The 144,179-nt window shown below is 44.8% G+C and overlaps 2 protein-coding genes across 12 annotated transcripts in view; both read right to left on the bottom strand.

The window, feature by feature from the left end:
- Positions 1-54,591, bottom strand: part of PHF11 (PHD finger protein 11) — a 63,620-nt gene extending 9,029 nt beyond the window's left edge. For 3 of the 6 annotated variants that reach the window (XM_083169683.1, XM_083169685.1, XM_083169686.1), the window contains exons 1-14: positions 54,409-54,591; positions 42,660-42,716; positions 42,435-42,539; positions 40,801-40,934; positions 31,289-31,338; positions 28,109-28,197; positions 27,086-27,114; positions 20,197-20,267; positions 14,190-14,465; positions 13,980-14,102; positions 13,140-13,886; positions 6,023-6,054; positions 4,634-4,677; positions 1-69 (exon numbers count right to left, since the gene is read on the bottom strand). The exon at positions 1-69 is cut by the window's left edge and continues 20 nt beyond it. In XM_083169683.1, the coding sequence (XP_083025809.1) occupies positions 1-69; positions 4,634-4,677; positions 6,023-6,054; positions 13,140-13,886; positions 13,980-14,102; positions 14,190-14,465; positions 20,197-20,267; positions 27,086-27,114; positions 28,109-28,197; positions 31,289-31,338; positions 40,801-40,934; positions 42,435-42,539; positions 42,660-42,716; positions 54,409-54,525 (1,943 nt within the window). In that variant the 5' untranslated portion in view covers positions 54,526-54,591. Of the gene's footprint in view, positions 70-4,633; positions 4,678-6,022; positions 6,055-13,139; positions 13,887-13,979; positions 14,103-14,189; positions 14,466-20,196; positions 20,268-27,085; positions 27,115-28,108; positions 28,198-31,288; positions 31,339-39,848; positions 39,936-40,800; positions 40,935-42,434; positions 42,540-42,659; positions 42,717-54,408 lie in introns of those variants that run through there. The other 3 variants (XM_083169684.1, XM_083169687.1, XM_083169688.1) reach the window with 3 other exon arrangements.
- A 10,225-nt stretch (positions 54,592-64,816) lies between these two features.
- LOC146057879 (uncharacterized) lies at positions 64,817-137,773 on the bottom strand. 6 transcript variants are annotated; one of them, XM_083169677.1, is made up of 19 exons: positions 137,287-137,770; positions 135,614-135,718; positions 131,893-132,026; positions 121,664-121,707; positions 118,966-119,036; positions 107,641-107,693; positions 103,219-103,253; positions 101,335-101,417; positions 100,443-100,471; positions 98,412-98,488; positions 93,539-93,721; positions 93,265-93,450; positions 89,017-89,066; positions 84,288-86,910; positions 79,924-79,967; positions 77,059-77,110; positions 68,468-68,527; positions 68,278-68,397; positions 64,817-66,730 (listed from the first exon to the last, which is right to left on the bottom strand). In XM_083169677.1, exons 1-19 carry the CDS (start codon positions 137,395-137,397, stop codon positions 66,480-66,482), a joined length of 4,311 nt encoding a protein of 1,436 aa, XP_083025803.1. In that variant the 5' UTR covers positions 137,398-137,770; the 3' UTR covers positions 64,817-66,479. The 6 variants fall into 6 exon arrangements, 4 of the variants coding, with proteins under 4 accessions (XP_083025803.1, XP_083025805.1, XP_083025806.1 ...); XM_083169679.1 differs by having other exon boundaries at positions 66,588-66,730; positions 68,278-68,372; positions 137,287-137,771; XM_083169680.1 differs by lacking the exon at positions 64,817-66,730 and adding an exon at positions 67,595-67,725 and having other exon boundaries at positions 68,278-68,372; positions 137,287-137,773.
- Between the last annotated feature and the right edge of the window lie 6,406 nt (positions 137,774-144,179).

Below are 144,179 nucleotides of genomic sequence, written 5' to 3'. Positions count from 1 at the left end.
ATTTTTGGAGTCCGTTCTATTTTTGGACTCAATATGGAATCACTTGCTTCTGAATCACTGCCTGATGAGCTATATAATAAAAATGTAAAATGTATAAAATTTTGGTAATCCTGAATTATTTAGTTGTTTATACTGTATATCACTGACTTATTATGCAGAGCTTTCCAGGGAATATTTCCTTATTCATATTAGTGCCTCAACACATGACCCAACACTAACCAATGTGCTGACCAAATTGAGGTTAATTATGAAAACCTTATTGTACAGTAAATATATTTAATGGTTACCTATACCAAAAATTAAATACAGGGTTCACGGGCGTAGATTGCATCAACACCAGTGGCGGAACTCTGGGAAGCAGTGGAGGCTCCTGCGCCGGGCGCCAAGCCCTGGCGGGGGCACTTCCACTCCACTCCACTCCACTATCACAGCCAGAGTCAGGCTCCCTGTGTCCCCCTGAGAACTCACGCGCCACCCCCACTACTTACCCGCTGCGGATCGGGTTTTTTATATCCGATCCGCAGCGCAGCTGATTGAGCACACAGGGCCTTATTCTGGTTGAATCGTTCGGATGCGTATTTTCGGAAAGGAACCGAGTGTTCTCACACCTCCTCCATCTCTGGGAATCTCCCCCATCATTCGACGGTCACCGACCATCGAATGCTGGACCGAGTGGTCAGGCAGCACCGAGTGCTCCAGACCACTCGGGCATTTCTCTGTGCAAACACAGGGATATGGGCAGGCAACTGGCATCTGGCTGTCATATGTCCGCCCCCCACACGTGCGTCACGGCCGCATTACCATACGTACGCCCAGTGTTTGCATGGGAACGCCCATGAAGCGTGGGGCGTACGCATATGGTAATGAGCCCAATCAGTCCTTCACGCCCCTCTCCACCCCCTGTTCGGATTGCTACAACCGATCGTTTTCTGCACAGAATTCACGCCGTATTCGGACGTGCGCGGCGTTCGCACATGCGCAGATACGCCTCGTCACATGCACAAACACCAACCATCGGCCGTCCGTCCGCATTCGGAGCCATCCGACTCAACCAGAATAACCCCCACAGTGACTGACAGACAGCCGCTGGCGCCATAGAGCAGCATTGAACTTCCGGTGGCTGTCTAATGGAATTTGGTTCTGACTCCTGCAGCCTGTGGCCCGGTGACAGGACAGCGCGCAGGCTGCAGGAAGGTAGTGTGCAAGAGGATGGGAACAAGGCAGTGGCACACACAAACACATGCTGTTCGGCTGCTGCAGCCCTCTTATTTCAGTCAAATTCTCAGGTAAAAATAAATCCCTGCTGTAGCAGCCCCGTTTTTTTGTGCGGGGGGGGGGGGGGGGGGGGGGACAGTGTTTAATTTCAGTGGGACAGTGTCTAATTTTTTTTTATGGTGGATAAGGTGTATTTGCCTATTTGGATAAAAAAAAAACTGAATTTTTTTCTGGGGAATAATGTGTTTTTAATTTGTGGGAATAATGTGATTGTTTTGTGTGGAATAATGTGTTTTTTTGTGTGGAATGTTTTTAGTGTGTATACTGTAATGTGGGGTTTTGTGTTGGAATAATGTGTTTTTTTTTTGTATGGAATAATGTGTTTATTTTGCGGGAATGTGTTTTTTTCGTGGGGTATAATGTAGTATTTTTTCTGTGGTGGATAATGTTTTTCTTTGGTGGGCGTTAATGTGAATTTTTTTCTCTGTAGGGGATAATGGGGGCAATTTATTTGTGGCACATACTCACAGTTTGCCATCTATTTTAGCTATTCAATGGTTTCTGCAATCAGACGTCTATTAGCCGCTTACATCATATTTTCCTCTCGCCGCCACCGGAGGTGCAAGAACAAATGTGAAACCGTAGTTTTGGCGCCCATGGCACCTAAATCATAACTTTAGATATCCAGTCAAGATCTTTTGATTGAGTTGCATGGCTAGACCCAGAGCAATCAGGCGCATTACCTACTAATACTGATCTTAGACGATTATTGATATACATCTATTTGTATAGATGCCCAGTAGTTGCCGTGCACCACAATAGAATTGAAAATGTTATAAATTAATATTAACGGTATTTGTTTCCTAGCACGGCCACACCGATTTACATCGCGGTGGTCGTGTCGGAAAAATCGGGTCGATCGCATCGCATGCGATTTGGTCGCATGCGATGCGATCGACGCGACCGACCCGATTTTCGACCCGATTTTTTGATTGAATGAAATGTAAATCGGGTCCCTGGGACCCGATTTTACATTGGATTCAATATAAAATATTCCCTAGACCCCCAAATTTAACGACGTAAACCCCACCCCACGATAGACGCCAACCCGAAGCGTGGCGAGCGCAGCGAGCCCGCGAGGGGCGGCGGTGTGCATCCTCCGACCTTTTCATTCCCCTACTATCCACTAGGGCGTGGAGTGAGAATAGAATAGTGTCGCGAGCGCAGCGAGCCACCGAGCCCGAAATGTGGCGAGCGCAGCGAGCCACCGAGCCCGAAACGTGGCGAGCGCTTTGGGTTGGCGTCTATCGTGGGGTGACGACGGGGACATCTATAATGTGAAATGGGTCATATTGGCCCATTTCACATTTTTCAAATTTTTTTAAAGGTGAGATGGACTTAATCAAGTCCATCTCATCTTGTGCCATTATAATGGCACAAGACCGACGCGATCCTCACGATTTCAATGTTAAAAAATATTTTAACATTGAAGCCTATGGGGAAATCGGGGGCATCGCGTCGGTCGCGTCAGGACCAATGTTAATGGTCCCGACCGACGCGATGCCCCCGATATTGTGCCTTAGCCGGCAAAATGGACCTGATTTCAAAGGAAATCGGGTCCATCGTGTGGATCGTGTACCTTAACTTAAAGGTACACGATCCATAAGATTGTGGCCGTGCTAGGAAACAAGTACCATATTAACTTTTAGGGCCAAACCCAAAAAATTAAGATTCCTATGAGCTCATAAGAAGTAATGTGATTGATCACATTGCAATTACATCACTTCCTCCTTTGCCCCCCCCCCCCCCCCACTCCAGCTGTGCTACTGCACATTCACCGATGGAGGCTGGGGGTAGGGGACGCCACCATATTTTTTGCCTCCGGGCACCTGGTAGGAACTTACGCCGCTGATCAACACGACACTATAATGTTACAACTCAGTAAGCTCAAGTTTACCCCTAAGCCAGTGGTTCCTAAACTATGTGCCGTGGCACCTTGGGGTGCCTCGGGACACTTGCAGGGGTGTCTTGGATTGGTGATCCAGAACCAATTCAAGAATTTTGGGGCTAATGTAATCAACAAAACCAGTGCTAGTGGCTGCCAGTCTTAGAATATGTGGGCAAATAGAATTGAATCCTGTTCCTCACCACATAACTGAACCTAAGAATCACATATAAATCAAATGTATTTCAAATATTTTTTATTTCTAAATTAACAGATAAAAATACATACACACAGACACACACAAACACGTATATACTTTATATATTACTGCTACCTGTGTGTGTGTGCCTTGGGTATACCTAGCCTTCTGCAGGGCTGCCGAGAGGGGGGGGGGGGGAGCAGGTACTAATTAGCCGGGCCCGGACTTGCTGGAGGGGCCCAGGTCCACTCCACCCTTCCCCCTCTGTGTCTCCCGGGCGGCAGCAGCAGTAGCACACACCACTATAGCATGTGCTGTGCTGACAGCATAAGAGCTCAGCACAGCAGATGCTGTAAGTGTGTTCTGCTGAGGGGGGGACAATAACACCCCCCCCCCCCAACCTCGACTTTAGAGTCTTATTCCCCCCCCCCCCCCCTCTTAAAAAATGTAGGGAATGCCCTAATCACAGGATGTGGCCACGCCTCCCGCAAATAGGCCACTGCTGTGATTTATTGCCCTCCCCTACCAGCTCCAGCGTGACCCCCTAGCTCCCCTAGTTACGGTCCTGACCTTGGAAGGGCTTAGCTGTAGAGGACACCCAGCAGCCAGACTTCTCCTGTAAACGGACCCAACGTGGAGCTCCACAGTGAGCTGCTGAAACCCCCCTTCCCAACACACACACCCCACCACCACCACAACTCTCATTTCACTTGAATCTAAAGCAGGGGTGAAACAAAAAAAAATGGGTCCTCAAGATCTACCAACAGTTCATGTTTTCCAGACCACCTAGCTGACACATTTTTGAAATGTGTGTTGCATTGTACAGATCCACAGGTGGCCTGGAAAATTGTAACTGTTGGTAGATCTCGAGGACCAGTTTGGTCACCACTGGGGTAAAGGACACTGACAGGGATAAAACCTGGGAAAAGAGGACATAGATGTTGGAGTCAGATGAGAATAAGGGTACCTGTCTGATGAAGGATGCAGCATTATCGTGTGGGTATCTTCAGATGCCATTTTGTGTTTTTCTCAATGCAGCAATAGTTTAAGTTCTCACCCCTGTTTTAGTGGGCCAACCTGAATTAGGCCCGTTGTCTCTTGTATAGCTTTCTATATGTATGTGGGTATATTTTTCTATTTTTATTTAAACAAAGTAACAGAATTTGAAACATTGTTAAGTAAAAGTGAATCAAAGTTTAAGTTTAATAATCCCACTGCACACTGGGAAGCCAGGGGACGCAGCCACATACTGTGCACCACATTCACCTACTTACCTTTTCTCATCGTACCCGTTATGCGGAGCTGAGGGGAGACCTTCCTAAAGAAGAGAAGTTACAATGCCTACATTATTCCACAGCTGTACTCATGCTTGTTTATATGCTTCCAACAAGCTTCATGCAGTAAACAAATAATACAATAGATCACTGACCAGATACTGTATGTCAGACCCATGTTGACTAGACATAACGAGTAAGCAGGCATTTAAGAGCTAACTTGTATCCCTTTGCCTGTCTGCTAGAGGGCTTGGTATAATTTTCATGAAGGTAACAAGTATATATCTACTGTATATCATGCAGTGACCAGAAAGGGGCAGCAGTAGATTTCCCACTACAGTAGGTACATGCCTAGGGGTGATAGTACAGCATGTTCACTTGCAGGAGACCCCTACTAGGCCGATGGCCAGAGGAGGCCCTTTGATTATTTTTGTTTTTGTTATTACAGCTTATCTTTTTATTTTGTAATTGGTAAAGGAGGAGGGGGAAACATTCAGAAGATGGTGGTGGTGGTGGAGGGGGTGAAGTTGGTATGGCTTTGGCAGCTGAGCTCCCAACATGAAGAGGCCACTGACTGTTGTGATAGGGGCGGCTGGATTTGGCATACAGTATAATCAGTGATTGTGGGAGGGTGGGGCGATTGTTTGGCATTTATGGTCTGTGTTTGTTGGAAGGGAGGTGGATTGATTGAGGAAGGGGGGGGGGATTAGTGTCTTCCTTGTGGCCCCGTGAGAACTAAATTTGTCTCTGTGTGTACCCAGCCCAAGCGCGTCCCTGCTCACCACATCAATATGAGCTCCACATGCCCATGGCACAGTAATAAATTGATTTACTGACAATCTGCCTATCATGCATAAAGTCACTGCTATAGGACAGGCCCTGGTGAGCACAGACATCCGCCCCAATAGGCTGCCCTTGATGAGGCTGTAAAGGCACAGGGAAGGGGGGAGGGGTTGGAAGATTATCCACCACTGGCAGGATCAGAAGAATAGACTGGGGTCAGTAAACATACTGTATTACCAATATAAATGTTATCCCAAACTAGCAATTACAGTTTATTAATATAAAATTCTTTGGCCAGTGAAATACCTTGTGTTTAAAGTAAGGATGTGCTGATACGGAATTACCGGGATCTCAAAACAGGATCTTATTGGCTATCAGCTGTCACATGTTTTGGCTCCAAAACAAGTGACAGCCAGATAGCCAATAAGATCTTTGTTTTGAGATCTGGGTAAATCCGGATCTGCACATCCCTAGTTTAAAGAATCAGCTAATGAGTGCTGTAGTCGAACATCACAGCTATGAATACAGTACTTACCTATATGTGTAACCTTCAGTATGTAGAACATTGCATGTACATACATAATATTCTTTGGACTGTTTACTTACATTTAATTGTTCAAGTGGCTCAGATGACTTTTCTAAAAATAAAGTAGAAGTGAACAGGTTTAGCATATTTCTCAAAGAAGCAAATTGCAGAACAGGAATGCTATGCATTGCGGTCACGCTGTGGCGTAACTACTTATTGTGCACCGCCTCCTCTAGCATCTTCAAAAACTGTCTGCTGTATGGGGGCGGGCATTTTTTTGAAGGTCAGTTTTTAACAGCAGCAGGAGCCAGGAGGAGACCCAGGACCGCAGACAAGTAATCTGCAGGTCCCGGCTCAAGACGCGGCAGGGGTGTAACAATAACCCCGCAGTCCCCCGACTCCTACACTTTCTCAGCGCCTTCCCGCTACCGCAGGGTCTGCGGCGATATAGTTACACCACTGCAGTCACATGCTATATCAGACCTGTACAGGCTGCTTTGTGTTTTGTATTTCATTGTAATTGGCTCCTTTAAGCCAGTGTCTGGGATAGCGATGGACATAGCACAGAAAACACTTATTTATTTCATACCTTAATCAACATTTACTCATCTAACCACATGTACCAAAGTATTTCTTAATGTTTATTTGAAAATACATACATTTAAGCTAAATGCGCATATGATTATCATGTTCTGAAACATAACGTTGGTCTCTTCAAAGTCTAAAATGTGTTTTTGGACAACATTCACTTTTTCAATAGGATACTAAAAAAAATGACCTGGCATCGGGCCTAATTCAGAACTGACCACTGCTGAGCGAATTTGCAGCGGGCAGGGATCAGGTAGACACCGGGCCACTATAGTGAAATCCTGCCTTGCAACTTAGGGGGTATTCAATGTGCCGCCGCTATTTCCGACGGGGGGAAATAGCGGTGGCTCCCAATTCAATGCTGTCTTTAGCGACAGCATTGAAGCGGGATCACGGCAGTACGCGCCCGACTTTAGAAGCTGTCGGGCCCGTTCTGCCGATAATGGCCGTGGATTGTCACGATATCACTCACAGATCGACAATCCATGGCCGTTTTTGCGGCCACTCCCCCTTTGCGCCGATCGGCAGGCGGGACATTGAATCCCGCCTGTCGTTCAGCTGTCGGGCTGACCGCAAACGGGCCAGGATCACGGCTGTCAGCAGGGATCAACAGCCGTGATCCTAGATTGAATACCCCCCTTAGTGTGAACGGTGTGCAAATAAATGTGTATGGACGCTCACCATCAAGTGATTTTTCCACTGCCCACCAGTCATCACAAGCTTGGAGCAGCCAGAGACTTATTTGTCAGCTGCATTGGGGTCACATAAACATAAGCTAGGCAGCGCAGGAGATAAAATATAGGTTGAACTTGGTGGACGAATGTCTCTTTTCAACCTCAACAACTATGTTACTATGGGCCGATTCAGACCTGTGCGACCTGTCCCCAATGGTGGCGGGCTGCACATACGCATGCGTGATAATGCGTATATGTGCAAACCCCCGTATCGAGCACTTGCTGCCTGATTAACAGGCAGGGGGCATTCTGGGGTGGGAACCTGGTGTTTCATGGGCGTGCCCATGGTAAGTGTTCCCAAAAAGCTGGGTGTGACCATCAGAACACAGGCGTGCACCTGACTGCTTGGGATGGGCAGCTGACGTCACTGCCTGCCTTCAAATCGGCCATCAGCGTCCTAACCTTCAAATGATATTTCCTCTGTGTGGCAGAGCGAGCGGATGTGTACCCTTTGCAGTGTAGAGTGGGGATTCGGGTGGCGAGGTGGGTGTGCGTTTGGCGTATACCTGCTCGCTATTAGAGAATATAGGCAGCCTAGCGAGCAGGTCGGAATCAGCCCATTTTGTATGTAATTATGGAAACGCATACGTAAATGCACAAACAATAAACTTATGGGTTTATCAATAATTTCTATGTAACCTTCCGAAAAACCCTAACGCCTTGTTTGACAGAACTTTTCAACAACATTACTTCCTTAGGCTCCCTTCCCAAAGAACAGCTGAAAAGTCTGGCGCTATTTTATTTCAATCCACTGTAAGTAAGAGTATATTTAGCAGCGGACCTCAAATGTGTCTGTACTTACACAATTAAGTGGGTTAATATATTGTGGGGAACCGCATCAGCGGTTATTCCAAGGAAAAGAAAAATCGGAAAAGGAAGGACTTGGCTTTAGTGAATTATGATCACTCAATGGCCCTTATTCAGATCTGATTGCAGTACGAATTTGTTGGGAAAATGGGAAAAAACATGTGCACTGCAGGTGGGGCAGATGTAACATGTGCAGAGAGAGTTAAATTTGGGTGGTGTTTGTTGAAACTGAAATCTAAATTGCAGTGTAAAAATAATGCAGCCAGTATTTACCCTGCAGAGAAACAAAATAACTCACACAAATCTAACTCTCTCTGAATCTGAGTCTGATCTGAATAAAGGCCAATACACACCGTTAGTGCAATCTGGCTGAATTAATTCTGAGACTCACACCATTTATATTTAAGCAGTACTTTGCATTTTTATTTTCATTCTAAAAATAAGAATTTAAACTGTGTATATGTATGTACATATATTGACAATTAGTATTAATAATAATCTCTGCAGATGAATATTTAAATTAAAGCATAATAATACACCACATTTTATGAACAGCAAGTGGCCACTTGTATAAAATAAAGTTGGCTCCTGATATTAGATTACTATGTTCTTATTTTTAATAAATGTAGCGAAGTGGCTTGTACTGAAATAATTTGTGTCCAATGACAGGGTTGACACTGTTCCAAATAGATTAAGGTAAACCCATAGTTACGGTATCTTCACTTCAATGGTTGATTGTACTCCAATGGATTGAGGTTCACAGGGAGAAGGATGCAATATTCTGACCTGATGGTTGTGGTCTGTCTGTGGAAATCCTCATGGAGTCATAGCGCGTTCTCTTGATGGACTCACAGTGACACCACCGGCTGACCTCAGTCGGGTGCTCCGTCCTGAACCGGACGTGAGCCCTCGTCATGGGTCGTGGCTGGACGGCATCTGTGTGCCCAGATTGGATGGGAACGTTTGCCAGATAGCAGGGGGATGCATCCCACACCTGCCCACAGTTGGTGTGCAGCGTTGGATGTGCTCACCGCTCACAGTCGCACCTCACTTTGCCTCTAATTCTGAGTTTCTGTTACAGGATTTCTTTGAAAACGTGAAGATACGGGACCGGACAGATCCCTTTTCTCTCCTTGCTGTGCGGATATCAGCACAAGTCCTGTAGCCAGTTTGCAGTAGTCCACTGACGCGTTTCGCACCACCTGGGGCTTTTTCAAAGAGTGAAGTCTTGATAAAACGTTGCTTATTTAACTGTGGTGTTCCGTGTGAACCAATACTTTGATTGGCCCATAATTCCTGAGCACAGGTTTCACTGGTTTCTCATCAAGGGGTAAATTCAGTAGTCTGTTTGTTTAAGACTGATATTTATTATTTTTGTGTGCTTCCAACAATTATCTCCTCTAGGGTCAAGTGATTTAAAATGAAATAAGTAAAAATATTATAAAGAATTTAACACTCATTCTATCAGCATAAAATATTGGAGTTTTAGAACTGCATTTACTAATCATTTTAAAATCAACAATTTGCCGCTATCAAAGATAGAATTTGAGGAGGAAATTCAATTAACATATATTTTATATAAATGTCGATCTTGGCATTAATAGTGCCAGTATCTCCACACATGGGAAATAGTGTTCACATAACCTTGGTAGTCGCCAGAGAACAATTATGTTAACCACACTCCTCTTTCTTATGAATATCAGATTTTAAATTTATGAGGAATGGGTAAACATAAGAATGTATGTAAGAAGGAACTAATAATACCAATACCACAGTGTGCCTCCATAGGTCAAAATATCAGATTACATTTTTTGAACCTGAGAAGTCTGGTTCGTGTTCCATTATTTTACCTCTAGACTATGGTCCCATGTCTATTCATTCAATCATTTTGCCTTCATTCATTATGTTAGAAGTTCCAACCTTGATAGATTTTACATATACATATATATATATATATATTTATATATATCCAAGGGAAAGACCGGCACCCAGGACTTATATTGAGTCCAGATGGGTAGCTTGCCCTGGTGCCACCCTAAGGGCTTCGCAGCCCGTGAAGACACAAATTGGAGAAAGAAGGGCACTCAGGGACTAGATGCTGGTGAACGTAGGACAAATTTATTGCCTGGTGGGCTACGTTTCGGGGTCTCCCCCGTCGTCAGGACAAAACAAAACATTATTGTTTTGTCCTGACGACGGGGGAGACCCCGAAACGTAGACCACCAGGCAATAAATTTGTCCTACGTTCACCAGCATCTAGTCCCTGAGTGCCCTTCTTTCTCCAATTTGTTTGTATATATATATATATATATACATATATACATATACATATATACATATACATAATATATATATATATATATATATATATATATATATATTAGTATCCAGATGAACTGGCACTTCAGGGCTTAGGTTGAGCCAGAGTAGCTTGCCCCGGTGCCTGCAGTAAGGAACTTTGCAGCTCCAAATGTATACATCCAAGAAAAAGGGCACTCAGGGACTCCAGGTGGGTGAAACAAAGGACTGGTTTATTGCTCAGTCATAGGGTTGTCTGACAACCCTATGACTGAGCAATAAACCAGTCCTTTGTTTCACCCACCTGGAGTCCCTGAGTGCCCTTTTTCTTGGATGTATATATATATATATATATATATATATATATATATATATATATATATATATATATGCAATTAAGTCTTTACCACGTGGTAAAGCTCCAGCACCTGATGGGTTTATCAATAATTTCTACATAACCTTCCGAGAAACCCTAACGCCTTGTTTGACAGAACTTTTACTGCCAAAACTACCGACCTATAGCTCTACTAAATGGAGATATTAAGTTATTTGCAAAATTCATTGCCATACAGCTTATTGCTTTTTTACCTATGCTGATCCACTCGGACCAGACTGGGTTCGTACCCGGAAGGCAATCCTCTGACAACACTCGTAGAGCGTTTAATTTGATTGATTCTTTAACAAGTGATCAGGGTCTTCTGCTCCAGTTATTAGATGTGGAAAAGGCCTTTGATCGTTTAAATTGGAAGTATATGCATGAAGTCCTCTCTAGATTTGGTTTTAAAGATCAAATACTATCTTCTATTCTTGCATTGTATAGTTCACCCACAGAATGTTCAGCAACGGTTTTCTTTCAAACTCATTCTCTTTTTCAAATTAATTTTTGTATTGTCTTTCGAAAGCCGTCCTTCTAAAATTCGTGATGACCCTGCTTTCCCTGAAGTAAAGGTTGGTCCCACCACACACAAACTGAGTTTATTTGCAGATGGTGTACTCATTTTTGTTTCAGATGCTGTCATGACATTACCCCATCTTCATTCTATCCTAGATGTTCAGCAAAGCATCTTACTATAAATTAAACACCATGAAAACAGATGCTCTCCCTATTAACCTTGTAGGTTCTATATCATTATTGTGTTCTAGATTCCCCTATAATTTGCAGAAAGTATCCATTCGGTATCTGAATATAAATATCCCTGCAGACACTACAAAAGTTTTTGAAGTAAATTTACCATCTCTTCTTAGCTCCTTAACAACTTTTCCCAAGTCTTGGCTTGCATATGACATCTCATGGCTAGGCCGTATGGCTGCTTTCAAAATGTCCCTTTTACCTAAATAAATGTAATTATTTTGCACAATCCCATATATTTCCCAAAAAATAGAGCTTGCCACCAGTAATTCAATTTTGCTTAAGTACATCTGGTCCTCCTAAACTGTCCCGATCCAGGATGATTCTTCCCAAAGCCAAAGGTGGATTGACTCTTCCTGATTTGACACTTTATTATGATGCATGTAAATTAGCCAAGATAAAATCCTACTTTGATGCACAGGTGGGTGTGTCTTGAGAAGTCAGTACATTTATCGCTCTCCATTGACAATATTTTAAGACTACCCATATCACTTAGGTCTGAACTTCCCCCTCCTCCCCTTTTCTTTTTTCTGTATTGCCCTCATAAAAGAAAATAAAAATCAATAAAAATATTGATGTTAAAATATAGTCTGGTCCCTGATCTGGCTACTTAGCAATATTATTGAGGTCCGTTTGTACCACATTTAGAAGTAATCCTGAATTTCTTCAGGACACTATTCCATCTTTCATCCTTCATTTGGTATGGAAATTGTTCATGTTTTAGATGCTGACAGGCATCAGGATTGAGATCTACTAAGGATCCACTCCCTCTTTTTCAAACGAAAGCTATATTACGACTGAAATACATTAAGTTGCCTGTGGACGGTTACCCCTGAGGAAGTCGTTTTAACGACGAAACGCGTTGGGTTTTGTGCATGTTGACCGTTATAGAATCCATGACTCCACACAGATGAAAAAATTGTTTTATTGCTATATTTTATCTGTTTTATATATTAAATTTGTTGTATTGTTACCACATTGTCACCATTTGTTCTATTGGTGGTGGATGCATTCTAGGAGGGCGCACTTTGTCCATTGTCTGCCATTTCTTCCCTTTTTTCCCCCACTAACAGGGGGGACCCACTTAGTTGCTGCCCATACATTTCTTGTAGCGCATTGAAAGGGTATTCTCTCTCTCTCTCTCTCTATATATATATATATATATATATATATATATATATATATATATATATATATATATTTCAAAGTTTATAATGTATTTTATGGACCACATTTTCATGATTACATTTTTTGAGGGAAAATTTATGTTTAGATTTAGTTTTTTGGGGGGTTGAACGAGTGTTTGAAATATAGGAACAACAGTTACATCTTACATACCAAACCAAAAAATTCACCTTGGTTTTTCAGTGGAATGAACACTGTACATTTGTTTAAACGAATAAAAGGTAACATACAGTATATATATATTGATGTATCCCTTTTGATATTGATATATATGTATGATGATTCGCTAATGAAAATCACCATTAGCATATATCTAGAAAAATAGAGATTATGTGAAAATACACATTAGTGGAAACTAATTTATAATTACATATACTATTAACAGGGCTCATTCACAAACCATCTAGAAAGACGGTAGTAATACAATTCTATCTACATTTGCCAAAATAAGTGTACCTTTTTGAGGTAAAAAGCTTTCCTTGACATTGTCTCCCGCTTCTTCTTCTTCTTGTTCGTTTGGGGCCTCTGCTGGTGAACTTTCCACAGTTGCATCTCTACTTTGTTCAGATACTTTTGCCGTTGCTGGACTTGCAGGATATGTTGATAAGAAATGGTGGTAAGCCTCTGGTCTCTGAAGTGGCATGTATATATGTGTAGTAGGGGCTGGGTGTGAAAATGCTGGTGATGGTGTTGGGATTGTTCGGTTTTGTTCACTTTGATTTGTTCTGTTATCGGGAGACATTCTACCCAATTGTTCTTCAATCCTCTTTAAGGCTGTAGCCATTAGAACATGTGTTGCAGTTGATTGTCTAATATTTTCTCTGATATCTTGAATATTGTGTGCAGTACATGCAGTGTTGTTCACAAGTTTATTCATTGCCTCGGCCACAATATTTATTGCTTCCATGGTTTTTTGGTGTTTTTCCTGTCTTTGTACCTCTGCTTCTTGCATAGAGTCAACTAATTCCTTTAGAAGATTCTCTATGGAATGATGGTCTTTAATTTCTTTTAAATTGTTTCCAAATGCCTCAATGTTCTTATTCATTGCATTCATGGTATTTTCCATTAAAGTTAGTCTACGGTCTATGGTCTCACGAAAATGATCTTGCCCAGTATGAAAGCTCGAAACCACTGTTTGAATTTCCTGCATTTCACTGTTTGCAGGAGGAGCCACATCAGGGGCCCTAATTGATTGTTGCGTTTCTGTGGGAAGCAACAAAGATAAAAAATTACCATTAATGATAAATAAACAAAGGACAGGTTTAAAGTCCAGTATCCAACACGCTTTCAACTTACGTATAGGACTTGGAGTGTTACTATGCACATTAAGATCTCTTTCCTCTTCTCCGTGTATCAAACCGGGTTGCAAAAAGGGAGATATTCCCAAATTCAATCCTGTGCTAGATTCAGCGCCTCCCTCTATGTAGTTTTGAAGACAGAATATGTGATAAGACTATGAAATGTATGAAGATTGTGTAGAAGGTGCAGAAGTTCTGTATAACATACCTTCTTCACAAACATTTGTCACGTCTTCCACAGCAGGAATATTACATCTCTTTTGTCTCCTAGAAATGTCTGGTGTGGCTATCGAAATTTCTGATGGACTTGTCTCAAATCCAATAAATGTGGATTCCGTCACTTCACTATCTCCAAATAGACTTTTAGTAGATGAAAGTATTTTGGAACTCTGAATATTTGGGGTGCACACTTCAGCTTGCAATTGTACTTCCTGTCCATAAGATAAGGATGCTGAAGGACTTCTTCTATTCTTTAAGTGACATTCTAATATAAGAATATAAGTGTGAAAGTGACAATTAACACAAATTGGCAAGTGAATTAAACAAACCCTCTAATCTCTTATATATTTGGCTACATCTGTCACTCAAAGTGGGTGTCTGTGTCTATAACGCTCTGTTCCTGGACTTTCCTCTTAATGTGTGATTGCCTTCATCTGTGCTGAACACCTTTCTGAGAAATTAACCTGTTTAAAACAGGTGATGGCAATCATACATTAAGAAAAGTCTAGAAACAGAGCATTGTGTCCCTCCTGGAGAGGGTCATGTTGGGAGGTATGTGACAGAGAACCAGCCCAGTGAGCCCACAGACAGTGCCAGACACCCACTGCCTTCCCAATTGCCCAGCACTGCTACTCCACAGCCACCAGGTGAGCGCCCCCCTCCCGCGATTTGCGGCAAAACCTCCCCCCCCCCGCGCGCCCCATCCGCGATTCGCGGCAAAAACACCCGCTCCCCCGCGACCCCCCCTACCGCGGTTCGCAGCAAAAACACCCCCCGCGACCCCCCCTCCCGCGATTCGCTGCAAAAAGAACCCCCCCACGACCCCTCCGGCAATTCGGGGCGGCACCCCCCCTGCGACCCCCCTCCCGCAATTCGCAGCAGCCCCAGGATTAAATGGCACATGCAAAACACTGACATGGCTATGGTCGACAATGAAAAAGGTTGACATGAGTTTTTGAAGATTTATTTTTAATTTTTTTAATTTTTTCATATTCATTGTCATGTGTCGACATGGACACCAATGAAGTGGCACACTTATGTCAACATTTACATGTGTTGACCTTTCTGTGTTGATTTTTTCTTGTGGCGATTCGCGTCACACCCCCCCGCAACCCCCCCTCCCACGATTCGCGGCAACCCCCGTGACCCCACACCTCCCGCAATTCGCGGTAACCCCCCACCGGAACCCCTGTGAACCCCGCCCTCCCGCGATTCGCGGCACCCACCCCCGCGACCCCCCCTCCCGCAATTCACGGCACCCCCCCGTGATTCGCGGCAGCTCCAGAATTAAATTGCACATGGAAAACACTGACATGGCTATGGTCGACAATGAAAAAGGTTGACATGAGTTTTTGAAGTTTTTTTTTTTCATTTTTTGAATATTTTCATATTCATTCTCATGTGTCGACATGGATACCAATGAAGTGCCACACTTATGTCAACATTTACATGTGTTGACCTTTCTGTGTTGATTTTTTCTTGTGGCGATTTGCGTCACCCCCCCCCCCCACAACCCCCACTCCCGCGATTCACGGCACACACACACACCTCCCCCGCGATTCTCGGCACCCCACCCCGTGACCCCCCCTCCCGTGATTCACGGCACACCCCCGCGACCCCCCCTCCCATGATTCGCCGCAACCCCCGCCCCGTAACCCCCCCTCCCGCGATTCGCGGCACCCACCCCCGCGACCCCCCCTCCCGCAATTCGCGGCAGCTCCAGAATTAAATTGCACATGGAAAACACTGACATGGCTATGGTCGACAATGAAAAAGGTTGACATGAGTTTTTTAAGTTTTTTTTTTCATTTTTTGAATGTTTTCATATTCATTCTCATGTGTCGACATGGACACCAATGAAGTGCCACACTTTGTCAACATTTACATGTGTTGACCTTTCTGTGTTGATTTTTTCTTGTGGCGATTCGCGTCACACCCCCCCTGAACCCCCACTCCCGCGATTCACGGCACACACACCCCCCCGCGATTCTCGGCACCCCACCCCGTGACCCCCCCTCCCGTGATTCTTGGCACACCCCCCGCGACCCCCCCTACCATGATTCGCCGCAACCCCCGCCCCCGTAACCCCCCTCCCGCGATTCTCTGCAATCCCTCCCCTCCCGCGATTCGCAGCATCCACCCCCCCACAACCCCCCCTCCTGCAATTCGCGGCACCCCCCGCGACCCCCCCTCCTGCAATTCGCGGCACCCTCCGCGACCCCCCCTCCCGCGATTCGCGGACACCTAAGTTGCAATACAGGGCATCTTTCATACAATTCTAACCATATTTCTCATATACAAACGTTCACAAATTAAGGGGGCGCAGCCCCTTACGACGGTGTGAAGAGCGCCCGTAGGGCGCGATGAATCACCTAGTTGTTAAATATTTGTGTCAAAATATAGTCCAATTAAATTCTGTTACCCTCATTACTAGGGTATTGCAATTGTTTACCAGTGTAAACATATGTAAGGGGGTCTTAACAAACGACATGTTTTAAGCTGCTGTTAACAAAACATTTCACTATGTTCAATCAATAACTTGATGTCCCTAAATGTTTTTAAATGGACAAAAAAACACAAAAATATTGTGTTCAAAATAAAATATTGTGGACTTCCAGTTCTAGGCCTCTAGATGAGCGGCAGGTAAATGGGACAGCCCGCCCGCGCACCCTTCATAAGATTACCCCTTGCTGCATGGAAAAGTATTTGGAGCACATCCCAGGACTCAAAAGCCATGCACAGCACGACAAAGAAAAGGACTGCGAATCCAAGATGGCAATGGATTTCGGCGGCCTTCACCACAACATCTCAGGCACCGCCCCAGCAGAGCACCGCGATCACCACCCACGTAGGAGACAAGGGCAATCCAGTCACCTGCTCACCTGCTTAGATGGACACAACTGCTCCAGCTACAGACAAGGTACTACCTGCAACCACAAAACCAGTCACCTATGGGGACATGGTGCTAGCAGTAAGGGCAGCCATATGCCCTTTATTGAAGGAGCAAACTGCCAACATTAACCGGCAAACGTTTTCAACCTTTGAAAAAGTTGTCTTAGTGCAACGAAACGCATCAGGCTGAACCACTTACATTTGGACTCTGGACACTACCAACTATATCCCCTTAAAACCAGCTCCCCCTCTCATTTCCCCCCACTGGCCCATTCACCATCTTCCGGCACCCTAATACTGGACTTACAAATTGGGAAACCACCACCTGCATACTTATTGGAGTCAATCCGAGAAGTGAGGTATTACCATCTTTGCCCACCAATGGATTCGAAAAGCAAGGCATCCAGCAAGGTATACGGATACCCATTACACCAGTTTATTCCGGACCCCATATTGGATTACAAAAAACCAACGAGAGGAGAGCATATTCTAGGAACAAGCGGGACTTACATAAGTATACTCCACTGTCTTTCCACTTCCCATTCCCCTATTAAGTGGCTTACTGTATGTCAATGTGTTTACATTTGTTCATCAAGTGCATTACTTTTTACCATAGTCTGTGTATTTTTAACAAATGAATTATTATATCTCTCTATATGAGATCAATTAAATTAATTTATATATCTTTATGTGATACCCAACTGATCATTTTTATTTATTTTTCAATACTTTATTAATATACCCTAGTGCGCTCCACAATTTCTCCTTTGTCTTTTTTATCCTGTTGTCAGGGGATTGAACCTCCCCTCTGTGTGAGCAGCCTACAAAACAGCCTACACCATAAGTGCCTTAATATCACCTGGGGTGATTTTTGTCTCATTGACAATATTTTGCCCACAATTTATTGCCAAATGGTTGTTTGTTTCTTTTTTCAATCTTACTGTATGTCGTCTAAAGCCCAATACGTCTACCATTATACTCTATAGTATTTCTTCTTGATATGTAGTGAAACCTACTACTCCAGAGATATCTCTATCTTCAAATCCCCCTCCCTCTAACCCTCCACTTTTTTATATTTCCCCTCCTCCTCTACGACTGTGGGCACAACAAGAACAATGATTATAGTTAATAATATGATGTTGTAGAGTTTTCATGATGCGGTGCAGCATTACAAGTGTTCACCAGGGCACAAAGGTTTAGGTTTAGTAGCTTAACTCCGTTCGGTGACCTTAAGTCACAGGATGGTATTATTTTACACAGTTTTGTACGGAAGTACAATTGCTTTATGTATGTTTTGTTTTCCCTCTTCCTTACCCGCTTTTCCTGGCTTTTCCCACACCCTTTCCTCCACGATTTGCTTTTCTCTTCTATTATATGGAGTCTCCCTTTACCTCATCCTGGTGCCTCAAGTTTTGTTTCTGCTTGCTTATTGTTTTAGTTATCTTGGGAGATGTCCTTGAAAATAGGATGCTGGAACATTGGAGGGATTAACTCCCCCTATTATCACTCTGCAAGAAGTACTAACGGCTATTACAAACCTGAAACCAGTCAAGGCTCTAGGCCTGGACGGGCTCACATCGGAATACTATAAACTCTTGGCACCAAAAATATCACAATGCCTGGTGTATACTTTTAATGATATACTCCAACATAAACGTCCCCCCTCCCACATGAACACAGCTAATTATGTGTGTTACCGAAGCCAGGAAGGGCCTTATAAAGGCCAATGTCATTACTTAACATAGACTATAAACTATTGACTAAGATTCTGGTGGAGAGGCTCAAGGAGATTGTTCCACTTCTGGTCCATCAGGATCAGACAGGATTTGTATCAGGGAGGAACCCAGTCACCAATATTAGACGGGTACTAGCAGTGGTGATTCCCAGTGCACAGTGTCAAATACTCACATTTTATCCCTTGACGCCGAAAAGGCCTGGTGCACTGGGACCATCTCTTTAACACTCTGAAGTGCTTTGGTTTTCCCACCAATGTTTATTTCATGGCTGAACACTTTATATACCTCCGAAGGCCGCCTCCAGAATCGTATGCAATAACATTAAAACCCTTGACAGAGATCCTAGAAAATCACAGTGGCTACTTATATCGGGCAACCCCATGTACCCACCAGGCCTGGATTCCCCGGCTTTCAGGCGCCTCCAACAAAAAGGATTGCTAATAATATCACAGGTCATTCTTAAAGTAGGCATTACATTGCAGAAACATTTAAAGTGCCGAAACTGCAGCAAAACCAGTAAACAAGTGCCCCACCAAAGCGGCATCACATGGAAAGGCAGCCACCCCAAAACCTATGCAGGCACACATTGCACATGACAATAGCATATATTGCAGAATCATTTAAGTCACCAATAAGTAATCACCAATAAGTAACTCATCATCAATAAGTAAACAAGTGCCCCACCGAAAAGGGCATCACATGGCAAAGCAGCAACCCCAAACCCTATGCAGGCACACATTGCACATGACAGGACCATAAATGACATTGAACAAAATGCTGCTTACCTAAGGTTAAAATCCACAAAATGTAAGCAAAGCACTTGTCCACTGATTTGTCATCCGCTCCTTCATCCGGAGAGCGGCCTTTTGTAAGTTGCATGCAGAACAACAAAAAAATATATACTGCGAGACAAAAATCCACTCCGCCGTAATCAAAGCCAAATGTCACCACCTCCAAACCCGCCAAATGACACAGACCCACGCGGTGCAGGAGTTTATATAGTACCAGTCGTGGCGCGAAGGCGATATGGCTACGCCTACATTTCGCATCCTTGGTCCGAAATCGACAGGAGGTGTATCGCAGGTATGACACTTTGTATAGGCGGGCCAAAGGCACTGGACAGCGACAGTAGTGCAAAACGTAAACTACAAAAAAGCGACTATTCATTTAAAAATAAAAAACGGGATTGAATACCCCCCTTAGAATTTTAAAACCTCCCCAAATATGCATGATGCCAGAAAATCTGTGGAATAATACACATTCTAAAAACATTTAACAAGCACCAGGGTTAAAATGTCTGGTAAATACATTTTTTTAAGAATTGAGATTAACAATCCACAATGAGCTACCAATATACAGTACACTTACCTTTTGGAGAGTCATCAGAAGTGTCTAGAATTATAACATCATTATCAGATTCAATTGTTGAAATCCATCTTCTGCAAAAAAGGAATTAATATTTCATTATTTGTACACTACATGTCGTCACTCTGTCTCCATTAACACCGCCCATCCCCCACTCCCCATCCCCTGTCCCAACTCTTTCCTTCCTCCATCTCTGATCCATCCTCTGTACCTGGACTCCATCCTTGCATCATCTTTACCGCCTCAATCACTTTCTCCAACCCTTGCTTCATTGGCCAGAGAAAAGGTGTCCAGATAGAGGTAAATAATTGGTTCAATTAGTGGAAAGTAGAAGGGTGGCCCGTCTAGCTCAGATTGGTGGTATGTATATTGTTGAATGAGATTTAAAGGATGAGATCAGAGATTCAACCTTTATATAGGCTGTTAGACGACTATACAGTTTAAAAGCACTCTATTAAAAATTCCTCTGGGAGTGATCCAAGGGTTGATCCTATTAACTCGAAGGGTGCAAGTTACCGTTCGGGTGCCGTTTTAATGCTGAAAATGGCACCCAAATTAACCTTAACTTGCACCCTTCGCAGGGTCGAATTTGCTGAAAATTGCTCACACCTCTATGGGGGCCAGATGTATCAAGCTTCAAAAGTGATAACATGGAGAGTGATAAACAACCAGCTCCTGCCTGACATTTTTGAAACACAGCCTGTGACATGGTAGGTAGGAGCTGATTGGCTGGCCATTTATCACTCTCCATTTTATCACTTTTGAAGCTTGATACATCTGGCCCTGGGAGTGCTTCCATATTTATCACCACTTTGTCACTTTACCAGGCTTAATACAACGGCCCCAATGTCACAAATCATCCCTGGTTATCTAACGGTATCATCAGTGACCTCTCATAGGTTCCCATGAAAATGCTGGGCGTGCATATGGTAATCCGGCCGTGATGCACTTGTGGGGGGCAGACAGCTGACATAGCCGGATGCCAGCTGCCCGCCCATATCCCTGCTTTCTAACTGGAGCACTTATGGCTGCCTGACCGCTCTGTGAATTATTCGGAGGATGGGGGAGGTTCCCACAGGCCAGCGAGTGGGAGTTCACATGAAACATCCACTCGCGGTCCATTCACTTGGCGTCCTACCGCATGCGGACGGCGTGAGCGGTCCGTACGATAGGCCGGGTTAAGAACACTTGGTACCCATCTGAAATATGCAACCACCCGACTCAATCAGAATAAGGGCCATAGAGTGGTGATTCCAGAAAATATTCTTGCTCTAACATTATACCTGATGCCTTATGCTAACTGTCACCAACCCATTCCTCAATCTAAGCCTAACCCTTCAAGCCTAACCCTTCAAGTACTTAACTCTAATGTTCCCATGCCACAACCTAACCTCAGTTTTGCCATTTCTCATGTACAGTAGTCATTCTGAAGATCTTGACATTATCTGTATACAATTCAAAAATGTTGACTTTATAACCGTCAACAGGTGTTCATTTTGTTTAGGATTTTTGTATTAGTTCCTCTGGACCCCGGAAGGTAAGCCCCTCCCCCCCCTAGCAAGGCAAAATACCAGTGAGAATTTTGCATACTTTTTACTGTGTTAAGTACTCTAGGCTCAGTAGGCTGAGAATGTGTCACATACTGAGTGTGGTTTACTGTAGTGCTTCCATATATCATTAGTAATCTAGGCTCAGTAGGCTGAGAATGTGTCACATGCTGAGTCTGACTTACTGTAGTGCTCCCATATATCATTAGTAATCTAGGCTCAGTAGGCTGAGAATGTGTCACATGCTGAGTATGACTTACTGTAGTGCTCCCATATATCATTAGTAATCTAGGCTCAGTAGGCTGAGAATGTGTCACATGCTGAGTCTGACTTACTGTAGTGCTCCCATATATCATTAGTAATCTAGGCTCAGTAGGCTGAGAACATGTCACATACTGAGTGTGACTTACTGTAGTGCTCCATATATCATTAGTAATCTAGGCTCAGTAGGCTGAGAATGTGTTACATGCTGAGTCTGATTTACTGTAGTGCTCCCATATATCATTAGTAATCTAGGCTCAGTAGGATGAGAATGTGTCACATACTGAGTGTGACTTACCGTAGTGCTCCCATATATCATTAGTAATCTAGGCTCAGTAGGCTGAGAATGTGTCACATGCTGAGTCTGACTTACCGTAGTGCTCCCATATATCATTAGTAATCTAGGCTCAGTAGGATGAGAATGTGTCACATACTGAGTGTGACTTACCGTAGTGCTCCCATATATCATTAGTAATCTAGGCTCAGTAGGCTGAGGATGTGTCACATGCTGAGTCTGACTTACTGTAGTGCTCCCATATATCATTAGTAATCTAGGCTCAGTAGGCTGAGAATGTGTCACATGCTGAGTCTGATTTACCGTAGTGCTCCCATATATCATTAGTAATCTAGGCTCAGTAGGCTGAGGATGTGTCACATGTTGAGTATGACTTACTGTAGTGCTCCCTTATATCATTAGTAATCTAGGCTCAGTAGGCTGAGGATGTGTCACATGCTGAGTATGACTTACTGTAGTGCTCCATATATCATTAGTAATCTAGGCTCAGTAGGCTGAGAATGTGTTACATGCTGAGTCTGATTTACTGTAGTGCTCCCATATATCATTAGTAATCTAGGCTCAGTAGGATGAGAATGTGTCACATACTGAGTGTGACTTACCGTAGTGCTCCCATATATCATTAGTAATCTAGGCTCAGTAGGCTGAGAATGTGTCACATGCTGAGTCTGACTTACCGTAGTGCTCCCATATATCATTAGTAATCTAGGCTCAGTAGGATGAGAATGTGTCACATACTGAGTGTGACTTACCGTAGTGCTCCCATATATCATTAGTAATCTAGGCTCAGTAGGCTGAGGATGTGTCACATGCTGAGTCTGACTTACTGTAGTGCTCCCATATATCATTAGTAATCTAGGCTCAGTAGGCTGAGAATGTGTCACATGCTGAGTCTGATTTACCGTAGTGCTCCCATATATCATTAGTAATCTAGGCTCAGTAGGCTGAGGATGTGTCACATGTTGAGTATGACTTACTGTAGTGCTCCCTTATATCATTAGTAATCTAGGCTCAGTAGGCTGAGGATGTGTCACATGCTGAGTATGACTTACTGTAGTGCTCCCATATATAATTAGTAATCTAGGCTCAGTAGGCTGAGAATGTGTCACATACTGAGTATGACTTACTGTAGTGCTCCCATATATCATAAGTAATCTAGGCTCAGTAGGATGACAATGTGTCTTATACTAAATTGGACTTCCCTGTATTGCTCCCATACTGTATATAACTAGTAATCTAACCTCAGTAAAATGAGAATGTGCCACATACTGACTCTGATTTACCATAGTGCTTCCATATATCATTAGTAATCTGGGCTCAATTGGCTGAGGATGTGTCACATGCTGAGTCTGACTTACCGTAGTGCTCTCATATATCATTAGTAACCTAAGCTCAGTAGGCTGAGAATGTGTCACATACTGAGTATGACTTACTGTAGTGCTCCCTTATATCATTAGTAATCTAGGCTTGGTAGGATGAGAATGTTTTGCATACCGAGTTTGACTTACCGTAGTGCTCCCATATATCATTAGTAATCTGGCCTCAGTAGGTTGAGAAGGTGTCACATACTGAGTGTGACTTACTGTAGCGCTCCCTTATATCATTAGTAACCTAAACTCAGTAGGCTAAGAATGTGTCACATACTGAGTATGAGTTACTGTAGTGCTCCCATATATCATTAGTGATCTAAGCTCAGTAGGCTGAGGATGTGTCACATACCGAGTTTTACTTACCGTAGTGCTCCCATATATCATTAGTGATCTAAGCTCAGTAAGCTGAGGATGTGTCACATACCGAGTTTTACTTACCGTAGTGCTCCCATATATCATTAGTGATCTAAGCTCAGTAAGCTGAGGATGTGTCACATACCGAGTTTTACTAACCGTAGTGCTCTCATATATCATTAGTGATCTAAGCTCAGTAGGCTGAGAATGTGTCACATACTGAGTATGAGTTACCGTAGTGCTCCCATATATCATTAGTAATCTGGCCTCAGTAGGCTGAGGATGTGACACATACTGAGTCTGACTTACTGTAGTGCTCTCATATATCATTAGTAATCTGGGCTCAGTAAGCAGAGAATGTGTCACATACTGACTTTCAGGGCCGCCGAGAGGCAGGGGGGGCGGGTACATTTTACCTGGGCCCGGGCCTGTCAGGGGGCCCGGGTCCGGGGACACACAGACACATTCCTTTTTTTTTAATATTTTTAAGGCAGCGGTGTTGCGGGAACGCAGGGGGTGGGGGTGGGGTGTTGGGCGGCAGATTGCCGGGCGCCGGGGAGAGCGGGTCAGGAGCGGCAGCCTGTGTCACTCTCACTGCACTGTGACTGCCAGTGTCAGTGGTAGAGGACGGCGTCCAGTGCTGCGGAGCGTCAGTATCTACAATCTCGCGAGATGATGCTTTCATTATCTCGTGAGTCTGTGTGAGTGGAGTGCAGCAGCTTGCCTGCCTTGCACAGCACATGCCGTGAGAGGGGAAAGTCAGGATGGGGACGACGGTGCAGTGGGGAGGCTGGAACCTCTCCGAGTCCTGCCCTGTAAGTTCTTTTTTTTTCTGCCCTGCTTGGCTTATTAGTTAATTCTTCTCCCTATATACAGTATATATATATATATATATATATATATATATATATATATATATATATATGTGTAAATGTGTGTGTGTGTGTGTATGTATGTGTGTGTATATATATATATATACACATACATACATATACACACATGTTTATATATATATATATATATAGGTGTGTATTTATTTATATATATATATATATACTCTATATATATATACACACACATACATATATGTATATGTAGAGATGCTTGTCCATGTAGATTCACAGACGCCAGTCACTGCCTGTTAGATGAAGATAAAAGTTTTTACTTGATATTACACAGATATACATACTGTTAGATCAGTACATAAAGTCTGTAGTTAATAAGACCCAGCCATGATTCCTCCAGCGCACAGTAGGAAGTTAGGGCACACTCAAGTTTGTTCCACTGCTACTGCCAGTATTGTTATTTAGGGGGTTAAGACTTGGCAGTCACACAGCCCATGTCATCACCACGGCCGCCGCCTTGCCCATCGGAAGCCCGGGGAATCTTGAAGCCACGCCACCGCGCCACCTGAGATTATTGAGTCTGACTGCAGTGGTTCAGCCCTGTGTGGGCCTCTGCCCTCTGGCTGAGCAGCCCCTGCCATAGCAGGCCCTAGACTGAGTGAGGCTGACTGCGTTGAGGAGCCCCCCGGTGTCCTGCAGCTGATGCTCTGAGTGAGAGTCTTGACTGGTCCTGCCTGGGTCCTGAGCCCTACACTACAAGAATGTAATACCCCATGGCATCGAGCAAGAATTCCCTAGCAATTAACATGTAGGTAAGTGGCACTTATCTACCACATAACACGTAATTCCATTGTGTGGTATAATATGTAAATGGCATCATGGTGTGTGACATAACGTGTAGTGGGCATCACAGTGTGTGACAACGTGTAGTGGGCGTCACGGTGTGTGGCGTAGCGTGTAGTGGGCATCACAGTGTGTGACGTAGCGTATATTTTGCATCACGGTGTGTGGCGTAACGTGTAATGGGCATCACAGTGTGTGACATAACGTGTAATGGGCATCACAGTGTGTGGCGTAACATTTAGTGTGCATCACAGTGTGTGATGTAACTTGTCATGGGCATCATGGTGTGTCATGTAACATGTAATGGGCATCACGGTGTGTGGCCTAACGTGTAATGGGCAACACGGTGTGTGACATAACATGTAATGGGCATCACGGTGTGTGTGTGTGATGTAATGTGTTATGGGCATCATGGTGTGTGATGTAAAGTGTAATGGGCATCACAGTTTGTTAAGTAACTTGTAATGGGCATCACTGTGTGTGGTAACCCTTTCCCCCCCCCCATGGGGGCCCTGGAAAGTTAATGTACCGGGGCCCAGGATTTCCCTTGGCAGCCCTGCTGACTCTGACCATAGTGCTCCCATATATCAGGTGCAAATTAATGCCTTAAGGGCCTGATTCAGAGTTGATCGCTAACTAGAGAATGAGCAAATCGGCAATTACAGAATGACTGCAAGTGTATCATATGCATCGCACATGTGCAGGGACGATTAGAGAAAGAAAATGCATATGGATCGTAAATGCAATCACCTCGTAGTGCGACTGACAGGAAGATGGCGTTTGAGGCTGGTAACCTGTCATTTTACTGAGTGTCATGAAAATACGCAGACGTGCCTAAGCGTTTTATAGAAGGGTCTGTGACGTCAGTGCTGGCATCGTTCATCCTGTCTCAGTCACAGATTAGTGGAAGGGTTAAAGCTACTGACATTTACACAGACTGATAAACCTTCCCATGGTTCAGGAATTGGCTGTGGATTTGCGAGTGGATTGTGGTTAGCGATCCATTTGCAATTCACTTGCAAATTTACATGGGGCGGATTTTCTTTCTGTCTGGGCGGCTATCTAGTCGCAGTTATTTGCAACTTTGCAGATAAACCATCAGGTCTGAATCAGGCTGTAAGTTTGTTAGAAGAAGCAAGTGCAAAACACAATTATTGGCCTGATTCATAATGGGTTGTGCGTTTTGCAAATCCACGTGGCGGAAGGCTTCAGAGGGACCACCAGCACATATATTTTGCATAAACCTATACTGTATTTCTCATGGGAACTACCTCCAACCTACACATATCACCCTGTAGTTGATCCATATATTTCTATCAGCCATATATTATAAACTAGTATTTATTACTTCCGGGTATTTGGAACAGTAATACTCACCGAGCGGATGCAGATGTCCCAGGAGTTCCCTAAACATAAACACACATTGATAGTTACTATTAATATGAAGCAAACATACTGTATCACAGTAGTCTCATTAGCCAACTAGGAATATGAAGGTATTAGCAACAACTATGGCTGCTATGTGCTGTAAATCTCTCTATGGAACCAGTTAAATGTTTGTAATAGTTAAGACATGGTTGGTATTATCTTTAATCTCATTGCCACTTTGCATATAATGATAACCTCACAGCAGTTGTGCCGGCTCCCACAAATTGTGGATTATTACATTCGGACCCAGGTCTGATATCAAATATTTGAACTAACAGCTGTCTCTATGGACGAGATGCACTAAACAAAAAATGCGGTAAAAACACAGTTTTCAGGGTTTTTACCGCACTTGCAGTATGCAGTAAAGCCCCACCACCGGGGCTTTGCTGCGGGGAGTTACGAGAGCTATAGCAGGCGTAACCCCATAGAAGCCTATGGGCTCTCCTTTCGCATCCCCGCCACACCGCGTGACCCCCGCCGATCCGCGCCGCCCCTCACCCCTGTCCGGGCAGCCTCCTAATGTTGTGCCCGGACCAGTGACCTCCTCCTCCCTGCACCTCTTCCGGGTGCAGGAAGGAGGAGGTGGAACCCGGCAGCCCCTGCAGCAATCTGAGCAGGGGGCTGCCATGCAGGAGGAGGGGGGAGAGCCGCCGGGACCACTCACACATCATCAGGCACATCACAAAGGGCAGCTCTTAACGCAGGAGCTACTGTATCCTTTGCAATAATTATCACATATGTTAGTGCATAGGCAATAATTATCTTTGCGGATGTTACTGCACCCCGCCCTATGTGCGGAGTGTGTATGTCCTACCAATGTTGTACAAATATCCCCCCCCCCCCATACACACACACACACACACACCTTGAGTGTGAAGCTATTAATACATTTTCATGCTGGATAACCAGGAAGAATGTCTGTGTGAGCAGTCTCGTGTGGCGCTAACTATGGATTATTTGCATATTACTGACCGTATTCTTTTTTTTACACCTTTTAACGACAGAACAGTCACTTTCGTCACTATCTGGCTCTTCCCTCCGTTGGTCATCATGCATGACTCCTGTAAACAAAATGAAATAATAATAATGTCATGTTTTGCTTTTGGATCTGGATTACTTTTTCGGTTTTTGGTTTGTTTCTGGTTTTGCTAAACTACCTCCACATGTTTTGGTTTGGATCTGTAATTTTTTTTAAAATAAGATACCATGTCATTTGGGCCTGTTTTTGTTCCTACAGTAATATCAGTCTCAGTAATACAGTATTATTAACCTCAATAACACTTCAGTCATTTACAGACAATTTTGACCACATCACAGGTCATAATATCGTTTTACCAATATTGCCCAAAGGATACAGCGGTCTATCTGGTTACTAAGTGACAGAGCAACAGCACAAAAATAGAGCAGTTTAAACTAATATAGCATATTTATGAAACAGTGCCGGAAAAAAACACCCACCTTTATGTTGGATATTAAAAAGGGCACGCACAGTTTAACAAACCAAGCACTTCAGCAACAGGGACTGCTTTTGCAGCATTGCCTGGGGAAACCACACCATGGACATGCCCACTGCACACAGATCACTTACCCCTTTGTTCACATACAAGGATTCCTCGGCCTGCAAATCAATTTAATGATGGATTTCTTGCACTTTGCATGGGTTTGGTAATGCAAGTGGCTATACCAATGATAACATTTGCAGCGGTTGGCATAACATCAATGGGTGGATTCTGCTTTCAGCCACACAAAGCCAAGCATTAGCTTTATTGATACCATAGGTGCCAATTCTATGGGTGCTCAAGGGCCCGAGCACCCGCGGAAATTGATGAGCACCCACAGGCCCGAGTCCCGTTTATGGGCCGCCATATTAACTTACTAATTTGCAGCTGCAGCACCCACATTGCCGGACCTGCCACCTGGGAAACAGTATGCCAGGAAGAGTGTATTCTGTCCGCGGAGTACCTGCACTGTGGGGGCATTTATGTACCTGCACTGTGGGGGCATTTATGTACCTGCACTGTGGGGGGCATTTATGTACCTGCACTGTGGGGGAATTTATGTACCTGCACTGTGGGGGCATTTATGTATGTGGAACTCTGTTGCCGTAATATTGTAGACAACTGTGCTCCATAATATAAATTGGTATTATTTTGTGGCCACACCCCTTCCCCATGAAGCCACTCCTCTATATTTTTGGCATGAGCACCCACCAGCAAAAACATAAATTGGCACCTATTGGCACCACGTTTCTGAGGTTGCCCCAGAACCAGGGCCAGTTTAAGCCTTCAGAGGGCCCGGGTTACTTTAGATAGGGGGGCCAATGGTGTCAGTGTGTATATTTATTTCACTGTTTTACTGTTGTGGAACTACAAGTTTCAGTGGGACCTGTAATGCCCTGCATGCTTGGACTTGTGGTTCTCCAAGTCCCTGCATCCAGCGCAGGCTTGCTGGGACTCATGCAATAGTACAAAGGGGGGGGGGGGGGGGTCCACTCCCACTAGGGGGTGGTCGTGGTGGTGCCTCACAAGGTGTACCTCACTAGCAGCTGCTTAAAAAGGGTTGTTAAGCCCTAAAGAACTACACAGAGAAACAAGAGAATAGCAGTGCTTACTTTGGTGTTAATGTGTCTATTAACCAATTGGACTGAATTTACAAGTTAAAACACTTTACTAGTGTGACCAATAGTTAATGGTTTATGTGCATTAAAACTCACTGAGGTATTTGTAAACAGAAAATGAGATCTCTTAAAACAATGCTAGATGCACTAGATTAAAAAAATAAAAACAATATGCAAGATTCCTGGCATGGAATAGTGTACTGTCTGCAGTGCTGGTGCAAGGCAATGGAGTGCGGGTGGGGCGGTGTTCCGGTGCTCACCCGCCCCCGGCCGCTGTACACATGGAAAGGGGTTGCCTGTGCCGGTGATTGCGGCGGCAGGCCTCCACAGCATTCCGGGGCGGGGGGGAGTTGGCAGGGGGTGGAAGGTGATGCCTGGTGTGATGCGGCCGCAGGCCGCTGTGCCATTTCCGTGTGTGTGTGTGTGTGGGGGGGGGGGGGGGTATCGGAGGCCACCAGTGCCACACACCTCTCTGCTCCCTGCTGCATACTGGCGCCCTCCAGTGGCCGGCACCCTAGGCAAATGCCTAGAGCTGCCTAGTGGTGGCGCCGGCCCTGCCTCCGCAGATATCCCTACCAGCACCCCCTTCCCCCAAACACCGCTCCTACCAATAGCACCCCTGCGTGGACAAGTGCACATCACCGCAGACAGCACCGCCGACAGACGGCACAGTACAGCGTAACTAATAATTTGGATTCCCCCAGCCAAAAAGTTTCTGTCAAACGCCGTTATGCCATTACAGAATGTTACACACCTTAATGTCAGTAACACAATATGCCCCACACAGTATAATGCACCATTGCACATTATACCACACTCCGCAATGCCAATTACACATTATGTCACACACAGTAATGCCCAGTATATAGGGGCTGTTGTTCATTATGCCTACGCTGGCATTCTGACTGCTGTCAGAACACTGTTACTACAAGAAGGGGAGGTTGGACCTGTGGATGGGGAAATAACACTAGAGTGTAACAAGGTAACCCATGTGGGGGTCATGGGTTCCGCAGATGTGCTGTTAGGTGAGAAAGAGAATTAGAGGTCAACGCAGTGTGTGTGTAGACATATCATGGTAGCCAGTGGGGGGAGGTTGGAGTTGTGAGTGGAGAGAGAGCATGAGGGGGTAGCCTGTGGTAAGGGGGGGGGGGGGGGGGGTTTGGAGCTGTGAAGGGGAGGCAAAATAGGGTAGCCTGTGTGGGGGAGGGGGGGGGGGGTCGCTGGTGCCACAAATGGGGGGGAGGGGTTTGGAGCTGTAAGGGGAGAGAAGACAATAGAGGGTAGCCTGTGTGGGGGAGGCGGTCATGGGTGCTGCGAATGGGGGAGGGGGGGTTGAGGTTGTGAGGGAAGAGAGAACATGAGGGGGGTAGCTGGGTAGCCTGTGTGGGGAAGGGGGTAGACTGTGTGGGGAGTGGGGTCGCGGGTGCCGCGAATGGGGGGAGGGGGGGTTGAGGTTGTGAGGAGAGAGAGAGCATTGTCCCGGCGGGGAGGCGCATAATTTAATGTTACGCCACAGATCTGAGCACAAAACTTACTGTTTGTATGATTCTGTTCTTCACTATCTTTATGTTGTTGACAAAATACACTGTAATACACAGGACCATGGAACACATAAGTACTTGTGCCTAAATCAGTTTACAAAACATACAAAGCAGGTACAGTATACTAAATGGTGCTTTCTGTAGGAGAGAAGAAATAGATTTATACAGCACAATTTCAGGCAGCCTACATGATTTTGTTTAACTTTTATTGTATGTCTGCGCATGTTTGTGCAGGATCACAGCGTTTAGTATGATTTACCAACATACAGATGGAGCACTTTTCATGGAGACGGGCAGGGTTAGGGGAGGTCGAGGCGGCGATGGGGACCGCCGGTGGCGGCGGGGAGCTCCATCCTCACAGGGTGTGCGAGCGTCTCGTGCGCGTGCCCCCTGGTGGCTGGCGATAGAATCGCCAGCCCACAGCTGAATGAAAAGTGGTCCATCTGTATGTAAGCAATGTTCCCAAGATCTCCAAATTATACTAACAGTGGCATATACTAACAGTGGCATTCACTGGCTGCCTATAAGATGGCAAATAATTATCAAGATTGGCTTACTGACTTTTAAAGCTCTACATGACCAGAACCCAAGGTACCTGCAGCAACTTCTGATTCCTTATTGTCCCACTCGATTACTGCGATCGGTTGATGAAGGACTACTAACAGTACTCAGAATTTCCCTGAATTCATCTGGGGGTCGAGCTTTCAGCGCTGTGGCTCCAACTCTATGGAACTTACTTCCTCGCTCAGTGCGAGAAGCTTCCACTCTGGAAGCATTCAAAAATAGACTCAAGACTTCCCTGTTCACCCAAGCATTTCACTAATGTCCCTTGTTAAGTTTGTTTTGTATTTTGTGCAGTAAAAGTCTAATGCACTCACCTTGAGTCCTATTAGGAGAAAAGTGATATATAAATAAGGAATTTGGTACTTACCGATAATTCCCTTTCACCGAATCAGCAGGAGACACTGCAGTCATTACATGTGGGGATAGAGTAGGTGTACTGGAGGAGTGGCACTTTAAGAAAACTTTACTGCTGCAAGCGCCTCCCTCCTTTATCCCCACCCAGACCCCAGTCCTAGAAAAACTGTGTCCGAGAGGAGAAGAGAGACCAGGGCCAGCCCGGTAGGGAACGGAGCTAAAACATAAACAAAGTTAGTAGACAATGCACATAACGTGAACATACTAACAAAACAGAACACATAGGATTTTTGAAAAGTTCCCTATGTAACAATAACTATGCAACAAACATTGCAACAATAGAAAGAGTATATCTTTCACACACACACAAACCACACTAACATCATGGCAGGAGAACCAGTGCTGGGTGGGCTTGCAGTGTCTCCTGCTGATTCGGTGAAAGGGAATTATCGTTAAGTACCAAATTCCTTATTTCACCTACATGCAGCAGGAGCCACTGCAGTCATTACATGTGGGGATACATACCCAAGCTTTTAAGTTCGGGCGGGAGAGCTCTGGGGCTCCTGTAACACTGCCCTACTAAAAACCGTAGCCGAGCTGGCGAAGGTATCAAAACGATAAAACTTTGCAAACGTGCTAGATCCCGACCAGGTAGCCGCTTTGCACACTTGTGTCAAGGAGACACCTCTCGCCATGGCCCAAGAAGTACTCACTGACCTCGTGGAGTGCGCTGACACTCCCGATGGTACTTTCTTTTGTGCATACAAATAGGCTTCCCTAATTGTACAGCAAATCCATCTTGCCAGAGTCCTTTTTGACGCAGGCCAACCCCTCTTAAGTGCATCATAGAGCACAAAGAGGCAGTCAGACTTCCTCAGATGTTGGGTTCGCCTAACATAGACTTGTAAGGCTCTGACTACATCCAGAGAAGCATCTTCTCCCTGAAGAACCGGTACAACAATAGGCTGGTTTACGTGAAATGCAGAAACCACCTTAGGAAGGAAATTCCTGCTAGTACGTAGTTCAGCCCGATCCCTGTAAAAGGTAAGGAAAGGAGACTTACACGATAGGGCTCCTAATTCAGAAACCCTACGTGCTGAGGCCAAAGCCAGCAGCATCACCGTCTTCCAAGTCAGAAATTTGAGATCCGAGGTGTCCAATGGCTCAAAGACATCTGACTTTAAAAACTCCAGAACCACCGATAAATCCCATGGTTCCGTAGGAGCAGTGAACGGTGGTTGAAGCCGAAGTACTCCTTTTAAAAAGGTTTGTACTTCAGGGATCAGCGCTATCCTGCGATGAAAGAATACTGAGAGGGCTGAAATCTGGACCTTGAGAGAAGCCAGTTTCAAACCTGCCGAAAGTCCCGCCTGCAGGAATTCAAGAAGTCTAGCCAGAGAAAAGATTGCCTTAGGCACCTTCCTGGCCTCGCACCAGCGGATGTATGACTTCCATATTCGATGGTAGTGAGACGCTGTTACATCCTTCCTTGCCTTAATCATTGTAGGAATGACCGTTCCTGGTATACCTCTTCTCTTCAAAAGTTCGGCCTCAACCGCCATGCCGTCAAACGTAGACGAGGTAAGTCGGGGTAGGCGAATGGACCTTGCTGCAGCAGGTCTTCTCGCAGCGGCAGGCGCCATGGGTCCTCCACCAACAGGTCCCTGAGGTCGGAATACCACGGAGGCCTGGGCCAATCTGGAGCGATTAAGATGACTTCTGCTGCTCCCCTCTTTATCCGTTTGAGTACCTTTTGAAGTAACGGAATAGGAGGGAAGAGATATACCAGGTCGAAGTCCCAAGGAATGGAGAGGGCATCCACTGCAGCAGCCGCTGGATCCTGAGCCCTTGCACAATACTAAGGAAGTTTGTGATTCAGTCTGGATGCCATGAGATCTATCTGTGGCATCCCCCATCTCTGAACCAGTTGTTGGAAAACCTCCGGATGAAGGCCCCACTCTCCCGGGTGGAGATCCTGCCTGCTGAGGTAATCCGCCTCCCAATTTTCCACTCCTGGAATAAAGACTGCGGAGAAACCGGTGGTGTATGTCTCTGCCCAGGACAGAATTGGGCTGACTTCTCGCATGGCTGTCCTGCTCCTGGTGCCCCCTTGTCGGTTGATATAGGATACTGCCGTGATGTTGTCCGACTGTATCCTTACCGGCAATCCGACAAGCAAGGGGTGGGCCTGAGCCAGTGCCAACCTGATAGCCCGTAACTCCAAGATGTTTATGGGTAACCGGGCTTCCTGGCTGGTCCAAAGACCCTGGAAAGTGTGACCCAGTAAGACCGCACCCCAACCTCGAAGGCTGGCATCTGTGGTCACCATAGTCCAGACCTGAGATTGGAAAGAGCGACCCTTGGTAAGGTTGGATGTATCCAGCCACCACTGAAGAGAGAGTCGAGCTTCTTTGGAGAGTACAATGATCTTGTGGATCTGAAGATGGGACCCCGACCATTGTGCCAGAAGATTGCCTTGGAAGGTCCTGGAATGAAACCTTCCATAAGATAGGGCCTCGAAGGCTGCCACCATCAGGCCTAACAGCTTTGTGCATAAATGCACCGAGACTCTGCGAGGCGTCAGAACCTGACAAACCCTCTGCTGGATAACTGTGACCTTGGGTAATGGCAGAAAAACCCTTTCCTGGACAGTGTCGAACAACAGACCCAGGCACAAGATCACTTGTGTTGGTTCCAGCTGTGACTTTTTGAAGTTCAGGATCCATCCGTTCTGAACCAGGAAGTCGCAAGTAGTCCGGGCATCCTGTTGTAGCTTTTGTGGAGAGGATGCTTTTAGGAGTAGATCGTCCAGATAGGGCACAATCGTTATCCCCTGAATCCGAAGGGCTGATATCATGCAAGCCATAACCTTTGTGAAGGTTCTTGGAGCTGATGAAAGGCCGAAAGGGAAAGCTCTGAACTGGTAGTGCTGATTGCGAATAGCAAACCTGAGGAACCGATGGTGTGGTTCCCAGATCGGAATATGCAAATAAGCATCCTTTATATCCAGAGATAAGAGAAACTCCCTTGGCTCCAGGCTTGCAATGACTGACCTTATGGATTCCATCTTGAACCTGTGGTACACGATGTAATCGTTGAGGTGCTTCAGATTGAGGATGGGTCTTACCGAACCGTCCGGCTTCGGTACTAGAAAAAGACTTGAGTAATAACCCAGCTTTTCCTGAGGCTTGGGGACAGGTATAATGACCCCTGCCTGTAAAAAACTTTGAATGGAGCTGACCAAAGCTGCTTGTGTTGTTGCTAAAGCAGGCAGGCCTGTTGTAAAAAATCTGTTCGGCGGAGCCTGAACAAACTCCAGTTTGTACCCGTGTTCCACAATCTGAAGCACCCAACTGTCTCGACAGTGAGACCTCCAGACGTTCTCGAAGAGGGATAACCTTGCGCCCACCTTGGGGTCCCCCAAATGGGCGGGAAGCCCGTCATGCCACAGGTTTGTCTGCAACCTTGGGTTCTGCACGGCGGGTAGAGGTAACTGCGGCTGCGGCACCTCTGCCACCTCTGCCTCTACGCCCTCGAAAGGACGAAAAGCCTCCCCTGGAACGTCCTCTAAATGAGGCGCCCCCTCTAAAGGCCCGAAAGGACGGACCCATAAATTGTCTTTTCGGTGGGGGAGTGGCCGAAGGGAGGAAGGTAGACTTACCTCCGGTAGCTTGAGCAATGAGCTTGTCAAGCTCAGGCCCAAACAACATATCTCCCGCATAAGGCAAAGCTTCTACTGCCTTTTTTTTTTCAAAACAATTTTTATTGAGCAAAATGGATAAACATATATAGTACAGTCCAGCTGTTATTTTATCTTTACAAGTAAACTGGTTTCACAATTTGCTTTTCTTGAGTGTTTTTTTGTCTACTGCCTTTTTAATGTCGGCCTCCGCCTGCCAAGACCTTAACCAGATAGTACGTCTGGCCAATACAGCTGAAGCTGAGATTTTAGCCCCCAACTCAGCTACATCTGAAGCAGCTTCTCCTGTATAGACAGCTGCATCCTTGACATACAGAGCCAGCTGTAGCAGCTCTTCACGGGGCCTACCGCTCTGTAAACCTAATGCAAGTTCTTCTGCCCATTTCTCCATGGCCTTACTGACCCAGGCTGAAGCTAAGGCTGGTCTGAGTAAAACCCCTGCCGTGGTGTAAATAGCTTTTACCGTGGTCTCAAGACGACGGTCAGGCGCCTCCTTCAGAGCCACAGCAGCCGGAACTGGAAGCGTGGTTCGCTTGGAGAGCCTGGACAGCGAAACATCAGCTGGAGGCGGTCTCCCATTTTTCCCTAGATTCAGGAGAAAAAGGGTAGAGCAGTCTCATGCGCCTAGACAATTGGAATTTTCTGTCTGGCGTTTTCCACACATTAATAAGTGGTCTATCCAATTCAGCCGAATCAGGGAAGGTAACCTGATGCTTTTGTGTCCGACCAAATATGGACAAAGGAACAGGAGCATCCTCCTCAACCAAATTAAGTGTGGTGCGGACTGCTCGAATCAGGCCCTCTACCCCCTGAGGATCATCACGCTGTAGCGCCTCATCCTGAATGTGTTCAGGTTCATCTACCTGAAGTAAATCCAAATCCTCATCCCCATCAGTATCAATATCAGCTCCCTGTATTGAACCTATGGGTGATCTAGGACGCTTTTGTGGAGGGCGTGAAGGCCCAGCCACTGGGTTGGCCAAAGAGTCCACAGACTGCATAAGGGTCTTAACCCAGGCTGGTTCAGTAGAACCCATAATGGAGAGGTGAGCATGAAAACGCTCCCTGTCCTTCCTTGATGCAGCTAATTCTGCAGCCAAGCCAGCCAACACATCCTGTAACAAAGGTTCAGACGAATCTGACTGAGAAGTCTGTGTCTGAGGCTCCACATCCTGTGTGTGCTTTACCTTATAACAAGATTCACACAAAGAGACACCCTTTATATGCTGGGTGAATTGCTCCTTACAAGCTTTACAGGTAAAAACCTTAAGAGCAGCCTTTGAGGCAGCTTTTCCTGCCATACTGTCAGTGTATGAGATTAGTCTAAAATCACAACACTCACACAGACACAAATAGACAAAGTGCACACACTGTAAGCAACAGATATGCTATGCCTAGAGCAGCGGAGCTGAGCTAGGATAGGGAGGGGGAGCCTTCCGCCCTTGTATCAGAGATTATGCACAATCTCTGTAAACTGTGCACAAAAAATAATCCCCCAGTAATTTACAGACCTTCTCTGTAGTGGATAAGGGGGGCGCTGGACTGCAGTGCGTGCGCTGGAGCGCTGTACACGATGTCCTCAGATCAGCCTTGCGGTGGGACAGCAATGGCGCCGGCAGAGAGAGAGAGAGAAAGAGAAAGGGCGGCACCCGGTGACGTCACCTAAGCCCTCCCTCCGGCGCGTAGTCTTGCTAGAGCGGAGCGCTGTGTACAGCCTCCGCTCTGATTCTGTCCCCACTGACGCACACCAAAATGGCGGCCGTCAGGACTCCGGCTGCTGTAACATTAGAGAACGGGTGCGCCCGCCCGTCTCAGGCCACATTTCGGCGCACAGCGCCGCTTACCTGCAGCGATGCTGCCTTCATTCCTGGAGCAGTGGCAGGGGCAAACGCAGGATTTTCAGAAGGGGGTTTCCAGAGGGGCGGAGCAAAGCACGGAGATGGACACTTAGGTGACCCATTATATGCCGGGTCATTTAAAGTATTATAGATAGACCAAATGTATATAAATAATGATAATAATATTAATAATAAAAATATATATACACACACACACACATATATATATATATATATATATATATATATACAGGGGCGTCAACAGCAGTGTAGACCCCTGGGCATAGCAATGTATTGGGGCACCTACCGATCCTCCAGCGGTAGGGGTGGGGGAAGCTTTGATGTCCCGTGGGTAGTAGGGGTATTATATCAACCACTCAGCATGTAGGGCCTGGATCAGTAATTTCCACTAATTACCCCTTTACTGCACAGATGGTGGGAGATGGGGTGGGAGAAGGGGGCATTGGGCTGAATGAAGGGGCCCTGATACATAACTTCCAGGGTGGTAGAGGATATTTAATATGCAGAGGAGGGGTGTATAGTGGAGTGGGCTTATTATTCATATTTGATGGTGGGAGAACAGCTTGCTTGACTGCAGATATCTCCAGTTCCCAGAAATAGATTTCTTAGATTTTAATGGAATTAAAAACTAGAGAATCCCACCTACCAAATGCTATTGGGCACTAGGGGATCAGAGTTCAGGAGGCAGAGCAATCTGCCAATGGGGATATAAAACTACATACCAGGTGTGTGGAGCTGGAGCAGTAACCAGCTGCTGGAAGGCTGATATCTTTGGTTTTGGGAACAGTAGAGACAAGCTGCTAGTGTCCATCAAAGGGGGAGAGTCCCAGCTTTTGGAACATAGCCTCAGAAAAACTCTAAGTCAGAAAGAACCTGAAATATCTGACTGGGAAGAGCAATTAGCAGGCTTGGATGGGGACCACTGCTTTGAAGTCAGATATCTCCGGTTCCCAAGGGCCGATTTTTTAAATTCTTATACCCATGGAAAGAGGGGACACTCAGCTTTCAGCCTAGGGCCCCTAGACTCCTGGGGGGGTTTCTGGGTACTCAGAAACCCCCCCTGCATGCGCTACTGAGTGGCCAGGCCTTGGACCCGTAACGCGAGCCGCGTGCAGCTGCGGCGGGTCCCCGATGCGGTGGCACCGGTGGCCGGATGCGTGGAAGGCGCACTGCGGGCAGTGGCGACCAGCACCCCTCCAGGTCCCACGGAGCAGGCAGACCCTGCAGAAGGGTCTGCCTGATGTTCAGCAGTCAAAATAAAAATATTTCCAAAAAAGAAAAATAAAAATAAAAAGACCTAACTCCCTGAGGAGAAGAGGCCCAGAGAACCTACTCCTCCGGGCACTTTTTCTAAGACTGGGGTCTGAGTGGGGATAGAGGAGGGAGGAGCCTGCAGCAGTAAAGTTTTCTTAAAGTGCCACTCCTCCAGTACACCTACTCTATCCCCACATGTAATGACTGCAGTGGCTCCTGCTGCATGTAGGTGAAATAACATTATTATTATTATTATTTAAAATTGGTTACTGGTATCATTCAGTGTGCTGGGGGAAATCATGGGGCCATTTCTGGTTTACACGCAGTGATCCGAATTTGGCTTCTTCCCGAATGGTCAGAGTTTACGCATGCGCATTTCTGCGCATGTGCAAACCTCGTCAGCGAATGGCCGTGGCGGGTTCCACACTCACCACACCGTTTGCAGCGAGGGGGTGGGGGGGGGTTTTGGAAGGCGGGGTGGTGGCGGCATGGACAGGGAATGCCCATGGGAACAACCAGTGTTTTATGGGTGTCCCCATGAAAATGCTGGGCGTTCCCCTGGGTATGCTGTGGCAGGCTGATGCCTGCCACGGCGGGCAGCTGCCTTCACAGTACGTCAGCGCCCGCCCCTGTCTTCGGGCAGGCACACGCAAATAAAAGGCCATATCTCCAGAAGGATATAAATACATTAGAGACTGTACAAAGAAGAGCAACTAAAATGGTGCATGGCCTACATCACAAAACTTACTAGGAAAGACTGAAAGATCTTAATATGTATACTTTAGAGCAGAGAAGGGAAAGGGGGGACATGATAGAAACTTACAAATGCATCAAGGGCTTTAACAAGGTACAGGTGGGAGACATTCTTCACAGGAAGAGGAGCAGCAGAACACGAGGACATGCACTGACACTAGAGGGAGGAAGATTCAGGGGAAATTTGAGGAAGAATTACTTCACAGAAAGAGTAGTAGATAAGTGGAATAGCCTCCCATCAGAGGTGGTAGAGGCAAATACAGTAGTACTGTAATGTAAACATGCTTGGGATAGGCATATTGATATCCTTACAAAAAAATAAGGATCAAATATGGTTTGAGGTAACATGTTTAATAAAGGGGCAGACTAGATGGGCCATGTGGTTCTTATCTGCCGTCACATTCTATGTTTCTATGTTAAAGTCAGTTCAGACTGACTTTTATGTGCGAAGGCAGGAGAAAACATTTCATAGTCGTCGACCATTGAATGATTTCTTCTGCAGCATCGGCATGTGAGGGGATGTGTCCTCATTACACATCATCGTGCATGTTTGTGAGGGGAGACGGGTGTGTGTGTGTGTGTGTGTGTGTGTGTGATTAAGTGGTGTGGCCTCTCTGTAATCTTTGCAGGTTACTGAGCCAACCAGAATCAGGACCAATGTGTGTATTTTCTTACTTACGTTTACCCCACCCTTCCATGCACCTAAGTGATATCATTAAACTGATTGACCATCTGCCAGTATATATGACTGCCCATTACGTCACCCTTCTATTACCAGTTCTTCCATAAACAATAACACATGCGCCACAGAGAATTCCGGAATATTTTGTGCAGTAGTAAATAACTGCTTAACTGTGCAAACATCATCATTGTTTGTGTCCGTCTATGAATGTCTGCAGAGCTTTGCGCTGAATGACGATACCATTGTCTGATGGTTTTAGCAACACATGCCCCTCTCAGTGGGACCGCACCATGAATTAGCTTGTATACATAAATGGGTAAACGTCAAAAAGGTCACTTACATATAAATTTGTTCCTCCGGATCACAGATGTATTTACCATTGGCTTTTTTTACGCATCGATAATGATATGTTTTCCTGCATACTTGGTTATAACAGCCAATCGCTGCACCACTTTTTTTACAATAAGAACATCTCTGCCATTGAAAAACACAAATGTATCTAGAATTATTATATATGATACAAAGTGCAAAAACATAATAGTAAACTGTAAAAAAGAAAAAAAATTAAGGAAGACACATTCAAATCCCTTTCATCCGAGAGAACGTCCAAACCATTGACATTAATTCTGAATGACACGTGGCTTACATTTTGAGGTATTCTTTATGGTTTATTTATAGGAATTTAGAAGAAATCTCTATAAAGGCCTTTCTGTACATTATCTTATAGCATGTGCTGCAGACAGACTCTTAAAGCACCGTCATTGTTCTTTGATTTCCGTACGTGACATTTAACAGTATATCGGTGTCACCAAATACGAATGCCTACAAACAGCTACGACATCGGAAAATACGAATCAGGTGAATATGGCAGATTAGTAAATTTGCCCTTTTCACGATTCGTATTTTCGCTGGAATACGTATTCCGGGATGTTAGTAAATTTCCCCCACTGTATTTTAAGATTGAAAGGGCAGGTGGACTGACTCAGGACTAGAAACTGGATTAAAATAATTATTGGACAGCGTGCAAAGATGATTCATCTCTAAACAAAGAGACTCAAAGCTGTTATTTCAATAAATAATGACTACAAAAAATGTGTGTTTATGTATGTACCAGAATGGACATCACATGGGCCCTTATTCTGATCGGTGCGGATTTCTCCGCATGCGGACGTCCCGCCGATGTTTCTCGTCTGCGCATGTGCAGAGGTCACTCTGCGCATGTGCAGGCGATTTCACCGCACATATTCTTTATACGCCGCACAGGGGGCGTAGAGGGGCGTGAGGGGCTACTAAGCCTCATTACCCTATGCATACGCCCCGCGTTTCATGGGTGTTCCCATGCAAACGCGGGGCGTATGCATGGTAATGAGGCCGTGACGCGTGTGTAGGGGGCGGGCATCTGACATCGCCGGATGTCAGCTGCCCGCCCCCATACATGATTTCACACGGACAAGTGTCCGTGTGGTCTTGTGTGGCGGGACCTGGTGGAGCGTGCGGCCCTGCATTCGATGTTCTGCGACCATCGAATGCAGGGGCTGCTCCCAAGACGGAGGAGGCGTAACCCCGTCCAATTTCATGCGGATCGCCACATATCCGCGTACGGACGGAGGTGGCGATCCGTATGGAAGGCTGGGATTCGCCTGCACGGTCGTGGCCGCATATTCTGATCGGGCCGCACCGATCAGAATAAGGGCCATGGTGAGAAAGCAATTGAATCCACTGTCTGATACAGATGAGTCCTCATACATCTTTGTGCAGTCATGCCAAACAGCCCAACTTGGCATGCCAGGTCCCATACTAAAGTACGGTGATGAGATGCAGCCAAGGAGCGGGGGTGCCACTGAGGAGCAGCAGATCTGTAACCCGCTCTATCATTGCACTAAGCTGAGATGAGTATTTTCACAATACAGGACTTTTCTCTGCTCTACGAATTGACCCCTATGTCTCTACAGCAGCACATTATTACTATCTTACCAGTTTTCTTGCCCTCTTTATCTCGGACTTCACAGATTTAACATTAAGTTCACCAAATAAATCTTGTGAGTATGTGTCCTTTGAAACCACTCGAGGTGCAAAGAGCTGGAAAAAAAAATATTAAGCCATCATTGCTAAGAAAACAAGTTGAAATTACTTACACAGTTGATGTTCTAAATGCTTAACAGTTTTAAAAATTCAGAGCCATGACAGCTGAAATCTGACCTTAAGGCTTGTTGGAATTCTGCGGGATGAATGGTTGCGAGGTTCAAACACAATTATCTATAAAGATTAAGAAATGTAGTGATGGAGTGAGAGAAGTCTGCCAAGTTGGTGTTTGCGAGATGCTTGGATAAACAGAATGCTGGTACAGTACCTCTAAGCCTCACATATAATTGGATTTCCCCTTTTCAATTGCTGAGATTGCCATAAGTGTGGGATGCCGGCCAATCTCTGAGGTTTTTGCATGGTTTTGCCTTGTGATTGCCGCTTTGAAAATGTCTGATGGCAGTTGGAATCCCACACCTACAGCAATGTTGGATGCTATTACCTTGCCTTATAATGGTGTGTGTGTGTGGGGGGGGTTTCATCTAATGATTTCGCTCCCCTTGAGAAATAGTCAATCTAAACTGACTTTTATTTCGGTCAGAGACCACCGAAGAAGGGGTGGGTGCTGACATCATGTGACATCAACCGCCCGCCCCTGGCAGGCATTGTCCTGCCCAAGTTCCCAGAGGAACGCTCAGCATAAAACACTGGGTGTTCCCCTAATGCCACCACCTGCATGCCCCCTTCCTCTCTTACCCATGCAAACACCTTGGAAGGTGTGATACTCGCCAAAGGCATTCGCAAAGGGGGGCCGCACATACACATAATTGCGCATTTGCAATCCCCCCAAAATTGGAGAGGGGACAAATTAACTCCATTCCAAGTGATGCTGAATCACCCCAAATGTTTGTTCCATTCACATTAAAGTAAAGCAGAATGTTATGTACTGGTGTATTATCATGGCGCCCGTTAAGTAGTTAACATAGTGTCCTATTCAGCATAGTAGGATCGCATGCGATGGTACTTGTGCTGTTTCAGGGCACCCCTGCCCACGGATCGCATCGCATGCAAATCACATGCGATGCAATGCGATTTAGCACACCCCCACTATCCACGTCACCCCGAAGTGTGGCAAGTGCAGCGAGCCCCGCGAGAGGACTCCATACCTACATAGATAGTGGGGGTATGAACAGGTTGGGAGGACGCGTGCCACGTCCGCTCACCACGCTTCAGGGTGACGTGGATAATAGGGGTGTGCTAATCGTTGATAGTGAGGGGGTGCTAAATTGCACTGCATCACATTGCACGAGATCAAATCGCATGTGATCGCATGCGATTTGCGTGCGATGCCATCCGCAAGCAGGGGTGCCGTGAAACTGCACAAGTACCATCGCACGCAAATCAAATGCGATGCGATCCCAACGCCGCATGTAAACTAATTTGGCGCCATGATAATACACAAGTACCGAATGTTATGCTACGTGTGCTCCTGGTACTGTTGGTGTGGCATCGCAATAAGAGACATGGCTTCATTGAGATGTCTTGGAGAGGCATAGGGTGATGATAGAGAATGGCTGACAGGGGGAGGCAGTGGGTGATGTGAGGGAACGGCTGATAGGGGTAGGCAGTGGGTGAAGGGGAGGCAGGAATTGATGTAGAGGCTGATGGGCAGGGACAGTGGGTGACATGGAATGAGTGAATGGAGAGGTGATAAATAGAGATTTTGAAAGACGGATAGGCAGTGGGTGATAGGAAAAATTGATGGGGAAAGGTAGCTGGTGACAGGGAGAGGCAGGAGGTGACAGAGAGAAGCAGAGTGTGACAAGGAAAGAGTAATGTATTGAAGAAGCAAAGGGTAACAGGAGAAACAGTGATATGGAGTAATAGTGGGAGAAAGCGAGTACTGTCTCCTCAATGCGTGCACAGATGAGGTTTGGATGCACACTCTGGCTGCACCCATTGTGACGGACATGGGTCTTCTAGGTTTAGAAGAGGAGGGCCAGCTGCTGAAAATGAGGATGTGCCCAGAAGTATCACACCTGGTGTCTGACTCGAGTTGTGGAAGGCCTCAGGCATAGGTTCTGACCGATGAATAAATCGGGGATGCTTAAATAAGCTCTTGTACATGAACCCAGGATATGGCACTTGATGTTAGCCCAGAAGCGTGACCAGTATGAAGGAGGCAGGTAATACAAGTACAGTCTTTTAGTAAACACTTGGTTGATGGTAACAGCAGTGAAAAAGGCTTGTACTTGGCAAGTTGGATATACAGTAGTGTAAGTCACACAGGCAGGTATTGCCAAGACAATAGCTGTATATGCAGATGTGGTAAAGACAACAGGTGCAGCATAAACACTGATGCAGTTCTTTGATGCAGCAATGGCCGCTAAGCAGAATAAACATGAGAGTACATTACAGTGGTTGCAGATGACAATTTCAGGAATGATGATAAAACATTGATGATTTGAGAGCAATGGTAGAACATCGATAACTCAGGAACGATGACAGAACATCAATAACTCAGGAACGATGACAGAACATCGATAGCTAGGCAGGACTGCACAGGTTAGTATCCTTCTATGGGTAGAGGATCACAGGAGCTGGAATTCTTGGAAGCAAACACACTGTAGCAGACAGACACCATTATACCAGCAGGAGACAACTGAAGCACTAGCAATTAGGACTGGTTTTCCCAGCATACTTATACCCACTGGGAAGCGGGGATTGGCTGGGACAGTATGACTGAGAACCCAGCCTTACAGGATTGGCTCAAGGGAGACCCAACATGGCAGCCCCCATGTTTGGCTCTGGTGGGAAAGTTCATTTGCGAACGCCATTCTTGTGGCCAGGAGCAATGACAGTGGATTAGGAGGTCACAGGGAGCTGAGAACTGCCGGCCATAGCGACAGAGGAGGCATGCTGCACAGACGCAGACCCAGCGGCGCTGGATGGACACAGGGAGATCGCGGGACAGCCGAATTGCACACAGGGTGCTGACAGCACCCAGGCTTGAGACGCAGGGACAGTCTGAACAGGCACTTGGATGGAAAGAATGTCTGTTTAATTACCCAGATCATGACAAGAAGTAGGGCTGCAGTACAGTCTACAATTCAAAAAAGAGAGCCACACCATCTGCCACTGCGAGTGTGGCTCCTCACAATTACCACTGCCAACTCCTCAAGTCCCAAGGTTTGGCCTGTGGCACCACCTGGTCTAATACCAAGAGCAACCATTTCCACCAGATGCTGTGCAGAGTTTTTATCCAGCTGCAACCAAGCCTTACTCAGTCGGGCTAGCTTTTCCAATTGAACCCTAGGAGACTTATGCTGGCCCTACATCAGAAAGATCGATCTTAAGATCGATTGCGCTCATGATTGTGTCTTCAATTCCCTGGCAGTCCTTGGTGATTTTTGGACACACAATGTTCACACAATCTGCATACAATCCATCTTACAATCAATTGAGATTGTATGATTGGGTACAATATCTTTCTGATGTATGGCCACCTTTAGCCGGGTTCAGACTCCAATCATGGAACTCCTGGGCCCATCGCCCTGCTGAGTATAGCCTTTTTTGCTACTTGTGTAGTTTCGCAGCAGCAGGGAAATCACATCGCATTGCATGGCAACCGATCATACCCCCACTATCCACGTCGGCGTGGAATTGATTTTACAAAGTGTGGCAAGCGCAGCGAGCCACTGAGCCCGAAACCTGGCCATGCTTCGGGCTCGGTGGCTCGCTGCCCTCACCACACTTTATAAAATCAACTCCGCGCTGACGTGGATAGTAGGGGTATAAACAAGTCGGGAGGGTGGCGTGGATAGTTGGGGTGTGCTAAATCGCATCGCATGCGATGCGAACCGCGGGCAGGGGAAATGTGAAAGTACAAAAGTACCATCGCATCGAACGCAATCGCACGCAATGCGATTTCCCTGCTGCCGTGAAACTACACAAGTACCGCCTTTTTCAACACAGGAAATAATTTAAGCTGGATTCAGCCACTGCCACTGCCAAATCAATATATACTCTCTGCGACTCCCCTGTGAGACATGGCGCTAATCTTGCTGCCCACTTCTCGTTTGGCTATTATAAACAACCAGAACTATGCTCAAACATGCACAGAAATGCCACAATATCATCATTAGGTGTAAGCTTTGGCTCTCGTTCCGGCCCAGCTTTTCTCATCTCATTTAATTCACCATGCTACAGCTGAATCTGAGATTTTTGCCCCTCATGCACAAAATTAATCTGTGAGAAAGGAGATTCTCGCACCAGGAAAGATCAATATTTTCTATATGTATTTGAATCACACAATTTCAGCTTGAATTGGGGCTGTCCCCTGGTTTAATGTATACGAAATTGGTCAGAAAACAATACGGGAAACCAATTAAAAGCGGACTCACTCTTCCCTCCACAAAATAAATGTTAAAATAATGTTATACTTTATTTATATATCATTTTTAAAATCCTTGAGTAGAGTACAATATATATAGAGGGTGTATTGCCCCTTTCTTTTTTTGGTTTTAACAATTTTATTGTTTTACAATTATGTAATGAATAAAACAGTTCGACAATTGACTGCAGATAGGAGTAATGAATTAACATTATAACATTTGTCAAGTTTCCACCAACTTACATCTTCAGTCAGGTCAACATATTGTCAGTATCAGTATCTTATTGATCAATTAACAATTATTTTTCAGCAGGTAACAACTGTTCGATAAACCTGGTGCAATACGTATTAATTATTCCTCTGATAAAGCTGTACTTTGAGACAGCGAAACGCGTCAGTGGAAGGCACTTTGGCATCCACATTGCTACCTTCATCATCATTTGGCCCAGACCAGCCGCCACCGGAGCTTACTTTTATATTTGGGAACTCCATACAAACCATCTGAAGACTCCTGCAGTTACTGCTTTCCTTGCCAAGGATCAATTATCTTCAATTGGACATTTCCCTGCGGTAACTATATACTTACCTTGAATACTCTATACCTCCGGACATTTATCTGGAAACACTTTTGGTGGTGTACTAAGAATGGACCACTCTACCGAGTAGCCAAATAGGGGCCAAAGCCTTTGCATATGCTTATGAATACTGTGCAATTTTTTAATTTTGTGTGTTATTAAACCCTGTCAATTTTTATCAATTACTGTCCAGCGCTACTATCTTTTCTTCTTTTTTTAGCTTTGTTCTGTTAAAGGGACCCTCACCCCCTTTCCTCGTAGCAGCTCCACAAATCACCCCACCACAAGTGTCTAATAGGTTGGTACCACAACCACTTTTTCTTGTAGTTTACTTTTGAGTTCACATAAGGTTGGGGCCGTAGCTGACGTCCAGTGTGTGAGAATAGTCTTTTTCGCTAATGTCAAGATAATAGATAGAAGAGGAATGTATTTTGTAGTTGGCGGGGGAATCCTCCAGTTTTGGAAATTGAGGCATAAACAGGCTAACGGGTCGGGTAGAAGGGCAAAGCCTAAAAGCGAGTTGATGAAATGGAGAGTTTTACGACAAAATTTCAATATCTTAGTGCAGGCCCACATACAGTGCAGAAATTTTGCATTGCTCATTCTGCTTTTGCAACAGTCAACTGTGGCGTCCGGGGCCATATATTTACTTTGAGCCGGGGGTATATAGAGGCGATGGATGGTTTTGAAGTGCACCTCCTATAGGTAAGAGGACTGTAATATTTTGAGGGAGTTTGAGTAAGACGAGAACAATTTTTCTGGAGTGGTCACATCAGGGATATCCAATTTCCATGAGTGGCATAAAGTCTCAAGGGGCTTATCTGGGAGCTTAGCAAGCAGCATGTCATATATAAAGGATGTTTTAAAACTGAAGTGATATAACTTCATAAAAGTTTGGTCCAAGGGATCCGGGTGTGTGGTGGTTATGATGAGCGGAGATAATGAATTCACGTAATGATGTGTCTGAAGGTACATAAAAAATTGTGTTTTTTGTAGGCCGTATTTAGTTTGCAAGGTTTGAAAAGAGAAAGAGAGGGCCTTATTCTAGTTCACTCTTTCTGACAAAAGCCTTCTTAGATGGACAAAACCATGTGCACTGCAGGTGGGGCAGATGTTACTTGTGCATAGATAATTAGATTTGGGTGGGGTTTTAATTCAAAGTGAGATCTATATTGCAGTGTAAAAATAAAGCAACCAGTATTTACCCTGCACAGAAACAAAATAACTCACCCAAATCTAATTCTCTCTGCACATTTTACAGCTGCCCCCCTGCAGTGCACATGGTTTCGTCCATCTAAGAAGGATTTTGTCAGAAAGAGTGAACTAGAATAAGGCCTAGAGTTCCTCCCGAGTCAAAACGTTTGGTAGCCAAATCCAGACCTTTATGGCACCATTCTTTGTATTGTGGGTTATTCAGAGAAGGTGGAAGGTTGGGGTTGCCCCAGATTGGGATAAAAGGGGAAATAAGAGGGTTTCTGTGATTTTTTTTGTTTATCAGGATCCAAGCATTATATGTACCTTTAAAAAGAATATGGTTTTGGAGATGTTGGGGTATTTTTTAAAGAAAAGAATGTAATAATGCACTTGGAGAGTAGTTGTACATCCAGTCAGAGATGTACCGAAAATGGATAGAGCAAGAGTATAATAAAAAAAAATTTGATTTTGAGACCACCTTGTGATTTAGAGCGCATACGTTTGGGAAGTGACATCCTAGGTTTTTTCCCTGCCCAAATAAATCTAGATATTAGTTTTTCGAGTAATCGTATATCAGGGGTTAGGATGATACAGGGAAGCATTTGCAATCGGTAAAATATTTTCGGGAAGATAATACTTTTAAGGACTGCTGCTCACCCTAGGAGTGATATTGGAAGTTTAGTCCAAATTTCTAGTTGGGAGGAGATTTTATTTATCAATGGTGTGAAATTGGCTTTATACATGGAGTACAGGCTTTTAGTGATGGTTATACCAAGGTATTTAATGCTATCAGTCTGAATATTAAACTGGGTGATGGTAGGGTGTGTAGCTAGTTCTGGGGACAGCGGAGTGAGGGCTAAGATTTCTGTTTTGTTAATATTTATCTTATATCCTGAAATAGGCCCGAAAGATTCTATTAAATTCATTATAGCAGGAATGGATGTCAAGGGGTTAGAGACAAATAGTAATAAATCGTCCGCAAATAAAGCTAACTTTAATTCTTCATTGCGGATATGTACACCTGTATATAACTGGGAGGATCTCAGAGCAATGGTAAGAGGCTCTATGGCCAATGCAAAGAGAAGGGGAGAAAGGGGGCAGCCCTGTCTAGTCCATCTCTGGATGTCAAATGGGGGGATAGAAAGCCGTTGCACGCAATTTGGGATGTGTGGGCAGTATAAAGAGTTCGGAGAAAAGATATGAATTGGTGGGGAATACCAAATTTTGACATGGTGTAGAAAAGATGTGACCATTGAGCCAAGATCAATTTAGGGGTGTGAGGGTGGGCTTGAGAAATTGAGTTTTGTGTGACCGCCAGGACTTTCCGAACTGAGTGGCGTCCGGATATAAATCCAGTCTGGTTTTGGTGAATTATATGTGGGAGAACAGGGTTCAACCTATCGGCCGGTGCCCGCTTCTTTTTTATTTAATACAGAAAGTGCCCTATAATAGGGCTAACGGAGCAAAATATATAATAAAAATCTGATATAATAAAGTAAGAAAAGGAAAAACAGATTTGTGAATAATAATGATTTAAAATAAATCCCTTGGTGGTTATGAGTGTCCTATATAGATTAGGGTGTTGTAGTGATGTTAGGTCCTGTTGGTAATTGTGCTGTGTGTTTGAATATTTTTATATGTCAGGTCATAGACATATTGTGATGCTAAAAATGATATATGCCAGTGGCATACCTGCCGACTTCTAAAAACTCCTCTCCGGGAGAAGCCCGAAGAGGAGTGAAAGGGGGGCCGGATGCGGCTAAGTTTCGAGGGCGGGGCGAGGCAGACGTCACCAAGCCCCGCCCCCACGACAGACAGCGGGTGTGTGGATGACGGAGGGGCTAAAATGACACAAAATGACGCGATTCGCTTCATTTTAGCCCCTCCCCATGGACCTGCAAAATTCTGCATTTTATACTGCGGGGAAGGGGGGTGCAGGGGCTGTGGCGATAATGCGGGAGACTTACCCACCTTCCCAGGGGGCCAGGAGGGGGATCGTACACTTCCATGTCTAAAAAATCGCACATTGTAATTATTAAAAAATCACACTAAATCACATGCAAATTCCTACTTTGTTTAAAAAATGCACTCTATTACATTTGCAATTGTGTGACATGCGATTTGGTGTAATTTTTTGACACTTAAAAAAATCGCACCCTATTACATCTGTTTCCACTTTGTGGACAAAATTGGCAGACTAACAAAATGTTCCAGATTTACAAAACAGAGTAACACCTTTCTGTCTCACTGGTCACTCAGACACACAGCAGCAAACTATTTTAGCAGACAGAGTGGGCCGTTAAGGCTGGCTGCCACTTACAGTACATAATCAGCTGCTTGGTGAAGTCCTGGTCCTTTGCTGCATGTTCAGCAAATATGATCCCTGTTTGTGCACCAATGTGACAAGAATCACAAAGACCGGTGTTACGATTGGTGAACTCGGTGACACAGTTGCGCTTACCTAGCTATCCAGTCTCCTGAACCCAAAATCTTTCCCTATAGAAGCCACCTTTCCCGGGAGAATTATGTCCTCATGATACTCAGATGCTCCCAGGTTTTCATAAAGACAAGGTAACTATTGGAGGCTACGCAAGGCAAGGTAGAGGGCCAGTGGATTTTAGGAAACCCACACACATACAAAGAACACCCCAATCACATGTACACTTTACCCGGTATATAACAAAACATTAAATGATAATATTCCACTAATAAAGTTAGAGGTGCAACAATGCACAGGATGTTGATATAAAGAAATGCGTTATGCTGTTGACCCCAAGGAAGCAGACAACCCCAGACTAAAGGTGCCCATACACTGCCTGCGACACCCGACAGAGTGCTAGCCGCCGGAACCTTCCCGGCGGCAGGGACACATGCGATCCGTTGTGATGGATCGCATGCGTCCCTGCTTCCCGCCCGCCCCAGAACGGGTGGTCGGACGGCCAGCCAGTCCGACCACCTAGTCGGGTCCGATGCGCACAGGACCGCGCATCGGACCCGACTGCATGTCAGGGAGAGGTGATTTGGTCCGATTTAACAGGCCGATTGGTCGCAATCGGCCAAAATCGGACCAAATCGCCTCGATGTTTGGGGGCCTTAAGGCTGGACAATGACAGGCGGACATGTACTCCAAGGACAACAAGGAATATGGCTGAAGAACTATAACTGGCATCCGCAAGCAGGCTGAGCCAGCTTGCGATGTTGTGGTTGATGTCAAACCCGCCGGTATCCCGGCCACCTGTCAGAAGTTCGAAGTTTGGACCGTTGCCCGGCAAACACCCCCACTCTCGTCTGGCTGCCCAGCTGGCGCCGGAAGTTGGGAGCCACCCTCAGTCATTGTGCCTGACTGGACACCAGCCCCAGGATGTCAAGGCACAAGCATCACCCGGAAGCAAACCCTAGAAGTTACCCGCCGCCACCTAACAACTGGATAAAAGTACTGTACAACAGCATCTTTATTTCTCAACAGCAGTCAGGTTATTTACATGGATACAGCAAAGCAGCATACAGGTAATCAGCAGCACACTTCACAAACTTCTCACAATTTGGTACAGCAATCGAATGGACCTTACTGTAGCCCACACCCCCAAGACTATCGCCTTGGCAGCTAGTCCACCATCAGGAGCATTTGGACTGGTCTACAGAACCCATTATTAAAGGCAATTCACAGATGCAAATCATGGAGCACACATGTATAACATGACTTGCAGCACACGGAGGACCGATGTATATGAACACATTTGTATGTGTGAGTTGGTGTGTGTGTATATACATATATATATATATGGAGCCCTCCTCGTCTATTCCTTTAATAGGATTAAGTGAGTAATAGGATCAATAGGACTAAACCCCTACTTTATTGTTCTATGTATTGTATTGCTGCTAAGAACAATGAGAGGGGCTCCAACTGTGTGTGTGTGTGTGTGTGTGTATGTATATATATATATATCTATATAGTCCAAACACAGCGGCACTCAGCCGGACTTCGCATCAAAGAAAAACACCACCAGGTAGGGTATTTTTGGTCAAGAACGACATTTCGGAAGTTACTCCTTTATCAGGAGTAACTTCCGAAACGTCTTTCTTGACCAAAAATACCCTACCTGGTGTTTTTTTGCTTTCATGCGTAGTCCGTCTGAGTGCCACTGTGTTTGGACTCTATTTTACTGTTTGGCGTGTGCACCTCGGCTGCTGATTGAAGGAAACGGTGTGCCTGTCCTGTGGGATATATATATATATAAATATATATACTATAAAAGAGTGAGAGTCTGTGCACTTTTGGTGCTAATAGCTAATCAAAAGGGTTTCTTTTATATCCCACTGATGGTCAGTGGGCACACTTGCATCAGTCAGCAGCCAATTGTCTCTGGTCTCAGTCTGATTAAGCTCTTCGCAGGGTCACCAATTTCCAAGTTGTCATGTGTACACAAAGGCAAACACTCATAGTTCCATTAACTTCATTGAGCCTTCAGTTTGCAGTAGTAGGGTGGTACACCTGTCAAACCGTAATGCAGATGTCCTAAGACGTGCTCAATGAAGACAGAAACTGGTGCTTGTAAAAAAGAATCTGTATTTAATGTATCATTCTACATAATTTAAAACCAAAGTCAAGCTGTATGTGTATTTATCTGTATACACCAGTGATGGCTAACCTTGACACTACAGATGTTGTTGAACTACACATCCCAGCATGCCCTGCTACAGTTTTGCTATTTGGCCATGCTAAAACTGATGCAGGGCATGCTGGTTCAACAACAGCTGGTCAAGGTTAGCAATCACTGGTATACACACACGCATACAGATGTGTCCATATTAGTGTTCCCTCCAGCAGGGTGCTGGAGGACAGGGGGAACTTTGAATGCGGTGTTGTGGGCCCGCCGACATCACAAATGTGGGCGGGCCCATCCACCAATGTCATTATTGTGGGGGGCTCCCAGCCAACGTCACCAGTATGTCTCGGTAACGCTGAGCATCTTTACTACCAACTTTTCAATTAAAAAGTGTCTTACTGTACTTTCTGCATGCCAAATATACAACCTGTATCTATGTAATTGATGTAAATTTAAAGACCAGAAATTATTTTGTATCACAACTTTATTCTGTCAAAACTGTGCGGAAACCTTGTGGTTATTTGTGCTGTGCTCAATTCACTTATGCATCCTGTATGTCTATACCTCTGCTTCAATAAATAAAATATATTAAATAAAAAAAAAAAAAAAGTGTCTTACTTGCAAAATTGTACAAATACACATAAACAGTCTGCTGATTAAAATGATATGCAACATCCCTATATTCTATATTATTATATTATCTGCATATGAATTGGAACGTTAATGAGTTTTCAAATGTAACATAGCATTTCCTATGCCCTGAGGACTGAGATTGTGGATTCCTGGTATAGAGGACCTTATTCTGGTTTATTCGCAAAGGCAAATTCCATCTCAAATGGAAAAAAAACGTGGTCACTGTGGTGGTGGGGGGGGGTGTTTGTAGATGTATAGTGCAGAGGGATTTAGATTTTTGGGGAGTTATTTCGTTTCTGTGCAGGGAAAATGCTGCTTTATTTTTACATTGCAATATAGATATCACTTTGAAGTAAAACCCCACCCAAATCTAATTCTCTCTGCACCAGTTACATCTGCCCCCCTGCAGTGCACATGCTTTTGTCCATTTGAGAAGGAATTTGCCTTTGCGAGAACCAGAATAGTGTGGGTGGGGAAGAGTCTCACAATGTGCCCTTTGTAACAACAGATCTCCCACATCTTACCATGCAGTTGGAGTGAGCGAAAATCTCCCCATTAGGTGGGCTCAGCAATTGCCCAACTTGTTCATCCTCTTCCAGCTCATGACAGAAAGCGCAGGCCCTCCGTGGCTGGGCAGACATGGTAGAAAGTCGCTGTCACCTGTCACCTCCGAGAACTAAGAAAACAGTCTGTTTGTATTCTGGATCCACTTTCAGTTTCGTTTCTTGTTAATATATGTGTGTGTGTCAAGAAATCCTACACCCTCTGGGTATAGTTAATCCAGTAATAGCAGTGCTTATACACAATAGAAGATTTTCGTTTCCAAAGACTTTGCCAAAATCCATAAAAGATATATCTGTCACCAAAGTAGTGCGTACACACTGAGCTATTTTCCCCAAAGAGCAAAAGATTTTCAGAAGGTGAAAGACTTTGCTGAAAATCTTTCAAGTAAAAGGATATTTACATAATGAGCTGGTTTAGAATTCCAAGGGTGGGAGCAGGGGCCATTTTATTCAGTGCATTTCTGTTTTTGGGGCCTGATTCAGAACTGATCTCTGGGCTGTGTATATTCGGAGCCCAGCGGTCAGGTAAATGCCGCCCTGCCCAGGGAAATCCCGCCCATGTGCATAGCTACGATTTTATTTGCAGCTGTATTGCCCCTTACACGTTATGCCACACATCATAATGCCCGTTACATGTTATACACACCAGTACACCTTATGCCACACACCGCGATGCCCATTACACATTATGCCACACACCATGATGCCCATTAAGCCACATACCATAATGCCAGGGGCTTCATGCTCGACGCCAGGAGCTTAACCCCTTCCCGACAATTGACGTACATTTACGTCATGGTCGGGAAGTACTTCCCGACACATGGCATAAATGTACGTCATGGATGTAAACTGTCACCGCGTCTATAGACGCGGTGACAGTTTGGAGATGTCTGCTGTCCCTGACAGCAGACATCCCCCCTCGCCGCCCGGGGGGGGCAGGGATGTCCCCCCCGGTCGGCGATCGCTGTGATTGGCTGTTCAAATGTGAACAGCCAATCACAGCTATTTCTGTGTTACCGGCGGCTATGCCGCTCGGTAACACAGAAAACGGTGGTGATCGGTGCTGTTAAGTACAGCACCGATCACCACCGATCCGCGGACACCCCCTCCCTCCCACCCGGCAGCACTATGTGCTTACCCGGCACCCGGCAGCCGCTCTCCTCCCTCTGCTATGCGCCGCAGCGCTGCCTCCCCCCTCCCTCCCCCCGCCAGCAGCAGCAGCACTAGGGACAGTTTAAAAATGAAAAAAATAAAATGAGACATGAAATGAAATGATTATATATATATATATATATATATGTGTGTGTGTGTATGTGTGTATATACACACACACACACATATATATATATATATATATGTGTGTGTGTATGTGTGTATATACACACACACATATATATATATATATGTGTGTATATACACATATATATATATATATATGTGTGTATATACACACATATATATATATATATGTGTGTATATACATATATATATATATATATATATATATATATATACAGATAGATATTCCCGACCGAAGACGTATATATACGTCATGGTCGGGAGGTACTTCCCGACCGAAGACGTATATATACGTCATGGTTTTAAACTGTCACCGCGTCCATAGACGCGGTGACAGTTTGGAGATGTCTGCTGTCCCTGAGCCCCGGTCGGCGATCGCTGCGATTGGCTGTTCAAATGTGAACAGCCAATTGCAGCGTTTTCTGTGTTACCGGCGGCTAAGCCGCTCGGTAACACAGTGATCGGTGGTGATCGGTGCTGTTAAGTACAGCACCGATCACCACCGATCGCCAGCCCCCCCCCCCTCCCACCCGGCAGTCCCCCCTCCCACCCACCCGGCTGCCGCAGCGCCAGCACCCCTCCGACCCCCCCACCAGCCGCAGCGCCAGACCCCCTCCAAAATCTGGTGAGCAAAATGGGGTCACATGTGGGGGGGTTCCACTGTATTGGTGCTTCCGGGGTCTTGCTAATGCGACATAGCACCCACCATTCATTCCACCACCAAATATCACTCCTTCCCTTCTGAGTCCTGCCATGCACCCAACTGGTATTTTTTGGTCACATGTGAGGCATTGCCATACTCGGGAGAAATTGGGGCACAGATTTTGGGGTGCTTTGTCTCCTTCATTCCTTGTGAAAATGAAAAACTTTGAGCCAGAACTGCATTTTTGTGTAAAAAAGTACATTTTTTTACACAAAAATGCAGATCTGGCTCAAAATTTTTCATTTTCACAAGGAATGAAGGAGACAAAGCACCCCAAAATCTGTGCCCCAATTTCTCCCGAGTATGGCAATGCCTCACATGTGACCAAAAAATACCAGTTGGGTGCATGGCAGGACTCAGAAGGGAAGGAGTGATATTTGGATTTTGCAGCACAGATTCTGGTTGAATGACCCCTGAAGCACCCATACAGTGGAACCCCCCCACAAGTGACCCCATTTTGCAAACTACACCCTTCAGGGAATTCATCTAGGGGTATAGTGTACATTTCAAACCCCCAGGGGTTTCACCAATTTTGATACAACTGAGCTGTGAAAATGAAAAATTAAATTTTTTCATTTGCACAGCCCAGTTGTATCAAAATTGGTGAAACCCCTGGGGGTTTGAAATGTACACTATACCCCTAGATGAATTCCCTGAAGGGTGTAGTTTGCAAAATGGGGTCACTTGTGGGGGAGGTTCCTAACTTTTAGCATCTTATGGTGCCTAGAAACCTACATGGTGCCTAAAAAATAATCTCATAAAAAGGAGGCTCCAAAATCAAGTAGGTGCTCCTTCTATTATGAAGCCTGTGGTTTGGTCACCGTGCACACTAGGGCCACATATAGGACATTTATGAAAACCAAAGAATTGGGGGAATCAATTTTTAGTCACATTTCTCTAGTAAAATCTACTGTGTTCCTTAGAAAAATGTATTAAAATTGAAAATCTGCAAAAAAAATGAAATTTTGAAATTTCACCTACACTTTGTTTTAATTCCTGTGAAACACCTAAAGGGTTAACAAACTTCCAAAATGCTGTTTTGAATACTGTGAGGGGTGCAGTTTTTGAAATGGCATCATTTATGGGGGTGTCTCACATACAAGTCCCTCAAAGTCACATCAGAACTGAACTGGTCCCTAAAAAAATCAGTGTTTGAAATTTTCTTGAAAATTTGAGAATTTGCTATTCATATTTTACGCCTCCTAGTGTCCAAAAAAATGAAAAGGAAGTTGAAATAATGATGGCAACATAAAGTAGACATATGGTCTATGTTAGTTATTAACTATTTTGAGTGGTAAGATTATTTGTCTCACAAGCAGAAAATTTAACATTTTGCAAATTGCTAAATTTTCCATTTTTTTCCGACATTTTGGTATTTTTCACAAAAAAACACAGACTGTATCGACCCAAATTTACCACTAATTTGAAGTACAATGTGTCACGAAAAAACAATCTCAAAATCACTGGGATAAGTAAAAGCAAAAAAAAGTTATCCCCACTTAAGTGATACATGTCAGATTTGAAAAAAAGGGCTCTGTCAGGAACGCAAAAACTGGCTCTGTCAGGAAGGGGTTAATGCTCGATCCCAGGGCCCTTTATGCTCGATCCCAGGGACCTTCATGCTCGATCCCAGGGCCATTCATGATCGATGCTAGGGCCCTTCATGATCGATGCCAGGGGTGGGGGTGAAGTGCTCGTTGCCACTGGGGAGTTTAAGAGCATTGAGAGTGGCAGCCCAGTCGAGAGTGTGTTTATAATAGAAGAAGCACAAATACTCTAAATGGAATTTCGGTGACACTGTGTGAAATATAACACTGCATAATAGCCCTTAATCAGACCTGATCCCAGTACAAATTTGTTCTCAAAATGGGCAAAACAAATGCTGCATTGCAGGTGGGGCAGATGTAACGTGCTGAGAGAGTTAAATTTGGGTGGGGTGTGTTGAAACTGAAATCTAAATTACAGTGTAAAAATAATGCAGCCGGTATTTACCTTGCACAGAAACAAATAGCTCACACAAATCTAAAGGTGGCCATACATCTACAGATCGATTGTCAGATCTGGCTTGTTGGAACAAACAGCTGGTAATATCTGATTGACAGTTTTTCAGCATTTCAAAGCAAATGGTCAACTGTCATTTGCTCTCATCTTTTACCAGGATTTTGTTCCAACCAGACAGATCGGACAATAAATCTGTAGATGTATGGCCACCTTAAATCTCTCTGCACATGTTACATCTGCCCCACCTGCAGTCCAGCATTTTTTTGCCCATTTTGACCCACAGCATATAATTATGCCAAAGATAAGCCAATATATTTACTGTTAAATATGTTGAAGTGTATTATGATGTAATAAATTGTAAGCTTGCAGCAGGGCCCTCTAACCCCCAAGTCTGTCTGTCATTACCCAGTTTGTTTTATCACTGTCTACTATTGTAAAGCGCAACGGAATCTGCTGAGCTATATAAGAAACTGTAAATAAATAAATAAATAAACAAATACATCTAATGTTTAGGGGGAAAAAAAAACAAGAACATTGATTCAAAAAATAACAGGTTAATCATTCTATGAGTGGTGTCCAGCAGTACATATATGCCAATCACTGTGTTCATTTCTAGGCAGCGGGGCCGTCTTAACAGCAGTGTGGGCACCTGGGCAAAGCAATGCACTGGGGCCCTTACCCATTCTCCCCTCCTAGGGGTGGGGGGTGGTATCAGCAGCAGCTTTGATGTCCCATGGGTGGCAGGGGGTGCTCTATCTTCCATTCAACATGTAGGACCTGGAGCAGTAACTTCTGCTAATTACTCCTTTACTGCACAGGTGGTGGGAGGGTGAACACTAACGTGTGGAAGGGGGCACTGAGCTGTATGAAGGGTCCCTTGTAAATGACTTCCAGGGAGGTAGGGGGTGTTTTATACACAGGGGACGGTTGGATAATGGAGTGGGCTTAATATTCGCCATTTTCCGGTGGAAGGGCAGCTTGTTTGACTGCAGATATCGCCATTATCTGAAAAGTTTTATTGTTCCTCAGTGAGAAAAACAAAATAGCAATCTAGCAAATATGATACCTTTTAATGGCTAACAAAAATAAATGTTGTTAAAATGCAAGCTTTCGAGACTACTTAGGTCTCTTCCTCAGGCATGGTATAACAAGGTGTGTGAAGAAACACATATATATACACAGCAGAGTAGGAACAAGATGTGATAGATGGACATTCTTAAGATCAGCCTGAGGAAGAGACCTAAGTAGTCTCGAAAGCTTGCATTTTAACAACATTTATTTTTGTTAGCCATTAAAAGGTATCATATTTGCTAGATTGCTATTTTGTTTTTCTCACTGAGGAACAATAAAACTTTTCTTATCAACTGGCTAACACGGTACCTAACTTTTTTCTTTCGCCATTATCTGGAAATAGATTTCTTAGCCTAGTACAAAATCCCAACTTTCAGGAGGTGCTGGGAACTTGGGTATCAGAGATCAGGAGCCAGAGCAATCCATAAATATAAAACTACACCAGACATTTGGAGCTGGAGCAGGGACCGGCTGCTTGAAGGCTGATATCTCTGGTTCTGGGCATGATAGAGACAAGCCGCTAGTGTCAGAGAGAACCTGAGAAATATGACTGGAAATTGTATTTAACAGGTCGGATGTGGACTGCTGCTTTGAAGTTGGATATCTGCAGTTCCCCAGGGCCGATTTTCAAACTTCTGGTATCCCTTGAAAAAGGGGATCCTCAGCTATCAACATAGAGCCCTTATACGCCTGGGGCCCCTGGGCAAGTGCCCATTAAGCCCATACAAAAAGACGGCCCTGCTAGGCAGGATTGATCAGCAATACTTATTACAGCATAATGCACTTTAATGTATTTAACTGTTAATATATTGGCTTATCTTTGGCATAATTATATGCTGTAATGCAGCTGCAGGTGGGGCAGATGTAACATGTGCAGAGGGAGTTAATGTGGCCATACATCTACAGATTTATTGTCCGATCTGTCTGTTTGGAACAAAATACTGGTAATGGATGAGAGCACTTTGCTTTGAAATGCCGGAAAACTGCCATTCAGATATTACCAGGTATTTGTTCCAACCAGCCAGATCTGACAATCGATCTGTAGATGTATGGCCACCTTTAGATCTGTGTTGAGTTATTTTGTTTCTGTGCAGGGTAAATACCTGCTGCATTATTTTTACACTGCAATTTAGATTTCAGTTTCAACACACCCCGCCCAAATGTACATCTGCCCCACCTGCAATGCAGCATTTGTTTTGCCCATTTTGAGAACAAATTTGTACTGCGATCAGGTCTGATTAAGGGCTATTATGCAGTGTTATATTTCACACAGTGTCAATGAAATTCCATTTAGAGTATTTGTGCTTCTTCTATTATAAACACGTTCAGGAGAAAACACACAATATTCACAATTGTGACCATGAAAATGGGTCAATTATTAGGGATTTTTTCTCCCGCCAGTCAGTCACTTTGCACTAGGACAAGCTCGTACTGTTTTTTATAATGCTAAAGTATATTAATAAACCACTCTAAGACATCCTAACATAATTATAACTAGATCGGAGCATCTTCATAGGTTTCGTCATTTTCACCTAAAAAGTGAAACTTTAGGCCTCTTGCCAGAACAGAAGATGTTGACTCAGATCAAAATGCTTTTGCACGTTTCTTATTCAAGTCAAGTCACAACTTTCCCACACTAGCCGATTTTGAATTTCTCAATTTCAGTTTTTTCACTCCGCCCTAGTGTATACATTGCTGCCATAAAAAATATTAATTGGTGACCAGTATTGGCATGTTCCAGCAATGTATATATTACTGCATTTAAAATAACATATGTGCCCATTGGTTCCAGTAATAAATATATATATATATATATATATATATATATATATTATATATAGTATGGGAATAATGGGCGTCACTCCGGGACTTGGTGAAGAAAAGGTGAAAATTTATTTCTCTTTGCGGACCGCAAAGAGAAATAAATTTTCACCTTTTCTTCACCAAGTCCCGGAGTGACGCCCATTATTCCCATACTGTATTGGTGGTGAGTGTACCACAAGGGAAGGCACCCGGGCACAGGAATTTGACAAGAGGCGGGGAGTGCCGGACATTTCACTGCTATATATTTTATATATATATATATATATATATATATATATATATATTACTGGCTTATTAATAACTTTGGTGCCCAGTGGTGCCAGTAATATATACATTGCTGGCATGTGCCAGCAATGTATATATTACTGCATTATTTTTATATATATATATATATATATATATATATATATATATATATATATATATATATATATACACTGCATTATAAATATCATTCGTGGCCAGTGGTGCTATTAATAAATACATTGCTGGCATTTGCCAGCAATGTATATATTACTGGCTTATGTGTCATTGGTGCCCAGTGGTATAGTAATATATACATTGCTGGCATGTGCCAGCAATGTATATATTACTGCCTTAAAACAAATTCATTGGTGCCCAGTGGTGCAGTAATATATACATTGCTGGCATGTGCCTCCTGGAGAGGGTCATGTTGAGAAGTATACTAAAGATTTATTGGGTGTGGTATAGCACGCCGACAGTCAGGATTCCGACAGTCATTAGCCCAACGTCAGAATCCCGACTGCCGGGACTCAGACAACGGGGCGAGCGCAACGAAGCCCCTTGTGGGCTCACTGCGCTCGCCACACTGCTGGAACTGTTGCTCGCTATGCTCGCCACCTATTATATTCTCCCTCTATGGGGGTCATGGACCCCCCACGAGCGAGAGTAGCCACAGTCCATCTGTTGGGGTTTTAACAGTCGGGATTACAACATCTGTGTAATGACTGCTACTCTGACTACCCCGACTTATATCTCTTCACTTATCTCAAAATATATCCCAACCCGACCTCTCCGCTCTGCACAATATCTGCGTCTCTCATCCACACTCATTACTCGCTCCCACTTACACTTGCAGGATTTTTGTCGCGCAGCATCCACCTTATGGAATGCCCTTCCACGCACAATAAGACTCTCCTCTAACCTCCAAACTTTCAAGCGTTCCCTGAAAACTCACCTCTTCAGGCAAGCCTCTCATATTCAGGACCCCCACACAACCTCCAGTAGCATTCTTATCTAATTGTATCCCATCAGGACTGTCTAGTAATCTGGTGGGACTGCCATGCTATGGAATTCTATCCTTATGTATCCCTCCTATTATCCCTATAGACTGTAAGCTTGCGAGCAGGGCCCTCCTACCTCCATGTCGGTTTGTATCTACGCAGATTGTTTAATCACTCTTGCTCAATGGAATATGCTGCGCTATATAAGAAACTGTAAATAAATAAAAATAAATAATGACTGTCGGATTTCAGACTATCGGTCAGTCATCCGGCACCCGATTTATCTGTCCAATCTATCTGGTGGGAACAAAAATTGGGTAAAGTCTGGTAGTAATCATCAATCATTTGGTCTCAAATGCTGAAAAACAGAAAAATCATTATAAGTAATAGGTCTGATAAATCAAATGGATTTAACAATTTTTCAGAATGACCATTGTCTTTTTTTCCAGTGTTTGGGAGCAAATGGTTTACTCTCTATTGCTCCCATATTGTACATTATCAGATTTTTGTTCCCTCCATACAGATTGGACAAATTTTTAGGTGTGTATACATACCTCCCAACATCTGCGCATCACTTTTGCGAGGCCACGCCCCCATTTTGCAGCTGTGGGGGCATGGCCCAGCAGCTCTGTATGCTGCTGGCCAGCCTCCAGCCCCTCTGCTTGCTGGAATAGACGCTGTGTGCATGCGCACAGCGTCTATTCTCCGGGTGACAGGGCGGACTCCCAACTGCCCCACCCTCCGCCACAGGATACTGCTGGCCCCAGGCAGGATGCGGGAACATCCCCAAGAACTGCGACGTTACTGTGGAAAGTGGGACAGTTGGGAGGTATGTGTATATTCCCAGATCATCTTCATCTAATAATAATAATAATCTTTCTCAAATCCATGCACAGTACACAGGAAAGTGTGAATGCAAGCATTGGGAGGTATTTTTGGCATCATACCAATGATTTATAGGGAGTGCAAAGACGTAGGCGAGTGTGATGACAGCTCCAACCTCGATCAGTCTGATTCTATTCCACTGGCTGAGTAGGTTCTGGGTTACTGCACAAACTGGAAAAATCATTAGATGGTGAGTGAGTTGTGTATGGATTAGCTGCTGTGCAACAAGATGTGATATTTTCACAAGCAATTCAGAGATTTGCAGCTGTGCGGGTCTTCACTCTGGTGGGGGATGCGGCTATCTGATCGCGGGGCTCTGCAATTTCGGAGAGCAGTGATCAGGTCTGAATAACCCCCTTCCTAGTGTCAGGCCTCCACAAGGTGGACGCTGGACATAAGAGTGGCATATCAATGGAGAAGGAGACCATCAAATCACCATTTGGTGGTTCCACTGATGATTGATGGGATGTTGCCCATAGCAACCAATCAGATTGTATCTATTATCTTCTAGAAGGCGCTAAATAAATAAGAAGTAGAATCTGATTGGTTCCTATGGGCAACATCCAACCTCTAAGAGTGGTGTGGGGGGGGGGGGGCGGTGCACTCTAGCGTGAGTGATGTGGAAGGAGTTGGGTACAGGAGACAGTAAGTGATGGTAGGAGGGTGTGTACTGGGGAAGGTCAAAGGTAGACTGTTTTAAAAATAAGGGAGGAACGAGAGTGAGTAAAAAGGGGTTTAACAGGCGATACCGATGTAATGCTCCAGTTTGGGGTCAAGTATTTTCTTCCTGGTAGAGGGTGGGTCACACTGAGAGCAACAAATTGTGTCAGCTCTAGAACAGATGCATTAATGCACCAGTCGGGAGGTGTCTGTCCCCGCCCCTGCCCTACTTTAAACACCTATTTTGACAAACTCCCTTGGCACTCAAAGGGTTAACAAATAATAATCACATGTATGTGGTACAGGAGAGTGTACTGCAAGGTAGTTGTTCCTCTTACACGCCCAATGAAACTATTCAATTGCTGCTCCAGTCCGGCGTGATCAGCTGTTGGCGGCAAGCTGAAATGTGCGAAAAGTTCCCCTCTAGAGCTCTCACACAGGACATTTCGCCATTAGAGCGATAACCAGCATCAGTTGAATATTGACACACAATGGACACTGTTGATGATGTCATACCCCAACCCCCAGCAGTACCACTGGTGTCATGTGAGTACATGGCCATGGAGCGATATCAGCCTCAGTTCTTTTTTAACATGGATAGTTTTTATTAAGAATATATATATATATATATTTAAAAGGGGACGGGTACAAAAAAAAAAAAAAAAGGGGTGTGGAGAGAAGGGAACATCCACAATATATTTAATATATTGAGACCGTATAATACAAAAGCTGCATAGAAACACAATTGCCATATGGAAAAACAAACAGTCATACAACATGGGTAAATACGCAATATCGAGGAAAGCAAAAAGAGAACAACTATATAAATCACAGAGGGGGAAATTTACTAAAATGGGAGTTCTATTTCACATGGGATGTTGCTATGGGCAACCAATCAGAATCTACTACTTATTTATTTAGCACCATCTAGAAGAGAATAGATAGTAATAGTTGCCCATAGCAATATCACATGTGAAATAGAACTCACTAGTAAAATAGAAAGGTACTTGTTTAGTTTCACGGCGGCACTTCCCAGCAGATCCCATCGTATGCACATTTCGCATGCGATTTGCATATGATGCAATCTACTGGGAAGTGCCGCCGTGAAATGCGATTTAGCACCCCCCCCCCCACTATCCACGTCAGAATAGAGGTGAAGAAATTAATACGAGTGTTGTCAACAGAAATTGTGAACGTAACAAATGACGTTAAAACTTGTTAGAATGAAAAAGCTATGACCTATAAATTGTGCAAATACATTTAATGACATTAAAAGCAACAATAATAAAACTATAAAATTACTTATAAAACAACAGAAGCGTACAAAAATAAATACAGATGTGTCCTCATACATCTAGCCCTAATGTGGCACACAGGGGAAGATGCCAGGTGCGAGTGAGCCCGGAGTCAATGCCTGGCGCAGCATGCAAATGGATGGGTTCTCTAACGGCGAAAAATCCTTTGATGGTCGCCGACCATCGAATGATTTTTTTCAGCCACTTGCAGATAAAAGTCAGTCTGAGCTGACTGTTATCTGGGCCGGAGATGGCTGAGTGCTGACTTCCTGTGACATCAGCCGCCCACCCAGTGCAGGCTTTGACACGCCTGCATCCACATGGGGATGCCCAGTGCTTTTGTGGGTGCACCCACTGTTTTTGTGGGCACACCTAGGAAATGCTGGGCGTCCCTATGCTCCAGCCTCCTGTCCGCATTGCTGTGTGCGAACGCCTTGGCGACTGTGATAGTCGCCGAAGGCGTTCGCATTGCGGCCCTGCACATGCGTATATTCGCCTATACGCATTCTCAGAGCTGCAACATCGGCCCCCGGCGTATCAGAGTCAACGTGCATCAGGCCCTTTGTATGCATATTCACGTGTCATATCAAGACACACAGATATACATGTGTTACATGAAATTAATCATCCCAGTCTCCTGGTGCCTCCCAGTGGCATCACCTTGTGAGTAAGAAAAGAAGCCTAAAATACAAGCAATGTTAGCAGAGGGGGCTGGCGTGCCAAAAGGGTCTGTTTGGTCCAATTACAGCAATGATGTATAAGGACACACCTGTAGTTGAATAACAACTATTAATGTGCCGTGTGCACCGCTTGAGGTAGACCCACTCTTATGCTGAGCTCAGGGGTCGATTCAGACCCGCCCAAATTTGGGGCGGTGCTGACCTGTTTGCTAGGCTGCGAGTTTAAGCAGTCTTTTAAACAGGTCTGAATAAGGCCCTCAGTGTGAGGACTCCCTGGAACTGTAATCACAGTCAGTGAGGTGAATGGCTGGGGAGGCACTGGTTGGTAAATATGTGTTGTGTATCGGAGTATACCTACCACGACCGCACATTACTGGTCATGGTCACATGGTGACTGGGTACCTAGGAAGCTGGATGACAGTAGTGGAGATGAAGGACAGGACGGCTCTACGGAATGCCCGGATGTTACTATCATAGACTTAAGTACAAGGTTGACCTCCCTCTGCTGCACTTCCACCACTGACATCATTCTCTCCTGTTCTTGGAGGAGACTGTCTACCTTTTCCTCCAAACAGCTGTAAGAGAGATGGGGCTTACACCACTGCTTCAAGCCGAGGCAGCCTGCAAAATGATAAAAAACATGAGTCAATTACTTATTTATGTATAGGGCCTTCAGAATGAATCATCCCCCCCCCCCCGCACACACTTGACATAGGGACAGTGCACACCAAAGGCGCACTACAAAAATTTACACTGTAATGCCCATTACACATAATGCCATATACCGTAATGCCCATTAAACATCATGCTATATAACATAAAGCCCATTACACATAATGCCACATACCGTATAATGCCACACACCATAATGCCCATTACACATAATGCCACACACCATAATGCCACACAATGTAATGCCTATTAAACATAATGCCACACAATGTAATGCCTATTAAACATAATGCCATACACCGTAATGCCCATTAAACATCATGCTATACAACATAATGCCCTTTACACATAATGCCACCCACCGTAATACCCATTACACATAATGCCACCCACCGTAATACCCATTACACATAATGCCACCCACCATAATACCCATTATAAATTATACCACACAACGTAATGCCTACTACACATTATACTACACACCATAATGCCTACTACATATCATGTCACATAAGTGAAGCTAACCTACATGCTCGTTGCCAGGGGTTACATGCTTCTTGCGAGGGGTTTCATTCTCATTGTCAGGGGGGATTATTGCTTGTTTTCAGGGGGAGTTACATGCTCATTGCTAGGGGGAGTTACTTGCTCATTGTCAGGGGGAGGGGTTGCATGCTCATTGCCAAGGAGGCTTGCATGTTAGTTGACATGGGGACTTGAATGCTAGTTGTCAAGGGAACTGCAGGCTGGCTGCCGGAGAGGGTACTTACATGCTCATTGCCCAGGGAGTTCCCAACAGTGCGCTACACTCCTCTCTTCTATGTCCGGCGGCAGCCTCCAACCCCCATTAGGCCGCATGCACATTCTGTCTGCGGCATCCCCTCCAAATGGCCGCCGCTTTGGAGGCGACAAACAGTCCTCCACTCATTTGGTGATTTTTATCACTTGGTGGGGATATAAGGTAAGAATGTTTGTAATGTATATGCCTGATGAAAATGCTCAAGTAAATAGCTGTCTTTTTTTCTGAAGCTAAATGCTGCACTGGATATGGTAGTAAGTGGATTGTGGGGGCACCGCTGTCTTTATGCTGTAAACTGGGAGTGCTGGGCCATTGGAGTTTTGTATATGTCTATCTATCTATCTATCTATCTATTGATATATACACACGCATATATACCAATAATTGAGTATAACACTAATACATTTGTATGAAGCAGTAAAATTAAAAAAAATTCCATGGCACCAGTAGTTAAGTCACAAATATAATTAGACTCAAACATACCCAACCATTTGATTAAAATCACTGATTTTTGTGCAAAAATATGCAGGGGATTGCCAGATTAATGTAATATTAGTAAAACTGTCTTCATGACATTCCAACATTGGTCTCTACCTTGTCTGATGCATATAAACAAGGCTATATTCCCCAAACAATTATATTACAAGGGGATTGAGGTATTTATACCATTTAGATGACAGATCTTTATGATACTCACCGACTCTCTCAGCATATGAAGGTGTGGCTGTCTCCTGTGACGTTTCAGTCTGCGGTAATCTTGGCTTTGGTTGTGAAGTTGGCGGCGGAAATCTTCTAGATAGAGATGTTGATAATATTCCTACAATAGAAACACATTTCTGAGAACAAGGCTGAGCTATGGATTGTGGACATTTGTAACACTACTTTACCTGGCACCTCCTCATCCTCCATGACGATGGGGCAAGACTTGGCTGGCTTTGAGGGTTGGGCTGTGGATTTTGAAAAATGCATTGAATATACTAAAATATAATATACACACCTTGTTTGACTTATTTAAAGAAAAGAAAGTTTTAAATTTGGCACAAAATACATGTGGATGGTGGTCCTGTCACACATTACGTTACATACAGTAGATGTCCCTGCAGAGGTGGCCCAAGAACTTTCATCCCTACAACCCAGATCATGGACCAACATCATGTCTATCTCTGCAAACATTTATGCCAGCATTGGAACTATGCAATAGGGAAGAATGATTCACAAGTATATTGGACATGTTCAGCAACAACAGACATTACGAGGCACTTCAGGTAGGACAATAGCAGACAATAGTTTCTCATAGTCAAGATACTTTATTGTCAAAGGGGACCTTACACCCAAAACTCTTTGTCCACTTTGCGTTTACCCTGTGTTTCTGGTCACTAAACATTTTCTGCAGGGTTCAATTTCACTTTACATATTCTTAGCAGAATTAACTGCATCCACAACCCACTTCCAAATATGACTTTTGGAAAGCTCAAAACAATAACACACTTTTGCAGAGCACCAGTTTGATATTTGAATATTAACTACTATTAACAATAAACTTACAATATTATATAAATAAAGTATCACTTAATTACATTGACTGTGTGCTTGTGCACTAGCATTTAGTCCTCTATGAACTTCCATCTTGGCATGACATTTGGGAGATCTAGAAAAATGGAACACTGATTGGAACACACAGAACAATGGCACATTGATATATGGAAGATCTAGAACAATCGCACACTGACATATGGAAGACGCAGAATAATGGCACACTGATATACGGAATACCCAGAAAAATGGCACACTGACATATGGAATACCCTGAACAAGATACACAGACATATGGAATACCCTGAACAAGGGACACTGACATATACGGAATACCCAGAACAAGGGACAACTGACATATGGAATACCCAGAACAATGGCACATTGCTATATGGATGATCTAGAACAATGATACACTGGCATATGGAACACCCAGAACAATGGCACACTGACATATGGAAGAGCCAGGACAATGGCACATTGACATATGGAAGAGCCAGAACAAGGGTACACTGACATATGGAAGACCCAGACAATGGCACAATGACATATGGTAACCCCAGAACAATGATCCACAGACATATGGAAGAGCCAGAAAAAGGGACACTGACATATGAAATACCCAGAACAATGGCACACTGACATATGGAAGAGCCAGAACAATGGCACAATGACATACGAAAGATCCAGAACAATGGCACACTGACATACTGAAGAGCCAGAACAATGGCGCATTGACATACGGAAGACCCAGAACAATGGCACACTGAAATACGGAAGACCCAGAACAATGGCACACTAATATATACGGAAGACCCAGAACAATGGCACACTGATATACGGAAGACCCAGAACAATGGCACACAGACATATGGAATATTCAGAACAATGACACACTGACATATGGAAGAGCCAGAACAATAGCACACTGACATATGGAAGAGCCAGAACAAGGGTACACTGACATATGGAAGACCCAGACAATGGCACACTGACATATGGAATACCAGAACAATGATACGCAGACATATGAAGAGCCAGAAAAAGGGACACTGACATATGGAATACCCAGAACAATGGCACACTGACATATGGAATACCCAGAACAATGACACACTGACATATGGAAGAGCCAGGACAATGGCACACTGACATATGGAATACCCAGAACAAGGGTACACTGACATATGGAAGACCCAGACAATGGCACACTGACATATGGTAACCCCAGAACAATGATCCACAGACATATGGAAGAGCCAGGACAATGGCACACTGACATATGGAATACCCAGAAAAAGGGACACTGACATATGGAAGACCCAGACAATGGCACACTGACATATGGTAACCCCAGAACAATGATCCACAGACATATGGAAGAGCCAGAAAAAGGGACACTGACATATGAAATACCCAGAACAATGGCACACTGACATATGGAAGAGCCAGAACAATGGCACAATGACATACGAAAGATCCAGAACAATGACACACTGACATACTGAAGAGCCAGGACAATGGCACATTGACATATGGAAGAACCAGAACAAGGGTACACTGACATATGGAAGACCCAGACAATGGCACACTGACATATGGTAACCCCAGAACAATGATCCACAGACATATGGAAGAGCCAGAAAAAGGGACACTGACATATGAAATACCCAGAACAATGGCACACTGACATATGGAAGAGCCAGAACAATGGCACAATGACATACGAAAGATCCAGAACAATGACACACTGACATACTGAAGAGCCAGAACAATGGCGCATTGACATACGGAAGACCCAGAACAATGGCACACTGAAATACGGAAGACCCAGAACAATGGCACACTAATATATACGGAAGACCCAGAACAATGGCACACTGATATACGGAAGACCCAGAACAATGGCACACAGACATATGGAATATTCAGAACAATGACACACTGACATATGGAAGAGCCAGAACAATAGCACACTGACATATGGAAGAGCCAGAACAAGGGTACACTGACATATGGAAGACCCAGACAATGGCACACTGACATATGGAATACCAGAACAATGATACGCAGACATATGGAAGAGCCAGAAAAAGGGACACTGACATATGGAATACCCAGAACAATGACACACTGACATATGGAAGAGCCAGGACAATGGCACACTGACATATGGAATACCCAGAACAAGGGTACACTGACATATGGAAGACCCAGACAATGGCACACTGACATATGGTAACCCCAGAACAATGATCCACAGACATATGGAAGAGCCAGGACAATGGCACACTGACATATGGAATACCCAGAAAAAGGGACACTGACATATGGAAGACCCAGACAATGGCACACTGACATATGGTAACCCCAGAACAATGATCCACAGACATATGGAAGAGCCAGAAATAGGGACACTGACATATGAAATACCCAGAACAATGGCACACTGACATATGGAAGAGCCAGAACAATGGCACAATGACATACGAAAGATCCAGAACAATGACACACTGACATACTGAAGAGCCAGGACAATGGCACATTGACATATGGAAGAACCAGAACAAGGGTACACTGACATATGGAAGACCCAGACAATGGCACACTGACATATGGTAACCCCAGAACAATGATCCACAGACATATGGAAGAGCCAGGACAATGGCACACTGACATATGGAATACTTAGAAAAAGGGACACTGACATATGGAAGGCCCAGACAATGGCACACTGACATATGGTAACCCCAGAACAATGATCCACAGACATATGGAAGAGCCAGAAAAAGGGACACTGACATATGAAATACCCAGAACAATGGCACACTGACATATGGAAGAGCCAGAACAATGGCACAATGACATACGAAAGATCCAGAACAATGACACACTGACATACTGAAGAGCCAGGACAATGGCACATTGACATATGGAAGAACCAGAACAAGGGTACACTGACATATGAAAGACCCAGACAATGGCACACTGACATATGGTAACCCCAGAACAATGATCCACAGACATATGGAAGAGCCAGGACAATGGCACACTGACATATGGAATACTTAGAAAAAGGGACACTGACATATGGAAGACCCAGACAATAGCACAATGACATACGAAAGATCCAGAACAATGGCACACTGACATACTGAAGAGCCAGAACAATGGCGCATTGACTTACGGAAGACCCAAAACAATGGCACACTGATATACGGAAGACCCAGAACAATGGCACACTGATATACGGAAGACCCAGAACAATGGCACACTGATATACGGAAGACCCAGAACAATGGTACACAGACATATGGAATATTCAGAACAATGACACACTGACATATGGAAGAGCCAGAACAATAGCACACTGACATCTGGAAGAGCCAGAACAAGGGTACACTGACATATGGAATACCAGAACAATGATACGCAGACATATGGAAGACCCAGACAATGGCACACTGACATATGGTAACCCCAGAACAATGATCCACAGACATATGGAAGAGCCAGGACAATGGCACACTGACATATGGAATACTTAGAAAAAGGGACACTGACATATGGGATACCCAGAACAATGACACACTGACATATGGAAGACCCAGACAATGGCACACTGACATATGGTAACCCCAGAACAATGATCCACAGACATATGGAAGAGCCAGAAAAAGGGACACTGACATTTGAAATACCCAGAACAATGGCACACTGACATATGGAAGAGCCAGAACAATGGCACAATGACATACGAAAGATCCAGAACAATGGCACACTGACATACTGAAGAGCCAGAACAATGGCGCATTGACATACGGAAGACCCAGAACAATGGCACACTGATATACGGAAGACCCAGAACAATGGCACACTGATATACGGAAGACCCAGAACAATGGTACACAGACATATGGAATATTCAGAACAATGACACACTGACATATGGAAGAGCCAGAACAATAGCACACTGACATATGGAAGAGCCAGAACAAGGGTACACTGACATATGGAATACCAGAACAATGATACGCAGACATATGGAAGAGCCAGAAAAAGGGACACTGACATATGGAATACCCAGAACAATGACACACTGACATATGGAAGAGCCAGGACAATGGCACACTGACATATGGAACACACAGAACAATGACACACTGACATATGGAATACCCAGAACAATGGCACACTGACATATGGAAGAGCCAGAACAAGGGACACTGACATATGGAAAAACCAGAACACCGGCACATTGACATACTGAATACCCAGAACAATGATGCACTGACATATGGAAGAGCCAGAACATTGGCACACTGACATATGGAAGAGCCAGAACAATGGCACACTGACATATGGAAAAGCCAGAACAAGGGACACTGAGGTATGGAATACCCAGAACAATGGCACACTGACATCTGGAACACACATAACAATGACACACTGACATATGGAAGAGCCAGAACAATGGCACCCTGACATATGGAAGAGCCAGAACAATGGGACACTGAAATATGGAAGAGCCAGAACAATGGGACACTGACATATGGAAGAGCCAGAACAATGGGACACTGACATATGGAAGAGCCAGAACAAGGGTACACTGACATATGGAAGACCCAGACAATGGCACACTGACATATGGAAGAGCCAGAAAAAGGGACACTTACATATGAAATACCCAGAACAATGGCACACTGACATATGGAATACCCAGGACAATGGCACACTGACATACGGAAGAGCCAGAACAATGGCACTTGACATACGGAAGAGCCAGAACAATGGCACTTTGACATATGGAAGAGCCAGAAAAAGAGACACTGACATATGGAATACCCAGAACAATGGCACACTGACATAAGACAGAGACTGACTCATCGCACACAAAAACAAAGGTGTTAGATTTTAGGAAGGCTGATTTTGTAGAGATGGGTAACTCTGTAAGGGATTCTTTGGCAGAGTGGAGGAACTCGGAAGGAGTGCAGGATAAGTGGGAAAAATTAAAAAGTGCAATTCTAAAAGCAACAGAACTTTGTGTCAAAAGAGTTAGGAAAAACACACGAAAAGAGAAGCCATTGTGGTTTGCAAAAGAAGTAGCAAGTATTGTGAAAGCAAAAAAGTTGGCCTTTACGAAATTTAAGAAGACGCAGAAGAATGAGGACAAAGAGGTGTATCTTGTTAGACAGAAGGAGGCTAAGAAGGTAATCAGATGTGCAAAAGCACAGGCTGAAGAGAAAATGGCCCAATCAGTGGGTAAAGGGGGGAAAACTTTTTTTAGGTATATAAGTGAAAGGAGAAAAACAAAAAGTGGAATAATAAGACTAAAGACAGAGAGTGGAAGTTTTCTTGAGGGGGACAATGTAATTGCAGATAATATTAATAATTATTTCTGCTCAGTATTCACTGCTGAAAGAGAGGGGAAGGGGCCACAATTAAGTTGCAAGTATAGTCAGAAAACTGAGGGAGAAACAAGTACATTTACAGAGGAGAAAGTCCTCACAGAACTCTCAAAACTGAAAGTGGATAAATCAATGGGGCCAGATGGGATACATCCAAGGATACTAAAAGAGCTCAAAGGGGAGCTGGTAAAACCAATAACAGAATTATTCAACCAGTCACTAGCTACTGGAGTAATCCCAGAGGACTGGAAAACAGCGAATGTAGTCCCACTGCACAAAAGTGGAAGCAAAGAAGAGGTAAGCAACTATCGACCAGTGAGCCTTACATCAGTAGTAGGGAAATTGATGGAAACACTCTTAAAAGAAAGAGTTGTAGAATATCTCAAAACCAGCAATTTACAGGATCCAAAACAGCATGGGTTTACTGGGGGAAGATCATGTCAAACAAATCTTATTGACTTTTTTGACTGGGTGACTAAAGTAATAGATCAAGGTGGGGCTGTAGATGTAGCTTATCTAGACTTTAGTAAGGCTTTTGACACTGTCCCACATCGCAGACTGTTAAATAAACTTGAAAGCTTGGGATTGGATTCTAAGATAGTTGAATGGATAAGAGCATGGTTGCAGGACAGAAAACAGAGAGTTGTAGTAAACGGAGTACAGTCAAAGGAGGGAAAGGTTACAAGTGGAGTACCCCAGGGATCTGTACTTGGACCAGTGCTTTTTAATATCTTTATTGGTGATATTGCAAATGGAATCGAGGGTAAAATGTGCCTTTTTGCAGATGACACAAAGGTATGCAACAGGGTAGACACACCAGGAGGGGTAAAACAAATGATTGATGATCTAGGTAGATTAGAGGAATGGTCAAGAGCATGGCAACTACAGTTTAATGCCAAAAAATGCAAAATCATGCACTTGGGTTGCAAAAATCCAAAGACTAAATATAGTATAAATGGCACTATAATGGAAACTACTGAGGAAGAGAGGGATCTAGGTGTCACTATTTCAGGGGACTTAAAGGCAGGTAGGCAATGTAACAAAGCAATGAAGAAGGCAAGTCAGATGCTTGGTTGCATAGGGAGAGGTATCAGCAGTAGAAAGAAAGAAAGAAGTAATAATGCCAATGTATAGGTCATTGGTACGACCTCATCTAGAGTATTGTGTTCAGTTCTGGAGGCCATATCTCCAGAAGGATATAAATACATTAGAGACTGTACAAAGAAGGGCAACTAAAATGGTGCATGGCCTACATCACAAAACGTACCAGGAAAGACTAAAAGATCTTATGTATACTTTAGAGCAGAGAAGGGAAAGGGGGGACATGATAGAAACTTTCAAATATATCAAGGGTTTTAACAAGGTACAGGTGGGAGACATTCTTCACAGGAAGAGGAGAAGCAGAACACGAGGACATGCACTGAAACTAGAGGGAGGAAGATTCAGGGGAAATTTGAGGAAGAATTACTTCACAGAAAGAGTAGTAGATAAGTGGAATAGCCTCCCATCAGAGGTGGTAGAGGCAAATACAATAGTACAATTTAAACATGCTTGGGATAGGCATATTGATATCCTTACAAAAAAATAAGGATCAAATATGGTTTGAGGTAACATGTTTAAAAAAAGGGGCAGACTAGATGGGCCAAGTGGTTCTTATCTGCCGTCAAATTCTATGTTTCTATGTTTCTATATGGAAGAGCCAGAACAACGGACACTGGCATCCCCACCTGGCATAATGCCAGACGGGTGATGTCAGTGGAGGCAGGTCCTGAGCAGTCACTTGGAGATTACATCATCTCCAAGCACTGGGAAATCCGCCAGACGGGACTCCCGCGGCGTCAATTGACACACTAGGGGCAAGCCCAGCACCCAGGAAAGCTGCTGGGTTGCCCCCAGCATCCGTCAGTGACATGACAGGATGCTGTGTTCAGGAGGTATGGGCTCCCCCATTGGTGTAAACGGGTCCCGGGTCAAAGTACTCAGGTTATCCTTTTACACTGCCCCTGAACCCGGGTCTCACTGGTGTTCAACCCAGAACATTTCCGCTGCCCTCAGCTACAGCTATTTAGTCTGCGACTCAGAATCAGTCCCAATATGTGCTTCACGTAGGGATGGCCATCGACCATTCGAAATCATCGATGGTTCATGGCCGATGTTGAAAACTTTTGCCATCGATGGGGGAGAACCGGATGGTTTCCCTCCATCGATGGAACAGCAAAACGATGTTTTTCAAAGTGCCGGGACACGGAGCATAGCCCCGCCCCCTGACACCTGTGAAGCCCCGCCCCCATGTTTTGATTGGCCCACAGGCCAATCAATCAAACACAATGGATGACCATCGATATGTAAAAATATTGATGGTCATCCATTGCATAGTTTAGCACTATCGATGGCCTGTTGCAGAATTGCCATTGATGGCAACCATCGATGGCAATGGCAACGATGGCCATCCCTAGCTTCACGTTGCCATATAATTGCAAATGCTGTATGTCCTCAACGGATTTAGAATTTTAGTCATTGTCCTCAAACTGACTTACCATCTCCGCTGTATGATAAAGAGGTTTTTGCAGATTTTATGGGGCTTTTAATCTAAATGAAAAAATACAAGAAAATGTATTATGGTTATAAGAGCATAGAGACATTATTATTAGAGAATTAAGGTCCATACATTGGGAAACGCTCAGTGCAAAGACTACTTTCCATAGCAGGAAGCGATGGAAAGCCGTCCACTCCACCGCTCATCAGCGCTCACCACTGCCTCATCCACACTGGGCCTTGTTCTGGTCCGTTCGCACGGACCAGAATATTTACAGTGGCTCCGATGGTGAGCGTATGCGCATGTGCAGGGTCATTTCTGCACATGTGCATACGCCCGTTGCATGCGGCCAAGGCGAACAGGGTGTTTGCTGGGCGCATACACCCAAGTGTGCGGGCGGTGGATGTTGAGGGGCTTGGGGTGGCAGGCTGGACCATTTACATATGGAAAAACCCATGAAACACTGGGTGTTCTCATGCAAATGCCCCAATGACGCGGGTGCAGGCCTGAGTTGCCAGCTGACATCTCCGGATGTCAGCTGCCCGTCCACTTCCTCCCGAGCGTCCACGCATATGTAAGTGACTTCAGAGTCACTTTTGTATGCGTGCACCATCGTCATCATTCGATGGTCAGCGACCATCGAATGATGTGTGTGGATCCCACTAGGCTGCGAATGGATGTTACTGTTACTGGCCAGGCCACCATTTGCAAGGCGGGGTTTGTCAGCCTTGCGAATCAACCAGAATAACCACCACTGTCCTCAGTGTGTATGGGCCTTTAGTAGGGTAATGGTGGGAATTGTCATATAACTAGTTATATAATGATGGCTTCTGCAATATACTTTCAATTTGAGCTGTGACACCCCCAGTCCCTATCTGCTTCTACCTCCGATCTCTGTCCTCACAGCGCTCTCTCCATATCCAACAAATTTGAAACAGATCAATGTCCCTGCAAAAATTGCTTACACTTTTGGTCCATCGAGTGGCCTCTACTCCCCATAGAGTTGAGGAGTAGCTTTTATATATACAGATAAATCCATTTATGGGCAGGTGTTGGGAGGAGAAAACACTGGGGCTTGCTAAGGGGTGGAATATGTTATTGTCACAATGTTTACATTGAGAGTCATGTTCTAAATTACAACACTCAGAGGGGTAGATTTACTAAGATGGGATGTCTATTTCACATGGGATGTTGCTATGGGCAACCAATCAGATACTATCTATTATCTTCTAGAAGGTGCTAAATAAATAAGTAGATTCTGATTGGTTGCCCATAGCAACAGCCCATGTGAAATAGAACTCCCATTATAGTAAATTTCCCCAAGAATGTTCACAATGTCAACACTCAATCAGATTGTTGTTGACATTGTGAATGTAAACAGTCAGCATGTCGACAAGGAGGTTTCACACTCACATTGTTCTTATCCAATTAGCAGCCTAAACACAGCCCTAAGCCTAGATGAGCGGTTCGTATTTCCACAGCATTAGACAGGGCATCTCATTGGTTTTAGGGTCCCATGTTTAGGATAGTCAATAAGAAAAATCCCGATAAATCTGGACTCATACTAGTTGAATTGCATTTTGTTGAATAGAACCAAGTAAATCCAAACCCGCACATGTCTACCTAATACCCATTTTCAGAATTCACAATACTGACATTACGTCAGTGTTGCCATTGGTAATGTTGACATTCTGTATATGCCGACATCACAGGATCAGCATTACGCATGTTAACAATATGACTTCACTCTTGCTAATGCTGTAGCTCAGGGCCTTATTCTAGTTCACTCTTTCTGACAAAATCCTTCTTAGATGGACAAAACCATGTGCACTGCAGGTGGGGCAGATGTAACTTGTGCAGAGAGAATTAGATTTGGGTGGGATTTTAATTCAAAGTAAGATCTATATTGCAGTGTAAAAATAAAGCAGTCAGTATTTACCCTGCACAGAAACAAAATAACTCACCCAAATCTAATTCTCTCTGCACATTTTACATCTGCCCCCCCTGCAGTGTACATGGTTTTGTCCATCTAAGAAGGATTTTGTTAGAAAGAGTGAACTAGAATAAGGCCCTCAGTCTGCTGCACTAAGATCTGTCATTTATCAGATTATCAAACAATAAATATTGAGACGCCTCCTGCGATCCCAGCACTGCAACCAATGATGCATGCTGGGATCCAACATCGCCCAACTTGCTACATGGCCAATAGCAGGCAAAAAGATCCCACCTGTAGAACCGGACACCTGCAGTAGGACATGTACTTGCTGCAATGCAGAGAGTTATGTCACATGCGTGCTGTATAGCTGTGGTTTTTACTATGTCATGTATGTGAATTTATCTCAATGACCGGTAGAATAAACGTTACATATGTGTATGGAAATATAAGGCTGTTCTGAATACCATTCCAATATAGAGAAAACTCTTGTGTCTTACAGGGATTGAGGATTTTGGGGGATCCGCTGGGTGTTCCGTTGGCAGGCTTGGCAATGCCTGCTCGTGGAAGGCGGGTGACGTCACATGACATCAGTGCCGCTGCGTCTTCGGCAGTCAGGTGAAATAAAAGTCAGCAACCTTTGAATGATTTCTCTCCCTTTCGGTTGCATGCTGGGGGGGGTTTGAGTACACAACACCTTGGTTGCGGGCATTCGGCGGGGTTGTGCTAAACTGTTTCCTAGGCTGCGGGTGTGAATCAGCACCTTTGTTCTGTGTGGAACTTCCTATCTTCTTAGTGCAATGCTATTTGGTCTCACACAGAGAACGAGGCACAGAAATGAATATTTGACATTTGTAACCTGTCTCCGAGACATGACACATGAGCGAGGCATTCATGCTGTAACAAGTGATTGCAAATGGCCACATACTGTACCTGCTTTGCAATGTTGCTGAAGTTGAACCGCTTAGAAAAAGCACCTGAAAAATGTGAAAGGTACATACTGATATATCACAGAAATATATTTACTCAGACATACAGAACGAATGCAAAATAAATACTTGTAGTGAATAATTTGTTGGGGGAAAAAAAAAACATTCCGCTAACTACTGTATCTGCAGGAAATATATATCTATATCTGTATCTATAGGTATATATGTACTGGGGGTTTCCCCTGTACCCCTGTGGGTCAGTCCAACTCTGGATATACTGTAGACATAGGAAACATACGGGTGGGCAAATGGACAGAAGACAGAAAGAGTAATCGGTACTTATGTATTATCTGGGCTGCCAATTTTTTTTTTGTATGCCTTAACTTAAGGCATACAATCAGATGCGATGCGATGCGATATCGCATCGTATACGAACATATTGCATGCGATGCAATGCGATGACCTGATTTTTCCATAGGATTCAATGTTAAAATGGACTGAGTCCATTTTAACATGGAATTCAATGGGAAAAGGGGTCCTTTTCATACCCCTACTATCCAAGTGGGCATGGAGTTGGATATAAACCTGTGGCGAGCGTAGCGAAGCGAGCCCCGCGAGGGGACGGTATTCTGTGTCCGCTCGCCACGCTTCGAGCTCGGTGGCTCGCTACGCTCGCCACAGGTTTATATCCAACTCCATGCCCACTTGGATAGTAGGGGTATGAAAAGGACCCCTTTTCCCATTGAATTCCATGTTAAAATGGACTTAGTCCATTTTAACATTGAATCCTATGGAAAAATCGGGTCCATCGCATCGCATGCGATATGGTCGGATGCGATGCGGTGTGATGGACCTGATTTCAAAATCGGCAGCCCAGTTAGTACATAAGTACCGAGTAATCAATTTCTCATCCCTAGTAACTGACTTGTGATGAACATTTGCCTAAAAGCGGAAACAAAACAAAATCAAATACAATATTCCAATGTTCTTCCATAAAACACAACAGTCTACTTAGGAAGGGGTGAAATAGTGAGTGCCCATCCCAATGCATGCAAGAATGAGTGTGTCTGTGCCTACGCAATATTCATGGGTGTGGGGTAAGTCAGGGTGTTTGCTATGAGCGAAATCTGTCAAAACCAACAAAGATCAGCGGCTCTGACCGATGGATTAGCGGCAACAGAATGAAACCCTAAGCCAGCCTAGTATAACATTAATTTCTGTTAGTGCTATAAATCCACTGCTCAAAGCAGCTGGTCATTGGTGACTTTGACAACAACAAACCGCGCGTTAGTAAATCTGGCCCTTGGTCGTTTGCCACCTCTATAAATACAAGATAATTTTATTTGTACACACAATTACTCGGACAATGCAATTACTTCCATGGCATGGGCTATCCTTGCATCTTATGACACAGGGCTGATACAAAGATGTACACTAATGCATTTGCGTCAGACACCCGGCCGGAGTCGGAGAACACCCAGCTTTTTTAGGGTCGTCCCCAAGAAAAGGCTGGGCATTCCCCTGGGACTGCAGGCAGGCAGATGCCTGCTCGGGGCGGTCGGCTGACATCACATGACATCAGAACCCGCCCCCTCTTCGGCGGACTCCGACGGATATAAAAGTCAGTTAAGACTGACTTTTTTTTCCGAAGGGGAGAGATATAATTGGATGGTCGACGACCATCGAATGATTTCTCTTCCCTTCGGCCACATGTGAGGGGATGTGTTAGCATACATCCCATCGCATGGCAATGAAGGGATTCAGCGGCGGGGTGGTTGGGCGTTCGGGCGAGGTGGCATTTATGGCCTTGCTAGGCAGCGAATGTATGCTGCTTAGAGAGCCTTGCTGAATCAGGCCCACTGCGCTATAAATGCATTCCAATTGTAAAGAGCAACAGAATATTCAGCCGTTATATCAGTACATGTTAAATAAGTTCCAAAATGTGTGAGACATAGAGGGCGAAATTTACTAATATGAAAAACCTAGTTTTTCGTATTAGTATTTCCCCTACGACTGCATACGACTGTTTCAGTCGTATGCAAAGTCGTGTTCCGGAGGGAGATTTACAAAGCAGTCATATACGACTGCTTTGTAACCCTCCGATGGTGTAATGATTCGTATTAGCTGGCCTTATATACGGCCGCTAATACGAATTCCTACAGGCAGTCTGCATGGATCAGTCAGATCCGTGCAGGCTGCAAGGTGTAAAAAAAAAATAGAAAAAATGGTACTCTTTACCTAGCACGGCGCCCACGATTTTGATTGTGGGCATCGCAGGTAAAAAAATCGCGGGCATTGAATGCATAGGGAACAATGTTAAATGTCTCAATTGACCCGATTTTCCTGTACTATGCCTCAATTGACCCGATTTTTTGGCCCACAGAGGCCAAATAGGCACCCTGAAGTGTGAAATGGCCCCCACAATTGTTAACGCCACCCCACGATCAACGTGAACCCGAAGCGTGGCGAGCGCAGCGAGCCCGCGAGGGGCGGCGGTACACTTCCTACGACCTTTTCATACCCCCACTATCCACGTCGGCGTGGAGTTGAGAATAGAATAGTGTGGCGAGCGCAGCGAGCCACCGAGCCCGAAGCATGGTGAGCGCAGCGAGCCCCGCGAGGGGACGCAGATACCTTCACAGGTAAACGCGTCCCTTCGCGGGCTTCACAGGTATCCGCGTCCCCTCGCGGGGCTCGCCACGCTTCGGGTTCACGTTGATCGTGGGGTGGCGTTAACAATTGTGGGGGCCATTTCACACTTCAGGGTGCCTATTTGGCCTCTGTGGGCCATTTAACATTGATTCCTATGGAAAAATCGGGTCAATTGAGGCATTGAACAGGAAAATCGGGTCAATTGAGAAATTTAACATTGTTCCCTATGGGAAATTGCGGGCATCGCGTCGGTCGCATCGCACTCGATTTTTTAGTGCATTCAATGCCCGCGATGGGCGCCGTGCTAGGTAAAGAGTACCAAAAAAATAAATAAATAAAAAAACAGCGTGGGGTCCCCCCCAACAGCTGTAACCAGCACCAGGCTGAAAGAGCCGGGGCCGGTAATTAAAAATCAGGGAACCCGACAAATAGGGGTCCCCCGATTTTTTAACAACCAGCCCCAGGCTCCAGATCCGGGGCTGGTTCCCAAAATGACTAGGGGTCCCCCGTATTTTAAGAACCAGCTCCAGGCCAAACCAGCCAGCAGGGTAATGCCACAGCCGGGGGGAGACTTTTTAAACAAGTCCCCCCGGCAAAAGCATTCAGCCCTCTGACCAGTCAGCCTGGCCAGGGGCCCTGGGGGAGTGGGGACCCCCCCCCCTCCAGGACTTACCTGACAAGGCTGAAGCCTGGTGCTGTCCCCGGTGGCCCTGTGTACCGGGCTGATACTGGTGTAAAAAAAAATAGATGAATAAACTATTGTTTTAAACTGTGGAACTATGAGTCCCAGCAAGCCTAACCCGCAAGCTGGGACTTGAAGAACCACAAGTCCCAGCCTGCGGGGCATTAAAGGGCCCGCTGGGTCTTGTAGTTCCACAGTAAAAAAAATAGTTAAATAAATACACACTGACACCTGAAAAATAAAAGTTTAATACATACATTACACACACACACTGATACTTACCTATCTTGATCCCGTAGGTAGGTCCCAGAGTCTTGATCCGGTGCCTTGTCCTGGTTCCGGATCCATGTTGTCATTCTTCAGCATGTCGATCTTCATGTCGGCGTCCGGTCCAGGGTCCGAAGAAATCCATGGTGGACCTGTGGAAGGAAATCCTACTCACCCAGGTCCTCCATGGAAGTTCTTCTGGCTTGATCCGAGATAGTCCAGGGCTTCTTCCTTCTTCTTCAACCTGCCGGCGACTCCGGCAAGCTCCCCGCTGCCGACTGTCAGAGGCGCAGAGATCCTTCCTCCTCTGCGCCTCTACTTAGAATGAATTCTGGCCAATCAGGAGCCGACTTTCTTGGCTCCTGATTGGCCGCTGGGCGGCCAATAGAAGGCCACCTAGCGTGAATGCCCTGGACCATCTTGATGATGTGCCACTGCTTTGCATCTTGGGGTAATGGCAGCACTCCCATTTCAGGCTCGGACCCCCAGACCGGCTTGGGCACACAAGAGAAAAATATCTAATAATCTAAATCTAGATTCTAAAGGAACAAGAAGAACTTAAATTAAGTATAACAGAGATTTTCCTTTCACTGAATATTATATCTGGTCTGAGGTGATGCCAGTTTAGATTGTTAATAAATAGTTGGATCTGACTATGTAGTATCTGCATTTGTGCACACTGTAAAGCAAGGACAAAAATATAAGGTTTTAGTTGAATATAAAACATTAACGTGACCTGCTTGAAAATACATGAAATATGGACAAACCTGTTACAAGTTTTGCCGACATCTCTGAGATCCTTTCTGGACTGATGAAATGTGAAAGTCGTTCTTCTTTATCTGTTTCTGGTGCACTGACATCAGGACATATTACAGCTTGAGGTAAATCTTTCATTGATGCATCATTTATGCCAATGAGACTCGTGGCTGGATGTTCCACATGAGGAGAGCCTGATGTGCATGTTCCTGATGTGCCATCATATACATCTTGTGCAACAGAAGAGACTGATGGGCAAGTTCCCAAAGTTTTACCATATAAGTCTTGTGCAAGAGGAGAGACTGATGGGCATGTTTCCAATGTTCTATCACATACATCTTGTGCAAGAGAACCTGATGGGCATGTTCCTGATGTGCTGACATGTATATCGTGTGCACAAGGAGAGACAGACAGGCATGTTCCTGTTGTGCCGCCATATACATCTTGTGCAAGAGGAGAGCCTGATAGGCATGTTCTCGATGTTCTACCATATACGTCTTGTGCAAGAGGAGAGCCTGATTGGTATGTTTGCAATGTGCCACCATATACGTTTTGTGCAAGAGGAAACACTGACAGGCATGTTCCTGATGTGCTGACATGTACATTGTGTACACGAGGAGAGACTGACAGGCATGTCCCTGTTGTGCCACCCTTTACATCTTGTGCAAGAGGAGAGCCTGATGGACATGTTTTCAGTGTCCCGCCATTTACATCTTGTGCAAGAGTAGAGCCTGATGGACATGTTCCCGATGTTCTACCATGTACGTCTTGTGCAAGAGGAGAGCATGATGTGCATGTTCCTGAGGTGCCATCATATATGTCTTGTACAACAGAAGAGCCTGATGGGCATGTTCGTGAGGTGCCATCATATACATCTTGTACAACAGAAGAGCCTGATGGGCATGTTCCCGATGTTCTACCATATACGTCTTGTGCAAGAGGAGAGCCTGATGTGCATGTTCCTGAGGTGCCATCATATATGTCTTGTACAACAGAAGAGCCTGATGGGCATGTTCCTGAGGTGCCAACATATACATCTTGTACAACAGAAGAGCCTGATGGGCATGTTCCTGAGGTGCCATCAAATACATCTTGTACAACAGAAGAGCCTGATGGGCATGTTCCTGAGGTGCCATCATATACATATTGTACAACAGAAGAGCCTGATGGGCATGTTCGTGAGGTGCCATCATATACATCTTGTACAACAGAAGAGCCTGATGGGCATGTTTCCGATGTTCTACCAGATACGTCTTGTGCAATAGGAGAGCATGATGTGCATGTTCCTGAGGTGCCATCATATATGTCCTGTACAACAGAAGAGCCTGATGGGCATGTTCCTGAGGTGCCATCATATACATCTTGTACAACAGAAGAGCCTGGTGGGCATGTTCCCGATGTTCTACCATATACGTATTGTGCAAGAGAAGAACCTGATGGGCATGTTTGCAATGTGCCACCATATATGTTTTGTGCAAGAGGAAATACTTCTGCAAGAGAAAAGACTGATGGGCATGTTCCTGATGTGCTGACATGTACATTGTGTGCAAGAGGAGAGCCTGATGGGCATGTTCCTGTTATGCCACCATTTACATCTTGTGCAAGAGGAGAGCCTGACGGGCATGTTCCTGTTGTGCCACCATTTACATCTTGTACAAGAGGAGAGCCTGACGGGCAAGTTTCCAGTGTGCCAACATAAACATCTTGTGCAAGAGGAGAGCCTGATGGGCATGTTCCTGAGGTGCCACCATTTACATCTTGTGCAAGAGGAGAGCCTAATGGGCATGTTTCCAGTGTGCCAACATAGACATCTTGTGCAAGAGGAGAGACTGATGGGCAGGTTTCTAATATGCCACCATATTTGTCTTCTGCAAGAGGGGAGCCTGATGGGCCTGTTCCTGATGATCTACCATATACATCTTCTGCAAGAGGAGAAACTGATGGATATGTTGCTGATGTCACTTGTGTATTGGGAATCTTAGTAGATTGTTTGTATAAAAACTTAATTTCCTGTTTTAGCTTTATAGCAAAAGACATGTCAACATTAGAAGAAACCACAGGATTTTCACGCAATGTCCTATAAAATTTGATGCAGGCCGTAGGATCTGCATGTGATGACTTATTTGAAAGATCATTAAGCTTTGCCACAGGTAAAGATCCTAGAAGCTGTGCCACAGACATATCTTCACCGTATATAGCATCTAATGGCTGTGTGGCCAGCCTATCTTTATCACTGACACAGCCTATTGCTTGTTCTGTTAATGTATTGTTCTCATTATCAGTAAACTGAACCGTTGGTTTATCTATGCAATGCTCTGTACCTATGGATCCATCAAGTGATCTCATATGAGATCTACCATTTGCATTAGCAGTGTTTGGGAGCCATCTTCTGAGACGTAGCACAATTTTTTCTTCTGGTTTTCCTTTTATACTGTTACTCTCATTAGTTGAAGAGCCACCGGGTTCCTTCATTGCACACTGTTTTGAAGGACTTGAAATTATTGTGTAAACAGGAATATTGGCGGAAGGTGGCGCCGCCAAATCCCCTTGTGGAACGGGATGGTCAAAATATGATGCATGGTCTGTGACTACTGTATGATCAGTATTTGTATCTTCTGCAGCCATTTCAATATCCTGAAAGAAAACAAAAATACAATAAGCACAATTCTGTATACTTCAAAGCTGAATGCAGTTCAGTAATCAGTGTACTAATCCATGCAATCCCAACCTCAGCCCACAGGAGAAACTATTGCAAGACCGGAGATTTTGGAGATGCTCTGACCCAGTCCTCTAGCTGTCACAATCTGACCCTAGTCAAAGTTGCTCATATCCTTACCACTGCCAGGTACCACTGTAACGAGATGTAATCCACGCCACATGTTAGTGGTTATAATGTTAATGCTGATGAGTTTATTAGTGTGCTACTGTATATAAAAAGCTTATAATTAATCAAATAAATGAGAGCAACAATATTATTTAATGATTAGCTGATGAAAACGTTTCAATTTAAGCGGACTTAAATAACAAAAATTCCAAAAGAGAATTTATCAAAAACATTTTCATACTATTATGTAGAAAATACAGTTCCATTGCATAAACCTACGTATCCCTGCTATATACTGAGAGGCAAATGCTGATGCTTTCACAGAACACTCCTGCTGTGCGAAAGGCAATTTAGCGCTTAAGGTAACCACATTTTTATGTTCAAACGATTCATTGCAGAGACCTGTCCATGGTTCAGAAGAAGAGACCCATTGTAAAGATCCCAGCACTACAGCAAGCTCAGTGCCTTCTTTGTACTATGGCTGGGATGTAGTATCATGGGGCCCGATTCAGACCTTATCGCTGCTGTGAGAATTCACACAGCGGCCGATTATCTACACACTGTGCATGCATACGGCCCATGGTATGCAAGTGTGAAGCCTGCTAGAAAGGGGATCCTGCCCCTTTTTCCCTTAACTAGCTGTTCGCAAGGTGGTTCACAGGAAGTAGGCATCTGTGGGTGGTAAACAGCTTAATGGGAGTGTTAACAAAAAAATGCAGGCATGCCAGAAAAAATGCTGGGAGTATCAGGGAAAATACAGGTGTGCCAAAGTCTGTCAGGGCAGGGTGTGTGACGTCAGCTCCAGGCCGGTCATGCCTGTACTAATTGCAGCCACCAAGTAAGTCTCCAGCTACTCCTAGCTTGCGATGACTGGTGCTTTTGGACATTTTCGGTGGGCCGCGAATTCAAAAGGCGGGATTTCACTAGAGCGTCTATCTGGACGCTGCTTATTCGCTTAGCAGCAATCACAACTGAATTACCCCCCAGGTTACATGTGAAATGAGAAACAAACCATTATTGTTCTCTGGTTGGAGCCATATTATAGATGCAATCAAATATCATCTACTGTACTTAATGAAAAGAATATTAGAGTGTATGTAAAAAAACTTTCCTGCAATTTACTTGCATATAACTAGTGAAATATTAAAACTATGAATTAATGACAGGGATCTATAAAAGCGTATCCAGCTGACAGATCTATGATGTCTAGAGACCACGCTTGCATTTTAACATTCGTTACTGTTGATCTAGACGCGGTAGACTATCTTTAGGCGTCGATCTAGACGGGTTCGACCAAGGGTGGTCAACCATTACATGGTTGATCTAGACCAGTGGTTCCCAACCTTTTTTCTCTCCCGTACCCCTTGATTAGGCTTTTCATTTATAAGTACCCCTCCTCTCAATTTGAAATTTCCACAGTACTTATGAGTGGAAGTGAGCAGTATGCCTGTCCTAATATTAAGGAGTAGCCGTGGACTAGTATATGGTCAGGAATCAGGTCCGTCTTTGTCTGGCCGATGGCTGCGTATTGTCTCCAGAGTTCCCGCTAACGCCTGTAGGATTAATGCTTCTTCCACCCATGTCAGTTCAGATGTTCACAGGTAGCTCTCAGTGAATTGCTGGTTGGGCAAAAGCACGAGGAGACGCTGATGACGCTGCAGATGGAACTGGAAATGATACAACGTGGCTTGTTTCCATGTCAATGGTAGACTTCTTTTGCCATTGGGAGACTTTTTCTTCTTCCGCCATTACCAATATTATTTCCAAGTACCCCCAAATGGTCTGCAGAGTACCCCCAGGGGCACTAGTACCCAGGTTGGGAACCACTGATCTAGACAGTGTCGATCTGCTATATTATAGCCCTATAATATATGTATATTGTTGAATGTGTTTTAATAATAATTTTGACTACTTACTGTTATTTGTTCAGTGATTGACTCTTCGCTGTGATTTTCTGGTAACCTTTCTAAAATCATGTAAGGAATGAACATATTTAATACATTTCTCATGAAAACACATTGTAGAACAGAAAACAGCTTTAATTATGAGAGTACACAAAGTGTAACAGTGTTAGAAAGTAGAGCCACTAATGGCGTGTACACTTGGTGCAATTTACCCTTCAATTTTGACTATATAGTCAAACTTTAATTGGCATCAAAGACATTGAATGGAGATAGAACATGTTTTTAAGCCATCTATCCCAATTCAATGCCGATGCTTGGTCCTTCAGGCAGGAGATTGAAGTCGAATCTTGATAGAATCGAATGCAGAAGGGAACACATTAGATTTGCACTATCTACTACTAGATAGTCTTGCCTGCCAAGACTTTTTTCTATTCGATTTCCACAACACCGGACCTCGCAGTGGGATCAAATCTGCATCGAATGCTAATAAAATCATTCGATGTGCATTTAATTTCTATTCGATTTTGCTTCTATAAGAAAAATCAAATAGAAAACTAGTGCATATCTCACTGTACCCTCTAGAAGATTTGTTTGCGTGATGCGTACCGAAACACTCCTCACTTAGCAAAGACATCAATTAAAATAGAAAGCTGTTTAACATATCATTATTCTATTGTCAAATATTGCTTCCTCTTGGGGGGGTATTCAATGTCTGCCGAGCTCCTTATTTTTGTCGAGCTTTGTTGTTTTCTTGACGAGAGGTTGGTTATTTATGAGGTCGCCTATTCATTGTCTAGTTTTCTTGACTTGTCGAGCAGAGCTCACCTGATTTGGTTTTCGGTTTGCTCGACTGTCGAGTTGAACATAACTCGATTTGTCAAGTTATTTTGGGTAAAATCTGTCGAGATAATTCCTGCAGCCTATTCAATGTCAAAGAATTCACCTGACCTCGACTGTTTGAAATTACTCTTCCCTCAAATTTAACTCGACAATTATTTCTGTCGTGACAAGGGAGTTTCTCTTGTTGCATGTTCATAAATTGTGTTAAATGTATATGCAGGATTGTACTAATGTTTGTAGTGCTTATCTTGACTTCTGTCTTTGTGATATTTTGCTAAATATTCCTCTTTTGATTAACTTTACATTTGCTGCATGTTTATATGGTATGCTTTAACCCATTATTCCATTGTCAGCATCAGTTTTCAGCTTGTATTATTACGCATTTGTTTAAATTATTCCATTTGGCATATAAGAAGTATTATATTTTTTTCTGCTCAACTTTCATGTTCACTGTGCTGCATTTTGCCCATTGAAAGTGTACATGTATCTGTATACATGTCTATTTATGTCTACTTCTGGTTTGATCAAACACCTATGTTTAGTTTGTTTGTTGCCATTCTTTTGTTTATTTCTACAATGCAATGCATTGCAATTTACCTCAGAGCTATCATTCCTGTACTGAGACTTCAGGGAGATACCAGCATTGTGCAGTCTGCTGATTTGGAAATGGTTTTTATAGGAGAATTTTCATTTTTAACAAGATATCTACTTTTATATAATTGACTATAAAAATGAAGCCTATCTCTGACAATTGCCACTTTCCTCTCTAGGGGAGAACTCGACTTGTCGAGCAGATGAGAACTCGACTTGTCAAGCTAAATTTTCAATTAGCAAAATGAGAAAAACAAATGCAAATGCTCGACAATTCGGACTGTTACTGGTGGGATTGAAATTACAGTTTAAATAGGCGAGAACTCGACTTGTCGAGCTAAATATTCATGTCGAGCAAAACGAGAAAAACAAATGCTCGACAATTCGGACTGTCACTGGTGGGATTGAATACCCCCCTAGGTCTCTATATATTGGGTACATGTGTAACCCATAGCTAATTTGTTATATCAGGGAATTTACCATATTTGTGGAGGCTTTTCACACATCCATAATAATAACGCTAAAGGGGATATTCAATCTGGGGGTCACGGCTGTTGAGCTTGCTTGACAGCTGTGATCCTGTCCCGTTCTCGGTCTGCTCGACCGAGAACACGCAGGCAGGATTCAATGTCCCGCCTGCAGTGGGACGAGAAGGGGGCGTGCCTGCGAGTTGCAGCCGGGAAGAGGCGAGCTGCAGCCGGCAGCTCGTCAATTCCCGGCAGAATGTTCCCGACTGCTTGTGAAGTCAGTCTCGTTCTGCCGAGCTCCCCTGTTCAATGCTGTCGGGGAAGACAGCATTGAATAGGGCCCGGCGGCCATCTCCCCCTCAGGATTAGGTCGCCGCTGATTGAATACCCCTCTAAATGTTTTCTTACTGAAATGAAGTAGATCACACTGTTACTTTGTCTAAAAAAAAGTCTCCTTGTATTATCAGATGTCTCACTAGTAGGTACCTTACACAATACCATCATCATTAACAGTGTCAGCTATATATTAAATATCCCCCTCATCTGTTTCACTTCCACAGTAGAATCCTCAATTTCTATACCAGCATGAATACTTGTGCTGCTCATCCCCACATTTCCAGAAGATGCAGAAATCATTGAAGTAGGCTTCTCTTCACACATTGCTTAAATGGATGCCCTCTTAGACAGTCGGGTAAAGCCATTATGTATGTGCTGAATATTGCTTGTGAAATTATTGCTCTCTGCTACAGTACATTATGGGGGACATTTACAAAAATGTGTACTCTACTTCACATGTGATGTTGCTATGGGCAACCAATCAGAATCTAATTCTTATTTATTTAGCACCCTCTAGAATAGGCATGCCCAAAGTCAGGCCCGGGGGCCAATTGCGGCCCGTGCTGTCATTTCAAGTGGCCCGCAGCCTCCAGCTGTGTTTGGGGAGGGGGGCAGCAAGGGGGAAACTTGCTCCTGTAACATGCAGAGCGGAGGAGGGCAGCAGCGGGAGCTCAAGCATCTCCTGTCCTTGCAGTGCCTGCTTTGCCTCTCCTTCCTCTGGCTCACACAAGGGACTGGGAAACATACAGAGAAGGGAGGGGGCAGAGTGGGGGACATACAGTGAAGGAGAGTCAGGCTGGGGGACATACAGTGAATGGAGGCAGTGATGGCCATTCAGAGAAGGGGGAGCAGGGGCAGGCTGGGGGACATACAGTGAATGGGGGCAGAGTGGGGTACATAGTGAATGGGGGTCATACAGTGAAGGAGGGTCAGGTTGGGGGATATACAATGAATGGAGGCACTGATGGACATTAAGAGAAGGGGGGCAGGCTGTGGGACAGAGTGAATGGGTGCAGAGTGGGGAACATACAGTGAATGGGGGACATACAGTGAAGGAGGGGCAGGCTGGGGGACATAGAGTGAATGGGGGCAGGCTGGGGGAAATAAAGTAAAGGGGCAGGCTGGGGGACATAGAGTGAATGGGGGCAGAGTGGGGGACCATTCTCATGTGATTAATGATTCAAAGAATGTCAGGCTGAATGGTCGGCCCCCACACATTTACACTTCACCAAATCTGGCCCTAGTCGCAATAAGTTTGGACACCCCTGCTCTAGAAGATAAGAGACAGGAACTGATTGGTTGCCCATAGCAACATCACATGTGAAGTAGAATACACAGCTTAGTAAATTCCCCCCTATGTACCTTATTCAGGTTCGTAAGCTCGCATGCGAATCCACATGCGAACGTGATATTTTTGAAATGCGCACGCGCCAGGTGTTCGCCGAGTGCTCTGAACAACCTTAGATAAGTGTGTGCCTTCCGGCGACCATCGAATGATCTGGGTGTTCCCCCACAGGCTGCGAATGGATGTCTGTGTCAAAAATCCATTCACAGCCAGTGCGTGCGAACACGCACTGGGAATGGATGAAAGCCAGGCCACCATTTGCAAGGCGGGGTTTGATGAACTCGCAAGGCTGCGAATTCAACCAGAATAGCCTGGCAACATGGCAATACAAATGGGGCTATCTGTAGAGGATGAGGTGGATGTTGATTTTGTAATGCAGAAACAGTTGGAGGCCGACTCTGGTCTTGTGTTTACTAGTTTCTTAATTGCTAATGTAATAGCCTACAAGTTGTGGAGGTGCTGGACTTTTGTGTGAGGCAAAACCAGCTCTTGTTATTTGGTACTTTCCGTTTTCAGTGTATTAAAAAAAATCCAACAAATTGCTAAAAGTAACCACAAATGTAACTTTAATTGCTTTTTTAATCGTTTGACCTCAGACATTGGAGGTTGGTATTGGGATGAGGGTTGCATCAGTTCCTGCAGGAGGGGAGGGGGCACAGGATACATAAGACTCAGACTCACCTGCTCCAGATGCAACACAAAGCCCATTTTGTGCCCTACCAAACTGGCAAGTTACTTTTTGCAACAGGGATTCCAGAAACAAATTCTGTCTTTCATGGGCAGCTGCCATTCTCTCCAGAGTACCAGTCATTCTGTCCATGTCACCAGCCACTCTATCCTGACCAGCTGCCAATGTGGCTCCAAGATCTGAGAAGGCAAACAATAGTATACATCTAAAATGTAATATTTTTTCAGAAATGGCAAGTAAAAAGATAAACATGTAACAAATAACTACCTTCTATTGCTTTGGCCTGTCTGTCTGCAATGACCATAAACTGTTCATACGCTTCTATAGCTACACCTCTGTCTGCCCTCATTTCCTGCAGGAATTGCTGCTGGACAGATGTTGGTCTTGTTGGTGACTCTGGTGTTGGGCACGCTGGCTTAGGTGACTCAGTCAGGGTTGGTCGTGGCAATGCTGGTAATAAAGAAAACTTGATGTTACAGCTGAGGCAGAAAAACCTTCTCGGTAGCTAAGAGTGGGTACACATCTGAAAGGCGGGTAATCTGGCCATTTTGTTTTCGGCTGAGACCATGCCTGTACACACCAGGAAGATTTCACGATAGTTGGAACGATCACTGTTCCATCCTTCATTAATATTCACTGGCCATACAGTGCAGCCGACCAGAAAACATCACTTGTAACCAGCAGGAGTGTAATTACAGGTATACACTGTATGATATCTAGTCGATAGGTAATTCTGGAAACAACATATCCTGCCAACATCGTTTAGGTGTGTACCTGGTCCTGGTAAATCTTCTCATGAAACCCAGGCTGGGAACGGTAATGCTACATATATAAACCAAGCTGGACTAGGGCGCTGGGAACGGTAAAGTGTACTAGAGTTTCAAAACACTTGAAGACGGCATCTGTGTGTATAGTGCTAATATTATAGAAGGAAACAGGAAATGAACACACTACAAGATGTACTAACTGCAGAGGAAGAGATAATAGTAGAACATAGTGTGCAACCAGCACAGGACTAAAATGATTATGTCCAGTTGAAAGTCCATTCAATAGTAGGCTGGAACATGCACACGCATATAACTTGCGTTCAGGAATATCAAAAGTTAATTGCACGCAGAGATAGAGGAAATCTGCAGGAGGACAGACTATGTATTATTCCAGAGAGCAGAATACAACTAGCTGAATTCTATATGATTATTTGGAATGGGATCATTCGTCAGACTGCATTTAGGTCTACAGTCATTAGGTCGACCCCACTAGGTCGACTGGCAGGAAGGTCGACCTGACTTAAGGTCGACATGGGCCAAGGTCGACATGACTTAAGGTCGAATTTGCATACAGGTCGACATGAGGAAGGTCGACTGGTCATAAGGTCGACATGGGTTTTTCACTGTTTTTTTATCCGAATGTCGACACAGTCGACATGGACACAGTTGGCAATGAGAATCGGACCCTCGCATCGCTCGCAATGCTTCGGGCACGGTGCCTCGCTGCGCTCGGCACACTATTTTATTCTCCCACCACGCCCTAGTGGATGGTAGGGCATGAAATACCGCCTGTCGGCTCAAAAAACAGTGAAAAACCCATGTCGACCTTATGACCAGTCGACCTTCCTCATGTCGACCTTTATGCAAATTCGACCTTAAGTCATGTCGACCTTGGCCCATGTCGACCTTCCTGCCAGTCGACCTAGTGGGGTCGACCTAATGACTGTAGACCTAAGTTCATTCTAATAGATGACCGCATCCCGATTATTTATTAACAATTATTTATATTGTGCAAACATATTCAGCAGAGCTGTACAGAGAATATTTGAACATTCACATCAGTCCCTGCCCCAGTGGAGCTTACAATCTATATTCCCTACCACATGTCCACGCACACACATTCATTTTAGGGCTGATTACTGGGAGCCAACTAACCTACCAGTATATTTTCCCAGGATTGTGGGAAGAAATCGGAGTACCCAAAGTAAATCCACGCAAGTACGGGGAGAATATACAAACTACGCAGTTAGGGCTATGGTGGGAATGGAATCCATGACCTCAGAGCTGTGAGGCAGTAATGCTAACCATTACACCATCTGTGCTGCCCCACGATAAAAGGTTAATGCTGTTCCTTACTTCCATAGGGGAATTCAAGTGTTTTGCACCCTGGCAGCCACTAGATGCCACTTGGTGGAGCAATTCAAGTGTAGCTCCATTTGGGTGCGTACAGCCGCAAATCCTGACATTACTGTTATGTTGTTTCATGATTTTTATAGCCTGGAAACTAGTAGTAAATAAAAACGGAACTCTGTAGGAATTAAAAACAAGAGTAAGGAACTCACCTTTGTTAGATTAGCTGAAGTTCCACAAGAGGAAAGCACAATTAGGAGAAAACTCAGCAACACTAAGATGCAGGAATATGAACAAGTCATGAGGAACAAATTCTTACAAAGCTAAGCTTAGAACACAGGACAATCTTGTAATCATGGAGTGCAGCTGGAGGCAATTCTGAACTTGAGACATTGGAATCACAGGAAAAAACTGTAGCTTGGAAAGCTGAAAATCAGCAGCCCTGGCACTTAAGAGTACAGATAAGGCGGTTGATTGCATAAACGAAACGGCAATACTGAGACTCTAAATTAAACGTTGAGACTACAAGATTGTTGCAGAACAGGAGCAAAGAAATTCAGCAATGAGACTGAATTGAACTAAGAGCTGCAAGTGTGAGATTAGCTGTTAGTCAGTTGAGGTATTGAAGCATTCCAATTGGAGGGGATGCGATCAGCTGACAAAATACAAAATGGCGGCACCCATTCACCAATTCCACAATATAAATACACCTACCGTGTTTCCCCGATAATAAGACCTCCCCGAAAATAAGCCCTACCCCAGATTTTGGACACTGGTCCAAAATAAGACCTCCCCCGAAAATAAGCCCTATCAAAATTTCCCTAAGCCGAGTGGGTGCACTAACTTCTGTAACCCCATCTCCACCCCCGCTAACCCCCTTCACCGCCGCCTTGCTTGTACAGGCTTCTACTGTACCGTAGAAGCTGTTGCAGCTCCCGGTCCCAGGGATGCACTGCGCCCAGCGCGTGACGTCACTGTGCACATCACACGGCTGCTGTACACGGAGGGAGCAGTGGCGCAGGCGGAAAACAAGCAGAAGAAGAACTGAAAAGTGCTGTATTGTTGGTGAGGAGCAGGACTCGGGGGCATGTTACTTTAAAAGAAGGAATGGGGGCTGTGTAAGAAGGACTCGGGCATGTTACTTTAAAAGAAGGAATGGGGGCTGTGTAAGAAGGATTCGGGCATGTTACTTTAAAAGAAGGAATGGGGGCTGTGTAAGAAGGACTCGGGCATGTTACTTTAAAAGGAGGAATGGGGGCTGTGTAAGAAGGACTCGGGCATGTTACTTTAAAAGGAGGAATGGGGGCTGTGTAAGAAGGACTCGGGCATGTTACTTTAAAAGGAGGAATGGGGGCTGTGTAAGAAGGACTGGGGGCATGATACTTTAAAATAAGCCCTACCCTGAAAATAAGGCCTATGATGTTTTTTGTTGGGGAAAAAAAAATAAGACAGTGCCTTATTATCGGGTAAACACGGTAGAAACATGACAGGACAGGTAAGTGATAAATCACTTGAAATTAAATGAATTTTGCAGGCACGGTCTGTAACAGATATATAAAAGAGCATATATATACATATATATGAGCATATATATATATATATATATATATATATATACATACCTGCACTTACAAATTTTTATTATTTAGATGTTATTAAGGACTATACCCTATCAGCACAGTGGTCACCCCTTCACAGCAGATGGTTATTAAGGAAGCTAGAGGAGGCAGCGAAGATATGCTGGTCCCGGTGATCAACAATGGACCAGGCGGCAGCGGGGAGGAGGGGGAGCTCACCCACCCCTCCAGCACCTGAACTACCCTTGCACATGCCCCTACCCTACCCGCCACACCACTGCACCCGCACCTCCCCCACCAACAACACTCCCGCATCCTAGCAGCACTGCACCCACCTTTCCCCCACCTGCAGCACACTCGCACACGCCTCTCCCCTGCAGCCAATTACACTGCAGGCGCTGTTGTTTACAATAAAGTCGTTCAGATGTTAAACATGTTTTTTTCATACTTTCACCCAAATACATTATTTTTACTAAAAAGTTCCTTCATAACTCCATTCTGTGCATCTTACTCTATAAGCACTGTTCATACCAATGGAAAAGGCTAAACCCCCTTCACAATCAGACGCCCTTTTGATCTGAAAAATGTAACCTCTAACTAAAGTAGCAATGCAGGGAATCCTCCATATAATACAAAATATATTTCTTGCAATAAAGGCGTTCACGGTAAAGGGGACAGAGCCCCTTGCGACAATGTGAAGAGTGCCCATAGGGCGCAATGAATCTCCTAGTATATATATATATATATATATATATATATATATATATATACACTATTTGCTCTTAAAAGATAATTTCCCCATACAGATGTAGCCGCACCCAGCTTTGCTACCGAGTGTTCTAGTTGCTGGCGTGGCGAGTGTGCCCACAGACTGCATGCACCGCTAGTCACAGCCTGTCGTATGCCCAAGTACAGTGAGCATGGCTACATCTGTATGTAGCCTTTAAAAGCAGTTCATCACACTGAACAAAAATAGATTTGGTGTATAGCCTCACAGGATTGTCCAATTCAAAATTCCAATATACTTTATATTAAAAGTCAAGAAAGTTATAATCTGCACAGGGAGACTGCTGATTCATTTACTGACACTTGTATATATCTGTGTGTGACTGAGTCCACATTACAGCACCCCCAACCTTTCCCCAATACAAGGTCTGTTCTTCTCTGTATACAGGCTCTATCACACAAAAGACTCATCTCAAAACTCAGTCTCCTTGTGTGTCCTAGTCACATTGCGTTGAAACTAAGTTGCCCTATGATAACAGAGTTGCAAGGGGCCTGGCGGCTCGCACCCAGAAATCTCAATCTTCATGACATATTGAGGCTAGATGTATGAGACATCAATATATGTCTCACTGCACTAGTTTTAATTATTTGTCTACTATTCCCAAAGTATGAAAACAAACTAATTAACAATCCACAATGAGCCAGCAAATGAACGCTTACCTTTTAGTAGGATGCTGCAACCATTACCCAGCAGATCTGAATCACGAGGATCAGAATAATTTCTCAGCAACATTTTTCTGTGGAAAGGAATTCATGGTTATATATTAGTACATTTGCATTGTAACTGAGAGAATGGTAGCCTATGTGATATAGTAGCCTGTCATTGCTATTGTACGTTTTCTATGAACTTTAAAACACATTTTTCTGACATAACTGTCTCACTGGGATGCGGTTAATTTCCCGGCGGTCGGAATCCCGGGGTTCAAAATCCCGACGCTGGAATCCCGACCGCCGAAATCCCGAAACTTTCTCCCTCTGTGGGTGTCCACGACACCCATAGAAGGAGAATAAATTAGCGTGCCGAGCGTAGCGAGGCACCGGGCCTGCTGCGTGGTGAGCACAGCGAGCCCGCAAGGGGGTCGATCCACGTCCCCCCCTTGTCGGGATTTCGGCGGTCGGGATTTTGAATGCCGGGATTCCAACTGCCAGGATTCCATACCGAATCCGTCTCACTGTTTTAGATGTGTCCTTATACACCTAGCATCAATGCGTACTGCATCACAAGATGCCTGGGGCGAGCAAGCCACGTTCTTTGCCTTTTTCACATGAAATGGGTCTTAATTGCATTGTGATGCAACAAAACTGCCTCACAGGACTGCACTAATTAATGTGATATGCGTCTCTTGCATGTATGTGTGCGACTGAGTCTGAATCTGTATACAAAGCACAACGGCACGGAAAAAAGTGGTGGGCGCTGCATTGTACATAGTAGCACTTTGTATACAGATTCAGGTTGGATGCAATCAATTTAAAAAAGTGATAAAGTGGAGATTGATAAACAGCTCCTACTTCTCATTTATCAAACCCAGCCTATAACATGACAGTTAGGAGCTGATTGGCTGTTGTTTTATCACTCTCCATTTTATCACTTTTTGAAACTTCGTATATCTGGCCCTCAGTCACACACAGATGTACAAGTGTCACATATCAAATGAATCTGAGTCTCATGAAGAGGTTTTAGTCACACTGCAATAAAGATGCACATCCATGCAAAAAAAGACATGAAAAAGACGTTCAGCACAAGACCTGTCGCATGGGACCTAGAACTTTGAGAAGGGATGTTTGCCCCAACTGCGGCAATAAGAACACTTCCCAAATTCCTCTGGTCTTCTCTACAATACAACATATATCCACATATCTACTTGTTGCAAGACGTGGCAGAGGTCGAACTGGTGATGGGTTATGGCTGAGCACTGCACATCATTGGACCCTAACCACTGTGCAAAATGCCACAAGTCCCAGTACATGAAGGCCAAGTCAGAATGATGCAGTTGTATAAGAAGTAGGCTCGCCCCCTACTCATAGAACCACCGTTCCCAGCATTATTCTCTCCATCCTGCTCTCTTTACTAAGTATTGTGTGGGATGTGAAGGGTCGTCTATTCTTTCAGGAAAAAATTCCAGAGTCTGGTGGATGTATTGGGAGATCAGATAAGTACAGTAAGTTATGTCCAGTGCCGGCTCTTACCCTTTTGGAGGAGGGGGGCTGCCGCAATGCCCCCTCCACTGCTGCACTCCCCGCACGTGCCAGTCCCCTGCACGGGGCCAGCGCATGCGCAGTAACTTCATACTGCGCATGCGCTGGCCCAAGCCTCCATGGGCAGCCTTTGCAGCAGCCCCCGGAGGCTTAATCAGGTTCCCGGGTTCGGCGCATGCACATTATCATCCGCGGTACTGGGCATGCACAGAACCCGTTTGGGGGCTGCCCTGCATTTGCGCACAGAGAGGCATCCCGGAGGGAGGGAACACCTCCCAAAGGGACTGCCTTGAGTGACTGGTAGGTCGGACTTCCAATAGGAAGTCACTGCCAGTCACATTGAAGACAGAACAGTCTCACAGAATGCATCTGGCTTCATTTACCATAGGTAAAAACCGCCACTGGTTATGTCTCTCTATCAGCCATACAAATAATACTCGCACTGACTGTATATCCAAACTGCATTTATTACTCTATTACAAAAGTGACACTCACCGCACTAATGCAGATGTCCCTGGCGTTTCCTAAACATAAACACACATTGATAGTTACTGTAAGTATGAGAAGCCAAACCTAGGAACAGCATTGCACATACAGGTATTACCACTGAGCGCAGCTGCATTACTAAAAGCTCAAGAATGATCTACAGTCCAACTCTGTGTCAAATAGTCTTAATATAATGATGACTTTCGGTGTGTTTTTTGGGCGGGTAAAAGTTGGCAAAATTCATAAAGGTAAAACCACCGGAAAATCTGTCTTTACCGGCAAGATGGCTGAAATCACACACACACACACACCGAGGGCCTGATTCAGATCTGTTTACTAGGCTGCGTGTACATGCAGCCTAGTGAACAGGTAAATGCCGCCTGCCGGAACGCCCCCACCACGTGAATCGCCTCTCTAACATGCAAGGGGATGTGTACGCTAGCAATCGATGGTCGCTCACTATCGAACGATTTCTTCTGCCTTCACTAAGAAAAGTCAGCTTAGCGCCTGCTGTCCTCCAAATTCAGTGCAGGCTGCCCGCCCTAAGCAACTGTCTCCACGTTTAGGTCAGCAGAGGAATGCCCAGCATTTTATGGGAGTGCCCATAAAACTCTGGGTGGTCCTTTGCTCCAGCCCCTGGCCCTGCCTTCCCAGAACAAACAGCACAGCCAGTGTGAAACTCGCCAAAGCCGTTCGCTCCCGTGGTTTGCGTATGTGCAATCCCCGACCATCAGGGGCAATGCCAAATTTGGCCCCTACAAACGAGTCTAAATCTGCCCCTTAGTGCTACACATGCTATTCATATAAATCAGAGCTGAAGCCCCTGGATGGGACATTTCTGTGTATGAGCACATTAGCCTGGAACCCATGGTGTTTATTGTGACATTGGCAAGGTGCCGACCTCATCATTTATTTGTGGAACTGCTGAATCATTTGCCTGGACGGTTTCTGGCTGTCTCCTCCTTTTGGCATCCTGTGCCACTCCTGCAAAACAAGATAAAATATGAACACTGTCATATAGAAAATCATAGGGAGCATTTTATATAGGACGGTGGAGTCAGGAAACAACTCCTCCTATTCTACCACTGCCCAACTGTCAGGCTCCGTTCGCATCGGATCTGCTGTCAATCACATGCAATTTGGATGCTTTCCATGCAATCCATGAAAAAAAGCCCACATTGCAGGTGATTCGCACTAGTGTATGGGAACCTGTACATAAAGAGTACATGCATTCTATCTAGACTACAATTTGAGCATCAGGGCAATTCAATCTGTGCAATTAAGATTCTACAGTCACATGCACAGACCCGAACAATCCGAAACAGGGCCAATACATATACTATGTATATTAAAATGAATCATTATTGAGCAGTACCAGAGGTAAAGAAAAAAAAGTTAAACTTGTAATTAATTAAGGGTCTAGTACAAGAACATCACAAGCACAATGAGAACAGCAGGCACTAATTCCTATACAGAACATACTGTATGGGCATGTTCTATGAGGTTTATAAATTAATTTAATGGGTTTCATTGTTCATATTTCATACCTACAGAGTGATACGGTCATTGGGTCACCACCCAGTAGGTTGACAAGCATTAGGTCGACACCACTAGGTCGACATGACTTTAGGTCAACATGCAGTAAGGTCGACAAGATTTAAGGTCGATGTGGGTCATTATGTCGACAGGGTCATTAGGTCGACAGGGTCATTAGGTCGACATTGGTTTTATTTTACTGTTTTTTGAGTTGATATGTGCCGACAGGAGGTATTTCATGCCCTACCATCCACTAGGGTCCTGGTGGGAGAATAAAATAGTGTGCCGAGTGTAGCGCGGCACCGTATACGAAGCACTGTGACCGGATTGAGCCATGCGAGGGCACGCGCCGGTATGTTTTATTATTTATGTTGACTGTGGGGGAAAAAAAATGTAGGGGGAAATTTACTAAGAATACGATTTTTCGTATTCTTAATACGAATGAATACGAGGAATGCCCCGCATTTTATGGGAACGGCTGTTTTAGGGCCCCCCCGTATTTTAAGAACCAACCCATGAGAAATAAAAGTTTAATACATACATAACACATACATAACACATACATACTGATACTTACCTTTCTTGAGACCCAGAAGGCCCTAGGTCCGGTGTTCTGGGGTCCGGGGCTCCAGGGTTAAAACCAGCCCCGGTGCTGGTTGCAGCCGTGAGGGGGGACTCCACGCTGTTTTTTACACACTGAAGCCTGCACGGATCTGAATGATCCGTGCAGGCTTCTGCCAAATACACCAGCAAAATGAAGTGTATTTTCCTGGCGTATTTGGTCGGCAATTAGCGTACGTTTTACGGTAATTAGCGGCCGTATTTCAATACGGCTGCTTAGTAAATTAGGAATCAACATTCTTTTGAATGGTGATTCCTATTCATATTTTCCGATGGCGTAAACATGCGTATTTGTAAATACATATACGAATGTGCCAAAAATATGAATACGAATGTGTATTTTTGGCATAGTAAATGCCAAAAAATACGAATACGCCTAAAAAAACTCGTATTTTGCTGTACGAATACATATTTTTTATACAATTTTACCATAGTAAATTTCCCCCGTAGACTTTTTCACTGTCGACCTTACCCATGTTGACCTAAATGCATGTCGATCTAATGGTGTCGACCTAATGATTGTTTAACAACTTGCTGGTGACCAATTGATCCACACCCCCTACAGCTAGGTAAATGATGCAGTATAAAAGCAAAACATAAATGTTGCTATTAGGGTATATTATCTTACCAGTTGCATTTGAACTTTTTCTTTTCTTTATTTTCCTGTAATAAAAGATTTATTAAACAAAATATTAAAGTATAAATCCCAAGTGCTCCATGCGATTCTAATACTGCTTTTCCATTGCAAAGCCAGGCCAGACCGGTGATAGCTAGTGACACCTGCATGCTAATATCGTACAGAACAGTAATCTTTCAGTATTTTAGTGACAACACTGCAGTATGTACTCACAATCCAGGTCTCAGGGATGTGTTCCGATGTCGGAACGAATCCCCATCGCTCTAGTGTGTACCTAACTTACTGTAACTTAAACTTCATTGTTGCATTTTTGTGCCGACAGTATTATGCTATGTCCAATTGTTTTTATACAGTAGTTCTGTTGAAGAATCTTATTTGGGTGGGTGTAAGAAATTTTTTTTACACACTTTGTGGCTTAACCTGTATCTCACCAATGCAAGCTTCATTAAGTAACTCTAAGGATATAATATTATTATTACATTTTATTTATGAGGCGCCACAAATGGTTGACAGCTCCGTACAGTGGGCACACATTAGAACAATACAAGGTAAACACAACTAAACATAACAGTAACTGAAGAACAAAAACAGAGCACAGGAAACAATTAGCACAATTCTTAGTACACAATACGTAGGGAAGCAAAGGAGCAGTCTGCATGTTACCAGGGGCAATTTTTCAGTGATAGAAATGAATGAACACTGAGAAGAGATGTGGGTATAGATGGTCGGTGAGTAAGAGAGCTGTACTTGATGTGCGAGAGAAGTGGGCAGTGAGAACAGGAGGGAAGAGGACCCTGCTCCAAGCAGCTTACAGTCTAGAGCAGTGTTTTTCACAAACTGTGCCGTGGAACACTAGTATGCCTTGAGCTGTTCTTAAGTGTGCCCCCAGATCTAGTGATGCCCAAACCAGTTTAAAGCCAACACCAGTTCAACTGTTATTTACTGGCCCCTTGTTTTCATGTGAAGGGCCAATGTATTTAATTTTTGTTACCCGTGGGGACCAGTGTGACTGTTTTTTTATATGGAGGCCAATATGTTGGCTTTTTTTTCCTGTGGGGTCAATGTGTTTTGCCCTGTGAGGATCTCATGGTGTGCCTTGGCAATTTTAAAATCTTATTTAGTGTGCCGCAAGGTAAAAAGGTTGAAAATCACTGGTCTAGAGGGAGGGGGAGAAAGACAGGTGACATAAGGTGCAGGCAGGGAGGCCTGAAGGCAGGAATTGAGCATGACAGGGATGGCCAGGGCATAAAGCGGTAGGTAGGGAGAGCGGCCTCAGTACTAGGTTAGGTCACTCACTAAAGGCACCAGGTAAGGCAGCCGTATTGGGCGCGCCACCTAGGATTACCCTGGGTGGAATAGGTCATTCCTAGAACGGATTACAGATAATGAGGTGGTTGCAGCATCCTAAAGCTTACAGTAGGGTCCCAATACAGTCAGGCCCATGTATTTCCATCGCTTCCACAAGTGTACCAGGTGAGGGTGTGCACAGTACAAGTACTGTGTAGCACGCAGTGCCGGTGGCCGCTGGCAGGGTGTGCACAGTACACGTACTGTGTAGCATGCAGTGCCGGTGGCCGCTGGCAGGGTGTGTACAGTACAAGTACTGTGTAGCACGCAGTGCCGGTGGCCGCTGGCAGGGTGTGTACAGTACAAGTACTGTGTAGCACGCAGTGCCGGTGGCCGCTGGCAGGGTGTGCACAGTACAAGTACTGTGTAGCACGCAGTGCCGGTGGCCGGTGGCAGGGTGTGCACAGTACAAGTACTGTGTATCACACAGTGCCGGTGGCCGCTGGCAGGGTGTGCACAGTAGAAGTACTGTATAGCACGCAGTGCTGGTGGCCGCTGGCAGGGTGTGCATAGTATAGCAGACGATGTGGGGTAACAGGAAGAAAATATAAGAAACAATAAAATACAGTGGCATAAAAGGCAGTACAGTGGTAAGTTTGATATAAAAGCAATGGAATAATTGCTATTTATATGACTGTAATTTATACAGTTTTCCTCTATTTTTTCCTTTGTTTGTTTTAACATCTCACCCGACATGGACCAGCTATGAAGTGAATACCACAAAGGGATTTATCCGAATTTTGCTGTAAGTAAACTGGTTACTCCGGTTTCCTCCCACAATCCAAAAATATACTGGTAGGTTAATTGGCTCCCAACAAAATTAACCCTAGAGTGTGTGTGTGCGTGTATATGTGTTAGGGAATATAGATTGTAGGCTCCACTGGGGCAGAGGCTGATGTGAATATTCAACTATTCTATGTAAAGTGCTGTGGAATATGTATATAAGAAACTGGTTATAAATAAACTCATCCTCCAGGAATCCTTGAGAAGGCTGATTTGAGGTAATTCTCTAATCACTAAAATTGTGCTCTCTGGCTAAGGCATTACCTCCTTGGCTGGCAAAGCCGGTTGTTGGTGTTAAAAATACAGGAACCCCTATGTCAGAGGTTCCCAAACTGTGCGCCTAGGCTCCATGGGATGCCTCAGGACACTTGTAGGGGTGCCTCGGGTTGGTCGTCCAAGACCAATTAAAATGATTTATGATCAATTATATCTGGACAAAACCAGTGCTGGTGGCTGCCAATCATAAAATGTGTACAATCAGAACCAAATCCTGCCCTTTACCACATAACTGAACCTAAGAAGCACATATAAACACAATCTACTTATTTGACATATATTTTTTGGGGCCTAGGGGTGCCGTGGAAAAATTCTGATACTCTAGGGTGCCGTGATTAGAAAAAGATTGGGAACCTCTGCCCTACTGTATATTTTTTTTTCCAGAAAAAAACAGAACCAGCCCAAGAGCCCAGGGCTGGTTGGTAAACTGCAGGAGGACCTCAGCATTCTCCCTGTAAGTTCATTGTGCCTGTTGATCCCTTCAGCAGGCAGAAAGATGAACGACCCCTCGTGCAGGATCATGGCCACACCGATCCATGTTTAGGTTTGAACAATGTGGAAATGTCCCATCTCCCGCTTTCCTCCACCCTTAGCACCTCTGCACCCCCGCCACTGGCAGACAGTGGGAGAGGCAAGAAAGTGTGTAGTTGACAATATTGGTGCATTTAAATACACTGTGCAGTTGGGTTCATCATACACCAAAGGTAAATATCCAGTGAAAACCTTAATAGAACAAAAGTGGTACAATGTGGTATTATAATCGAAGAAGCGCTCAGTGTATAGCCATATGAAGAAAATAAATTTATATCACCATAGGTATCCAAATTATTTCAGATTGTTTGATTGAAACCTGTAATGATAACCTCCCTTTCGCAAGACATGCGACAAGGGGGTATAACAAGAAAGAAGGGATAGTGCAAATTATCCTTTAAATACACGATTTTTTCATAAAAGTCCACACTTACAATCTGTAGACGTATAAAACAGCATAAAAGGTTTCCACAGCGGCAATTCAGCAAAACAGGATGGAATGGAAGGCAGGTAACACTTGATCTGTCTTGATCGGTTCCACGAGAGGCGGACAGCTACAAGTCGGCGCGGTATCCCTTGTCTCCGAATGCCCTGTTCCGGATGGGTCGTTTGGATGCCACAAGTGTTACCTGCCTTCCATTCCATCCTGTTTTATGCTGTTTTATACGTCTACAGATTGTAAGTGTGGACTTTTATTAAAAAATCGTGTATTTAAAGGATAATTTGCACTATCCCTTCTTTCTTGTTATACTCCCTTGTCGCATGTCCTGCGAAAGGGAGGTTATCATTACAGGTTTCAATCAAACAATCTGAAATAATTTGGATACCTATGGTGATATAAATGTATTTTCTTCATATGGCTATACACTGAGTGCTTATTTGATTATTAGACAGAGAGAGGCCAGAGGCGGGCAGGAGATTTCAAATGAAAAGAGCGGCTGCTTATTGGCTGAGATCTGGCTCTCTCAGCCAATCAGTGGCCACCGTATACATTTGAAATCTCCTGCCCACAGCAGGCAGAGGTGTGGCGGGCAGAGGTGCGGAGGGCAGGGGAGCAGCAGATCCCGAATAACCCTGATGTGGCCATGATCAGGGGTGTTCTGGATATCAAGGGAAATTGAATAGATATCAAATTGGATCCGATAGCTATCCGTGTGTGGGCAACTTCACACATGAAATTGATGCGGTCACAGGAGAGGGTCCAGGCCAAAGGCACATCAGTTTATAAAATCACAGGTGTTGGTAATACAATTTAAACATGATAACTGGCACCTTCCAAACATTTAAATGTGCAGTTTAGCACCCATTGTCCCTCTAAGATGGCGCTACAGTGCAGGGTTTAACCCCTTTAGCGCTGCAGCCCATCAGCCAAAAGGGTCGGGGTTTTCTGGCCACATGGACCTTTAAATGAATAAGGAAACTGACTGGCTATTTTGCATCTCATGGTTTTTATTACATGAAAAAGAAAAAAGTTACCTTTCCGTTTTACTCTTTCCAGGATTCGTTTCCTTGTTTTTCTTTTTGTTTTGCTTAAAAGAAAAACATTTATCATTGATTAGATTCTTTGACAACTATAGATTGTTTCATATTTAATTGTTGCAACACGCCAGTAAATTTGGGAAGAACATATATAAAAACGTAGATTAAGGGCATATTCAATCCTGGAAGATATTTCTGACAGGCAGAATATTGGCCATTTTCAACAAGATTAGGTCTAATTTACATCCAGGGTGACATTTAACCCCTTCCTGACACAGCCAGTTTTTGCCTTCCTGACAGAGCCCTTTTTTTCAAATCTGACATGTATCACTTAAGTGGGGATAACTTTTTTTTGCTTTTACTTATCCCAGTGATTTTGAGATTGTTTTCTCGTGACACATTGTACTTCAAATTAGTGGTAAATTTGGGTCGATACAGTCTGTGTTTTTTTGTGAAAAATACCAAAATGTCGTAAAAAAATGGAAAATTTAGCAATTTGCAAAATGTTAAATTTTCTGCTTGTGAGACAAATAATCATACCACTCAAAATAGTTAATAACTAACATAGACCATATGTCTACTTTATGTTTCCATCATTATTTCAACTTCCTTTTAATTTTTTTGGACACTAGGAGGCTTACAATATGAATAGCAAATTCTCAAATTTTCAAGAAAATTTCAAACACTGATTTTTTTAGGGACCAGTTCAGTTCTGATGTGACTTTGAGGGACTTGTATGTGAGACACCCCCATAAATGATGCCATTTCAAAAACTGCACCCCTCACAGTATTCAAAACAGCATTTTGGAAGTTTGTTAACCCTTTAGGTGTTTCACAGGAATTAAAACAAAGTGTAGGTGAAATTTCAAAATTTCATTTTTTTTGCAGATTTGCAATTTTAATACATTTTTCTAAGGAACACAGTAGATTTTACTAGAGAAATGTGACTAAAAATTGATTCCCCCAATTCTTTTGTTTTCATAAATATCCTATATGTGGCCCTAGTGTGCACGTTGACCAAACCACAGGCTTCATAATAGAAGGAGCACCTACTTGATTTTGGAGCCTCCTTTTTATGAGATTATTTTTTAGGCACCATGTAGGTTTCTAGGCACCATAAGATGCTAAAGTTTAGGAACCCCCCCACAAGTGACCCCATTTTGCAAACTACACCCCTCAGGGAATTCATCTAGGGGTATAGTGTACATTTCAAACCCCCAGGGGTTTCACCAATTGTGGTACAACTGGGCAGTGAAAATGAAAAATTAAATTTTTTACACAAAAATGCAGTTCTGGCTCAAAATTTTTCATTTTCACAAGGAATGAAGGAGACAAAGCACCCCAAAATATGTGCCCCAATTTCTCCCGAGTACGGCAATGCCTCACATGTGACCAAAAAATACCATTTGGGTGCATGGCAGGACTCAGAAGGGAAGGAGTGATTTTTGGATTTTGCAGCTCAGATTCTGGTGGAATGTTGGTGGGTGCTATGTCGCATTAGCAAGACCCCCCAAGCACCAATACAGTGGAACCCCCCCACAAGTGACCCCATTTTGCAAACTACACCCCTCAGGGAATTCATCTAGGGGTATAGTGTACATTTCAAACCCCCAGGGGTTTCACCAATTTTGATACAACTGGGCAGTGAAAATGAAAAATTACATTTTTTTACACAAAAATGCAGTTCTGGCTCAAAATTTTTCATTTTCAGAAGGTATGAAGGAGAAAAAGCACCCCAAAATCTGTGCCCCAATTTCTCCCGAGTACGGCAATGCCTCACATGTGACCAAAAAATACCATTTGGGTGCATGGCAGGACTCAGAAGGGAAGGAGTGATTTTTGGATTTTGCAGCTCAGATTCTGGTGGAATGTTGGTGGGTGCTATGTCGCATTAGCAAGACCCCCCAAGCACCAATACAGTGGAACCCCCCCACAAGTGACCCCATTTTGCAAACTACACCCCTCAGGGAATTCATCTAGGGGTATAGTGTACATTTCAAACCCCCAGGGGTTTCACCAATTTTGATACAACTGGGCTGTGCAAATGAAAAATTACAATTTTTACACAAAAATGCAGTTCTGGCTCAAAATTTTTCATTTTCACAAGGAATGAAGGAGACAAAGCACCCCAAAATCTGTGCCCCAATTTCTCCCGAGTACGGCAATGCCTCACATGTGACCAAAAAATACCATTTGGGTGCATGGCAGGACTCAGAAGGGAAGGAGTGATTTTTGGATTTTGCAGCACAGATTCTGGTGGAATGTTGGTGGGTGCTATGTCGCATTAGCAAGACCCCCGAAGCACCAATACAGTGGAACCCCCCCACAAGTGACCCCATTTTGCAAACTACACCCCTCAGGGAATTCAACTAGGGGTATAGTGTACATTTCAAACCCCCAGGGGTTTCACCAATTTTGATACAACTGGGCAGTGAAAATGAAAAATGACATTTTTTTACACAAAAATGCAGTTCTGGCTCAAAATTTTTCATTTTCAGAAGGTATGAAGGAGAAAAAGCACCCCAAAATCTGTGCCCCAATTTCTCCCGAGTACGGCAATGCCTCATGTGTGACCAAAAAGTGGCAGGACTCAGAAGGGAAGGAGTGATATTTGGATTTTGCAGCACAGATTCTGGTGGAATGTTGGTGGGTGCTATGTCGCATTAGCAAGACCCCCAAAGCACCAATACAGTGGAACCCCCCCACAAGTGACCCCATTTTGCAAACTACACCCCTCAGGGAATTCATCTAGGGGTATAGTGTACATTTCAAACCCCCAGGGGTTTCACCAATTTTGATACAACTGGGCAGTGAAAATGAAAAATTAAATTTTTTTACACAAAAATGCAGTTCTGGCTCAAAATTTTTCATTTTCAGAAGGTATGAAGGAGAAAAAGGCACCCCAAAATCTGTGCCCCAATTTCTCCCGAGTATGGCAATGCCTCATATGTGACCAAAAAATACCAGTTGGGTGCATGGCAGGACTCAGAAGGGAAGGAGTGATTTTTGGATTTTGCAGCTCAGATTCTGGTGGAATGAATGGTGGGTGCTATGTGGCATTAGCAAGACCCCCGAAGCACGGTGAAATGATGAACCTAATAATCCATAGATGTGTGGTATATTTTAAAACACTCCTTTATACATAGGCCGGGTTTGTCGGGGCAAGTTTCACAGTGGAAAATAGTTTCCTTTCTTATTCCCTTTTTATAGCAAACTTTGCACCTTTTTTGTGTCCTGCCCTTTCTTGCAGTGGAGGGGATTTCGTTAGGAAAATGCTGCCCTGGTACAATACGGGGGCCAGTACTAGAAGTACTGGGGCCCTCTGCCTGCTGGTTCCCAAATATTAGGCCCTTTATGACTTCCTCTTGAAAGTGCATAAATGTCCCCCTCTGGCTGGTAGAACGGAATAGCACGTAAGCGTTATACAGTGCCATCTGGATGATATACACGGCCAGCTTCTTGTACCAGATTTTTGTTTTCCGCAGGGCACTGTACGGCTTCAGTACCTGATCTGAAAGATCCACTCCGCCCATGTACCTATTGTAATCTAGGATACAATTAGGTTTTGAGGTGTGGGTACTGGTACCTCGTACAGGGATGGAGGTGGTACTGTCTCCATGAATTGTTGTCAGTATATGGACATCCCTCTTGTCCTTATATTTGACCAACAACATATTTTCGGTGCATATTCCCCTGCTTTCACCCCTTCTCATTACTTGGGCAATGTGCGTTTTTGGGAGGCCTCTTTGGTTCTTACGCACAGTACCGCAAGCTGCTGTACCTCTTGAACCAAGGGCCTTAAACAGGGGGATGCTAGTGTAAAAGTTATCCACATAGAGGTGATAACCTTTATCCAGGAAGGGGTGCACTAAATCCCAGACAATTTTTCCACTAACACCTACGAGGGAGGGGGGGCATTCTGGCGGTTCAATTCTTGAATCCTTCCCTCCATATACCCTAAACCTGTGGGTGTACCCTGAGGTGCTTTCACACAGCTTATACATTTTTATGCCATACCTTGCCCTCTTACTGGGAAGGTACTGGCGGAATTTAGCCCTTCCTTTAAAATGTATAAGGGACTCGTCAATACAAATAAATTTTTCAGGGATGTACATCTCTGCAAATTTGGCACTGAAATGATCAATGACCGGCCTGACTTTGAATAGCCGGTCAAAGGTGGGATCATCTCTGGGTGGGCACAGTGTATTATCGGTGTAATGTAAAAATGTAAGGATTATCTCAAAACGAGCCCGAGTCATGGCCATACGGTAAAATGGGGTGCTGTACAGAACATCTGTACTCCAATATTGCCTAATTTCTGGCTTTTTTACTATGCCCATATGTAACACCAGACCCCAAAACGTCATCATCTCTACTGCATCTACAGGGGTCCACCTAGCAAATGATGACGTGGGGTGTTGAGCAATAAACTGCTGGGCATATAAATTACTTTGGTCCACCATTAAATTTATAAAATCATCAGAGAAAAATAATTTGAAAAAGTCAATTTCTCTGAGACCTGCTGAATCAAATTGGATTCCTGGGATGGCCAAAAACTCAGGAACCTGGGGCTCAAAATTGTCTGGTGGTGGGGTCCATACGGGATCAATCATTTGGGGGGGGGGTCTCAGCTGCTCTACGGGGGCGTCTTTGAGGGGGTCCCTCATCAGCAGAGGAGGAAGAGGAGCTTAAGGCGAATCCTTCAAATTCCCCGCTTGCATCACTGGCTGTGTCAGAGTCAGAGGCAAGCATGGCATATGCCTCCTCCGCTGAATACATTCTTCTGGATGACTGGGATGACATTTGGGATGACATTTGGGATGCCATTTTTATTTTTGTGTTTCTGTAAGTGTAATGTTTCAACACGTGTATAGTGTAGGGGGGGTACAAACTTTATTTCAACACGGGGGGTATGTAGTGTGTAGTGTGTATGTAGTGCAGAAAAAAAAAATACTTTATACAGGAATTTGATCCCAATAAAAAAAAAAAAAAATTGAAGGGGTTAAAAAAAAAAAAAAAAAAAGGTCCTGCGCCAAAAATTGAGCACAGATGTTGGTCAGTAACGTCCGTCACTGAACAGCGCTCAAAGGCAACAGGACACCCACAAAAACAACGTGGGTGTAAAAACAAAAAAAAAAAATTTAAAAAAAACTGCAGAAAAAAAATGATATCAACCTGTGCCAAAAATGCTGTTCAGTGATTGTATGTCACTGATCAGCGGCCACAGGACACCCACAAAAGCAACGTGGGTGTAAAAACAATTTAAAAAAAATTTCCACAGCACTCTCCAAAAAAAAAAACAATTTAAAAAAACTGCAGAAAAAAAAATGATATCAACCCTGTGCCAAAAATGCTGTTCAGTGATTGTACGTCACTGATCAGCGCTCAGCGGCCACAGGACACCCACACAAGCAACGTGGGTGTAAAAAAAAAAACCCACTGCACTCTCCAAAAAAAAAAAAAAACTGCAGATCAGTGATGCAGTGATGCACCACTGATTAGCAGTGAGGGGCAGCAGACACACAACCTGACAGGGTATATATAGAAAAAAAAAACCCTGGACCCCCAAAAAGTTGCTGATTAATTAATTTAAACTGACCAGCACAAAAGGGGGGGCAGCAGGGGGGGCAGCAGTCAGTTGCACACGCAGCACAACCTTTGGTGCAACTGACAGGTATATATATAAAAAAAAAACCCTGGACCCCCAAAAAGTTGCTGATCAGTTAATTAATCAGCACAATCAGCACAAAAGGAGGGGGGCAGCAGGGGGGGGCAGCAGTCAGTTGCACAGGCAGCACAACCTTTGCTGCAACTGACAGGTATATATATAAAAAAAAAACCTCTGCACCCCCAAAAAGTTGCTGATCACCTCAGATATAGTGATCAGCACAAAAGGGGGTGCAGCAGACACAAAATATAGCACTCTCTATCACTCTCTGTCACTATCTCTCACGATCTGTGACTCTATGACACTGCAGCAGCAGCACACACAGAAGTCACAAGATCCAGGAAGTATCCAGCTGCTGGCAGCACGCTACCAGCGGTGATCAGCGGTGATCAGGTAAGTTTCAGGCAAGGATCAGGTATGTATCATGACAGATTGGCACGGTGACCGCTCTGCACGCAATTCCAGACCGGAATGGCGTCTGCAGCGCAGTCACCGTTAGTTTAAATCACGCGCCTTGGCTGTGATTGGTCCGTGGGTCCCACGGACCAATCACAGCCTTGGGGGCAGGTGGGGTGAGGTGTCGTCGTCACTGATGACCCCCTCATGCCCCCTCACACCCGGCGGTGATTGACACCTGTGTTACCGAGCGTCTGATTCGCCGGTAACACAGGAAAACGCTGCGAATGGCTGTTCACATTGAACAGCCAATCACAGCGATCGCCGACGGGGGGGCGACATCGCCGCCCCCCCCTGGGCATGCAGGGACATGTCTGCTGTCAGGGACAGCAGACATCGTCCCTCTGTCACTGCGTCTCTAGACGCAGTGGCACTTTGAAGTCATGACGTATATATACGTCATGTGTCGGGAAGTACATTCCGGCCATGACGTATATATACGTCAAATGTCGGGAAGGGGTTAATATGTGATTTTTAGTGTGGTTCTAAAATCGCACCATATCACATGTTTTCAAATCGCAAATTTTTTGAAGAAATCAACTATTTAATGGAATGCGAATTGAGGTATTAAAAATGCAATGTGATGCAATAAAGTGCAAATTTTAGTCCTGAAAATGTGCGAATTAATGCACATGTGCCATTTGTGTAAAGAAAAAGAAAAAAAAAAACGGCCATAACCAGCTCCGAGCTCAAAGAACTAGTCCTGGTTTTAGAAATTCAGGGGGAAAAAAACAGGGGATTCCTAAAACCAGCAACAGGCTCAAGGGCCGGTCCTGGTTCCCAAAATACAGGGGACAAAATGACTAAGGGTCCCCTGAATTTTGACAACCAGCACCAGGCCCAAACAGCCAACAGGGTTATGCCACAGCCGGGGGAAACTTTTTATGCAAGTTCCCCAGGCCAAAGCTGGTCAGCCCGGGCAGGGACCCTGGAGGAGTAGGGATCCCCATAATAAAGCCCCCACCTCCAGAGTTACCCCGGCCCAGGCTGAAGCCTGGGGCTGTCCCCGATGCCCCTGGGGTGGTGGGCACCAGGCTGATAAATGGTTAATAAAGATTATACTATTGTGTAATGTTGTAGAACTATAAATCACAGCAAGCCAGCACCATGTGCAGGAACTTGGAGAACCACAAGTCCCAGCATGCAGGGCATTAAATGGCCCGCTGAATCTTGTAGTTCCACAACATGACAAATAGTGAAATAAAACACACACACGAAAGTATAACGTTATTACACACTACATACATTCACACATACATTACCTATTGGAAATATTCTGACAGTTGTAAAACAAGTGTATAGGCGAATCCCTGTGTTTGTTTTCTAAAGACGAGCACTTATTCGACAATTTACAAACCGTTTTTTTGACAATGCAAATGTGACTTTTAACAAAGTTGAATCTGCATAGACGAGCCCAGACTAAAACAGACGGGATCCAATACTGATGGTCAATATATTAGACTGTCAGAAATATCGGCCAGCATTGAATACCCACCTAGATATCGTTTTTTTTTAGCTTAATTAAAATTCCCATCCGCCACCTGAATAAATACAAAATGAAAAAGTGAATGTAATGCCCGTTGAAAAACAGACTGAATTGAGTGTGTATATATGTGAAAACTAAAATTGTGGGTCATTTCATTGTAAAGCCACTAGTGATGTCCCTCTATAACCCCTCCCTCCCCCACTAACACATTGGTGACATAATCAATAGCTTCTATTTAGGTGAAAAAATTGTCAATAGGACCTACAGTATATGATGCTATTATTGCAAACCTGAGGCGCTTTCTTTTCATTCTGTAAGACTTTTCCCAGTGTGTGTCTAGGGCTCTTTGGACTGTGGAGCTGACTGCTTGTCTTGGCTGGAAGTACGGAGATGAGTGCCAACTTCAAGAAGAGCTCACATTGTGGCTTACCCCACTGCATGTTGTACATACAGTAGCAGTGCATTACTCTAGCCCAGGCATTCCCAACCTCGGTCCTTAAGGCACACCAACAGGGCAGGTTTTAGTGATATCCAGGCTTCAGCACAGATGGTTAAATTAAAATAACTGCGGTACTAATTAAGTCTCCTGTGCTCAAGCCTGGATATCACTAAAACCTGCACTGTTGGTGTGCCACTAACATACCTGCATCCATCTAATCACTAGGTTAAAAGGGTTTGGGGTACACCGGGAAAAGGTGTCACTCTGCGCTCGCGTGTAACTAGAGTATGTGTATCTAGGTGGACTTCAAATGAAGATCATGATTCAAATACTTTATAAAAAAAGGTGATTCTTTTATCAATCAATGAGGATAAAAAATGTAAATACATAAATTCTCAATAAAATTTATAAAAATTGTTTGCAGAACAATAAAAAATTGGTTTATGACTCAATGTATGCAGAAATACGGGTATAATCAATTAATTAAGATCTGGCATACATTCAGTTGAGAGATAATGTTTCTGCAGTTCAATGGGTTAGTATCATTTGCATAATTAAATTCATCAATCACGTTATTATGTATGTTGAGAATATATAAGAACCTATATTGCACGAATTACTAACCACTAGTACCGGTACACACAAACATTAGGGTGGGTGGGAAACTAGAAGACAAACGTAATGTGTATGTGTGTGGAACCGGTTGATATTTGCTGTTGAAGAGTGTGGTCCTCTGGTATAAACGTATATGCTGCTCCGTGTCAGAGCTCAAATGCTCGAAGGTGCGGCTCAAATGAGCAAAGTACCTTGCCTCAAAAAATAGAGGTGAAGTTTCTGCCGGCAGACTCCCGTTTTGGCATTGCTGGTGTGCACTGCAGCGCTCAGCGGGTTCAGTGATACTCACATCAACTAGTTTCACCATGTGCTGGCTTCCTCAGGATGTTTGGTAGTCACTGGGCTTCTTCCCCTCCGGTCTTTATAGACATCTTAATTAGTGATCTATGACTTGGGCGGTACTTCCTGGCTGCTGGGGCTTCTGACCAGTGCAAGTATCACATCACTTCCGCCCATCTCCCAGTAGTTTGCAGTGACTGGCTTTCGCCTGGCCGTATACTGCTTCCAGCTGTTCTGCAACGTGAGCGGTGGTTACTGGCTCCCGGGGCTTCTGGCCAGTGTCTCGTCACTTCCGCCCTTCTCCTTGTACTCAGCGGCCGGCTTCTTCCCTTCTCCTGTGTATTGATTGGCGGTGTCATTTCGCCTCCTCCTGATGTGTTATGTTTGGCCGAGGGTGGGGAGTGCCTTTTCTGTCTGCTCTCATTGGGCAGTATCCGTCATTCCCCATCTGTTACTTCAGCCCAGGCTTCTTTCCATAGGTGCTTCCCCATGGTTTTAATAAGGCAATGATGATAAGGAATTGTGATAATGAAAGAAAAATAAATAAAAATATATAAATAAATAAATGAACTCAACTGAATGTATGCCAGATGTTAATTAATTATACATTTTTTTACCCCTATTTCTGCATACATTGAGTCATAAATATTTTTTTTTATTGTTCTACAAACAATGTTTATGAATTTTATTGAGAATTTATGTATTTACATCTTTTTTTTATCCTCATTGATTGATTAATAAAAGAATCACCTTTTTTTATAAAGTATTTGAATCATGATCTTCATTTGAAGTCCACCAAGATACACATACTCGTCTAGTTACACGCAGGCGCAGAGTGACACCTTTTCCCGGTGTACCCCAAACCCCTTTGACGTAACTTTAAGGTATTGTAGTGTACCTATTCACTCCGCAGCCACTTAACTAAAATAGTCCAAAGTGCAGAATCCGACCACCCAAACTCCGAGTTCTAATCACTAGGTGTATCATGCACAGCATGCTTTTTCCAAACAGACTTTTCTGCCTAATCCAAACATTGGTGAAGTCATGTTTGGATAAGTCACATGGCTTCCTACAGTCAATACCTGCTACCCAGCAGGTATAAGTTCCCTGAAGCAATGCTTCCTGATTGTCAGTGCTATGGTTGTCTATGTTGTGATAGTGGCTCTCTGCGGTTGCTTTGTTCTGCTTCCAGCTTCCAGGCTAACCAGCTCCAGAGGATTACGGCCCCTGCTTAGAGACCTGCGCCTATTCCATCCATGGTGCCACCTGACTCCAGCGATGTTCTAGCGTCGTTTCTGATACCATCGGTGTTCCACCATCGACACTCCTGCTCCAACAGTGTTCTGCCATCGATCACCTGCTTCATCTGTGTTCCGCCATTGATCTCCTGCTCCATCAGTGCTCCGCCATTGATACTCCTCACCATCGGTGCTCCGCCAATGATACTCCTCACATCGATGCTCCGTCATCGACATTTATCACTGCCGGTATCTTCACAGTCTTCAGCGGTCAGTACCAGTGTCAATATCTATTGTATCTTATGGTGTTTGCTCAGCTATACTGGGACTTCATCAGTGTTCCTACACTGAAACTAAACCATCAATGTTACTTGCTACAGCATTTCCTATACCTCTGTGCCTGTGACCATCTGTCTGCTTATATTCCAGATAACAGTCTCAATACCATCTGCCGATGTTGTCATCTTATCTGTCTGCTAAATAAAAGACTTGTTTTATATATTTCATCTCCTCTATTCTGGTCATACCTTCAGGCCTACTCCTAAGGTTACCATATCTGGTACAAGTGCAAGTGCCTCATCCAGGCTCCTTAGTTCAGTTCCCGTCAGCCCCTATGCCTGAGACTTCCAGCAGTGCAGGCGAGACCTCTGGCGTGACACTCCGATGCCTAGAGATATGCACATGCGGTTGTCTCCTTCTGTGAAATAGCTTGCAGTGCACCCAGGGGCACGTGTTGGTCCCATTTTTTGGGAGTGGCGAGACCAGTGTCTGCATCTCCTATGCAGGTTTACTGGCCTCAAAAGCAGGCAGGGGGTGACCATTCTAAGTAAGCTAAGACTTAGGGGGTTATTCTGGTTCACTCCTTCTGGCAAACTCCTTCTTAGATGGACAAAACCATGTGCACTGCAGGGGGGGCAGATGTAAAATGTGCAGAGATAATTAGATTTGGGTGAGTTATTTTGTTTCTGTGCAGGGAAAATATGGACTGGTTTATTTCTACACTGCAATATAGATCTCACTTTGAAGTAAAACCCCACCCAAATAATACATGTGGCAAATTCGACCCATTTTTCCATGCAGTCTTCTCTGAATAAAGGATACAAACTCCTGGCCACACATTTCTCTCACACATTTCTCTTACCTGCCCTGTTTTTCTTTGTAAATGCTCAGATGTTGTGGATGGATCGTTAATCTCCTCATCCAAATGATTCTCTAAGGATGAAAACCACACTTTAGTGCTATGAAATCCATTGTTCAATAAAATAAACATTCATATATTTATCTTGTCTGGGAAAGTAGGAATTTTGATGGGTAAAGAAAATAAGCTACCATTAGTATACTAATAGCACTAAGCAGAAATCCAATTAGTAGGGGCGGATTGGCAACCAAAATTGGCCCAGGAAAACTTTCTAGAAGTGGCCTCGTGTGGGAGGCACCTACTCAAATGTAGGTAGGGCAACACCAAAATACTGTAGGCAGAAGTAATACATCACTAGATCTGTGTGGAACCTGTTGTTTTCAATATGCTTGGCAGTCTAGTGGCCCCCAGACTAAGCTGCTGCGACAAACCACAAACCTTCCCATTTCAAATAATACTGTACCTCCCCCCAATGAGACCAAACACAGAGCACAAAACCTCCAACAAGCAGTCAAACGACCCTTTACCAAATTCCCCCGTATATCACAAATATCCCCACCCTTCCCCCAGTGGAGCGCAGAAACACCCCAGATAGCACCCACTCCTGTCCCTTTTAACAGATGTCACAATGGAAATAGATGAGCGCCCACCTTAGATAAGTATTTGCAGTGTTGGCTATACTGCCCAGTGAACTGCCAATGTTTTTGTGGGGGAGAAGGGACCACTACTCTGGGCGGGACCACACCATAAATAAAAAGGTCACTGGCTGACAGGCAGCCTCAGTGCACACCAGCATACCGGGGATGTTCCCTGTGGCCAGTGTGCCCTTTCCAGAAGGACAATCCCACATGTGTATTTCCATAAATGGGATGATACATGCACAACAGATTATGTATATAGTTTAATTATGTAAGTATTTTAAGGCTATTTCTTTAGCAACATATTTGAACGGAATTTCCAATGAAAAATGTGGAATAAAGCCCTTTCTATAGTGGCAGATTGAAGGTGCAAAAGTAATATTAGTTGTTATGCTGCAAAGAAAAGGACAGTTATATCTATCCAATTGTAATGTGCAATGGAATATGCTGCGCTATATAAGAAACTGTAAATAAAAAAATATTACATGCACTAAGGCCTATCAACCCACAGGCCCTGACTCTTTGGTCCTGCGCCTGATTCAGAGATGGATGAAATTATAATCACACAATCTGTGGGATGTTTAGGGTGGAAGGAAACAGAGACTTTGGGTAGTGTGAATTATAGGATAGTTTGTCCCAGTCTCTTGTGAGAGACTATAATGCCTTCTTCGGTAGACTGCAGTCATAGAGAAAAGACAGGGTTAATTTCACACACTTTGCTGATTGACTGCTGGTACCATAATTGATGCTATTTGTACCAATCAGACAAGTTGGGGACAGCCCAGTGGTTCAGCAAAACCTGTGTGGACATTAAATTATTACCATGTGTGCCACAGTAGCACATACCGAAATATGAGGAGTGCTAGGTGAGCTCTCCCCAATGTGCTAGGTGAGCTCTCCCCATGTATAAATAAGGAGATGTTTGGTAACTGACAGGGGCACTATGGCGCTGTTATACACAAGTTAGTGTGAAAATGTGCCACCATTGCATTAACAGCCAAGGGCACTGATTGTTACCAACAGCTGCAGCAATAGGCTGATGCTCTGTGGGCTCAAGCAGGGATCGCTGGAGGAGGGGGGGTGTTTCCCTCCCCCACAAGATGTTATAAGGTCTCGTCAGTAGTGGACTAAAGTCCTGTAATAGGTGATACTGTGTCCCGAGAATGTCACAGGTAAATAGGGTCCTTGTGGATATTCTGGAGTGACACAACTGAAACGTTTCACTGAAGAAATTTACAGCTTTATCAAACCTCAAATTCCGCACTCAGTATCACCTACAGTATTACAGAACGTTAGTCCACCACAGTTGGTTGCTGGTGCTGTATGTATAATGAGGACACCGGCCATCTCGGATCTATCATTCCTTTCTCCAGCGGTGACCATTGCGGTAATTGAATCAAGGAATCGTTCCAACTTTTGGGATTTAATATCAGTCCAGTGCAGGTGTCGTTATGTTATAACAATGTGATTATTTTAGAATTTTATTACAGAATTATAATATTAAAATATTCTATCTTACAGTCACTCGTATGTTATATTAACTTTAACTTTTAGGAACTGACTACTCCCTTTTTTAGCAGCAGCTGTTCGTAAGCAACCTTGGCCAGCCCCCGAGAATAACGTTGTTATCCTTAATATGGTCTAACCATTGTGACAATGTACCAATGCCATTCTTATGCCCCCGTTTCTGTACAGCAGCACATCTTTGGGTCCACTAAGGGGGTATTCAATTCATGATGTTTTTTCTGGCAGCTGGAAAATCTGCACTTTTCCATGATTTTCAGTCTACTTTTCATTCAACCTAATCAATTCAATTGCCGATTTTTCCAGCGTAGAAAAATATGTGAATTGGCAAATTACTTGCTGATCCACGTGTTTTAGTCGAAAATGCAGCGTTTATTCCTATTTTCCACCAATGCAGATTTCACTTTAAACAAAGGCTGAAGCAGCCTTGCGGAAAAGGTGCACAAAACGGGCACGATGGACAGGTATGTCTTTGATAACCCCCCTAATAGAGAAAAGGTAGAGGAATTACATATATGCAATCTGTTCTCAAAACCTACCGTTTGCAACATTGCCTTGTTCTTTATGCTCTGCACAGTAAGCACTATAAGAGACACCAAAGAACAAAGTGGTGCTGTTAATACATAAAAGTACATTATCAGCAGGTAGATTAGTTGATGTAGAATAGAATCAAATCAACTAAATCAAGGAGAAAGTATAATTACACAAGACTGGAGAATGGTAGACATTTGCAGCACGTTGTCAGACACACTGCCTACATGTCTTTATTTAACCATGGCTGTGTGTTTGTGTATATTTAGCATGACATTTGTATTCATCTGTGGGCCTGATTCAGACCTGTTTGCTAGGCTGAACAGGTAAGAGCCGCCTGCCGAACAACCCCGCCGCATCCCCTCACTAGCATGCCAGGGGATGTGTACTTGAACACATCCCATCGCACGCAGCCGAAGGGGAGAGAAATCATTAGAGGGCCACTGACCATCGAATGATTTTTCTCCCATTCGGTAATAAGATGACTTTTATTTCCGCCGCTGATCGCTGAATCATGTGATGCCAGCCACCCACCCTGAGCAGGCCGTGCCACGCCTGCGTTCCCAGGGGGAATTCCCAGTGTTTTTATGGGGATGCTAGAGCCCACTCAGGAGCAAACGGCCCATCCATACCTGGGGTTTGTACATGTGCATAAAAGTGCATGCTGAAACCCCAAACATCAGGGAAGGGGCTGAATGTGGCCCTCTGTGAGCGGGTCCGAATCGGCATCTGTAAGTGAAATCATCTAACAAAAATTCTGTCTCTCTTATTTTTTAAATAATTATTGTCCTTGGTTCCTAAAACACATATACAAAAACACACACACACACAAAAACAACAATGTTGCATTGTTTATACTGTATGATAACAGGCTATAAAAAGTATTTACAAATATATGAATACAATACAAGTTGACCATACAGTATAAGATTATGAGTGAAATGTAATAGGATGAGAGATTCAGAAAGTGAGAGATTTGGTGAGAATTCGCCAGTTTTTTAAAGCGGCAATCATTTACACTACAAAATCAAACTGGTTTTGCAGTGTAAATGATTGCTGCTTTAAAAAACTGGAGATTTCTTACCAAATCTGTCACTTTCTGAATCTCTCATCCTATTAGTTTTCCCCTGATCTGTCCAGTCTGGCTGCTTGGAACGACAATCTAGCAATATATAAGCACAAATAACAGTCAACTATTTGCTCCCAAACACTGAAGATTTAACAAACACTGATTTTCCGACAAATGAGTTACATGAAATGGATTTAACCAATTAGTTTGATCTACTATTTTTGTCTGTTTTCCGGCATTTGGGAGCATGTGGTTAATTGCCATTTTCTCCCATACATTACCAGATTTTCATCCCAACCAGCCAAACTGGATAGATAATCTTAAAGTGTTAAGATCAATGAAATCCATATTAGTTGTTTTTAGCCACTTAACTAGTTACAATTGATATAAGTAATTTTTAATTGTTTTGAAGGAGCTAGCTGTAATACCTGCCACTGCCCGGGCACGTGTGTGACCAAGGGCCTGATTCAGACATGAGCGAATGGTCATGAATTCGCAGCGGCCAGCGTTCAGTTAAGCTAGAGTGAAATTCCACCCCTGAATCGTGCCCTCAAATATCATTAAAGTGAAAAGTAAAGGGGATTTTGTATGCAGATATCTTGGAGCTGTTTAAAGTAAAATAAGCAAATAATAAACATAAACAGCAGTCGTGGAGTTCATCTTTTTCTTGTGAAGATTTAACCCCTTGAGTGGTGGTTTTTCCTGGGGCAGAACAAACCTACCACAGAAGGGGCAGCCGCTGCCTTCTGCAGCAGCCCATGCTCCTCTGGGGCTGCTGCTGCCGGCTTCGGCTGTTTGCAGCCGCTCAGAGAAGTTTGTGGCCGCTTTGGGGGGCTCGGGAACGCTCGGGTGTTCGGGCGCTCAGCTGTTCGTGTATTCCTATGTTTGGATGCCAAAACACACGAACGGCCGAGCGTGGATGAACCTCCCCGAGCGGGGGGAGGGGGGGAATCAGCAACAGTGGGATCCTCCCCGAGCAGCGACGAGCAGGATGGGCAACAGGGTGGTGCACCAATGGTTCACCGCTGGAGGCACCACTGGCGCACCCTTTCTTTACAGTCAGAAATTGCTCAAGCAGCGCAGCTAAGCCCAAGATATTTCTGGCCATACCACCGAAGGGGTTAAATGAGGATAAAAAAGCAATGGCTGTGTGCCAATGTATGGAAATAGACATAAATCTGTTTTTTATTCCCTGCAGAGGCTACTCTTTTCTTATGGGTATTGAAAATGGATTTTTTTTTTTTTTACGTATACGTTTACTTAACCCCTTCCTGACACAGCATGTTTTTGCCTTCCTGACAGAGCCCTTTTTTTCAAATCTGACATGTATCACTTAAGTGGGGATAACTTTTTTTTGCTTTTACTTATCCCAGTGATTTTGAGATTGTTTTTTCGTGACACATTGTACTTCAAGTTAGTGGTAAATTTTCGTCGATACAGTCTGTGTTTTTTTGTGAAAAATACCAAAATGTCGGAAAAAAATGGAAAATTTAGCAATTTGCAAAATGTTAAATTTTCTGCTTGTGAGACAAATAATCATACCACTCAAAATAGTTAATAACTAACATAGACCATATGTCTACTTTATGTTTCCATCATTATTTCAACTTCCTTTTAATTTTTTTGGACACTAGGAGGCTTACAATATGAATAGCAAATTTTCAAATTTTCAAGAAAATTTCAAACACTGATTTTTTTAGGGACCAGTTCAGTTCTGATGTGACTTTGAGGGACTTGTATGTGAGACACCCCCATAAATGATGCCATTTCAAAAACTGCACCCCTCACAGTATTCAAAACAGCATTTTGGAAGTTTGTTAACCCTTTAGGTGTTTCACAGGAATTAAAACAAAGTGTAGGTGAAATTTCAAAATTTCATTTTTTTTGCAGATTTGCAATTTTAATACATTTTTCTAAGGAACACAGTACATTTTACTAGAGAAATGTGACTAAAAATTGATTCCCCCAATTCTTTTGTTTTCATAAATATCCTATATGTGGCCCTAGTGTGCACGTTGACCAAACCACAGGCTTCATAATAGAAGGAGCACCTACTTGATTTTGGAGCCTCCTTTTTATGAGATTATTTTTTAGGCACCATGTAGGTTTCTAGGCACCATAAGATGCTAAAAGTTAGGAACCCCCCCCACAAGTGACCCCATTTTGCAAACTACACCCCTCAGGGAATTCATCTAGGGGTATAGTGTACATTTCAAACCCCCAGGGGTTTCACCAATTGTGGTACAACTGGGCAGTGAAAATGAAAAATTAATTTTTTTACACAAAAATGCAGTTCTGGCTCCAAATTTGTCATTTTCACAAGGAATGAAGGAGACAAAGCACCCCAAAATCTGTGCCCCAATTTCTCCCGAGTACGGCAATGCCTCACATGTGACCAAAAAATACCAGTTGGGTGCATGGCAGGACTCAGAAGGGAAGGAGTGATTTTTGGATTTTGCAGCTCAGATTCTGGTGGAATTTTGGTGGGTGCTATGTCGCATTAGCAAGACCCCCAAAGCACCAATACAGTGGAACCCCCCCACAAGTGACCCCATTTTGCAAACTACACCCCTCAGGGAATTCATCTAGGGGTATAGTGTACATTTCAAACCCCCAGGGGTTTCACCAATTTTGATACAACTGGGCAGTGAAAATGAAAAGTTACATTTTTTTACACAAAAATGCAGTTCTGGCTCAAAATTTTTCATTTTCATAAGGTATGAAGGAGAAAAAGCACCCCAAAATCTGTGCCCCAATTTCTCCCGAGTACGGCAATGCCTCACATGTGACCAAAAAATACCAGTTGGGTGCATGGCAGGACTCAGAAGGGAAGGAGTGATTTTTGGATTTTGCAGCTCAGATTCTGGTGGAATGTTGGTGGGTGCTATGTCGCATTAGCAAGACCCCCGAAGCACCAATACAGTGGAACCCCCCCACAAGTGACCCCATTTTGCAAACTACACCCCTCAGGGAATTCATCTAGGGGTATAGTGTACATTTCAAACCCCCAGGGGTTTCACCAATTTTGATACAACTGGGCTGTGCAACTGAAAAATTACATTTTTTACACAAAAATGCAGTTCTGGCTCAAAATTTTTCATTTTCACAAGGAATGAAGGAGACAAAGCACCCCAAAATCTGTGCCCCGATTTCTCCCGAGTACGGCAATGCCTCACATGTGACCAAAAAATACCAGTTGGGTGCATGGCAGGACTCAGAAGGGAAGGAGTGATTTTTGGATTTTGCAGCTCAGATTCTGGTGGAATTTTGGTGGGTGCTATGTCGCATTAGCAAGACCCCCAAAGCACCAATACAGTGGAACCCCCCCACAAGTGACCCCATTTTGCAAACTACACCCCTCAGGGAATTCATCTAGGGGTATAGTGTACATTTCAAACCCCCAGGGGTTTCACCAATTTTGATACAACTGGGCAGTGAAAATGAAAAGTTACATTTTTTTACACAAAAATGCAGTTCTGGCTCAAAATTTTTCATTTTCATAAGGTATGAAGGAGAAAAAGCACCCCAAAATCTGTGCCCCAATTTCTCCCGAGTACGGCAATGCCTCACATGTGACCAAAAAATACCAGTTGGGTGCATGGCAGGACTCAGAAGGGAAGGAGTGATTTTTGGATTTTGCAGCTCAGATTCTGGTGGAATTTTGGTGGGTGCTATGTCGCATTAGCAAGACCCCCAAAGCACCAATACAGTGGAACCCCCCCACAAGTGACCCCATTTTGCAAACTACACCCCTCAGGGAATTCATCTAGGGGTATAGTGTACATTTCAAACCCCCAGGGGTTTCACCAATTTTGATACAACTGGGCAGTGAAAATGAAAAGTTACATTTTTTTACACAAAAATGCAGTTCTGGCTCAAAATTTTTCATTTTCATAAGGTATGAAGGAGAAAAAGCACCCCAAAATCTGTGCCCCAATTTCTCCCGAGTACGGCAATGCTTCATGTGTGACCAAAAAATGGCAGGACTCAGAAGGGAAGGAGTGATATTTGGATTTTGCAGCTCAGATTCTGGTGGAATTTTGGTGGGTGCTATGTCGCATTAGCAAGACCCCCGAAGCACCAATACAGTGGAACCCCCCCACCAGTGACCCCATTTTGCAAACTACACCCCTCAGGGAATTCATCTAGGGGTATAGTGTACATTTCAAACCCCCAGGGGTTTCACCAATTTTGATACAACTGGGCAGTGAAAATGAAAAGTTACATTTTTTTACACAAAAATGCAGTTCTGGCTCAAAATTTTTCATTTTCATAAGGTATGAAGGAGAAAAAGCACCCCAAAATCTGTGCCCCAATTTCTCCCGAGTACGGCAATGCTTCATGTGTGACCAAAAAATGGCAGGACTCAGAAGGGAAGGAGTGATATTTGGATTTTGCAGCTCAGATTCTGGTGGAATTTTGGTGGGTGCTATGTCGCATTAGCAAGACCCCCGAAGCACCAATACAGTGGAACCCCCCCACAAGTGACCCCATTTTGCAAACTACACCCCTCAGGGAATTCATCTAGGGGTATAGTGTACATTTCAAACCCCCAGGGGTTTCACCAATTTTGATACAACTGGGCAGTGAAAATGAAAAATTAAATTTTTTTACACAAAAATGCAGTTCTGGCTCAAAATTTTTCATTTTCATAAGGTATGAAGGAGAAAAAGCACCCCAAAATCTGTGCCCCAATTTCTCCCGAGTACGGCAATGCCTCACATGTGACCAAAAAATACCAGTTGGGTGCATGGCAGGACTCAGAAGGGAAGGAGTGATTTTTGGATTTTGCGGCTCAGATTCTGGTGGAATGAATGGTGGGTGCTATGTGGCATTAGCAAGACCCCCGAAGCACGGTAAAATGATGAACCTAATAATCCATAGATGTGTGGTATATTTTAAAACACTCCTTTATACATAGGCCGGGTTTGTCGGGGCAAGTGTCACACTGGAAAATAGTTTGCTTTCTTATTCCCTTTTTATAGCAAACTTTGCACCTTTTTTGTGTCCTGCCCTTTTTTCCAGTGGAGGGGATTTCATCAGGAAAATGCTGCCCTGGTACAATACGGGGGCCAGTACTAGAAGTACTGGGGCCCTCTGCCTGCTGGTTCCCAAATATTAGGCCCTTTATGACTTCCTCTTGAAAGTGCATAAATGTCCCCCTCTGGCTGGTAGAACGGAATAGCACGTAAGCGTTATACAGTGCCATCTGGATGATATACACGGCCAGCTTCTTGTACCAGATTTTTGTTTTCCGCAGGGCACTGTACGGCTTCAGTACCTGATCTGAAAGATCCACTCCGCCCATGTACCTATTGTAATCCAGGATACAATTAGGTTTTGAGGTGTGGGTACTGGTACCTCGTACAGGGACGGAGGTGGTACTGTCTCCGTGAATTGTTGTCAGTATAAGGACATCCCTCTTGTCCTTATATTTGACCAACAACATATTTTCGGTGCATATTCCCCTGCTTTCACCCCTTCTCATTACTTGGGCAATGTGCGTTTTTGGGAGGCCTCTTTGGTTCTTGCGCACAGTACCGCAAGCTGCTGTACCTCTTGAACCAAGGGCCTTAAACAGGGGGATGCTGGTGTAAAAGTTATCCACATAGAGGTGATAACCTTTATCCAGGAAGGGGTGCACTAAATCCCAGACAATTTTTCCACTAACACCTACGAGGGAGGGGGGGCATTCTGGCGGTTCAATTCTTGAATCCTTCCCTTCATATACCCTAAACCTGTGGGTGTACCCTGAGGTGCTTTCACACAGCTTATACATTTTTATGCCATACCTTGCCCTCTTACTGGGAAGGTACTGGCGGAATTTAACCCTTCCTTTAAAATGTATAAGGGACTCGTCTATGCAAATGAATTTATCTGGGATGTACATCTCTTCAAATTTGGCACTGAAGTGATCAATGACCGGCCTGACTTTGAATAGCCGGTCAAAGGTGGGATCATCTCTGGGTGGGCACTGTGCATTATCGTTGTAATGCAAAAATTTAAGGATTAACTCAAAACGATTCCGGGTCATGGCCATACGGTAAAGTGGGGTGCTGTACAGAACATCTGTACTCCAATATTGCCTAATTTCTGGCTTTTTTACTATGCCCATATGAAACACCAGACCCCAAAACGTCATCATCTCTACTGCATCTACAGGGGTCCACCTAGCAAATGATGACGTGGGGTTTTGAGCAATAAACTGCTGGGCATATAAATTAGTTTGGTCCACCATTAAATTTATAAAATCATCAGAGAAAAATAATTTGAAAAAGTCAATTTCTCTGAGACCTGTTGAATCAAATTGGATTCCTGGGATGGCCAAAAACTCAGGAACCTGGGGCTCAAAATTGTCTGGTGGTGGGGTCCATACGAGATCAATTATTGGGGGGGGGGGGGTCTCAGCTGCTCTACGGGGGCGTCTTTGAGGGGGTCCCTCATCACTAGAGGAGGAAGAGGAGCTTAAGATGAATCCTTCAAATTCCCCGCTTGCCTCACTGGCTGTGTCAGAGTCAGAGGCAAGCATGGCATATGCCTCCTCCGCTGAATACATTCTTCTGGATGACTGGGATGACATTTGGGATGACATTTGGGATGACATTTGGGATGACATTTGGGATGCCATTTTTATTTTTGTGTTTCTGGTAGTGAAATGTTTCAACACGTGTATAGTGTAGGGGGGGTACAAACTTTATTTCAATGTAGTATGTAGTGTGTAGTGTGTATGTAGTGCAGAAAAAAAAAAAAAAAAAAAGGTCCTGCGCCAAAAATTGAGCACAGATGTTGGTCAGTAACGTCCGTCACTGAACAGCGCTCAAAGGCAACAGGAATTTGATCAAAAAAAATTAAAAAAAGACCCCACAGCACCCTCAAAAAAAAAAAAAAAAAAAGGTGATCAGTGATGCGACACTGATTACCAGTGAGGGGCAGCAGGTGCACAACCTTTGGTGCAACTGACAGTGCAACTGGCAGGTATATATAAAAAAAAAACCTCTGCACCCCCAAAAAGTTGCTGATCACCTCAGATATAGTGATCAGCACAAAAGGGGGGGGCAGCAGACACAAAATATAGCACTCTCTATCACTCTCTCTCTCTATCTCTCTCTATCTCTCTCTATCTCTCACTATCTATCACTATCTATCACTCTATGACACTGCAGCAGCAGCAGCACTGACAGTTATATATATAAAAAATAACCCCTGCACCCCCAAAAAGTTGCTGGGGGTGCACAAAAAGGGGGCAGCAGACACAAAATATAGCACTTTCTATCACTATCTCTCTCTATCTCTCTATCTCTCACTATCTACCACTCTATGACACTGCAGCAGCACTGGTATATATATAAAAAAAAACCTGTGCCCCCAAAAAGTTGCTGATCAGTTAATTTATACTGATCAGCACAAAAGGGGGGGGGCAGCAGTCAGTTGCACACGCAGTACAGCTGTATATATATAAAAAATATATAGCACAATCTGTCACTATCTCTCTATCTCTCTCTATCTATAACTCTATCACACTGCAGCAGCACAAAATGTAGCACTCTCTGTCACTAGCCCTCTCTATCTCTCTCTATCTCTCTATCTCTCTCTATCTATAACTGGAACACACTGCAGCAGCACAGCAGCACAACACAGCACAGCACAACACAGGAAGTCACAAGCTCCAGGAACGCTACAAGCTGTGATCAGGTAAGTATTTTGCAAGGATCAGGTCAGTAAAACGGCAGATTGGCACGGTGACCGCACTGCACGCAATTCCAGACCGGAATGGCGTCTGCAGTGCAGTCACCGTTAGTTTAAACCCCCCTCCATGGCTGTGATTGGTCCGTCGGTCCGACGAACCAATCACGGCCTTTGGGGGCGGGTTGGGTGAGGTGGGGTGACACCAGTGTCACCCTTACACCCCGTGGTGATTGGTGCTGTACTTTACAGCACCAATCACCACCGATCCCTGTGTCACCGGCGAACGTTATTCGCCGGTGACACAGAAAACGCTGTAATTGGCTGTTCACACTGAACAGCCAATCACAGCGATCGCCGACGGGGGGGCGGCATCGCAGCCCCCCCTGGGCATGCAGGGACATGTCTGCTGTCAGGGACAGCAGACATGTTTAAACTGTCACCGCGTCTATAGACGCGGTGACAGTTAAATGGCATGACGTACATTTATGCCATGTGTCGGGAAGTACATCCCGGCCATGACGTAAATGTACGTCAAATGTCGGGAAGGGGTTAAAATCCATAAATTAAAAAAAAAAATACATAATAAACACGACTTTAGCACACAGTTCATCTTTAAATAAAAAGTTATCAGAATATTGTTGAATAATGCCCCTTTCCCACTGCAGCCTTAAAACGGTATATTGCCGATTTTTGAGGGCAAAATACCGTTTAAGGCTGCAGTGGGAAAGCGCCAGAGTTGAAATACCGTTTAAAGTTAAACGGTATTTCAACCCGTTTTCAAAGCAGAGTCCTACACGGTTAAATAACGTTTAAGAGGCAGTGGGAATGCCTCTTAAACGTTATTTAGCCTCCAGGCAGTCTCAGTGCCTGATGAAACCTAGTAGTTCGCACTTTGTGCATGTGTAATGTGTGCACGTGCCTACTAATGAGCCGCTAATTACATATGCGCATATGTAATGAGTGGCTCATTAGTATGCACGTGCACTCATTACATATGCGAAAAGTGAGAACTACTAGGTCTCATCAGGCACTGGGACTGCCTGTACCCCGCATGGACCCTGCAATGACCCCCGCTGCCTCCCCACTGCCCACAGGTAAGTACAAGGGGAGGGGAGGTGGGGGCACAGGGCAGGTACGGGGGTTAGGCACTCTTTAAACTTGGGGTGGGGGGGGGGGAAGGATTAGGCACTCTTTACACTGGGGGAAGGGGGGGGTTAGGCACTCTACATTATACACGGTTCACTGCAATGGGTATGGTACTTAAATGGTATTTAAAACGGTAATCTGCTGCAGTGGGAATGCTAATACCGTTTTAAATACCATTTAAGATTACCAGTACTTTAAACTGGTCTGCAGTGGGAAAGCAGCATGAATATGACTATTTAAAATCCCTATGTTTAACTGTGCCTCTCCCCTGAGCCTCCCATCCATTTAGAAAACTTGTATGCATAAGTAATTAGACACAATCAAAATGGAACTTACATATATATTTGATTTTCAAGATCTTCAATGCATTTTCCATCTGCTTGTTCTATGCATGCATAGTGATATGTTTTCTTGCATTTCTTTATATCACAGCCGACTGAGGCTCCAATTTCATTGCATTTAGAACATTTCTGCCATTGAGAAAACAATAAAGGTATTTACTGTAATTGTTAAACATACAGGGAGTAAACATGTACAATAAAGTACAAAACACATTAAAAATTAAAGACACACACACACTCTCATAAGGCCTCTCATGTACAAAGAGATCTGCACCATTTAAGCTGGCCATATACTAGTGGCATATTGCTCGATTGCACCCGGTTCCCACACATAGGGCCTTATTCTGGTTGGTGCGGTTCTGTCCGCGTGCGGTCGGACGGCCAATGTTTGCGCATGTGCAGAGGCGTATCTGCGCATGTGCGAACGCCACGCACGTCTGAATACGGTGTGAATTTTGTACACTCCGGACAGGGGGGGAGAGGGGCGTGAAGGGCTGTTTGGGCTCATTACCATATGCCCCGCATTTCATGGGCGTTCCCATGAAACCGCTGGGCGTACGTATGGTAATGCGGCCGTGATGCACGTGTGGGGGGCGGACATATGACATAGCCAGATGCCAGCTGCCCGCCCATATCCCTGCTTTTGCACAGAGCAATGCCCGAGTGGTCTGGAGCACTCGGTGCTGCCTGACCACTCGGTCCTGCATTCGATGGTCTGCGACCATCGAATGATGGGGGAGGTTCCCAGAGATGGAGGAGGTTTTCACATGTCAGCGTCTTAACGCATTCGGACGGAGTGAGCGATCCGTACGGAAGGCGGGGCTAAGAACGCTCGGTTCCTGTCCGCAAATACGCATCCGACCGCACCAACCAGAATTAGGCCCATAGTGCTCTTATACGATGCACGGTCATGTGCGCATGAGTACCGGCAGTCGGGATTCCGATGTCGGTATACTGACCATCGGATGTACTGTTGGTGCTGGCATACCACAACCGTGAGAACAGGAGGGAAGAGGGCCCTGCTCCAAGGAGCTTATAGTCTACTCTAATGGGAGGGAGAGACAGACAAGTGACATGAGGTGCAGGCCATGATAAAATAAATGGCTTCCCCATATATACAACTAAAATGAAAAGCGCCAGAAATGGCTGAACATACATCTCTACCCAGTGAAAATGTCTTTGCCATTACCAGCGTTCTTCTGGTTCCCCCTTTGTGCTGTATGCATACCAGGGCTGTAGCATTATTGGCTTAGATCCAAAATGAGTCTGCACTGAAGGTAGGTCTGAGCATTGAGTGGAGCCTGTAGCACAGCTCTTACATTGAGGATGCTTAAGAAAGGAAAAGTCTTCTAACTCCAATGCAAGGCCCATGTGATCAGATCTGGGGAACACAGCTAATTATGGGGACGTCTGGAGAGTAGGCCAATGGAAGCGAGCAAAAGGTCTTGAAACAGGAGCATATTCAATCTCAGCAATCTCATGTGTTTTGGTATTCACAGTGGGACCCTGACTCAGATCTGACACTAGCTGCAGAGCACTCAGAGCTGCCATTTTCCAAAGGCCTAAAGTTGTTTGTAACCACTAAAGCAGCACTGGAACTGATTACAATGCACTCAGGACCGGTAACAGGGTCTGGCAGAAAAATGAAGGAGTGCTTAGGTGTTTTCAGGGTGGGGCTAAAACGTCAGCTCTGGCCTCGTTCAGCCCGTCTAAGTCGCAAGATTAGTTGAAGCCTCAGAGCTACTCAGGTTCACACAGGCTGAAAAGTCCTTTAGAAGGTTCAGGATTTGCGTATATGGATCTGCGCGTGTATAGTGATCTGCGATAGTTTTGCAATTCAATCACAATTTGCGTGGGGTATTTTTTCTTTCTGTCTGGGCAGTGGCTATCTACTTGCAGATAATTGCAACTTGTCAGAATAGTGCTCTTTGCTGAATTAGGCCCATAGTCTACAGACCAACTCACTTCCCAGATAAAATTTGGGCCTATATACGTTGCGTGGGTGTATACATAATCTATTCACTTTAGAACAGGTAAGAGCCTAGAGTTTGTTAGCATACTGGGAAATGTACGATATTGCTACTTCCTATAATCTACCATTGTGAAGAAATCCTGCTTACTATCACCGTGGTGCATCATCCGGTACTCTTTACCTAGAAGGGCGCCCACGATTTTGATCTTGGGCATCGTAAGGTAAAAAAATTGCGTCGGTCGCATTGCATGCGACCAAAAAATCGCATGCGATGCGACCGACGCGATTACCGCGATTTCCCATAGGGAACAATGTTAAATGTCCCAATTGATCCGATTTTCCATAGGGAACAAAGTTAAATGGCCCACAGAGGCCAAATAGGCACCCTGAAGTGTGAAATGGCCCCCCCAATTGTTAACGCCACCCCACGATCAACGTCAACCAGAAGCGTGGCGAGGGGCGGCGGTACGCGTCCTACGACCTTTTCATACCTCCACTATCCACGTCGGCGTGGAGTTGAGAATAGAAAGTGTGGCGAGCGCAGCGAGCCCGAAGCGTGGCGAGCGCAGCGAGGTGGCGTTAACAATTGGGGGGGCCATTTCACACTTCAGGGTGGCTATTTGGCCTCTGTGGGCCTTTTAACAGTGTTCCCTATGGAAAATCGGGTCAATTTGGACATTTAACATTGTTCCCTATGGGAAATCACGGTAATCGCGTCGGTTGCATCGCAGGCGATTTTTTTGTACATGCGATGCCCGCGATGGGCGCCCTTCTAGGTAAAGAGTACCCATCATACTTACCTATGTTTTACCCTGGAGATCGGGGCGCTAAGGGGGAGGAGCAGGAGGGCGGTATACAGAATGGCATCATACTTACCTATGTTCTCCCCTGGAGATCGGGGCGTTAAGGTGGAGGAGCAGGAGGGCGGTATACAGAATGGCATCATACATACCTATGTTTTTCCCTGGAGATCGGGGCGTTAAGGGGGAGGAGCAGGAGGGTGGTATAAAGAATGGCATCATACTTACCTATGTTTTACCCTGGAGATCTGTGCGCTAAGGGAGAGGAGCAGGAGGGCGGTATACAGAATGGCACCATACTTACCTATGTTTTACCCTGGAGATCTGTGCGCTAAGGGGGACAAGCAGGAGGGCGGTATACAGAATGGCATCATACTTACCTATGTTTTCCCCTGGAGAGCTGGGCATTAAGGGGGAGGAGCAGGAGGGCGGGATACAGAATGGCATCATACTTACCTATGTTTTCCCCTGGAGAGCTGGGCATTAAAGGGGAGGAGCAGGAGGGAGCGGTATACAGAATGGCATCATACTTACCTATGTTTTCCCCTGGAGATCGGGGCGTTAAGGGGGAGGAGCAGGAGGGTGGTATAAAGAATGGTGTCACTGCAGCTGTAACCCTGCATCCTAACACTGAGTTTTCAGCACTATGCACCTGGGGAACAGGCCATGACGTTCAAGGCAAGCCACATACTGTACATCATCATTCCCCCCAATTCATGGAAGCAGCAGGCAGAATTCTGGGGATTTGTCTCCACTCCTAGTATCCGGGACTAAATGTCCTATTATTATTTATAAGTTAACAGCCCTTCAAAAAGGAAGAACATAAGAGAATTGCTCCTCCTGCACCAGCATGCACAACATTTGGCCGGCAGCATGCACACCATTTGAATTCCCCCTGTAGAGATGAGGAGCAGTATTAGCCTTTTGATATATAGGATGCTTACCAGTTTGCTTGCTCTCCTTATAGCCTTTTTCACAGTTTCAATATTAAAACCTCCGAAGATGTTTTCCGAGCCGGACTCCACTGAGACCACTTCAGGAGAGAAAAGCTGGAATAAAAGACAACACTTACACCAGCTACTGGGGTAAAGTTATTTATTTGCAGCATTGCTGGACCCGAAACCATCCCCTTGTTTGACCCCTTTTACAAAGGCATCTACACTCTGCAAGCACCGGGAAATACACCAGTTGGGACCCCTGCAATGCCAACCGACAAATTGGGGGCATGCCCAGCACCTGGGAAAGCTGCTGGGATTCCCCAAACCTCTGTGCGCCCCAGGCCTCCGTCCACCTCTTTCCCGGTTCCGCTGTTGTCTCCATAGTACAGCAGGCAGCAGTGGACACTGTATGCGCCCCCTGCCCAATCCGGACTGACCACAGGATGCTGCAGTTGGGAGATATGGGCTCCCCCATTGGTGTAAATGGGTCAACCCAGGATTATCTGTTTACACTGCCCCTGAACCCTGAAAACTAAACCTAGTTGACTCGGGCAGCGGCGTAACTATAGCACCGCAGCCCCCGGCAACGCGGGGAGGGGGGCGCTGTGCACGTGGGGGGTGCCGGGGGCTGCGGTGCTATAGTTACACCCACCCCCCCAATCCCCCGCAGACTTACCTATCTCGCTGGACCCGGCGGCTCCGTTCTTCTGCTGAGGACCACCACAAAATGGCCGCCCCTATACAGCACACAGTTCTCTGAAACTGTCTGCTGTATGGGGGCGGCCATTTTGTGGTGGTCCTCAGCAGAAGAAGAACGGAGCCGCCGGGACCAGCGCGATAGGTAAGGCTGCAGGGGATTGGGGGGGGGGGGGTTTTGCATGGGCGGCGGGGGATTGGGGGTGCTTGGCGGGGCGGGGGTGCCCAAAACTTAGTTACGCCACTGGACTCGGTTATCGCTTTTTTGTAAAAGGGGTATTAGAAAGCACTGTTGGGAAATTGTGTAAATTGTCCCTCTGCATGCATGCCGTGTGATGTGAGTCCCGATCTGATCGTATCGGGACTCGTATCTCACGGCATATTCTGCCGTGTGTACACACCTTAACACTTGATGGGTGATTCAATATCTATATCGTTAACGATGCGGCTCGCTAACGATCCCCCCTGGTGTCTGAAAATGCAGTCAAGTCTGACAATGTCGTCAGTGCCTGCATGATTGGCCCGAGGGTCGGGTGACTGAGCGATTTGTCTGGAGTGAACGGTTATTATCATTAACGATGCAAGCTCCCCAATGAGTCTCTACAGATCAAAGCTGGGTGATGGGGCTCCTATTATTAGGGCTGTGCCCAGTTACTGCACATATGCAACATATCAGATGCTCAGGGGTAAATTTACTAAGATGGGTGGTCTATTGAAGATTGCTATGGGCAACATCCCAACTTCAATAGATGTCCAGTCCGGCATTCCGGTGTCTTATCCGATTCCGGATTTTACCCATACCCTGATGTCCAGTCCGGCATTCCGGTGTCTTATCCGATTCCGGATTTTACCCATACCCTTAATTAATTACCCCTGAGTGATACAATGGTGGTGGTGGTGATGGGGTACAATACGCATATGTATCATCATCTCGGCGTCAGGCCGCTGGCGCAGTTACGTCATCCTACTGTATATGTACATACCGTGCAGTTGTAGTGCGCCACGATCTCGCCGTCAGCCGTCCTCAGCATCCGCCCGGTCCTCGCGTTGGCATGAGGCTGGCGGCAGAAAGCACAGACCCCCGCGGAGGACATGGTGCAGCAGAGCAGAGTCGCACACAAGTCGCTGCGCTGCACACACTGCACCTGTCTCGTGTCACCGTACAGTGAGAACCACACGCGCTGTGTACAGTCAGTGTACTTTCAGTTTCTATTCTATTACAACCTCAGGGCAGCCGCAGGGCTCTGGATGTGCTCATCATTTACCCGGGTCATAGGCGTGGACTAATGATCAACTCTCTCCTCAGTCTTCCACAGACCGCGGTTCCGGCAGCGGCGGGGAGTTAGTGCCGCAGTGTCTGCCCGCGGCGACCGTCGCCACTCCAAGTCTGTCAAAGGAGCGCAGCAGCGCGCCCAGCAACTGAGCAGCCGCACCACGGGGGACTTGGAAGCAGCACCACCCTCCTTCTCCCCCCCCCCCCCCCGCCGCTCCTCCAAGGCATGACACCTTGCAACTGCCTCCAGTCCACAGATTGGTGAGTGCCCAGGGATCACTGTACCCACCAACCCCTCTATGTGTATGACTATGACCCCCTTCCTTTGTATGTGTGACCTTCTGTACACTACTATCCCTGTGTGTGTGTCCCTCTAATGCCCCTTTCCCACTGCAGCCTTAAAACGGTATTTTGCCGATTTTTGAGGGCAAAATACCGTTTAAGGCTGCAGTGGGAAAGCGCCAGAGTTGAAATACCGTTTAAAGTTAAACGGTATTTCAACCCGTTTTCAGAGCAGGGTTTTGCACGGTAATCTACCGTTTAAGATGCAATGGGAATGCATCTTTAAACGGTAGAGATGATTGCTGATTTTTTTCAGCAATCATCTCCGTGTGTGTACGCTGCCGGGCTGAAAGATTAACCACTTTCAGCCCGGCGGTACGCCCCGCTGCCCCCCCCCCCCCCCCCCCCCTCTCCTGTCATACTCACTTGTCCACGGCGCGCTGCCCCGCTGTGTCCGGCTGGCTGCTGCTGCGGCTGGATGCCGTTAGCGACGCTGGCCGGGTCCAGCCACATGCCCCGCCTCCCTCCGTCCTGCTCCACACGGAGCAGCACTGGCCACCAATGTCTGATTTTGTAAGCCAGTAATATATAGATTGCTGGCACATGCCAGCAATCTATATATTTCTGGAACCACTGGGCACCAATGAAAATCCTAAGCCAGTAATATATAGATTGCTGGCACATGCCAGCAATCTATATATTTCTGGATCCACTGGGCACCAATGAAAATCCTAAGCCAGTAATATATAGATTGCTGGCACATGCCAGCAATCTATATATTTCTGGATCCACTGGGCACCAATGAAAATCCTAAGCCAGTAATATATAGATTGCTGGCACATGCCAGCAATCTATATATTTCTGGATCCACTGGGCACCAATGAGAATCGTAAGCCAGTAATATATAGATTGCTGGCACATGCCAGCAATCTATATATTTCTGGAACCACTGGGCACCAATGAAAATCCTAAGCCAGTAATATATAGATTGCTGGCACATGCCAGCAATCTATATATTTCTGGAACCACTGGGCACCAATGAAAATCCTAAGCCAGTAATATATAGATTGCTGGCACATGCCAGCAATCTATATATTTCTGGAACCACTGGGCACCAATGAAAATCCTAAGCCAGTAATATATAGATTGCTGGCACATGCCAGCAATCTATATATTTCTGGATCCACTGGGCACCAATGAAAATCCTAAGCCAGTAATATATAGATTGCTGGCACATGCCAGAAATCTATATATTTCTGGAACCACTGGGCACCAATGAAAATCCTAAGCCAGTAATATATAGATTGCTGGCACATGCCAGCAATCTATATATTTCTGGAACCACTGGGCACCAATGAAAATCCTAAGCCAGTAATATATAGATTGCTGGCACATGCCAGCAATCTATATATTTCTGGATCCACTGGGCACCAATGAGAATCGTAAGCCAGTAATATATAGATTGCTGGCACATGCCAGCAATCTATATATTTCTGGAACCACTGGGCACCAATGAGAATCATAAGCCAGAAATATATAGATTGCTGGCACATGCCAGCAATCTATTTAGCACCACTGGGCACCAATGATGCTATGGGAATGCATCCTTACTGTTAACAGGCAACAATTCCACTGATTGGTTGTTGCCTGTGTAGTGTCATTTGTGCTGTAAAAAAGTTTTGAAGAGCTAAAACGTTTTACCTGCAATGGGAATGGTGCTTAAATGGCATTTGAAACTGTAATCTGCTGCAGTGGGAATGCTAAATACCATTTAAGATTACCTGTAAACTTAAACGGGTCTGCAGTGGGAAAGCAGCATAACCCCCCTCATCACTGGTGTTTGACCCCCCCCCCCACTGTACCCCTTCATCTGTGTGGCACATCTTGTCCCCCGCTACCCCTTTCCTTGTGATGGGCATTATGGTGTGTGGCATTATTTGTAATGGGCATTACAGCCTGTGGAATAATATATAATGAGCATTAAGGTGTTTGGCATTATGTATAATGGGCATTACAGTGCATGCAACGAACATGTAACTCCATGCCCTTCAACATGACCCATTCCATTCGGTACACAATGCTCTGTTCCTGCACGTCCCTGGTAATGTATGATTGCCAGCACCTGTGTGGAACTAGGTAATTGAAGAGAAGGGTGTTTCAACACAGGTGATGACAATCATACATTACCAGGGACATGCAGGAATAGAGCATTGTGTACCGAATGGAATGGGTCATGTTGGAGGGTATGGTAACTCCCCCTAGCAATCAGCATGTAACTTGCCCCATGGCAACAAGCATGTAATCCCCAATGGGAAACAAGCATATAATCCCCCTTGCCAACAAGAATTAACCCCTGGCAAGAAGCTTGTATCCTCTGTCACTGAGGAAGAAATAATGTGTAATGGACAATGGGCGGGATTCTCTAATAACCAGGGCCGGACTGGGACCAGAAATCGGCATTTTGAGCACACAGGCCCACCTTGCGCTGTGAAGAGGGGGCGTGGTCTCATGGAAAGGAGGCGTGGCATTACAAAAAGGAGGCATTACACACCGTTATGCCCATTACACATGGTGGCACACACCGTTATGCCCATTACACATGGTGGCACACACCGTTATGCCCATTACACATGGTGGCACACACCGATATGCCCATTACACTTGGTGGCACACACCGATATGCCCATTACAGACTATGGCACAATACATTAAGCCCATTACAAATTTTGGCACACCTCATAATGCCCACTACACATCATGGCACCCACCATAATGCCCATTACACATTGTGGCACAAACTGTAATGCCCACCACAGAATATGACACAATACATTATGCCCATTACCCCCTCACACACACACACATACACATACATACAACAATTAAACACACTTTTGAAGCTTACTGTAAAAAAAACCAGGATGACAGAGGGTTAAATCTTCCTGTCGTCTGTCTAGGCTCCCTGTGATGTGAAGCAGCAGCAGCTTGTAGAGGGGGAGGGCCGGGCTTGTAATCGGAGTGCAGACTGCAGAGTGAAAACTTCCGTGCTTAGTAGCAGGAAGAGAAATCCATCACGCAGCAGGCAGAGGACGCAGTTATTACTGCCAGCCTGTGCGGACATCTTGGGAGGTACAGATCAGCTAGTGAATAAGCTTCCGGCGCTGCTGCCTGTCATACACACTGTGACAGGTAGTACTAGTGCAGCGCAGACCGGAAGGAGGACAGCAGAAATGATAGAGAATGCAGAGCGGGGAGCGTCGTCGGCTCTCTCTGTCTCCTCCGTGGGACCTGTCATTCTCTCTTACACTAATTACCGCGCTGCGCTCAGTATACAGAAAACCGGCCCACAAGGCCATCGGCCCTTCTGGCATTTGCCAGAAGTGCCAGATGGCCAGTCCGGCCCTGCTAATAACCCCCCGCAGCACATCGCCGGCACTCGCAGTGTTAATAATCGCATATGCAGTAACATATGTGATTATTAACGCAAAAGTGATGGCCGGCGATGTGCTGCGGATCCCCCCTCCCTCCCTGAACCCTTACCCGGCTGTGTGACGGCTCCTTTTCCTTCTCCCTGCACCCAGATGCTGTGCAGGGAGGAGGAGATCACTGGTCCGGGCAGCACAGAAGGAGGCTGCCCGGACACAGGTGAGTGAGGGCATCGCAGATCAGCGCGTGGCGGCGGGGGACATGAAGGGAAGCCCATAGGCTTCCATGGGGTTACGCCATCTAGAACTGGCGTAACCCCCCGCAGTGAAGCCCCGGCGGTGGGGCTTTGCTGCATGTGAAAATGCGGTGAATGGGTTTTCACTGCATTTTGTGTTTGATGAATATCGCCCAATATGGTGTGTGGTACAACTTGTGATGGGCATTATGGTGTGTGGCATTATTTGTAATGGGCATTACGGTGCATGCAACGAGCATGTAATTCCCCCTAGTAATCAGCATGTTACTTCCCCCATTATTAGCATTTAGAGCGGTCAGGGCGCCGGGGGCGGACTGGGCCTGCCGACGTCACAGCTGGGGCGTGCCCGGGCTGCAACGTCATCAAAGGGGTCGGGCCCGGCCACCACCGTCTCCAAAGGAGGCGGGTCTGGCCCCTCTGAAGTCGCTGTGCTGCCGGGGAAGCGGCGGGCATCGCCGTCTATGGCACTGATAGAGAGGCAGGGTGCATTTTACACTTGAAAAATCGGACAGGGCATAGCTCCCCGCTAAAACAGCCTAGTGGAACACTAGTCCTATTTTACAGTCTTATCACCTAATATGGAACCTTCTTGGGTAGGGTCCTTCAGGGCTTTACATACTTCCTTTTGTCCTCACATGCCATAATACTGGTAGGAAATAACAGCTCTCTACAGCCCCTCAGCAGACATCTCTGCAAGTCTTGACCAGAATGTTATGTGTCCCTGGACCACAGGAGTAATTTTGAAGAGTTGGAGAACGGATACTGCAAACTTCCCAACTATGGCTGAAGCAGATGGAATGCTGCACGCGCCCAAAATTTTGGGGGCGTGGCCTAGCTGCAAGGTGTACTCACCCTCATTTTCACCACTGTGGGGGCATAGCTAGCGGCTCTTTGAGCTGCTGGCTATGCCCAACTGCCCCCCCACAATGCAGGACACTGTGACCCTGGGCCATGGGTCCTCAAACTGCGGCCCTCCAGATGTTGTGAAACTACAAATCCCAGCATGCCTTGCCACAGTTTTGCTATAAGGGAGTGTTAAAATGGTGGCAAGGCATGCTGGGGTTTGTAGTTTCACAACATCTGGAGGGCCGCAGTTTGAGGACCCATGCCCTGGGCGGTGCTCAGGAACGTCCCAAAAAATGGGACGGTCCCGCAAAAAGAGGGAGGTATGGTACTGTGTAGAGACCTCACTATCTCATAATTTATGGTCACAACAGCCATGAACAATAGTTTTGAGAATGACACAAATATTGGTTTCCACAAAGTTTGCTGCTTCGGTATTTTTAGAACTTTTTGTCAGATGTGCTATACTATACTGAAGTAAAATTACAAGCATTTCATAAGTGTCAAAGGCCAATTACATTAATGGCCCCCTAGGTTGACTTGTCCTAAGGACAAGTTGGACCCGATTTCTCTTGAGCTCCCCCGCCAGCTCCCCAAGAGGGCTCTCAAGCAAGTTGGCACTTGATGTGCTTTTTTATACATGCCATAATTTACGTGCGATTTATCACATGTAAGTCTCAGTGAGCTGCAGGCAGGGGACAGGAAATTTTTTAAAAACCCTTTCAAATGAATGAGCAGCCGCTGATTGACTAATACAGCTCTCTCAGCCAATCAGTGGCCGCCCATTTTTTTGTATGCTTTTTGGTACTTGTTTCCTAGCACGGCCACAACGATCATGATCGTGGGCATCGTGAGGAAAATTCGGGGGCATCGCGGCCATCGCAAGCACTAAAAAAATCGGGTGCGATGGTCGCGACGCGATGCCCGCAATTTCCCCATAGGGAACAATGTTAAATGGGTCAATTTACCCAAATCATCATAGGGAACAATGTTAAATGGGCCATAAACCCCCCAAAACACCCCTGAACAGTGAAATGTCCCCCCAAAAGTATTTTACGCCACCCCACGATCAACGCAAACCCGAAGCGTGGCGAGAGCAGTGAGCCCGCGAGGGGTGGCGGTACGCGTCCTCCGAACTTTTCATACCCCCACTATCCACGTCGGCGTGGAGTTGAGAATAGAATAGTGTGGCGAGCGCAGCGAGCCACCGAGCCCGAAGTGTAGCGAGCGCAGCGAGCCCCGCGAGGGGACGCGGATACCTGTGAAGCCCGCGAAGGGACGCGTTTACCTGTGAAGGTATCCGCGTCCGCTCGCCACGCTTCGGGCTCGGTGGCTCACTACGCTCGCCACACTATTCTATTCTCAACTCCACGCCGACGTGGATAGTGGGGGTATGAAAAGGTCGGAGGACGCGTACCGCCGCCCCTCGCGGGCTCGCTGCGCTCGCCACGCTTCGGGTTCGCGTTGATCGTGGGGTGGCGTAAAGTACTTTTGGGGGGACATTTCACTGTTCTGGGGGGCTTTCTGGCCCATTTACCATTGTTCCCTATGATGATTTGGTGAAATTCAGGTATTTAACATTGTTCCCTATGAGAAATCGGGGGCATCGCGGGTACATTGAGCCATTTAACATTGTTTCCTATGGGGAAATCGTGGGCATCGCGTCTGGACCATTTAAGGCTTTTTTAGCCGCATACGACGCGACCGACGCGATTTTTACTATTTTCAATGCATTTCAATGGGAAAATCGGGGGCATCGCGTCGGTCGCGTCGTATACCACTAAAAATGACACATG

The sequence above is a fragment of the Crinia signifera genome, chromosome 2 (genome assembly GCF_055691185.1).
Source record: "Crinia signifera chromosome 2, ASM5569118v1, whole genome shotgun sequence".
NCBI classification, from domain to species: Eukaryota; Metazoa; Chordata; class Amphibia; order Anura; family Myobatrachidae; genus Crinia; species Crinia signifera.
This window is presented reverse-complemented; position numbering and strand designations above follow the sequence as displayed.

Bases quoted from the DNA above. Each gene is read 5' to 3' on its own strand.
- LOC146057879 (XM_083169677.1), bottom strand. From the start codon at position 137,397: ATGTCCTCCGCGGGGGTCTGTGCTTTCTGCCGCCAGCCTCATGCCAAC. The intron at 89,067-93,264 runs GTGAGTCTGAGT...ACATGATTTTAG, and splicing joins TTGTGTTGCATCTGGAGCAG to AAAGGTTACCAGAAAATCAC. The intron at 68,398-68,467 runs GTAAAGTAGTGT...TTTCTATTGTAG, and splicing joins GGAGGATGAGGAGGTGCCAG to GAATATTATCAACATCTCTA.